Below are 131,763 nucleotides of genomic sequence, written 5' to 3' on the forward strand. Positions count from 1 at the left end.
ACCTGCTGCTCCTTTGTTCCTCACAGTTTGTACCTGTGATCTTCATGGATGGAAGAGAAGAGCAACAAGAGAAGAGATTTTTTTTTTTTCATGTAATTTTCCTGGATTTTAGGCTTCAATGATTTTTCTTCTTTTTTTTTGTTGTTTAATTTCTTTTCAGAGGTTCATCTGTGATCTTTTTATTATGAAATCCCCCCTCACCCCCCACCCCTCACCCCACCACACACACACACACACACACACACACACACACACACACACACACACACACATACACACTCTATCACTCTCATTCACATGCTGACACACTCTCACAAACCTAGACACACAAAATAAACAATTTGCACGGCTTACTGTAATCCAGAAAAACAGATTTGTTACTGTAAATCTCCTGCCGTCGCCTCTTTTTGTTGTTTCATGTACATCAAAGGCCTGCTACTTTTTTAACCGTCCGTGTCCTCTCACATTCTCACTCTTTTAAATCATTTCTCACCTTCCACCAACCTGTCTCAACCTCTTACTAACTTTTCTTCCCCCCTTTCATATCTAAAGGAGACTCAAATTTGAGACTCATGTAAAACCAAAACACACCCCATGACACTGATACACTCACACAAACACACACACACACACACACACACACACACACACACACACACACACACACACACACACACACACACACACACACACACACACACACACACACACACACACACACACACACACACACACACACACACACACACACACACACACAGTATCCTCACACCAACATCTGAAGCCAAGTTCTTGACAACAGACTCCTTGCAGTCTCTGCCTCCTCCACAGCTTCATAATTGACCTTCTGTGTGTGCCTGGCCATCTGTGTGACTCCAGTTGCTGTGTTTGAACATTTTCACTGTGTGTGCTGCTCACTGGGCCGTCTCTTCTTATTATATTTGCCCTCTCTTTCTCCTTCACTGTCTGACAATCCCCTCATACTCTGCAGCCCTAAATGGAGATGGGATTATCGATCAGTTTCTCCATAAAAACTCCCCTTCCCCTCCCCCTTCTCCGCCTCCTCTCTCGCCTGATGGAAATTTGACTGCAGTATGAGACAGATTTCTCCAGTCATGCTCCTGTTCTCACTGCAAGAAGGTATCCATCATGCAAATCTGTTCATTTTGGCTTTGTGTGGAAACCTCAAAAGCTTATTTTCATTCACAAACACAACTTAACAAGCAGTAATGAAGCCAGCAGGGGTCAGTGCTGTAACGCTCTGGTGTGTTTCTTCTACCAAATTCCCAGAAACACAACTAAAGCAGTGCAGAGAGCGTTGTGTTGTAATTATGTTTTCTTTGCTTAGAATCTAATCGGCAGGATGCTGCTCATGGAAATGATGATGATGCTCCTGATGCTGGTGACCCTGACGATCATGATGATGATTGTTTGTTTGTTTGTTTGTTTGTTTGTTTGTTTGTTTAAATCCTTGCACTATTGTTTAGTTCATTTTAATGGAATTAAAATGATTCTATTTTATTGTATATATTGTGCATTTTTTTATATTTAATACTTTTACTCTGTTGTTTTATTGCTCTTCCTGTATCTATAATGCTGCTGTAGCGAAAAAATGTCCCCTTCTGGGATTAATAAAGTGTCCGTCCGTCCGTCCGTCCGTCCGTCCATCCATCCATCCATCCATCCATCCATCCATCCATCCATCCATCTATCTATCTATCTATCTATCTATCTATCTATCTATCTATCTATCTATCTATCTATCTATCTATCTATCTATCTATCTATCTATCTATCTATCTATCTATCTATCTATCTATCTATCTATCTATCTATCTATCTATCTATCTATCTATCTATCTATCTATCTATCTATCTATCTATCTATCTATCTATCTATCTATCTATCTATCTATCTATCTATCTATCTATCTATCTATCTATCTATCTATCTATCTATCTATCTATCTATCTATCTATCTATCTATCTATCTATCTATCTATCTATCTATCTATCTATCATTATGTTGATGAAGACGTACAGTGGCTCCGCAGCACAGTCCTCCAACCTCAGACACAAGCAGATCAACAGCGGCTCACTGTGGCAAAGATGGAAAATTCAAGCGAAGAGAAAATTATACAAAAAGGGAATTTAATCCAGGATTTCTACAGGTGTACACTGCCACATCTACCTTTGCTTGAATAGTTAGTAACAGTACACTACACAGATAGTTTGGGCTCCACCTTTCTCAGGATGTGAGTACATAAATCTTCTGTCTTTTTCATTTTATTTTATTCTTTCAAAATGACTTAAATCTTTTATAAAATAAACAAAATAAAACACTTTGAGTTTCTTTGTGTGTAAACGATACACTCTGATCCTTTCCTTGTTTTGTCTTGTTACATCATTGATGGGGATATTTATGCAACTATTTAAAATTGCAGCCTATTGTCCTCTTATTTTTTTAAACATAGTTGCAGATGCTGTGATTAATTGGCCTCAGTTCGGATTGGCTCCTGAATCAATGAATTAAGTCAATCAGCAGCACTTTCTTCAAGCAGATAAACAGTGCCCCCTTGTGTCATACAATGAAAATATCAATTGAGCCATGTTGATGATCTGATGAGTCAAATTTTCTATTTGAAAATGATTTGCCAGATTATAGTGGGACAATGGAAGAATTAAAAATAAACTGCCAGCAAGCTTTTACATCGGTTAATGCTGTGTGTATAATGTTGTACTATTACCAACACATTCCTGGAGTCCCTTCTGTAGACACCAAATACTAAATGCACGCACATTCAATGTTCAGACATCAATCTAAAGCCTGTGGTCATGTGTGTGTGTTTCCATACAGTTTGACAGATCACTACATGATCACAAATGAGAAGGAGGAGGGCGAATGTCTGCCGGTTGGAATCGAATAAGATAAAGATGGATTGAACTCGTCTTTAAAGGCGAGAAGCAGACAGACAGATCCATCCCTCACAGGCCCTCCTGTGTGTGTGTGTGTGTGTGTGTGTGTGTGTGTGTGTGTGTGTGTGTGTGTGTGTGTGTGTGTGTGTGTGTGTGTGTGTGTGTGTGTGTGTGTGTGTGTGTGTGTGTGTGTGTGTGTGTGTGTGTGTGTGAATACAAACATTAATTAACGCTTGTCTTTCTCTGCTGTATGTTAGTATTAACAATCATTCATTACTGTCTTTCAAGCAGAAAAAGCAACAAGTACATTTCACATTGTCAGCTGACTGCAGTACCTGGTAAAGGCCAAAGAGTGGCAGCACTTCACAACAGTACAGCTGATCTGTACTTCAACAAAGACTATACTTATCAGTTGAAGATGGTTTGAAGTTGTGCTCTCAGTGTCAGCAGCTGCTCAAACTGAAAATACATATGATGACACATACCAGGAGGTTCTGATGTTGTAATTTAGGGTGAAAACGACAATCCAACAATCACACCAGCATTTAACAGTCACCAGCTACGTATGCAGAGACTCAAATTGAAGGAAAGATTTGAAACTCTTTCGCGAGCTGTCTTACTTTATTTGTCACACTGCTGTGATCACAATTTGTGTATAAAACTAAAAGCAATAACCTGCATGTCTCTGTGTGGCTATTTGAAACTGGTATTGCAAGCACGTGTGTTGTGATAGTGTTGCATTTTAATGAAGTCTAAGTTCTTGTGAAAGGCTGATTTAAAGAAGAATCTGTGTGGAAGAATAGGTTTAATTGGATCTTGCAAGTCACAAAATTTAATTGGATCTTGCAAGTCACAAAATTTAATTGGATCTTGCAAGTCACAAAATGCAAATGTACTTTTGTTGGACCCCCTCCCCCCATACAGGTAAATGGCCACACCTTTCAAATTCAACACTTCAAATCAAACAATTATACATTTTAAATTTCTGGGTGGTGACCCACTGGTTTGTGAACTCTCGATTGAAGCCTTTCTGACTTTTTGCTGTCACCATCTTGGTTTCTTGAAGCCAGAAGTGACCATATTTAAGCTCGGTATAAGATATACTGATAGCATTGCAGATTTTGCCTGCCAGTAGGATGTCATTGTATCATGTTGTGCTAACGAGAACTTATACAACAATAATAATAAACTTTATTTGTATTTCGTATAGCACCTTTCATCCAAGCAATGCAGCTCTAAGTGCTTCACAACAAGAGAATGACATGCAGTGTTTCACATAAAAGCAGATATAAAGGAACATTTAAAATTATAGAAAAGAAATGAGATGCATAAGAAAAGATAAAATGCATAAGAACAGATAAAATGCATAAAATTGAACAAATAGAATTAAAATATAAAATAAGCAATATGCATTTTAAAGGCACAGCAGTTAAAGTGCAGGCAAGTGCAATAGACAACAACCAATACATTAACCATTTAATAGTTTTATCTGAAATCACTCCATATTTATGGAAATGTATTTATGACATTGGGCCTTACAATGTACAACTCTGTAGCAAAAAGAAGCAGTATTCAAGGCATGTCCTCTGTACATATTCTATAGGTGCAGAAAGATGTTTGTGTGACTCTAAAGTTGTCAATAATGTGATTGCTGACAATCCATAAGCATCTGAAATATAGATTCACTGCTCACTCGAAGCTATTTAAAAGCATTGTTAGGGAGTGCTGCGTGAGTAAATGAGGGGGTGATTTGACACAGCTAGTGATTGTAGTGCCAATTGCAAATTTTGAGCAGAATTTCTTTTGTCTCAAACAACTATCAACATTTAAAGTGGCAAGATTCTCCAAACATGTTGGCATTGAAGACAAAGTAGGTGAAAAACTTATAGGTGGAATCGGCAGTCATACAGTAATTATTTAGGACATGCAGACATTTACAGTCTTATACTTAAGGTACATTTATATTCAACAAATGTTTCACATTAGCAATGGCAACATTTATTTCCAGATTTACCTTGTCGGATCTCTTCCTGACTGCAAAGCTCTTCCAAAAGCAATTTGGATCACAGAATAATGTGTTTTTGGAGATAGTAATCTCCAAAACAACGGCAGAGAAAAACAGCCACAGCAGGAGCATTAACTTATTAGATTTGATTTAACTACCCATTGTGCTAGGCATCTACTGGAAGTGGAACACTGTTATTCCACTTAGTGAATATTTATATTACTGGAGTTGCCAAACAAGAGAAATAACGTGAAGAGAAGGTGAAAGGAAGGTCAGGAAGGTAAAAAAGAAGAAGGAAATGGGAGGGTGGAGCATCACACAGGAAAAAGGGTGGGAAAATGAACACCAACCACCAACAACATGTTGGTTAAAGGATGAATCCCCCTACATTCGCCTATTTCACTAAGGGAGGTGAACAACAACCACTTTATCTAATCTTTCTGTCCAGGGAGTCTCAACCAAAGTTTCCATCAACCATTCCCAAACTCAGTCTGCTCCATCACCAGAGTCTACACTCCCGGCTGGTCCTGCCCTATCGCTCATTTGGGGCATGGCTCTATGAAACCTAGTCTCATGGTTGTAGTCTCAAAGTCACATTTTTTTTGTACTCCCAAATGTTCCCTCATTATTGTTGCTGTTGATGGTCCAAAACCTTTTTCTCCGGCACCATCAAAATTCCGCCAAAATTTCAATATGTCCAACACTTGGGTTTACGACCTGCTATTAATAAAAATTAGACAGTCAGCCCAAGTTGTACTTAGTTAAATGTTAGCATGATAACACATTAATCTAAGGTAGTGGTAAACAGCTACCCTCCAAATAAAAGCATTATAAGCACTGGCCTTGCGAGCATGGTAGTATTAGCAGTTAGCTCCCAGAACAGATTGGCCCAAGTTGTCACGATGTGTGGTGTGAGCGGACCCAAGTGCAGCACGGACAACAGCAGAACTTCAGGTAAGGATGTTTATTTCCCAAACACAGGTTATCAGGCAGGCTGGACCGTATGGTCCTCTAGACCGGAACAGCACGTCAGGCTGTGGGGCGCCCGTGGCCAGCAACAGGACAGCAACTGGATCAACTGTGTGGCACCCGAGGTCCGACAAAGGACAGCAGGCAGGATCACAAGATCACAAGATCACAGGCACGCTGGTAGGAACTGCTGCAGTCAGAAAACATACAGGGAGTCAGAACCGGAATTGTAAATATGCAACCAACCTACAAAACCGCAGCGTAGTACCAGGTGAAGGTATTGTATGGACTGACAGAGGTGGAGTGCAGGACCAGGGTTCATATACTGCCAGGACAAAAACAGAGACAGACATGAACTCCTGACACAAATAGCCTTACAGCGCTGCTAACAGCATATTAATCTATTTTTCTCCATCTCTCCATTTTCTGTCTCCTCTAATTGTAAAAATCACATTATGTCTTTGTACAAAGAACTTGGTGGTTAGTTGTATTCCAACAGTGAAATCTTCATTTTCCCTCCTAACTAAACCTTTGCCAGATGTTTCCTTCGTAGATAAGAATTTGAGAATATTATTCATTGCTGCCTACTGTACCTGTCTTAAATATGAATGTTATCTGGCTCACTTTTATTCAAAGTGGATGTATAACGTGATTTTCAAACACAAACTAGCAAGTGCTTCAAGGTCGTGCAAATAGGTAAAGTGGTCTTTCGGAGTACTTCTATCACAGAGGGACCACACTAGGAGAAGAGTTTTCAGATTCCCTGCCTCACACTGATGGTAGGACAATTCATTGCGACATCTTTGCCTGCTGCCAGCCTTTCTGACCTGCCACCTGCAATTTCCTGCCTTCCTGCCCTTCCTGCCTCGGCCCCTTTGGATTTCTTTGACTTCTGTCCCTGAACAACCTGTGACTGTACAATAGGGCCAAGTATGGACTCAGCAGACCCAGTGTGTCCATAGAAGATGTGACTCAATTAACCTACTACGTTGAGTGACTCTATATTTAGATTAAGAGAGGATTGAGCAGCTCCAGCAGATAAGAGTAAGGTCCTTATCATTGGTTCAGACAGTATGGCTTCCAGGGTTTCTCAGACTTGGGTATGTTTCTTGAACTGTGCGGTCCGATCTCAGAAATCTAGGTTACATATTTGATCATGCAATGTACTTTGATCAACGTATAAAATCACTGACCCATACATCTTTCTTACATTTAAGAAACATGATCAAACTCAAGTCTTTTGTATCACAACCTGAGCTTTTACATGCTCCTGGCTAAACTACTATAATTCCCTTTTCAACGGCCTCATGAAGTCAGAACTGAACTGTATACAAATGGTTCAGTTTGCCTGTGCAAGGCTGTTAACCACATCCTTCAAAACAACTCACATTAGACCCATCTTATCTTCTTTATACTGGCTTACCAGCTTCTAGTCCTCACATGTAGAGCTCTGTATGATCAAGCATCTGTCTGTGACCTGCTCCATCCTTACATCATGAACAGGTCACTTAGGTCTTCTGACCAGGATTTACTTATTACTTATTCCCGCTTTGTGCTGTCTAGTATTTATACATTTTGTGTATTTTAGAAATTTTTACTTTTGTGACCTTCCGCTCTAAAAGATGCGACAGAATATTCAACCCGGTATCACAGCAAAGCATGTCCCTGTCCATTAAGGGGAAGCATGTCTTTAAAGGTTTCTGTCGGTTCCTCATGGTTCTGTTTTCCTAATGCATGTGACACTAAGGCCGGAGATATACTCGCTTTAAACTACGCGTTTGAATGACGGCCGCTTCGCTTATCCTGTGTCTGTTTGGAGCGTTGGTTGTGCACGTCTTCAGAAATTAACCGAACGACTACGCAAGATGCAATATGCACATGAAGGGTAAGGTAGGGGCAGTATGAAGATGTGACAGAGTCAGAGACCCAGAAAACTAAATGGATGCGAGTCCGAGACCGTTACGTCCGGAAAATGCTGAAAAATCAGAGTGGGGATGGAGCCGACGACATGTTTTATCCCGTCATACCTGAATCCCCATAGTAGTGACCCCCTCGATTGCCACCATGTTTATTGTTTACAACAGGCAGATCAGGATGTTCTAATGGTATCATTGTTTCACTGGTGTGCCCTCTGGTGGAGTCCTCCAGTAACACGTGTAGTACATAGACAAGTATATAAACAAATATGTTCACCACGCAAACAGTTGTCAACGCGAGCGCGTGGTTCAACAGGTTCACTGGGTTCAACAGGTTCACTGGGTTCAACAGGTTCGGTGCCATGAAACTGAACACTCCAAGTCTCTCCCAGGAAAACCGCCCTTTCCGTGAGCTGCTGCAATCTGCACCAGCAACATGTCACCTGCCTCACAGCTCGCTGGCTTCCTGGCTGTGTCCTCACAACCGCTGTGGCCCTTTTCACTCACTGCCAAACCCCGGTGTATCAGATTCCTCAACACACTTTCCCACATGTCACACTGTCACTGCTTGCTGCTCAACTTGACAGATCTTAGGTGAACCAGTCCGACACCCTGAGTACCGGTTCAGTTCATACTAAGTCTAAATATGTTACAATAACAAACCAGCTGATGTCCAACCATCGACAACATCCCTCTGCTGAGACCTCAAGCAAACCCGCTGATTCTGAATTGCTCTATAATTCATAGCATATAGGAAATAAGTCAAATTGCAAAATGACATATCCTTCCTTTATTTTCAACTCTGCTACTTTGACTCATGGCACCTGTCTGATTCTCAGACTGACATGACTTTGGGCCTTATGATATTCATTATGAGCTTAATTAGATGTAAAACAGGCCGATATGGCAGCAAAGAAGAATGTTCATAATTAAATTGTGGGCAAAGGTTGATTGGATAACATGCTGCGGTTCTGAGGTGCAGAGACACAACAGTGAAAGTGACAGAGTGTCAAACACAGCAGAGCGGGCACATTGACAGACAAATACAAAATGTTCTTCAACAGATAATGCACTTCCTCAAGTTTCCACACAGCGTGCTATACTTATCTGAATATCTCTCTGCTCATCCAGAGAAACCCAACAACCCCAACTCTGACCTGCTACTTTTCCCATCAGTATCCTTGAGCAAGGCTTTAAGCCTCGTCTGGGTTTCCCTGGATGAGAGCACCATCTCAGTGAAAGTGGGAAACGTGTTGCAGAGGGCTCTTCTTTTTATCAAAGCAAAAACAACGCAGTGAGAGAAGCAGTCTCAGCTCCCATGAGCTAAAAGCATGCCGAACATGATTGTGCTCACGAGACATTGCTGCCTTTTGAATGGCACCACCAAGTAGCACATTTTTTTCAATCCAGCTCTGCCAAGGTAAAACCAATGACACTGTGTTTTTTAATCACTGAAAAGGAGGAAGGTAATGTTCAAAGCTATCAAACCTGCTTTATCAGGACCATGTGCTTTTTATCCATTTAATTGCCACATTACTATAATATGCACTTTGATAAATCAAGTGTGTGTGTGTGTGTATTGCCTCGTGTCTATCTCAGTGTAATTGCATTGTTACCTTGCAGCTAAGTTCTATTCTTTCTAATTATTTCAGCCCACAATTTTTTGTTGCCACTTTAAAGCTTACCTGCGCAGGTGCAACACAATATGATCACATCGGGTCATACCCTCAAAGACAGCTGATTGGAAAACATTTTTTTTATTTGTGAAGTCAGAGAGGAGTCTCTAAAATCCCACAAACAAAGACAGTGATGTTTACAAAATACAAGCAGCTTGTAAAATACAAGTTGACCTGTTAGTATATAAATGTAACAACATTCAAATATCTTTCTGATGAAAATTACAAATACTTTTAAAAGGATATATTTACATATTTCAATTAATATACATTTGAATCAAGAAATAGTTGTGTGTACTTCAGAAAAAAATTGTGAACCTCATTTTTATATAAAATAAAAACAAGCTTGTGTACATTGAAAAACATTTTTTTGGAGAGTCATTTATATATTAATTCTCCAAATATATTTGTGCATTCACTCATTATGACACTGATCTGACCCCATATGCAAACATCAGTTAAAGCTTTGCGCACAACAAAACCCTCCAACATAATGTTAGAGAGTGAATTACAGTGTGAGGGATTCATGTCAGTGCCTTGCAGGGAAATGTATGTGTCCCAGAGGAAAAGATCATCACAAAAAAGCTCATTCACACCTGAAAAATCACCATTTACACTTCCATGTGTCCAGAGATTTCAGCTGTATTTTTGGATAGTAAGCTAACAGCATTGTAGTGGTTCCAAAATAACTGTTGTTTTGGATACTGATCTAAAACAAGTTGGATTTCTCCCCAAACTGACAATAAAATGTCTCTTCTCAATATTAACAAAAAAAGCAAAAAAAAGATTCAAATTGGCTGTCAACTCCAATCCATCACTGAATTAACATGCATTTTTTGGGGGTCATTTTTCTAATAATGCTGAGTCCTAGAAAAAAACAAAACAACAACAATATATACACCTAAATACTCAAGAGAATATGGGTGTTTACAATTATGGGCAGGTATCAGTCGCCTACGGTGAGATAAGCAACTTTTAAAGATTCATAACTTCCACAGTTCCCGGGAGAGATTGTTAAAAAGGAATATGAGGGGAATAACTTTGCATTAAAGATGAGGAAAAACTGTCCTGCCAGCAAAGGCAATATCTGAATGTCCTGAGGTTAGTGTGAATGAAATGCAGACACATGAACAAAATGCCAATGCATGGTGGGGACCTGACCGAACCGTGGAGGAGACAGCTGTGCTTTTTAAACCCCACAAACAAAAATGAAAACTCAAAATACATCTTCGTTACCACTTATTGATCCAGTTTAACTTCATAACAAGCTGAAACTGATGCTTTGCATCCAAATGTTGTTCATGAGGAAAAGAAAAAGTTAAAAATGATATGCAAATTCAAAACTTTCCAAACATGACACAATTATTCATGTTGGTGAAATTTATATAAATAGATGAACAAATCATTTGGAATAAAATAAACTTTGGTCTTGGGTTTTGAATAAAGAGTTGGAAAACAATGATACTGTCAGACAGTAAAGAACAAGATGTCTTTTACATCCTTGAAGGGAAAGGGATATGTTAAGCAGTTAAGTAAATATGTTCTCCTAATGCACCCAATTACCATTAAATATCTCTGATTGGTTAACAGTGCTGATAAATACCCATTGATATTCATTAATTTTGGAAAATTAAGGCTTTGTTCCCCACTCACCGATTTAAAAGAGCACAGAACGATGACAAGAAGACAAGAAGCAGCCAGACAGAGAAAGTGTAAACTCTGCTGGGTTTCTGCAGAGAGAAAAGTTGAGCGATACGTTATTTTTCTTATCTCGAGTGAGGTATTCTTGCTCAGCGTTGCAAACACACATCGGTGGTGACTACACTAAACACGAAGTGAACCGTACTTAACGCCACCTGCATGAGCTTTCATTTTGAAAAGAAAACGACTCAAACTTTAGGAATAACAATGTAAAACTAATTAAATTGACCTTGCTTTTACATTTTTATTCTTACAACTGTTTTTGAATATTGATTACATTTTTTTTAATGTTATTTTTCCCAACTAATTGATGAATCCATTTTTATCTATCGTGACAGATTTTTTTTTTTAAATAACCCGGAACCAAAGGCCACATCTTCAATTTGCTTGTAAAATATACATTTGTCAATATAAAATCCTCACATTAGAGAACAAACACATTCTCAGCTATTTAGTTGAATGAATTAAAGTTATTATTCGAGCTAAATTATTTGTGAGCATGTAGGGAGTGGTGAGACATTTATTCCATTGATGTATGCATACAGACATCTCTAAATGTCTGTAACATTTGGACATGCGTATACACAATAAATCGTTAAAACACCCTTTCATTCCTGAATGCAAAACGTACACGTTCAGCATCAACAACTTGAATAAGAGTCACTGTCAGATTTAAGGTCTGCATATCTTTCTTGTTTTTTCACGTATGCTGCACTGCTGTCGTGTCTGACACCTGTAAATGTGTCAGGTGATCTGTCCCTTAAGGTTTTCTTTGACCTGAAATGAGACCCCAGATTATAACGCAGCACATTTGAGGCTGTGTGGAGCTGTAATGTTCTTCCAGTTACTATTAGCAAAACCTTCAAACAAGAAAAAAAGAAAGCAAGCAAAAATACAAACATGTTATTTCATTAGTTTATTGCTCAGTAAAATATATTGGCCATTTACAGAAAGGCTTTGAATCAATGTACCAACATCAGCAACAATACTCATTTGATGTTCAATTGTCTGAAATAAGAATACAAAATATTTTTAAATATCTCTCTCCACTCTCTCCCTTGTCTCTCAGGGGTCGGTGTTATAAACAGAGAAGTCAGAGGTCATGGTCACAATCAGTTCCCACGGAAACTGATTGACAGGTCTCTTGATTTTGCCTTGCTGACCTTTGGCCTGCTTGATCATCAGCTGCACGCTCTCGTCGTCAAGAATACGGATTAGGTCACCCTCGGCATCGCGGTAGTTCAGGGCAAAATCCTCCACCTTGAAGACGTCGCTGAGAGAGACGAGAAGAGGAGAGTTAGGCGTCGGAGTCATGTCTTCAGATATTTTAAAAACTCAGAGATTAGGCTAAACCATAAAAATTAAGAATTTCCAAAATATAAAGAACATTCAGAAGAAAAATAATAACATTAACATTTAATTTTAATAAACAATCATCACATTCATTCTGAGATAAAATATTGTAAATACATGATGAACATATGTTTGAAACTTCTATATAAAAATATTACATTACGCTTTGATTAAAATGTTGCTGTATAAATATCAAGACAACAGATATAGTTTAGCTTAAAGAATATGAATCATTTATGTGCTTTTTGTAGCAATGTAACAAAAGCTGTGGTCAAAAGGTGCAAGTTTTAACTGAATAAAATAATGACACCTATTTGCATCAGGCACTAAACAATTTTTTTTTTTTTTTTTTAAATTGCTAAGCCAAAGAGTGCCCCACAAACATGGTTCTGATGTTGACAGATTCTACACAATCTCATCTACACAACTATGAAAAGACATTTCTACTCACAGTATTCTCTGGTGAGATACAAGTCAAAACAAAACAATTTCACAAGACAAAACGGTTTTTTTTTCCTTGATAAAAAGACTAATATGAGAATTATTATCAAATCAAATGATGTAAGATTTGGATATTTTAGACTGTTCTGCTAAAACACAAGATATAGCATGAATGGTTAACCCCTATAATGACCAATATCTTAGCTTAAACGTGAAGGTATTGAAATTACCCTAAAAATGGTATGTTTCATAGTGTTAAAGTAGCTGCAAATCATCATCTTCATTTACTACATTATCTAGTTCTGTTAGTTTAGAAATATTTGTAGATGCTCCACTCCTCCCCAGTTTAATAATCTTTCTCTCCTGAGTTAAGTCATATTAAAACTCAAGACGAGGGTCTCATCCATCCTACTCCAGGGCACAATAGGCCTGAGTACAGAAAAACAATAATGAGCAGATAAGCGGCGGAAATGAACTGATTATGAATGGGGAGGGTTAATCATCTTAGTGCTCAACCAATCTAAATTACCAGATAATGAGAGAAAGAGGGAGAGGCAGAGTGAAAGGCAAAAAGACACAAGAACAGATATGATATTGTAATGAGCATATGGATCCAGTGACAGTGGTGCTGTGGGACGGGGAGGATGGAGGGGAGAGTTGGAGGAGTTGGAGGTCCCACGGGAACTAATTTGAAGACTGGTGACGATTGGCAACTGGAAATGTGCAGGTTTGCAGTGCACGACAACTGAATATGCTGGCCTTCAGGGAAGGCTGGTGAATTAATGATTTTCTACTCAGCCATGTTTATTGTGAAATTGTATTGCAACCTCACATTCAAAATACTGAGCCAGTAAAATGCTGAGAATATGCTGACAAAGGTTGGCAATCAGCTTAGTTCATCAGTACATATCAGGAGGACACATTAGATATGAAAATCTGTTGTGCTGTGCATGAACTGGACAACAAAAGCTTTGATTTGTGATTTAAATTGCCATCTTTTAAAGTCTAATTTATAAAAATGGATTGAATTAAACATGTTAAACCCTTGCGACACATAGCAGATGTCAAAATTAACCAGTGAATTATTTTTTTCATCAGGAAGATTGGAAATTTTGGATTTGAAATATATAAGTAGGGTCATGTGAGTGGTGAATGTACAGGGGTGCAGGAATTTGGGGATTTACATGCAAAGTTCAAAAATGTAAGGTATGCATTAAGTCATTTTCTCAAATGTTGACACTGTCCAGTGTAAAACACTTCGTACTTACGCCTGTGATCCTAAACTGAAAAAACTCCTTTAAATGGGGGAAAATAGAAGAAAACGGAGGAAGAGCAACTATGGAGGAATATGGCAGACATGCATTAGATGTTGTGTGCAGGATAACAAATGAGATTACAAGATGAAAGAATGTAAACTAATGTTAAACAGGATCCGCTGGGATGTTAAGCAACCTGCAGGTGTTGCTAAACAGACAAGAGGAGGCTTTGTTCTTAAGGTTCTTCAGTTGCTTGTTGGAGTTGTTCAATCACATATTTCAGCTCTGGGTTCAAACACATTGCAGATCTAAGAAGTTGAAATTCTGAGTAAAGAACTGGGAAAATATGTGAATGTTTGTTTTCATAGCGTCTGTAATGAAAAGTGGAGATTTCAGAAGATGACCAATCAGAACAGAGCGATCAGGAGGGAGGAGCCTTAAAGAGACAGTAAATGGAATCTTTGCTTTGTTTGAGGAACCGATTTAAAATTAAAAAAACATAATTTGGCCTTAAAGGAAAAGCTTGTTCTATCCCACAGTACAGCTGTGCAGCAATCTGAGCTGAGTGGGCAGGTGGGCTCTTGACAACTACTTTGATAATGAAATCCTGCACTCTGCGTCAATGAATAATGAGGAGGATTCAAACACAGAGTACCCTGGACAGCTCCCACAGTCATGGTCGTCGCATGATCAGCCCTTCGACAGCAGTTGCGACACTTTATAGATCAAAGTTATTAAAAAGCTCCACCAGTTTAAAATGTACTCTGTACAATTAACTCCATAATCTCTACACATGGTCCTAAAGAGGTCTGTTAATGATACATATCGTCACTGCTCTGTCTTCACGTGTGTGCGTTATGTTAATAGGTCAGTAGAAGATAAATAAGGAGTTTGATGACCTGTACATCAGGCAAATATATAACTCTAACTGTGCACGATGAGCCCGCTTTAAATTTTCCTCACTCTAGGCTTTTGTCAAATATGTCATTATCACATTTTTTTGAAGGTGTGGTAATTGGCTCTCAATTGTGAGGTTGCACATTATAATTTACCACTCCACAACTAAACAACGGTCAGCTGTTAACACCTATGTTAATGTTTCCCATATGGGACTCTGCAAAAGGAAAAAACAACAAAAAAAAACAGGGCATAAAACACACATTAAAGTGTCCATCTATTCTTGTGTCTCTTTCTTAAAATCAGTCTGCAGCACTACAAAACAGGGAAAGCAGATTACAGAGAGGTCAGTTTTGATTTATTCTATTTTTTTTACCTCATCCGAGACAGCAGGTCCTTGTACGTCGGCTCGATGGTGAGGTCCTCTTGTACACACACATCTCTGTGTAAGAAGGAACACACAATCCTCTGATTGAAGCACATTTATGTAATTGAGAATCAGGTTGCTAGCCTGACAGACACTTTATGTAATACTCATTGGGATAGCAGTGTAATTACCAGAGAGATGGAACAATAAATTAATTGCTGCAAAGTTTCCTGTTTGATTTCATTACATCTAAAAATATACATGTGGATGAAGGGAATTAAAGTCCTTCCACAAAGTAGAACTGTTGTGTTCAAAGTATTCATAAAACCTAGGTTTAAAAACCTACGAGTCTGTTGGTCCTAGACCCAAAACCTAAACACTAAATACTCAATTTATGATGCTCTATCAGAGGAGTAAAGGCCACATTTCAGTCTAATGTCAGACTTGTCAATCTAAAGCCCTCAAATTTCACAAAAGTCTTCCAACCAATTTGATGTTCGTTCCGACCCTCAAATACGACCCACAGAAGTGTTTCCTGAAATGGAACCACTGACCAGGTTTAGGAACAAAAACACTTGGTGAGGTAAAGATCATGGTTTGGGTTGAAATGATGACAGGCACCGTATTGTGCTTTAAAGTTCCCAACTTCTTTAAACTTATGAAGCCTTTGTCGTCATGGCAACAGTAAATGCGGTTTTAAAAAAAAAACTGTCCCAGCTAGTTGGAAACAGGAAGTGAGCACCATACTCCTGCAGCTAGAGCCATGCACCCTGTTGTCACGACAACAGTAACGCTGTTGTATTAGACCACCCACCCAACCCTTCTCCTCCTGAAAAATAAAACTCACATCATATATGCATCATCTGAACTGCACTTTCTACATGATTACAAAATATTGCTTAACTTGAGGATAGTCTCAGGATTTCTGCATTAACATATTGTTTTCCAAATGTTATGTCCCACCTTTAGACATCTGACAACAGGAAACACCCCGCTGACCCATTTAACCTAAGACAGACCTGGTTTCGATTCCAGAAGGGGTGAGCAGGCAGCAGTGGAGGCAGCTGTACGTGTGACCTCCACCTTCACCTTCGGAGTCACACTCTGGGAGGGGCTTAATGATCTTCACAAAGGATTCTGGGAAAATACCTGTCCGATTGTTCACTGTGCCCTGAAGAAAAGAAGATGAAGAAGAAAAAGAAGAAGGATAAAGATGTGATGAGAGAACAAATGAATAGCGTCTCAGAGGAGGGAGAGATGAGAGACCGATGATGAGATGAGTTGGTGATTTAAAGGGAAGAAACAAGAAAAAAAGCAGCTCAGAGAATCATCTAGAGAGACGTTTTCCTGACTAATTAGCCTGTTCATAATGCTGCTGATGTTAGAAGCACTCAGCACAATCATACAGTCTTTTTACAACACCCGCGGTGTCTGAGTGTGTTCGTGTGCAGAAACACATGCAGAGACTATTTCATCCAGCACTTTCACACATTTACAGCAGAACAAGGCAGCAGTTTGTCAAAAGACTTTCACTTTAGAAAAAATTAATTTTACAGTAGATTACAGTTCAACATCCTATAGAGGTTGTGTCTGTAACCAGACCACCTATATTTAAAAAACTCAACAAAAGATGCATCAATACAAATTGTATAAAAATGTATCCTACCAAATTAATGGATCAAAAAAATCTGACAATTAAAAGCAGACTATTAAATATGAGATCTCTCTGGTCTGAATCTCTGTTAGTAAATGACTTGATAACTGATCATCAGATTGATTTACTCTGTCTCACAGAGACTTGGCTGCAACAAGAAGACTATGTTAGTATTAATGAAGCAACTCCTCCCAGTCATATTAATTATCACATTCCTGGAGATTCAGGCCGAGGAGGAGGAGCAGGAGGAAGAGGAGGAGGAGGAGGAGTGGCAGCAATCTTCCACTCAAGTTTATCAATTAATCCAAAGCCTAAACTTAGCTATAATTCATTTGAGAGTCTGACTCGTTGTCTCTCACATCCAAACTGGAAAGCAGAGAAACCGATTCTATTTGTTGTTGTTGTTTACCTCCCACCTGGTCTTTATTCAGAGTTTCTAACTGAATTCTGACTTTTTATCAGATTTAGTGCTGAGTTCAGATAAAGTGATGATAGTGGGAGACTTTAACATTCATGTTGACGTGGACAACGACAGCCTCAGTTCTACTTTTAGCTCATTATTAGATTCTATAGGCTTTTCTCAGAATATAAATAAGCCCCATCACCGTGGTAACCACACCCTCCATCTGGTTCTGTAATATGGAAACTGAACATTTAATTGTATTTCCTCAAAACCCTGTTTTGTCGGACCACTTCTTATTAACATTTGAAGTTACATTAATGAACTACACAGCATGTGGGAATAAATCCCACTACAGTAGATGTCTGTCAGATGATGCCGTGGCCAAGTTTAAGGAAGCAGTTACATGTTTATCCTCTTCGATGCCGTGTGTTAAAGCAGTGGAAGACATCTACGTTGATCTTAGTCCCACACAAGTGGATCATCTGGTAGAAAACACTGCAGTATCTCTGCTACAACTCTAGATGATGTCGCCCCTCTGAAGAAGAGAGTAATGAACCAGAGGAAGTTGTCTCCGTGGTACAACTCACAGGTGAAATTCTTCTAAATTAGAGCGCTAGGCAGGCAACTAGAAAGCTGGAAAGGAAATGGCGTTCCACTAATTTAGAAGAATTTCACCTGGACTGGAAGGATAGTCTAATATTATATAAGAAAGCTCTTCGTAAGGCCAGGACTTTATATTATTCATCATTAATAGAGGACAAGAACAAGCCCAGGTTTCTTTTCAGCACTGTAGTAGGCTGACGAAGAGTCACAGTTCTGTTGAGCCCTCTATTCCTTCAGCTCTCAGCAGTAATAACTTCATTAACTTATTTACTAATAAAATTCTTACTATTAGGGAGAGAATTGGGCCGACCCTTCCTGACACCATCACTGATGTGATGTTAAGCACAGCAGCCCTGAAAGCAACTGTAGGACCAGATGTATACTTGGAAAATGTCTCTCCTGTTGAGCTCTCTGAGTTAACTAGAATTATTTCTTCATCTGGATCCTCCAGCTGTCTGTTAGATCTCATCCCAACTAAACTTTTTAAGGACGTCTTCCCTTTAATTAATACTTCCATATTAGATCAGATCAACCTATCTATTGTACCCGGCTATGTGCTGCAGGCTTTTAAAGTGGCTGTAATTAAACCTTTACTTAAAAAGCCGACTCTTGATCAGCTGTTTTAGGAAACTACAGACCAATTTCCAACCTGACATTTATTTCTAAAATCCTTGAAAAAGTTGTTGCAAATCAACTTTTTGATCATTTACAAAGGAATGATCTGTTTGAAGATTTTCAGTCAGATTTTAGAGTTCATCATAGCACGGAAACAGCTCTGGTGAAAGTTACTAACGACCTTTTGTTAGCCTCAGATAATGGACTCGTCTCTGTACTTGTTCTTCTTGACCTCAGTGCTGCTTTTAATACGATTGATCATATGATCTTATTACAGAGATTAGAAGATGTTACGAGGATTAAAGGAACTGCATTAGACTGGTTCAAATCCTACTTATCAGATAGATTCCAGACAAACAAGAGTTAGTTATGGAGTTCCACAAGGCTCACTGTTAGGCCCAATACTTTTTACTTTGTACATGCTTCCATTAGGAGATGTCATCAGGAAGCACTGCATAAACTTCCATTATATGCAGATGACACTCAGCTATATCTTTCTATAAAACCAGATGAAACTAATCAGTTAGTAAAACTGTAATAAAATCAGGAAAATCCTTCCTCACCGTGATGCAGAAAAACTCAATTTGTTACTTCCAGGCTAGATTATTGTAATTCCTTGCTGTTAGGATGTCCAAATTACTCATTAAAAACCTCGCATCTGATCCAAAATACTGCAGCAAGAGTACTGACGGGATTTAGCAAGAGAGATCATATTTCTCCTGTTTTAGCTTCTCTTCAATGGCTTCCTGTTAAATCAAGAATATAATTTAAATTTCTCTTGATTACAAAGCCCTACATGACCAGGCTCCATCATGTTTATCAGCCCTCAAAATCTAGGAAGTTGTAAATCTGCAACAGAGACCCTAGAAATACTTGAGAAAGTCTACAACAACAAAGTAGTGAGCTGGACATGGTGTTGTGAGTGACATTTGTGTTTTAGACAAGACCGAAAACATGCATTAGGTCAGGAGCACCATCAGGTGGGTTTTCTCTGGCTTTTGCAGGGTTATGCACGGTATATTGACTGAGTGGCATCTGATTGTCAACACAGAGTTCTACTGTGACGCTCTGAGGCGACCAGAACTGTGGCACAATGTTACTTAGGTTCTCCTACATGACAACCGGCCCACTCAGAGCGGATTACACACACAACCTCCACAATAATTGCCCCCCCACCACCGCTACTCACTGGATTTGGCTCCCTGCATGTACAAGTGCTCACAAAAACACAGGTGCAGATGTTGATCAAGTAATTTGGATTACTTGCCCACGGAAGTTACAGCTCCCCCCGCTCTTTGTGCTTTACTGTGCTGCATTTTGTCCATGTTCAACAGTAACAACCTCTGAACATTTTGATTGCCCCTTGTATGTGGGTGTTTAGTATGTAGTATGGATCATTTTGTCTTATTTCCTCTATACCCGTCATGCACAGACAATGTCCACCTCTTGTGCATGCCTTTAAGATATCCTCTCTATTATGAATTAGTGCATCAAGTTCTCAGATGATCTCATATGAACATTTTTGAGTCATGTTCTTCGACCTGACGAAGCTCCTGCAGAGAAGACATTATTCACTGTGTTCAAATTTGAGTGGTTCTCCGCCAACAAGAGAACCGACTTTGAGCTCCCTTTAAAGGCACAGTGGAAGAAAAGCCTGAGCAGAGAGGCTGATTTCTCTGCACCAACACTTCCCAGCAGCTCACTTCAATCGTTCCCTTTACTGTTGGCCACTGAGCAGCATCACTGCAGTAACTGGTGACAAAGTCTGTTTCTCACTGGCAGCTTTGCAGCCGCTGTATTCCTCCATTTCTGTGGGACTCAAACTGCTACTTTGTTGCTTCACTTTGGTGTGTTTGAAACATTTACCTTGATGCACCAGTATGCCAGTTGGATTGGTCACGTTTTCCACCCACAGCCGCTCTGTCCACTGACTAAATCAGAGGCACTCAGTCAACTTTTCACAAGTTGTAAGTGTTGCATTAACCTCACCCACACCCCCCCCCCAAAAAAAAAAAAAAAAAAAAAAACACAAAAAAAATGCTTGCTACTAGCATGGAAGCCAAAAAAGAACAAAAAGCATAGCATTTTTCAGTGTTGCATAAGCATTAATAGATAATGTTTGCTGTTAGAATTTTTGGATCTCTCTAGAAAGCCAGGGGCAGGTTAAGTGCATCCTCCTCCTCCATGTTGATTCTCACTCTCTACCTCTCCCACCACATCAGCTTCCACCTCCTTTCTCTCTCTCCCTCCCACTCACCCACTCCCAGCTTCTACAGTATCTCACATTTTTACTGAACACGTTTCCTGACCTTACTTTAAGTACACTGTGACAAAGCAGAATTTCAATGACAAATATTTGCTAACACTCCTATTCAGGTGCTGCATTTTTACATTGATCACCTGGTTAAAATGTCAGTTTTCGGACTGCTTACATGTGACACCTGCAGAATGTAACCAGGACACTTTAATCATTAAGTAATTGTTCCTGTCAACGAAACTAGAGCAAAGCACGGCAGTGAAGGTACTCTGTGGTCACTGTAGTAGGCCGTGTGCCAAGATGGGATGACACCATCCGTCTTTTTTTATATATATATATCTTTATTGGATTCTATAATTAACTCGACTGCTCCAACATGTAAATGTACTATTTGTGTATTTCATCTGCCAATTTAAAACAATTTGGAATGCTAAAAATATCCAATACATTATATTAAAATTAATTAAATACATTATAAATAAAGCAAAATGAAAATGTACAAGACACTCAATGCCAAAAAGTATGTGGACAGATCAAGATCAAATCCATAATATTTTTTGATTATGTCGGTTTGAAAACCATGAGCATTTATTTGCGGTCAAGAAGATACACAACTGTTCCTGTTGTGAATGTATGGAGAGGAGCAGAGTAATGTGCATGGAGCAGGATGAAGCAATAACCTTTGTGAGTAAGCATTACATGTTACATCGCTATCAGTAACTGAGTTATTCACGAGTTTTTGAACAGTGATACGTGCACATTTGGAATTTAACCATGGACCTGAAGCTTGAGCAAAGTGCTCACATCAAATTCTCTGTTGCACTCAGGAGATTGGCAACAAAGAACCTATGGCAATGAAGAAATGAGCCAGGCGAGGTTTACATTTCATTAGGGGCAGAACGTCACTGTCCAAGAGTGAAGAGGGTGCAACCCGGTGGGTTTTCTTTCTAATGCTCTTCACTATGGCAGAAAAAGATTTAGTATGTCCCAATATGTAGTATGCAAAATGTAGTATGCCAATAATACCACAATTGTGCACAACGATTGTATTTTGCAGTATGCATGTTAGCATGCTTCTCTGGCTATTCTCCTCTGCGCAGTGGAAGATACGTCACATCGACTAAGGAGCCGAGAGAGTTGGTGGCGCTAATGCTCCGCCCGCAAAAGGAAGAAGAAGAAGAAGAAGAAGAGGAAGATGAAGAGGCATTAAATAGAAGTGTACTCATTCCAAATTGCATCCGTTTTCTTTTTGCTCCTAATGTCGAGCTACGGATCGCGACAGATATGACTGAGAGGGTCAAAGTTCAAGGTACATTTTTATGATGAGGTAGTATGTCCCAATTGCATACATACTCCATGCAACAGTAATATTTTGTAAGAGTAGCTGCAAAAGTGTACGATTTGGAACGCAGCTTACATTATTCGCATGGTTGTGCACCGAGAGATCACCCCCCAGGATGAGACTGTTAACACCGATACTGTGACGTTGCGAGGCGTCTGAGGGAAAAGTGCAAACGAGCTGAACTGTGGCACGATGGCAGTTGGTTTCTCCAACATGACAATGTGCTTACTTTGTGTGTTGAAATTGCACAAATTTTAGTGCTGATGGGAAGTGACTCACAGTTGCCGATCCAGTTCATCCCACAGGTGTCGGAGTGGGTTGAGGTCAGAGCTCAAATTCTTTCACGCCTAACCAAAAATGGACTTTCTTTACCATTTAACATAACTGACCATAACGCCAGATCAAAAGTGCATCTATGCAGACACAGTCTGACATGCATGTGGTTCTGGTTACAGTTGAGTGTGTGTGTGTGTGTGTGTGTGTGTGTGTGTGTGTGTGTGTGTGTGTGTGTGTGTGTGTGTGTGTGTGTGTGTGTGTGTGTGTGTGTGTGTGCGCACTGATGTCTTTATACCTTTATTGGCACATGCATTCTTTGCAAAACCTCCGTGGTTATACATTTTAGGTTGCATGAGGACATTTAATGGACATGGGCAAATGACAAAATTTACATCATGTTGACGCTCAATGGAGAACCTGATCTAAACATAAAATATCTATGTCCATGTACTTTTGTCCATATTTCCGAAGAGATGTTGGAAAGCGGATGTGAATGCACTCATTCAGGTTTCATCAAAACCTCCCTCTATTCTTATTTTGTTTAATTTCTCTTTACAGCCTTTCATATCTTCCTCTTCTTCCTTTCCATTTTCCTCCTTCATCCCTGCGTCTCTCCTCTTTCTCTCCCCTTTCCGTGAGAGGATTTTTACATCTCTCACATCATCTTTCCCTCCCTGACTGTTGTGTCTCTCCTTCACCATCATTTTCTCCATCTTTTGCTATCATCTTGTCTCTTACTCCATCACTCTTCTGTTTTTTTTCTTCTCTTCACTCCTCCAACGTCCTGATCAAAATACATCCTTCTCTCTATCTCTTTCTATTTTTTCTCTTCTTGTTTTACATCTCTTCTCCCCCTCCACCTCTTCTATATTTTTTTCCCATCCCTCCCTCTCACTCTGCATCCATATTTCTCTTCCTTCCACTCTCCCACTCTTTCCCTGCCTCTCTGCTGCTCTATCTTTCCCCCCCTCCCTCTCCTGCTCTCCTTCTCTCTCTCCGTTCTTACCTCCAGCCAGTCGGCGTTGACTCGTCGCAGCAGGAAGATCAACTCTCCCGTCTTCAGGTTCAACTCCATCTTGTTGTTGCCGCGAAAGTCAAACATCGCCTGAGACACACATACGCAAGACACACACAGTCACACAGAAGAAAGACGCACACACACACACACACACACACACACACACAGGACAAAGTCAGTGAGAAGAGAGGAACAAGAGAAGAAAGTGACGGACGGCGTCAACAAAAAGAGTGAGCGATGACGGGTAAGACTTCACACACTTTTTTTTTTAATGGAGAATAATGTGCATAAAAGCCAGAGAGGCTGGCAGAGAGAATGAAGTGATGCTCAAAAGATTCTTTTAGGCGGGATGTAGCAAATATATTTTAACAACGTGCTAGTTGATGCAAAAAGAAGTGACATTTGAAGCTTTGGAAGACCTGCATGTGTGTGAGAGAGAGGGACAGAGAGAAATGAAGTGAGGGAATGAGGAAAGAAGGTATGCAGGGAAATGATTACTTCATGTGTTCAGTTACAGAGATGCATGCTGATATTGGTGGACCCATGTAAGTGTGTTAAAGTCTGTCTGTATGTATGAGCAAGCTGCAAGTAATGACTATTTCCATTATCAATTGTGGATCATTTTATGACGTGTTGAAAACAAGAGAGAAAATGCTAAAGTCCAAGGTTACATCGTTTTAGTTTTTTTTGCTCAAAGATGTTAAATTTACAATGATACAAGACACAGAAAAGCAGCTTATCTTTACGTCAGTAATGTTTACTTACTGTATTGTTGACTTAACTGATTGAACAATTACTGAATCTCAGTTGTTGATGTTGATTAACTGTGCAAAACACTTGTGCATGCGACTTTTCGGGGTGTAAATACAACAGATGGCGGACCGTGTGTGCTGATACTACAGTATTTGTGCATCTAAGTGAAAGTGTGTGAGAGTGAATGGTAGGTAGGAGAACGTTATAAAAGTCAAAAGTCGCACAGCCTGAGGAGGCGCCGCGCTGCAGTGCTAAAGTGCGTGAGTGTGTGTGTGTGTGTGTGTGTGTGTGTGTGTGTGTGTGTGTGTGTGTGTGTGTGTGTGTGTGTGTGTGTGTGTGTGTGTGTGTGTGTGTGTGTGTGTGTGTGTGCGTGCATTTGAAGGGGTGGTTGGATACTTGACCGTACTGGTTAGCATCAGTGCGTCTGGAATAAAAGCCTGCCAGAGCTTTGATTTGCATTTAAAGTAGAACTCAGTAGAGTCATTAGTGATGCTTTAAACCTTTTCCTGTCCTTTTGTTGAAGAGTCTCCTTGAACAGAAGACAAACAGTCTACTACTCCTACACACACACACACACACACACACACACACACACACACACACACACACACACACACACACACACACACACACACACACACACACACACACACACACACACACACATAAATGCATACATACACACACACAATAGATAATGCACAACTATTCAAACACTCAAGCTACAATAATCTTTTCAACATACTAATACCGCATAAATCTAAAGTGCACATCCAAAGGCAAATGCATGTCCACAAACTTCCCAGAAAGAAAGAAAGAAAGAGAAAGACAGACAGGAAGAAAGAAAGAAAGAAAGAAAGAAAGAAAGAAAGAAAGAAAGAAAGAAAGAAAGAAAGAAAGAAAGAAAGAAAGAAAGAAAGAAAGAAAGAAAGAAAGAGAGAAAGAAAGAAAGAAAGAAAGAAAGAAAGAAAGAAAGAAAGAAAGAAAGAAAGAAAGAAAGAAAGAAAGAAAGAATAATTGGAGAGAGAATTACAACCAGAGTAAAAAAGCCTTCACAAGAGTCAGTGAAACTAAAAGAGAGTTGGAGAATCAGAGGTGCAGCGTGACCAAAAAAAGAACGGTTAAAGCAGTGGGAGGGAGGTGAAGAAGAGGAGGAGGAGGAGGTGGAAGAAGAGGAGGAAATAAGAAAAGTTAAAGTTAAGCAGAAGTAGAGGGCTGCAGAGAGTTGAGAGATCACTGTTGTCTTTGTGTTGGTTGCTTAACAGTGAGTGACTGTGTGGTCGTCCTTACAGGATTATGAGACCGTGAAAATATTTCTAAATTCATGACTGTGACAACAGGTGAGATCCATTTAGTGAAAGTTGCTCTCATCAATGTGTTTGACCATGACTCGAGGGAAGGCAAGGACTTTTGACCAACATGTAATATCTCAACAACCGCTGCATGAATCACAGAATGACCTGCGGGAAAGACATTTTGGTGTTCCCCACATTTTTACATCTTGCACCACAATGAGGTTGACATTAACGGCTCCGAGTCTAATTTCTCCACACTTATAAAATGGATTGTCATGGAAATGTGTACACACTTTAACATCCCTCTCTGGATAAACTATAATCTCACTGATGATCCATTAACTTTTCTTGTAGCGCCATCATCAGGTCCAAATTTCCAAATTAGCCTTTGACTAATGCAAGTTTCTGACTCAATACCTTTTAAAACGAATGAGCCTCTGCATCACTTTGCAATTGAGCAATTAGCAAGACTTTCTAACCTAAAAGCATGAACACAGTAAATATAATACCAGTTTAGCCAAAGGATATTAGCATTGTTACATGCTGGTATAAAAGAAGTAAGATCATTTCATTTTGCCGTTATGTTTTTACATCCAGGACTTTGCATGTAACGCAGTGACCACAGTTTGGGGGTGATAAGTGCCGTAGATATTTGTCCTTGCTGATACTAGAAATCAAACCAGTGATCCATCAGTCCCAAGTCCTGCTTCTCAAACTGCAGGCCTCTGCACCACCAGCATTTACCAGAAACAGCATTGTACCAAAATACAGTCTCACAACAGCACTTTGGACAACAGTATGTTGTTTTTATATAAACAATGAAATAAAATCGATCAGGTGGTCATTATGGAGCATTAATCCAGATATTTCTCTTAGAATGGACAGTGAATACATCCACCAGCTTTCCCTGGCTTCCTGACTATAATAACACCCAAGTGCAGCATCTGAGCCTTTATAGCTTCAATATAAAATGTGTTTTACCAATGTTTGGTCATAATTTTTTTTATAGCATACAGTGCATTTTTAAATTAACATTTTAATGCTAATAATCCCAAATTATAAAAAAAAAAAGTATATCGTTTTTCATCGAGTAACTGCCCACCACTAGCACAAACTCTCCAAAACCCTCGGAAATACATGTTCATCTGTATCTGATGGATGCGCAACTACTTGCTAGCATGTTAATTTCAACAGCTTCATAATATCTCTGTTGGGAGTTTAACAGTTTTTGCGATGCCTCAATTGGTCAAAAAATATCAGTGAATGAAGATTGAGGATTTCTGTCGAGGTCGATTTGGTTCTGTGGCAAATACATGTGCACTTGAATGATATAGATTTCAGTGATCCATTTGAAATAACATATATCAACCACTGGGGGCAGCAAACACACCAACAGCTGTTAACAATGGATAAGTACATACAGCGACAGCTACAAACTGGGAATATATTGGATGACTGTTGCTGAATAGATGCTATAGACCGATGGGATCAGAAACTGGATTTGACATGATGAACATCTTCAAGATTATATGTTCAAGTGTGTGTGTGTGTGTGTGTGTGTGTGTGTGTGTGTGTGTGTGTGTGTGTGTGTGTGTGTGTGTGTGTGTGTGTGTGTGTGTGTGTGTGTGTGTGTGTGTGTGTGTGTGTGTGTGTGTGTGCCTCCACATAAAATGAGACACAGACTGGTGGCAGATTAATGAAGCTGGGGAGAGAGGGAGCTGGCTGGATTAACAATCCACTGAGATTACCCTGACCCCGAGGATGGAAACACACTCTCACACACACACGCAACCCCCCCCCCATCCCCCCCACACACACACACACACACACACACACTTTGAATCCAGGGCTGCTATTTTTAACACATTATTCCAAACTCTTTTATTATAGTGTTGACCCGCCGCTGGCTGTAATTTATAGATGATGTGAAAATGTGTTGGAGGTGATAAGATAGTATCTCCAACACAAACACCAAATATGATGTGACAAAGCAATTCTCCCCCTCTCACCATCTTTGTTCCACCTCTTTATCTTTATATATACACTTGTCGTTTTCCCTTTGTCTTTCTTTCAGTCTGTTTCCTCCAAATACTTCTTTTTTTTTTTTTTACGTCTCACTCTGTGTCTCCGCTAATGATTTAGCCAACTAATCAGGTGACACTTGACCATTCAACCATTCAAACAGTAAAGAAGTTGACATTTTTGGACATTTTTGCCAAAAACAACAGGCAGCGGACAAATTGACCCAAACAGACCAGCTCAAACAAATAAACCATCAAACACTTGAGGTGTTTTTATTCATCTCACTTCTCTCTTTGAACACCAGCTGTTCATCCGTTTTTCAGCAATAAAGTTCTGAGCTGCTCAAAATACTTTAAGTGGGTTCAAACTTGAAGACCACACCTGCATCTTAAGGTGCTGTTAAACAAAATAAATGTCCCCTTAGGACTGCAATATTCAGTGGTCCATGCCATTGTAAAAAAAAATGTTTTAATAAAATCATGTGTATATGTGATGATCATGTGTATGTGTGTTCTTGTGTTTTAGCTGGCAAAAAAAAAAAAAAAAAGTTTTCCTTGAGGATTATCCTGAAAGGTGTACAAGAGGAAATTAAAACGGTTCATCTCAACCCTCCAAGCACCCATTAGCAGGGCTGAACTGATCTCAGTAGGATCATGTAATACCAACCAACTCAACAAGACTGTTTCCTCGACACAATCATTACAAAAGGAGCAGCTGACTCTTTGTGTAGCCAGTCTAATATATTTTGGAAATTATGTTACATTACTGATAAGGGAGTCAGCTATGATTCGATCTCGACCAAATTCATTCTGGATCATCTTCTGTAAACTAAACATATTGATCTCAAATTTGATGACAATCAGGGGAGATGTTGAGATCTGTAGCTCTTTAGCAAACAAACTACTGCATCCTCAGGCCACTATACTCTCAAAAAATGAAATTGATCAATAAAAAAGAACAAAATAAGTTCCAATTTCTCCCCCAACAGCAGCATCAATAAGCCAGGACTGAATGCAGCCAGAGCTTCCGTCCTTATAAATCTGTCTTCCTTACTGTGTCAGGTATCATAGCCTCTTCCTCCAGTAACATTTCTGGGAATTTGACCAGCCATGCAAAGAAAACAAAAAGATAATTCTGTATCCTCTCACTACACGCTGTATTTATCCAGGTCAGGTGTTTGGTGTTGATGTACTCTGGGTGCACAGCTAAAGGCCGGTCTCTAAATGGAGCCACACAACCCTTGGGTTCAGACAGCCACAGGAGCAATCATCCAGTACAATTAGTCTCGCACTGACCCCGCCTTAATGAGCTTGTTAAACCCTCAGCTCGTTAGTCTGGCAATAGGGAGGCGGAGATGAGAATTGAAGGGGTTTTCTTTCTTTTTTTTTTTTTTCCTTCCTGACATTTAATGAAAGTGTATTTTTTTTTAAAGTAGATGGCCCATTTCCTAGAAGGCCTGGAGTGAAGGATCATCGGAGAAAATGTGTATCTTTATGTGTATAAGTATGGGCACAGGTTGAGGAGTTTGTGTGTGCAGGTCATTCCTGCATTTCAGCTGATCACAAAGAGCAAAATCAGAGTTTATTTAGGTATTAGAAAATCTCATCCTGTGCATGAATTAAACATATTCAATGTCTGCGTTTGACTTAAAGACCTGCCTTCAAATTGTATACATGTTTATTTATTGCCAGCTTATTAACTGAAAACATCAGTAGGTGCAAAACAAAAACAGACGAAGACAAGTGTAAATTCCAGAAGCGATAAAAACACCAATATTACTACCATGTTTTCCATTTGTTTGCCTAAATAAAAGCAGCATTGATTGATTGGACACTATTAAGTCAATACGGCTGTCGTGCTAGCAAACGATTGCCATTTCCGTTAACAGATCAAGTCGGCCGTTACCATTTTTTGGGGGATTTATCAGCAAGTTTTGTTCCTTCACTATTTTCACCAGCTACTTGCTGTATGTCTGACATTTGGTGCTGGGTAGGTAGTGCAGAGTGCGTTTATAGTTCAAAGGCCTGTTACTCTTGAAAAGTGGTGTGATGGGAGTGATGAGGCCGAACTACAAAATAAATGTGCTGTGGTGTCTAAAAAGTTACGTGGAGTAGTTGAGTCTATGTAAACCCAGTTAGGAAGAAACACAAAGACAAAGCTCAGTTAACTAATTGACACATGAATCTATCATCTTTTATTTATACACCAAACTGCATGTACTTACTGTATATTACTCCACTGGTCTTTAACCCTCTTCTAACCTCTGTTATCAATCTACGGTTATTTTCAATCCGTTCTCATCCCAACACGTCAAATTCGGCCGTTTGATCAAAGCTTACTGGTGTTAAAGATATACACATAAGGTGCCTCACATTTAGGTACCAAAACCACATGGGAAGGTTTAAAAGAAGGTCCTGGTTTGGGTTTAAATAAGTATTACTTACGTTAGTAATGTTACATATGTAAATTGGGTTATGTTACTTACATTACAAAAGTTAAATACATTATATATGTTAAAATAAACGTTGACTTATTGGTTTTTCCAACACCTGTTTACAGAGTGAAAATACCTTGTTTGGACCATCCAACCACCTCTGCCCTACACAGACTTTGTTGCCCTTCATACTCCATCATCAGACATCTTGGTTTGAATCGGGTTGTCATGGCACCGACACCGACACCAAGAGACGCCTTGGCGCTTTTCTGTGACGTTTTGACAAAGCAGCAGATTTGACGCTGTGGTGATGAGAATGGGCTGTTCTTTCATCACAATACCTCACATCTATACGCACCAATAGGTTTTATACAGCACCATTTCATTTCATAACACAGGTAAAAATGAATGTTCATATTTCTTTGTGTTCAGGATAATTGTTTTACTCAGACAGATCTTCATTTAAAGATCCAATTTCTGCGTGAATGGCTCTCACTGCAAAGAAGCACTGAGCCTTGGTCCTTTAGAGTAAGCTTGATTTTCAATTTTTAAATTCTATGGATTTCTTTCTCCTCTTCGCCTCTCACATACGCTCTGCCTCTTTCCTGTCCTCCATCTATTCCTGCTTCTTTGTCCTCCAAAATGTTCACATCAGACAAAGCGTCCCTGCAGCTTGTGCATCCTTAAAATCATGCTAACTGAGAGCAGCCTGTCCCATTGACCTTGTTTGAAGCTCATAATGCATCAGCTAACAACAATTACTCATCACACTGTTTGGGGCTAAGCCTGAGCTAATACTAGGTGGAGTAGAAAAAAAGCGTTGCAGCGTAAATGCTTAACACTTTGTAGCAGCTCTTCTGTGACAAATGGCTGTGCTTTCCTCTTATCCATCAATGGCCGGTCTCATTGATCAGTGTTTGGACGAAGTTTAACTGTAACCTTCCTGCGCTTAAAAACACACACAGCAGGACATTCATAAACAAACATTAACACACATAGGAAGACTAATTTTTCAAGAGAGAAAAAGAGAGCGGGCTAAAATAGATGTTGAGTAGGCTGGCAGCTTCATGAGTAGAGCACACCAGTGTTTTACTTCTGTGTGGGAGGGAGGGGAGGAAGAGCGAGAGAGGAGGGAATAACGTGGAGTAGTTTCTCTTAGTTTGATAATAAAAGACCACCGGAGTGTGCAGAGAGAAGGACGATGTGTGTGTGACTTTGTGTGTTTGTATGTAACAGATATAACCTATTTTTTTGTGTGAAGCAGGGTTAGGAAAAGTCAAATGCTTTTGCACGGGGATGGAGCACGTAGTTCAGGAAGTGAAAAAAAAAAATACTTCACCTGCAGACATGCACTCATGTCACAGGCTGTGTACTCTGCAGGCAGACACTTACACTACTGAGCTAAGGTACATCACACATACACACAAACACTCACAATGAAAAAAAACATCTCCAGGCCATCAAGTTATTACAGACTTCAAATTATTTCTAAATCTATTTTTTTCTTCAGTCCAAAGAGTACAATATGATGTCATTAAATGCCTTGAGTTGTCCAACCAACAGTCCAAAACCAAACTATATTCATCTTACTATAATTAAATAACAGAGAAAAGGAGTTAAGTGTCTCATTTGAGACAATTATTTGCCTTCCAAATAGCAACAACCAAGCATTTATTATATCAATGTTCTGCCAGTCGACTGAACCATTCATCACTGCAGCTCTAGTATGAATATTTCAAACGTTTTTCAACATATTTTCAGAAATGAATGAAAGCATAAGGAACAATTCTGCATTACAATTGGGAACAATCATATTAGATTTTCAAAAATATGTTGATGGATTTTGAAAAGGGGGTTCAAATACTCATTTTTTAAAGTTGTTTTGAAGCTACCAAACAGTAAAAGCACATCTGAATATTTGATCAGAAGCACAAAGAATATAGTAAAAGCAACTTATCCGTTCATTCTAACATAATTTACAGGGTTAAACTGATGATCCACACGGGTTGAATCAGGTATATTGACCTCCTCACTCATCACGAATACGTGCATGTAACCATGTAATATCACTAAACCAATCTTTCTGGAATCACCACTTCAGTGTGTGGCCATTCTCTGTAAATGTATTAACATGTTTGTGAAAGAAATTTAATCAATATTATTATAAAAGGACAAAATTACAGACACACGTTACCTGATAATCAGATTTTTGTCATCCAGGTATGCACACAATTACTACTGGGACTGGAGATATTTTTACTCACTATAATGCAAACAAACAGAAAATGACAATAGACACGCTGTCAACCATCAGCAACATTAATACTCCCACACAAATATTATTACACACAGTTCCTACTAGACACTATTAATTAATTTAAAAAAATAGACATTTAGGGTTATTGTGGAGCTTTTGCACGTTTGTTCTCTATCTTTGTGAGGATCTTTTTGTAGTTTTAGACCTTAAAAGTGAAGATTATTTGGGAAAGAGGGGACCTCTCATCACTGTTCAAAGGTTGAGACGTTGTTTGAGTTGAAGAGTAGGGAAAGCTGAGATTTCAGGGTCAGGGTTAGGAAAAGGCTTTTTGAGGTAATTGTTAAAGTTAGGGTTAGAGAAGGGGTTAATAAAGGGCTCTTACAAGTTCAAGTATAAATGTGCGTATGTGTGCTCAAAGGGCAGTCTAGGATTGTGCTGACCGTACAAAGAATAAAAGAAATGGTTTGCCTCCACGGAGAGTTTAATTGGCAGGTCGTTACCATTTGATCCTCTGACCTGACTGTACCCACCTGCACACCTGCACCACAGCAGCTACACAACCTCAACAATACACAGCTTCACGGTAAAACGGCTGCAGAGTATAAACACTGTGTCTCTTTCTCTTCTTCTCTTACAGCATCAGGGAGGAGGGCGTGAATAGAATAAAAATGAGAGGATGTGAAAGAGAAGAGGAGGCGGCAGAGAGGGATGAGAGATAGTTGCAACCTTGGAAAGAGACAGAGGGAGGGGAGGGGGAGAGGACAAAACTTAAAAGATGTGTAAGGGGAGGGGTAAGGAAGGAAGGAGAGCGGAGGGGAGGGGGGGGAGGCTAATAAGAAAAGAGAGATGGATACAGAAATTAAAAAAGGAAGTGAAGCGAGGCAGAAACTATTGATGGGGTCAAAAGAGGCAAAGGACAGAGGGAGGAGAAAATGACGAGTGAAACCAACAATAATGATTTGTCACATCCATCAACATGCTTGTGTACGTTTTCTGTTGTTAGTGTGTATGAATGTATGCACGTAGTTTGTGAGTCTCGCAAAGTAATGCAGTTTAGCAGGCAGGACTCTATAAAGTTGTGTGTGTGTGTGTGTGTGTGTGCGTGTGCGTGTGCGTGTGCGTGTGCGTGTGTGTGTGTGTGTGTGTGTGTGCGTGTGTGTGCGTGCGTCATGAGATGCAGTCAAGGCAAGGCTCCTAACAGGATCATATGGTATATCTCGGGGTGATGAAGTGCACTCTGCGTGGTTGTTTGACTAAAAGGTTGTTACTCTGTGGGTGGCCGTGGCGATTGTTACCAAAGCAACACAACCAAAATGAAAGTACACATACAGTACCTCAGCCCTGGGGGAGGAGAAGAGGTCCATCTTTGGTGGTTTGACTGTCTTCCTAGAACACATACAGAGGCAGAAACATGTCATAAAAGTGAACATTGTTTGACGGTGTGATCAATAACAAGATGTATCATCCCTGTCAGAACTAATCGGTGTATTTTTGGTCATGCTGGCAGCGCAGCTCTAAAAGCAGCAATGTTGGTCTGTCATTGGATCCACTTTGGTCAAGACTGAAATATCTCATCAGCTTCTAGATTAATTGTTGTGACATTTTTTAGACATTTCTGGTTCCCAGAGGATAGACCTCTGACTTTGTCCAGAGCTATCATGCGTTTAGAGTGAACATGGGTCTGGTCATCTTCCATAGAGAATCGTTTGCAGTCGTTCCTACTGGGCGTAGACCTCGGCTTAATTTGAACCAATCAGCATTCATCGAAACCGGCCACCAAAGTGTTTTTGCATATTTTTAATCTTGTTTTAATGAACATCAGCAGCTTGACAAGGTGCTGAGCATTTATTCAGATTGTTTGGCGATTTTTTTTTTTTTCTGGTAACATTTATTTTCGGAAAAATATTAACGCTGCGCTCATCACTGTCTCCAGCTGTCCAATCACAGTGAAGGAGGTTCTGGACAAACGGCCAACCACCATCGCTGATTGGTCCGTCCTTCAGAGTGACTGTGCAAACAGCACTACGAGTCAAGATACCAGACTCTATTTACAGCAAAGAAAACTGAAGCTGTGAGCCAGGCTAGGATTAACACACATGTTGGCACAGACATTAAGGATTACAATTGTAAGCTTTCTGGATTTCCCCTCTGTCCAAGAGGAAATCAGTCATATCACTGAATCTATACATAAAAACACTGCAGGTTTTTTCCTGCTGAGCCGACATGAAAACTGCTTTCATCCAGTAAACTCCGACTGACAGTCAGCCGGGTGAAAACAGTTTGTCCAGCTGCTTTGCTTTCAGCTCCACTGTGCTGCTGACTGACAGCTAGCCCTGATGATGGTTACGCTCAATGAATGCTTCAGCAGTGACGCACACCTTTCTCTTTAATGCGGAGTCCCAATTAGTTTTGTTTAAAAGCCCCAAAGAAAAACCAAAATGCACCACCTTCACACCTTATGAAAATAAGTGCAGATTGTTCTGAGAAAACGCATTCAACAAATGTTATGTTTCTTTTGCAACAACAAAGAACGTATGACAAACACTTACTTCAGGTAAAGATTTTACTAAAGCTTAACCATATGCAAGTAAATAACTATGGAAAATTAAAATGAAACTCTTAATAGCAAGAAAGTCGAGCTAACAGTTTAATAGTGCAAGAAAATGCTTACCGAGATACAACAAAGCTCCTTCTAATCTTATTTACTGTAGTTTAGAGAAACTTTGCGACAACTGGTCTCAGCGACGACAGGATCAAATATGAGGCAATATTCAAGAGAGTAAATGTTTACTCACATATTTCCAACACCGAAACTGATCGTAGTCCATGCAAATAAAGACAGGTTCGATGCAAGAGCAGAAGAAGTAATGAGAATTTCACCTTTGCATAATTTCCTGTTGAGACAATCAGTTCTTTACCACATCTGCTGCTGGTGTAAGGAGACTATGGGGGAAATGGGCCAATCAGAAGCTAGAATAGTCGTTATGAATGAGGAAGTAAAAAAGGGTAAAAAAAAAAAAAAAATCCCTTTGGTCTTTTCTCAATGCCAAATTTATGTAAACTCGCCTCCGTCACATCCTGCCTACTTAACTCCATTAAATGTATGATGTGAGGCATTCAGGCAGCACCTATGTGCCAACCGCGATGCCATAACTCAGGAAAGCCTCGTCATGATTCAACATCAAATATTGAAGATTAGTTGCACAGCAGTATCACCCGTCACTGGGCTAAAAGGTGACTGTTCTGTATTTTAGGTCCTTGATTTACGATTGACAATGACAACTGTACAAGTTTATGTCGTTATACATCGTGTAAAAGTTGTTCTGATAAAAGGCCCATGGTGCTTTGGGGTATTTCAGGGACACCACTGAAGTTGTGTTAACTCTCGCTGACTGTATTAAGGTGCATCATTCAAGCACAGTGACTCGTTCCTCAGCTGTTCGGCTACCAGCTGACGAGCAGACGTCCCATTATATTCATGCAATTTTACACGGCGTCCGTTACAACCCGCCACCTCAAACTGATCATGTCTTCATACCGACAGTTTTCTGCAGCACCATTAAGATATAATATTCATGTATGTTCTTTTGGGGAGGAATTTGTTCTTAGAGCAGACTCCATGTTACTGATGGGATTCTTTGAAAGCTCCCTCACAGAGCTGAGCCTTTTCTGCTATAACTAGCTGTAAAACCAGTTGCTACAAATGGTCAATTGACTGACTTGTGTTTCTGAGTAATAGCACATGAGATATATGAATGCACTGGATCAATGCGACAGTCGCCTCTGTCTGGCAGGTTCGACGCTCCTTGTCTCAGAGTCAGAGGAGCATTTTATCACTTTCAGAAACCCTCATAAATATGATGAATTTTGAACAGTGTCTGATAAGAAATGTTTGCCGTCCATGAAGATGATGCAGGGCATCCTCACAAAAGCTACATAGGACTAAAGCTTGGTCATGTGAGGAAACAGCAAGTTGATTGTGCCTGTGATTTAAGATTACTCCCAATAACTACTTGATCAGGTGTTCGCTTTAACAGCTAATGTGCCCCTCAATACCCAAGTTTCCTGTCACTCATCCACTCTTCAGCTTTGTGATTTTAGACTTGTGTGTGGGCTAAATGTCTAATAATTTAGTGTTCTGAAGGAAATAAATGCTTGCGTAAGTAAAAACAGACGCTGTGTACATGTGTTCAGCTGACAGTGAACTCCTACACGCACACAACCTTTTCTTCTCGCTGTGAACAATTAGTGTGTCCGAACCATGTTTCAGTCAAAGATAACTGCCACTTCAATTAAGCACTAGCTCAGTTCTAACAGTAATTTTTGTTTGTGTTAAATGTGTTACACATTATTCAAACATGCACTACCTGACCCATACTGTACCATAACTTCACTGGCAACATTTAAAATGATAAGTACCAAATAGTCCTTCTTGTTCAATTCAAATGATTTCCTGTGTAACTAATTTAAAGTCTGAATAACCTTCAGTATTCAATATACAGAGCTGATAACAGTCACCCAGTTAAAAAGCTTTATCTTCCACAAGGACTTAAATGAGCCAAGGCTGAGTGTCATTAGACGTTTAGAGATGACAGCAGAGAAATATAATGTAGAATACAATAGATAAGCTGTATCATAAAATTAATACAGGTTGTACTTGCTTCTATGGCTCTTAACTGGGAGACGCTGACGTGCTTTTACCTTTATGTTGGAGCAACCACTTTATATATTCGTGATAATCTGCACCCCTGGGTTCATGCATTTTGAGGAAAATTCATTATTTCCCATCATTTCCTTCTTCTGAGGGATAAACTATGTTGTTGGAGCCACGTCTTCCTCCTACCAACCCTCCTCATTCACACAAAACCAGCCTCCTATCTGCTACAAATACTTTAATTCTAAAACCATGATATCAGATAAGGAAACCTGCTCCTAAAAGACCCAACGGTACTGTTAATTTTAAAAGATAAATGAGGCAGTTTTCCTTCTTCTTCTGATATTTCAAAGAGTAAAATCAAAGTTTAAGCATGCAGGTTTTTTTATTTTGATTAAAAAAACAAAACATATTTAAATTTATTTGTGGCACAAAGAAGCACTCAAGCCCAACAATTAACCTGCATTATCCTTAATTACAGGTGCTTCAGCTTTAAACCTGATTCACTAATGCTGCCACCTCTGTACCCTCCGGTTACTTCTTAATAGTGACATCTGACCTGGTGCTGAAGGAGTTGAACTGCCTTTCGAGCTTACAATTATTCAGACTCCGTTTTTGGGCTTGTTACCAGGGCGTGCTGTGGGGCTTACACTTTGCGGGTGGGCGGGCGGAGACGCCTGAGGGCTCGGGGTTGGTGCTGACTGTCCTGGTCCATCTGGTAGAAAAACATCCTGGGAGCCTCGTCAAGCAGCAGCCATGTTGGCAGACCCAGCAACTTCTGAAATGAGAGAGAGAGAGAGAGAGAGTGTGAGGGTGAATGAGGTAAGGATGGAGAGAAACAGAATGGGATGAAAGAGAAAGATGCTGCGTTGGAAGTGGAAGACGGGGAAGAAAGGTGGAGACGAAGGAGTGAGGCGGAGAGAAGGGAAGACAGGGTGGATGACTTTGACAAGAGGGGTGTAAAGAGAGTGGGAGTTTGATGGAAGAGGAGAGGGAGAAGTAGAGTGGTGGGAGAGTCGAGCTAAAGGGGTGGAAGGAGTGGATAAAAAGAGAGGAGATAAAGCGAGAAACACTACAAGTGTAAGGCGAGCGAAGGCGAGAGAGTGTGGCAAAGCGAGCCATGTAGGTTGCGGAAAAAAAAGGAGCAAAGCAGAAAAGAGAAGTGAGTGAGTGGGTGAAAGAGAACCTGATCATGTTTTTAGCGATGGAGCAACAGTGAAACATGTCAAAAGTCCCACAACTACAGTCAGTCAGACGTGATGTGGGCACAGGGCAGAGCAAAGAGAAGAGAGCAGCAACGCCTACATGTTGAGCTCCATCTGCAAACTACTGCTGAAATATCCGAGTCAGTGCTTATCCACCTACAGCATCGCTCAGCCCACTAAGTTGTAGGCTACTGCACTGCACGCTGCAGAAGATGGCAAGCATGCCAATAACTATTTTCCTCTTTACAAAAGAAAAGGAGTGCGTTGTGCGTGAAATGAAACATGATTACCTTCATGTACGTGTTGAGTTCAGGGATTCTGCTCTCTGCAATCTCTTTCTTGTTTCCAATGTAGACTTTCCCTGAATAGAAGCACATTTAAACAATGAAAAAGGTGTAGAAAGTGGTCACTGAGCAAGCAAAGAGGTGCCAGATGCATAAACAATGGATATACATGAAAAACAAGCATACTGTATGTGATTTAACACAGTATACACTGGTATTTAAAAGGGAGTATAAGCAGGTGTTGTATATAGCAAGTTTGATGATAATATGTGATGGTTCCTCCTGTGTTATTTGAATTTCACTCATGTTTTGAGGTCCACACACCAAGGAATTGGAAATGATCATGGTCAAATGTGCATCATGACTGTTATTTTGAAGACTCCGATTCATTTTTTTTTAACCACTTCTGTTTTCCCTGTTTCATATTTTGCTGATTTGATGCCCTTTTCATTTTAGCATTAACTGTGAGAAACACGCATTGATGCAGCGGCTTGCTCACAGGCTCCCAGTGAAAATGATAGATGAGTAGCCAGTACAATGTTTACCATGCTCTCCATATTGGTTTAACATGTGAGCATGCTAACACTGTAAACTATGGCAAAAAGAAATCCAGCATTTTAAGTTCATTTCTTTCTATTTGCAGCCAGCAGACATTTCTGTGGTCATCTGTCTTAGTGACACAGCAATCCCTGGAGCACGACTATAAACAGAACTATGTGTACGCACAGATTCATAAATGTGAACAAGATGTAGTATAATTCTGCATTAATCTTTGAGGAAACCTTTAGTCTTGGATCTGTACAGATATCTATGGAACTGCCACATCTGGTGTCACGTTTTAATTCTACAATAACACAAATGCAGTATTGTAACAGCATTTATGTATATATATATTGGTACACATTTATCTTGTTCCAAACAAGGCAAAAACTCGTAGAAAACACTTTCTTCTAAAGACTATAGACATATTACCCTTCATCCCTAATATCACACAAGTCCAGTCAAAAATGAGGAGGCACAGCGCAGACTCCTAACTCCTTAAATCAGACTCCACAATTCATCCAAAGCCATCTAACACTGCTGTTAAAATTTAGCACTGTCCTAATGACCCTCAGCCTCAATACTGAGCCCTCGATCCTCTCCGTCTCTACCATCTCAGTCACTCTGGAGGACGACAACAACTCACTCAATCACTCGCAGACACAAATTCACTCATTTACTCACTTCCTGCTCAATTACTCACTCCACTCACTCGCTCACCTCTCTTCATCTCCTGCAGACTTATTGAGTTGAGAATTGAGAATGATATTTTGACCTTGGATATATTGCAATATCCATTATGCGTGAATCAAAAATGATCATGTAAGAGACAATAAGAAAAATAGCACATATTCTATGAGTGAGTTGACGACAAAGAAAAATAAACAAGCACTGACATTATGATATTTTCCTTTGTTTACTTGTCATTAACTACAATAGTTTAATTTGATCGGCTAGACTAATATTCTTTTCAATATATATATATATTTTCTGCTCATACACATCATCCTTACCCATCCTCCCCTGTCTCCCTCCACTCTCCCCCCCTGTCTGTCTTTTTCCCTTTCCATCCTGATGAGATCTGGCACTGCAATTAAACCCATCAGATCTAATATTATCCAGCAGACTCCTCAGTGGCAGTTGCTAAATCAGAGTTTGTAGAAAAGTAGAACTTTCCCAATATAGCAAGCCACAATGACAGATACAGCCTGAAGCTCTATACAGAATGTTAGGTTACACATTTCACAAGAAAAGCTTTGATTCTTGGGTTAGAGTCTAAATTGTGTTGCTGTCAAAGAATAAATTATAGTGACCTAAATGAAAAAGTTGAACCTGTAAATTGTGGTTAGTTATGTTTTTAAAGGTTACAGAATACACTATATGACAGACTGCACATGTAACAGTGTTGATTAAAAAGAGAAAGAGGAGAGAAGCACGTGAAAACTGTTGCATTAGTGATCTGTTGGAAGAAGTGGTTCTCTGTGATGTCACAACAAATAAGGTTGTGTTTAGCTGGTTTTGCCATTCAAACCCTTTTGTATGACTGCTGGCATACATCCACTGTGGCAGAACCTACTCTGCCAGGAGGTGGTAGGTTTATAAGCATTTATAGCTTCATCCCGTGTCTGTCACACAACACAGGTACAAAAGAAGGAAATCAGACAGCAGCAGCCTTGTTTAATTTGCTTTGAAAAGCTCTTCAGCCATTTGACAACACCTCTGGAATCCACTGGTTTCGAATGTGTTGTTAATGAAGACTCCTCTTTCCCATGTATAAATATTCCACAAATCAAAAAGATGTAGTCGGGCCATAATGTCAGAGTGTAAACAAGGGATTGCTGGTGTCATGGGAAAAACAAGCCACTGCTTCTTTTTTTAGCCACACTAGCAGTTGCAGGGAGAGCAATGTCTGAAATACAATATCTCAATGACTTTAAAGGATTGCCATGAAATTCTGTACATACATGCACATCCCATGAGTTGTGGTGATCCTTGACCTCTAGAGCTATCAGCAGGTCAAAATGTACACTGATTCAGAGAAGTATTTTTACATTTCTAGGATGGATTGGTGGATAGTTCGGTACAAACATTGATGACATCATACCCAGTTTGTACTTTCAGTTTTGCGCTAATTAGCTAATATTTATATATTTCCACACAACACTAAAACGATGAACATGATTACACCTGCTTACCATGAGCATTTTAGCATTGTCAGTTTGAGCATGTTAGTATGCTACTTAGCTTCAAGCACAGCTAGGCCTACATGCAGCCCATGGAGCTGTAGTCTCAGGATTTAGGTGTGTGCTGAATTTCTACAGATTTGGTTCATAAAGTCTCACTTTCAATGGTAAGAAAACAAAATGTATCATGTTTAAGAGACAATGAGCTTTGCATAAATTACAGTACTTTTATAATGTAAATTGAAAAAGCAATGAACTCATCGCACCTATAATGACTTTAGGTAGCAGTTGTGACGATGCAGTCACCATTCTTGCAATCAGATGACAGTGCTTCTACTGCAGAGATTCTGTAGGCCCTATAACATACACTAAATGTGACACTGAGCACAAAATCAAACGTCACATTTAATCTGTTAAACAATTACAACAAGAGAATAGCTAAACTACAGCCTTTTACTCAGAAAAACTGTATAGGACTTATGTGTGATTACAGTGGAGCACTATTTGATTCTCCATCTATATGTAATCTACACACAGAGAGACACCACACCCTGTCCTCATCTCTCCTAAATCAATGGTCCGAACTACCCATTTAAAGCCTTCAGGTTTTTATTGGTGCAGATGTTGGTTTCCAGCCTCCAATTATCAATACAGACACTGACGGCGCCTCCCAGGCAGACAGATTTATGGGAAAACAATGAGCTGAATGAAACGAGAGCCACCAAGCAGATGAGGACAAGAGGACAAACACAATCACACAGCAGCACAGCCCGTGACTGAGGTCAGAATATGTGTGGTCAAGTGAACATTTTGTTTCTCAAATCTCAACGTTCATTATACTTTATCCAAATTTCAAAGATTAGATTATTTTCTGTAGGCTGAGAAGAGAATAATACATACTAATAAACTAAATGGAAATATGTAGGAGTAGTAGCATGCATATTTTTTTTCATCAGTGCTATGAATAAAGACCTTCATAACAACAACACAACAACTGTATTTGGAAACTAGTTGAGTTTGTGAGTGGAGATGCAGGCCTCGGTCTGCTCGGCCCGACTTGGAGCTTTAACAAGAAGTCTTCAGTATTTGTCTCGTTATTGCACTCACTGACTTTCCCTAATTTAAAGTTTCTGTTTGATTGTGGCTGATTCAGGCATTTCTTCCAAGAGCTTAATATTCTTTAACAGAATCTAATTTGTATTGGCCAGTGACTTCTCTACCCTGGACCTTAGATTGTTAAATGTCGAGACATGCTCTGTTGGTTGTACGACTTCTCTCGTTTTTTGCCTCTTTCTTATTTCTTCTTATAAAACTCAGCTCCTTGTCATCTTATAAATGTATACTACAATGCTGTTCCCAGTGGCTTTTGCAGCCAACAATAAGTGATACAATACCCCCAGTGGGTGTCATGGTATATAAATAGCTTACAGTGCTGGATTTTCTACAAACGATAAATATACTTTAGAAAAAACAAGGAGTCAAAACGTTATACTGTTTAATTGCCTTATCCTTAAAACTTCATTAGCAAAGGAGCATGGCCCTGAGTTGAATCTGATGTCAAAAGTTATGACCGTGAACAGCAGGCGGACAGCAGCAGGCTCTGCAGTATGTTGAACAGCTGCTCTCATGTTGGAAACACTGCAAATTTCCTGTACAATTGTTCACTTTCTATAAAACGGTTACACTAGAGTGGGCTGGAGAGGCTATACGAGGGTCGATCAAAAAGTTCAGAGACTGCTCTAGTTGCGTGTGAAGTACCAGCATGATGTGAGAGGGAACTATAACCTTTAGGTATCTCAAGTTTTGGCACTTGATCATCAACTAAGTCACACACATTTATGTGAGCGCTGGTATGGGTACACATAGTTTTTTTTCCATTAACATGACCAGAGGGTGCACAACATTTTTTTTTTTGGTCAAACTCAGGAAATCTGCAATGGAGACCTTTGAAATGCTTTAGAAATCCTACAATGAAGCAATGAACTTGGAGAGGTGTTTTGGGAGACATTTGTGTTTCAAGACAGGCAGAATGTCACTGTTGAACACCAAACAAGGCACCTTAGGTCAGGAACGCAACCAAATGAGTTTTATTTGACCTTCGTGGGGTTGTGCACTGTTAATTTCTCCCACACGGTCATACTGTTGCCACTGAGTTCCACTGTAAATTTCTGAGATCTCCGAGCGTAAATATTCGGCCAAATGACCTGAACTGTGGCAGAATGACACTTTGGCTCTCCATTATGAAACTGCACTTGCTCAACACCTGTTGAAAGCAAGTGAGGTTCTTGCACCCCCGCTACTTACCGGATTTGGCACCATGCTTCTTCACAAATTTTACACACACTTTGATGTGCGTGCTCCGCTTTACTTAAGGTTGTGCGGCGAAATCATCGTGGAATCAAAACCACGTGGAATCAAAACGTGGAATACTTCCTCACAAAGGTCACGCAGAAGCTATGACCTTTGTGAGGAAGTATTCCACGTTTTGTCACTTGACCAACATCAGCGCCACAGTTACACACAGTTTTGTTAGGGCTAGTGCGTGTTCACGATGATTTCGCCGCACAACCTTAAGTAAAGCGGAGCACGCACATCAAAGTGTGTGTAAAATTTGCTCACAAAGGTCACGCACTAGCCCTAACAAAAATGTGTGTAACTGTGGCGCTGATGTTGGTCAAGTGACGAAACGTGGAATACTTCCTCACAAAGGTCATAGCTTCTCCCTGCTCCGTCCACAGCATGGTGCTCAATAATGTTCACGTGCAATAGGAGCAGTCTTTTAACTTTTTGATCGACCCTTGTAAAATGCAGTCAGCTTTAAAGCAATGACTTTCATAAAAAAAAAAAAAATAAACGATCTAAAATGGTTTCCTACAATGAAAACGTGTATGATGAAGTTGTCCACAACTATTTCAGGGTATATACTGACTGAAAGGTAAAACAAGCTGTCTGAGGTGCAGCAACCAGCAGCTTGCCATGAGAAGTCAGCAGCTGAACCCAGTGTGCTCATTGACAGAAACATGTAGTGCCAAGAAGTTGACCTACCAAGCAGATGGATAGTCACCATGTTGCCATTCACATTTATAAAAAAGCAAATTCAGATTATTATTATCATCTGTGTTCAGGTAATGATGATAATGATGGAGAAAAAAGAAGGATTATGATAGAAGTTTGAAAAGATTTCAACGGGAACAGAAGGATGTTGTTGATCATAGACACCAAACATACAACTCATAAACTGGCATTGCGACCAAGGTGAATTGTTTAAGTAAAGGCTTGGAGAATAGTCAGCCAAGATAAGTTGCATCTGTTCATCAGTGATCCTGAAGAACCTGGTATCAACTTTTCAGCCCAGTAAAGCGTGTTGTACACTTGTTAGTCCATTAGAGGATACCATCAGTGTCACACTTCCACAGTTTGAAAAGCACATACACGATTAACCAGGAATGAAGGAGATCATGTGATGAAGAACAAAAGTGCTGATGTCTGGGAGTATATTAGGGGGTGGTTGGATGGATCAAACCCAGGTCTTCCACCCAGGAGTCCAGGTTTAGTCCGTGAGAAAGTGACGTGGATTTCTTTGAGGAAATCATTTTCTAACTCTAACCAAGTACTGTTGGTGTCAAACCCTAACCACGTGGTGTTTAACACTAAGGCAAGGCAACTGGTGACACTGACACAGTATGGTGTAGTGGACTGATGGGTGTATTGCACGCTTTGATGTGATACTGGGTTGAAATTTTCAGCTACCTCGTGCTGAAACCAGCCAACTACGATGCTAAGGTGGGTAGGTATCTTTCTGCCTCAGTTTAGATGTGTTTTTAGATGTGTAAAAAAAGCGGGCACGATGGAGAGCTTAAATCTCCGATTTGGTCACTGGTTACTCTGGAAAAAGGAGTTTGGGTTCTCATCTCCTTCTGTTGCCATCTGTACCCAGCCAGGATCAGCCCTTGCAAATGAAAAGATAGATGAATCTCCCATCTCTCCCTTAAAGCCTTCCACTTCAATATGGCACTTTTACTTCCACTAAGTCTCTGTATTTTCCCTGTGGCACTCATCTGTCCTTCAATCCATCTGCTCCTTCCTGACTATTCTGAATGTCAGTCACTGTGGATTATACTTACTTATTACAGTCTTTGGATATTAAGCTTTACACTGACCTTGTAGCTTATACCATTCAGTGGCACTATGATGCCTGGTGTAAGTTTGTAAGGCAGAATTTTTTACATTTAGCCAGAAAACATGACACTCGGTAACAGTTGTGTCAAAAGATACAGGTGCTGTTCTTAAAAACATTATGAGAAGAGAAATAAGGGTCATTGGTTTCAGCAGAATACAAGTTTTAGTCAGTTTGAATTCAGCTGAATGAGAGTAGATGCCACTGTTCAGCTGTCAGATATGTCAAAGGAGAACCAGGCTTATAATTTAGCATTTTCATGCTAAAGCTTCATATTATTATGCAGGAACGGATGTTATCAGAACAGCCTTGTGGCTTAAATAGAATTGGATGTGCATAGAAGAGAGTTCACACCCAACTTGGGCTAAATTGTAATCAAATCTGTGAGGGCCACAACAGTAATTAATCTTTGCAATATCCATTCCAGCTAATGTGTTTTTAAAAAATCCAATCATGCCTCAGTCCACTCCGAATACTTTGAGACAAAAGCAAATCCTTGTCCAACACAGGAGATGTTGATGCTTTTGAAACCATCTTCCAATGGGTTTCAGCTCTTGTAGCCAATGGGGAGGAAAACTCAACCAGCTGTCACAATAAACTCAGTCTGCTGCTCTCAATATGCATGAAGCAGAGCAGGACGGGTATGCATTTGAAGGTGAAGGTTACAGAGTGGCGAGAGGGAGGATGCAGTAACGTACAGAGTTCTTACTGTATTCAGTCAGCAGCAGAGCCCCGACACAGCAAACTAGTAATTACAGTAGACCTGGCAATTGTACTCTCTTTTCCCGAAACAAAAAAACATACCAACATTATTAGAATAAATATTCTTAATGATTGCTAATAACATCCTTATTTACCACAACATGTGATGTAGCTTTAACACAAACACTCCTTGTTTTATGATAATATTCTGCACTTTTGGGATGTGTGCTGAACCCAATACACAATATAATTGACCTTAAAAAATTGGATTAACTCACTTCTATGAATCATCCAAACAACCGCAGGGTTATGTGACACTCTTCTGACCAAAACATGCTGCGTTAGAGGGGGCGTGCCGCAGGTATCAATGTGAAGGAAAAGAGGTTAAATAAGAACAGGAAGTCCAGCAGGATCGATACATCCATGAGTTTTATCTACATACCCAAACACCGCGCAGCAGAACAATACTGCACCGTCGACATTTCAAAGTGATCTGGCAGGAATGTGCATTTGCAGGGAATTAACTCAGTTTATTAACAGATGGCACCGCAGGAGCTGAGCCGTATTGAAGAAATACAAACCACCATATTCAAATGCGCTTCTCTTTTAGGTTAGCTTTTTGTGTTTATTGTGATCACACAATATTCGTGTTGCCAGGAAAAGCAACTCAACCAAATTGGAAATCAGAGGCCGTGACTGTTTGCATAGTTTGGGTCAGAGATTTCCTCCCGCCTGTCAGGCGTGAAAAGATTCACATCAGAAATTAAAGATTGGAATGAATTGTGTGTTGAGCTGTAGGCCTCTGGCAAATTCGGATCTTAACAGTCAGAAATCGGACACCGCCGTGAATTTGGTGTCTGCATACCGCTGCAGATGTCAGTGCTGTGAACACACTCACCTGGAAGAGAAGGGAGGACGCAGGTGTTGGGACCTGGTTTCTCTTGGTCTCCAGGAGAGTATTTAGCCTCGAGGGTCTGATGGAGGTTGGAAAATTGTCGGTACCTCCTGTAGATGAGGTACTTACTGTGTCCTTTAGTCTTCACCTCAATCACAAACTTCTGGGAGAGAAAACAGATGCAGATTGAAGGTTAGTGTACGAAAGGCTCAGTTAAAAGTTTGAGGTCGTTTTTATTATACTTACAAAGTAGTCAATGAAGCCTTTGCTTTCCTCGATGTCAGCGATGGTGGCGCTGACAGGAATGTCGTCTGGAAGCTGCTCAAAGTCACTAAGTAACAGAGAGAGATTGCAGGTCTGATATTTTATAAACAGAAACTTCCTGTACTAAAAAAAAGAAAAGGCTACCGTCAAAATTATGTAACAACGTGATAACAGTGAGAAATGTCTGACTTCCACCTGAGGCTGCTACACCTGCACATTTAGGCTTTTTTTTTTTTTTTTTTTTTTTTACTCATTCTTGAGTGTGCAAGATGTCAAATAAAAGGCTGTTAATGCTGCGTGATTTGCGTCGATGAGAGCAAAAACAAACCTAAAATGTCTTAAACTTCATTATGTAACAAAACCTCAGCGCCTATGCAAAAAAAAAAAAAAAGTCCGCGTCTGGTTTCATTACCGTGTTATGACTCCACAGTAAAGCCACAGAAAAGGTGAACCTTGATGTAACTTGATGTAACATTTATATTTATATTTATATTTATATGGTGATATGAAACAGTTTATGTAAAATAAATCTAAAACATCAGTGCAGGGATATTTTATTAGCAGTAATAAACACGCTGCGGATAATACAACTCCAGATTGACGCACGGTTATTGATACAAACTTGGAGAAGAGGGTTTTTACCGATATCCTGTCAAACACTCACCTTTCGTCTCGTATGTGCTGCATGATGTTGCGCACAGAGGACAGCTGCAGACAGGCGGAGAAACTTTGAACTTTTGAGCTGAGAAAAGCACCTCTCGCAGGCTTGTTGGTGAGGACTTGACGTACAAACACACCCACACAGACACACCCACACAGACACACACACACACACACACACACACACACACACACACACACACAACGTGCGTTAAACCGATTGACTGCGTCTGAAAATGCCTGAGAGCGCAACAGTGCAGAAACGGCCAACAGGAAGCGAAAGTTCCCTAAAAGGCTCGCTCATTTGGCTCAGTGAGGCAAGAGCGGGGAGATCTTACTAAACTAGATCTCTAATAATCAGGTGATGACTGAATCTGTGCAATAGCTTTGATGATATGTTTTTGCTCTGCAAATAGCTAGTTCATCCAAACCTATCCCCAGAAAAAATGCTCATCAAAAGCGCAGCATGGGTTTATTTGCTGATGGCCTACAATATGGAGCAACTGGACTTTTGTCTTTGATTCTCAAAACACTGAAAAATGGCATTTGTTTTACTGTAGGGAGCCACTCACTTTTCATAAACTAGTTTTAAAAGCAGATTTAAAAAATAGAAACCTCTAGTTCACATTAAATCTCAACACCTCCGAAGCACTTCACAAGGTTTTGACCTTTCACTGATCATTTTTCAAACATTTCTCTAAGTTCACTGAGTATGTGCACACCAGCGCTGCCACATCCACCCTCCCAAACTTATAACAAATAACTCCCACATTCGACTTGACTGTGAACAGGTTAGATGGCTGTTGATCGAGGCAGCCTCTTCCAGCCTCCTGCATCTCACAATGTAGGACTGTTAAATTACATCACAAACAAAGGGCACAGCCATGCTGCAGTGCTGAAAGCAGTGATTACTCATGAAACATCAAGTAAACACCATACTGCAGCGCTCCTTGTGACCTTTACTAAAAGGACGTATTATGATGCTTCTCTTTTCAAGAAACACAAATCAAACCTTTTCTGGTGAAACCTTTTAAACAGCACAGCTCTCCTTTGTCAGTGCTTCAGATGAATGAGACACCTGAACAGAGACATAGTAAATCACGTTCATTATCACCAGCTGACAAAGTACATCAGCTCTTCTACTTTGTCCACCTTCCACAGGTTCCACAGGCTGTTGCAGCGTACATCTCAGTTGTAACTTTGTAAAAACAAAGCGGCACCACTGGAATACAAACACTGAACTGTGCTGTGGAGTTTCTGCTGTGTTCACTTTTGGTGAGAAGTGCTGTTAACGACAGAAACCTGGAACAATCAAGGTGTTGACTTTTTATCGATTTCTTACCTTTGATGCAGCCACCTTCACCTTACTAAAGACAAAACACAACAGAAGTGATTGATAAATTATCACTGAATTATTGATATGTTCATGAACAAACATGCTAGCTGCCATGTGACCACAGTCTTTATTTCATCTTTATTTAAAGGGTATAGTATGTTTCTGTCACCACTCAGTCATGGACATGTCTCTCTTCAGTGCTACACTGGATGACATGTTCATCTTTGCGACAATGTTCACATTAAAGTGGATTTATAGTTAAGTTGTAGTAAGTTTTTGCCAGAGTCTGTGTGAGGTTGTTGTTGTTGATGCTCTTTGTCCAAAGCAAACTCCCTCAGCGGCAATAAAGGTTCCATTCATTCATCCATCTTAACACTTGAACGTGAGAGCTACTTTAGTAACTCTGATTCACACTTGTCTGGAGGAATGTGGAGTGAGCCATCACTCACCATCAACCATGGATGTCTCTCCTCTGTTCACTGAACAGAAACTGCAGAACCTTAAATATCTTCAATTCTTTGCCGTCCTTCTTCTGTTCTTTAAACTTGAGGATGTTCTTCTCTCTGCGCGGCGAGGTCATGTGAGCGCAGGCTGGAGGAGTCCGCGTATGACACCTGAAGCCCATAGGATAAATGAGAGAGCAGAATGCAGAGCTGATCATTGAGAAGGACACTTATACTCACTCCTTTCCTCTCCATGAAGCTCATAAACATGAGGTACATTACAGGCAACAGCAACAATGGACAAATGGTAATAATGGTGTCAATTAAGCATTAGAAGTTATTGTTATGCACTCAGATGCAGCATAATAAGCTGAAAACAGCACTGATATATAATTGCCCTATAAAGCTGTTTTTAATTCGATGTATTTCCACATGCAACACAGAGTAACATTAATATTCATTTGGATTGTTTCAGGCAACATAACGATTGTTAGTCCAACATTATTCTACTTTTAGCTATGAGGAAACTATCTGGCTTTTTAGCAGCTAAAATGCTCCACCGTGTTCACCATCAATTCACAAGCGTTACCTCTCTGGTGTTTTGTGCTGCAGGTATCAGAAGTTTTTTTGCAGAAAACAGCTGTTGATTCTACACGTGGTTGTAAGACTGAATCAGTGCAGAAGTGCAAAGTGGCCTATCGTTTTCTGTGGTGTCTTCACTAAGAGTGGCACCTGTTCGTATAAAAATAGTGATCAGAGGAGCATTGAATAAAAGTGACCATTTATAAAACTCATAAACACTTGAAATCAGGAAATCATTATTCAGATGATAACATTTTAAAATGATTCCACCTTAAGTGTGCGACTCCAGAGAGTCTGTCTGGCCTTGTTTGTCCAACTGAATTCATCATGGCTACTTTAAGCCTCAGACTTTAGATCATGATTTAAGGTGCCACATTACTGAGCTTTAGGCACGTAAAGTGTATTAATTCATCAAAAATGCATCCCAGAATAAGTTAGTGATAATAATAACAATTGCTGTTCTCAAGGTTTTCAAAGCTCATGGTCACTGTCCTTTAAGCCGCGTCCTGTCTGCTGCCGAGCTTTTTCCTGGAGCGTGTGCTGACATTATTCCTTTTCTCTCACTTCTCATTTTATCTGAAGCATAAATTACGCATTTTCCAAATCACTAACGTTACTGCATGCATACCCTGACACAAACACATCAGTGTTGACCTCGCACACTTCTTCTGCTGTTGACGCAGAACGTATCTGACTGGAAATAACTGTGGATCCAAATCTGGGGACACAGTTTCAATTTTACATCTAGGGTGCTTACAACTTCTAACACTAGATGTCAGTGAAGTTGTTGGTGTGTTGGGGTTGAGCGTGTGAGAAGGAGAAAGAACAACCTTGATTTATGGTATAATATAACATAGGTGCTCGAGACAACATGAAAGTTGCTGATCGTGTTTCTCTATTTCAATATTTTTTCTGTATGTGATGTAAGTTCTGCCTCAGAATTTCAACATGTTGCCAACAAGGAGGGATTTTTATTTATGTTAACATATCACACAATATCAAGGCGCAGCAAATCACACTTCCAGCTTCCACACTGAACAGAGGTTTGTTTTGTAATGACAACAGAAGAATCCCATCAGTGAAAAGCACAGACTGACGAAGCTTAAAGGGAAAAAGAAAACAGGAGTAAGATGCTTCAGTAAATCGGCTGTGTTGAAGGTGTTACATGACTTTCTGTTTTCAATGAGATAAGTGTGTCCACACATGTTTGCACACAGCGACATGTCGGGCGACACTCAAATCATCAGTGTGTGAACAACAAAAACGTTCAGCTTCAAGAAAAGAGAGAGAGAATGTAAAAGTGTGTATGAGGAGGAACTGTGAATATTTGCTTAAGTGAAAGTGATGTGTGTGTGTGTGTGTTTGTTGAGACTCTCTATCAGTCTCACTTCTTCTGTTTCCGTGTGTGTGTGTGTGTGTGTGTGTGTGTGTGTGTGTGTGTGTGTGTGTGTGTGTGTGCGTGCGTGCGTGCGTGTGTGTGTGTGTGTGTGTGTGCGTGTGTGTGAGAAAAAGACAAACAAAGAACAAAGAACTGTGCAAGTGCAGCACATATTGACTTCATATCTATTTTCACACAGGCTGAGATGGATCCTGTGAAACGCTGCTCATGTAACAGACCATCGCCAGCCATGAATTGCAGAAACATTTTTTCAAGGGTGTATTTATCTTCAAGGTCGGGCCAGCTGCTGGATTTTGTGTTGCCTGTGTGAGTGTGTTTGTGCGTGGAAGAGAACGTGTGGATTGTGTGTATACGTGTGAAAGGAGCTGTGTGTGTGTGTGTGTGTGTGTGTGTGTGTGTGTGTGTGTGTGTGTGTGTGTGTGTGTGTGTGTGTGTGTGTGTGTGTGTGTGTGTGTGTGTGTGTGTGTGTGTGTGTGTGTATTATAATTTGGAAACAGAAGTACACTGTCAAAAGTATACTGATGAAATATAATAAGCCATTAATGACACGTACCGACACCGGCAGGTCCCAAACACACGCGCGCGCACACACACACACACACACACACACACACACACACACACACACACACACACACACACACACACACACACACACGCACACACACACACACACACGCACACACACACGCACACAACACACACAGAAGAAGTGAGACTGATAGAGTCTCAACAAACACACGGTTCGTTTACCATGTTGACAGCCTGTTACCATGGCGACATCAAGAAGGAAGTAGAAAGAGGAAGGGCTGAAGCAGAGCAGTAATCTGAGCACTGAGCCTTTGTGTTGTGTAATGCTTTAAGTTGAACCTGATAGGAAAACATCAAATCAACATCTGAAATTCACTGCTTGAAAAACACAACACCCACCACGCGAAGATGACTGCAATGAATCCAGTGTCAAACACAGGATAGAGGCTCAGCATGGTTAGCAAAGCATCCACACTGTTACACACAACACTCATACGGTATATTGTGTAGATAATGAACAACAGATTACAGTTTTGCCCCCAGAATGAAAAAAAAATAGTACATTATGTGACCTGCAGGAGTCACCAGGTCAAAAGACATCAAAAAGGGTTTTAGAAGGTAAACCTACATGGTGCGGTGGAAATATAGCCACTGATATGTTGTTGAAACATTTAACCCAAATGTCTTGCAAACCATTCAAACAAATATAAATTCAAATTCTTCGATCCGGAAAGGAAAGTTCTTCTTACTGGGGACATAAAAGGACAACAAGGTACTCTTGCCTGGTTGATTTGAGCGTTATATACAGTATATATTTATTGTTTGCACAGACAATGACATCCGGTCACATCTGATGAGATTTTAACCATGAATATTCTCTGTTTTCAGTAATACTTGTTTTAATCACATGTAAGTAAGCAATGATTCAATCAATTGACTGATCGAAAGAGCAGAATCACTGAGCAACATGGTCCCCATATACTTTACAATTACAAATAAACTAAGACCAGAACATACGATAGGCGAAATAAAGTCATAAAGGTTAGTGAGACAATCACATTGAAACATCAATCTTCTTCTGAATATAGATATATTTCTAGTTACCCACTGTCCCTAAACATAGCACATATGAAACCATCAGCATGATGAGAATTTGCCAGATAACATGGAGAATGTAGTATCTCATTATTTAACAGGTTCGCTGCGTAACAGGCTAAACGCCCCACAACTTGGTGCATTCCTTTAAAAACTCACCATCTCCCACACACTCCCACACACACCAGCCGTAACGTTAGGACTAAATATAAGACTCGAATCGGTGCACGTGGTGCATATTTGGAAAAATGTGGGGCTTCCTTCTCCCACTCTGCGCAGCATTTTGGCCTGAGCTGAACTGGTGAGGTTGTGAGCGCTGCTGCAGTCGAGTCATTAAATCGAGCAGGTGCGAACAAAGATTTCAAACCCTTACTGTCAAAAATGAGTCAGTTTCCAAGTCAAGCATTAGAGCCCTTCATATTTTAGATTAAGTCTAACAGGTAGTCAAACAGGTAGTTTACGCCACACTTAACCTACATTATTTGATTTGTAGTACACTAGGGGGCAGCAGAAAGCAGCAGCAATAATGAACTATTATCTAGTTGAGAACGTGTTCGCAAACAGTCACTTACTGTCTTTACATATCCCATGCAGAAACAGGGCAGCAGTAACATTAAATGTTAAGTCCATTATTAAACATCCTCGTAACTATAAGCTGATAGACTCCTGAAATGAATGTTTGGTTCTTTAGCTGCTAAATGCCCCGGTATGTTCACCAGTTAGGCGCTTCCTTTGTTTGTCTGCTGACTTTTGCAGTGAAGGTCATGTGTAGTTATCAGTTTAATGAAAACACTAGCCTGCTACTGCTGGAAACATAGTTAATCACAGTGAATCAGAAAAAGGTATTATGAGCCGAGGAGTAATGTAATATTTATCAGGGCTGGGAATTTCAAGAAAAAACATTATTCAATATCCTCTGGGAATATTATTCAAAGACCGCCCTGCCATTTTGTCAAAGCTGTTGAGATCAGAGAGATACGCACAAGGAGTCCTTTGGCATCGTGACCATCCAGGTAAAAGAAGGAGGTCATGTGACAGAGTCGACAGAGTGAGGAAATCCATGCAAGGGAAAGGTTGGATGGAACAAACACACGACCTACAACGTGTTGGAGTCCGTGAGAAAGCAAAAGTCATCGTGGATTCATTTTATGTAAGTTACTTAACGTATGAGAATAAACTCATGTGACATAAGTCGCGTTACTCGTGAAAAAGCACTTATATTAACTGAAACTCTCTTTTCGTAACCCTAACCGAGCGTTTTTTTGGACCTAATCCTTAAAGACACTGCAACCATGTCACATTTAACACAAACCATAATGTTTCCCAACCCAAACCACAGAGATTTGGTACCAAAAGCTATGATACCTTGCATGTATCTCTGTACCAGAACGGCAGTATTTAAAACCCTGGGAATAAGCACGAGGCCATCGGATCCACTGATGATATAGAAATACGCACTATAGCAGTTTTAAGTATTCAAATGACAACACTTCAACGTGCCACTGCTCCTTCAGTAGTTGTGTTGCAAGAAATATTTTCACAGTTCTGTCTACATGTGTGAGTTTTAACTGTTAACAAACCAGATCAGTGAGAAGTTGAGTCGTCACTGTACAATCACACATCTGATGCTCCACAGAGCTTCGTATCAGTACACACACTGGGTTCCCCTGTGTTTATTTTTAGGGCCAATATCTGTTAATCTTTGGGTGAGTGAACAAGGGACATCCCAGTGACATCAATCCACCTCGCGCACACACACACACACACACACACACACACACACACACACACACACACACACACACACACACACACACACACACACACACACACACACACACACACACACACACACACACACACACACACACACACACCTTCACATCCACAGCTGTGGCTTGTAGCTGCTCCTTCCATGACTTAATGCAGCACCTGTTGCTGAATAGCAAGTTGGTCATTAAAAACACATGTAAATCATCTCACTCTCTTCCTGTCTGTCATTGTCTTTCTCACTTCCTCTCTATTTTCAGTTTGATCTGTGAGCACTCTGTACATCTTTCATCTGTTTATGTATCTGTTTTACTCTATGGGATTATCAGTCAGTTTATTTTTACATTGTCTCTTTTATATTTTCACTTCAGTGCTTTAGATCATTTGCTAATTTAAAATTGTTTGTCTTTTATGTTCACTGAGTTTATTCTCCTCTCCCCGGTGCGTGTCAATCACACTCCTTTATTATCGCCATTATTTGTCTTCAGGTCTTCAGTGTTACCAAACTCTTGACACGGCTGTTGTCATTCATTGTAGCACTTTATTTACATGATCTCATCCATATGTATCTCTGCTTTCTTCTCTATCTTACCTACTTGACCGACCCCCTCCCCCTCCCTCCCCCCACTCCCATTTTCATTCTTCAACAATGCAGGAAAGTGCTGATGAGGAGTAATTCAATAAAGAGGAGGAGACTAAGAGAGTCTCAGAACAGGATGGTGAGAGAACAGAGGGTCAGTGCACGGCCTGAAGAGACAGAGACATGCATTTCATTTTGCTTTTTTTTAAGCTCTCTACAGTTGAGCAACACAGGTTGAAATCTACAGATATATACTCTTTAAAATGTAGTTTAATTGTGTCTCTATTTTATCCATCCAGTGTGTGAAGCGGTAGTTAGAGGGACAGTAGGGCATTTCAATATTTCAAATACTTTAAAATAAGCTACATTTTCTTTATATGTGACTGTAAGAAAATGTACTGTTCTCTCTGAAGAGCACAGGTACAGATATAATGATATTACTGTGGTGCCTGCGTGGGTAGTTGGGCAGATTTATGTCGGTATTTTACACCCCATGTTACATTGCGCCTCTCTGACTTACAGTCAACATTAAAAATCGAAACATAGAGGAGTTAGATCAGAAAACTCTGCAGTTAGTATGCCAGTATAAAAAGCTAAAAGTGAGCTGGGATTTTCAGCTCCCTAAACAAAGTTTGGAGACGGTGAATATTTGATGTTGAATAACTAATACCCATTACCCGTTGTCAACCCACTCTCTGTCTGTTTTTCTCTCATACATGCGCCGTAAATAAATTCTTCTATTGACCTTGACTAAGTGGCAACAAGATGCTCTCCCGACAAAAGTTGAGTGAATGAGAGAGAGAGAAAAAAAGCGGGTGAGAGGAGGAGATCAAGAGTTATACAAACTACAAAGAGATTGATGAGCGAATAAGGAGAGGGTACAGGAAGATATGAAGGGGAGGAGACATAAAACAGAGATTAGGAAAGTGTGGAGATGAAAGCAGAGATAGTGGGAGACAGGAAAAGATGAGGAGAGGTTGTTTGGGGTAAAAGAGTGAAAGAACGAACAGCTTCTTCCGCATGACTTTGCCTCGTAGCAGTCACGAATCCTAGCAGCGAGTCAAAATCAGGGATCAAGATGTCCATAGAGCACAGTTCAAAGTATAGCAATCATTCATAACTGAGAGGGAAAGAACAACAAAATAGAAATCAAACAGCCTGTTGGATGTCTGCAATTTAGTGTCATATAGTAAATAGACAAAGCTGCCATATTTATTCATTATTAATAATATCAATCTCAAATATGGATATATATATATACACCATTGAGACAGCACCTGGGCTCACGCAGGACTATATGGATTAAAAAGCTGTAAACACGCTGTGGCAGCCATGAAAGACTTCACATCAATTTTAACAGCTGCAGAATGAACAGTAATCAAGTCAGAAAAACCTCCATGGGGTCTCGCTTCCTTTTCTGAAAAGCTGGAAACACAAAGCAGTAGATTTCAACCTGTTGATCGATTGCAGCTTTGAGGCAGACCTGATAAAAGAGCAGTCCAATAACAGCATGTTTACTCTGTATCATGTTGAGTTGAATTATTTCTAAGCTCATAGAAAGCAGTTCTGATGATCAATAATACCACTCAGGCTGCGCTGGTTACAGCAATCATTACGCGTTACTCCTCAGAACATTTATGATGAAAAAAACATTTTCTTTCTTAATAAAAGCTGAGGTGCAAGCTCAGTGTAAGACAGAAGTGTGTGTGTGTGTGTGTGTGTGTGTGTGTGTGTGTGTGTGTGTGTGTGTGTGTGTGTGTGTGTGTGTGTGTGTGTGTGTGTGTGTGTGTGTGTGTGTGTGTGTGTGTGTGTGTGTGTGTGTGTGTGTGTGTGTGTGTGTGTGTGTGTGTGTGTGGCTTTTGCTGTGTTGGAGTTTTGTATGTTACAAAATGGTCATTCATTATTTTCTATAAATAAAGTTGAGAAATTACTATCCCTTTTTCCATTTCTACATTTCCATAACGCCTTTTAACTCGATATCACGTCAGACCATGTGATACCGTGTCATTGTCACGTTTTGCCTCGCCTGGACGTGAAAAGAAATGTGCTTTAGGTTCAGGCATCGAAAACCAGGTGTTTAGGGTTTGGAAAAGATCATAGTTTGGCTTAAAATAAGGTATTTTATGTAAGTATTTTATGTTAAGTAACATTACGTACATCATGCAAGTTACTTGACGTATAAGTACGTTAAATATATCACACAATGAAAGTAACTTATTTGCTTAAGAAATCCATGTGGACTTTTACTTTCTCTCGACCTCAAACACCCGTCCTGTGTCCTGTGTTTGTTTCGTCCAACCACTCGTCACGTGACCTTCGTCTTCGGCCCTGGTCATACATGCGTGTACTTTTCAAGCCTAGGCCAGGAAAAACGTGACACTGATACGATATCCTCTATTGGACTAATGCATGTATTGCACACTGTGGCGTGATACCAGGCCGTGCCTCTCCATCTTTAACTAATTTGAATTAACGGGGAAAAAAAGTTAAATATAACATAATATTAAATCAAATATTTCTATTTTAGTGTGTTCTAGAGGGACAGGACAACGTCTAATGCACAGGATTTCTACTATTTGTCTGTATTTATACTCGGTATTATTTGTTCACTGGAACATTAGAAAACTGTCAAACTGCAGTTTAAGTGCTCTTCTTTTATCTCAAATCTCCATCTGACATTTTTCAAAATAAAAGCAAGTGTGGCAGTGAGACAACGCAAGTTGCATAACACAAAGAAAAGAGATGAGATCACAGCAGATAAGAGCTTAAAGGACAGATGTGTGCAGAAACAAAAGAAGAAGCGAGATGAGGTCCGACGGCAGTCTGATAAAGTGGGATTATTTATAGGTCTGCGTGTGGTTTGTTAGTACTGCAGAGAAAGAGATCACACAAACAGTGTTTGCGTCATGCCTTTACAACCCCCCCTTTCTCAAAATAGAGGGAATACTGAGAGGTGGGGATGCGGTTGGTGCGTGGGCGTATATGGGGTAAGTGTGTGTGTTTGGAGGCAATTATAAAAGTCTTATTGTGTTCTCCCCTCAATTTGTTCATCTTACCTCCATCTCCAACCCTTCTCTCTTCTTCAGTCTCCCTCCATCACCTTTCCTCTTTCCTCTCAGCTGCATTCATCCACCACTTCATTCAGGTAAGATGAAACAGAACAATTAGTGGCTGTAGCGGAAAAAAGCTGTTTGAAAAAAAAAGTACAAAGAACAATCAGGTCGTGCGATGATTTCTGGGAATATCTGTGACAAGCAGATATGTTGCAACTGAATGAAATACGTTTTTTTAGGAGTATAAATAATGAAGCTAGATTGACACAAAGTAATAAAATATTCTGTAGCTGCAGAGTTGATAGCATTAGTTCTTCTGTGTGGTACTCTGGGTGAATGCTGTGCTACAAACTCAACTGGCTCAGAAAATCTATCACAAGCATCATTGATTTAGATTTGTAAGATTTATATATGTAAAAAAAAAACTAAAAAAAAAACAAAAAAAACAACTTAAAAACCAACAATTATGTACTCAATAAATAAAAATGTACTGAATATAACAAAATAAAATATTCAGACATTGTCAACACATCATAAAAAAATATTATTGCCAGTATTCTTATGTATTCAATGGGTTTCTGTGAATCCATATAATCTTACTTAATTAAGTAAATGGAGGTTGGGACCAGCAATAACAACTTCTAAAGTCACAAATAGTGAAGTCGAATCTCTTTCTGACAACAACTTAAAGCAGTTTCGTACTTCTTTCAAACACAGAACTGTTCTGGGTGCAATTTGGGATTCATTTTCTGACATTAGTTTGTTTCTATGTTGACTCTCCATACTTTGCTGTGTTGTCACCCTGTCATTCTTTTCAGCTCTGTGGTCACTTGTATCAAATAAAAGGTAATGTGAGGAGCAGGTGTTGGTCTAATGGGTATTTTCTTGGCTCATGGATCACCAACAACAGGTGTCTATGCACAACATCGTGGCACGGTAGCAGTGACTTTAAGAACAGTAGTTAATGCATGTTTGAGATGTTCTTCATTGTTGTTGCTATTTTGACTGGGCTGTTTCTGAAAAGGAGGCACTGACTACCGTTAATAAGATATACTTTGTGATTAATACACCTGCTGTGCTTTGAATTACTACGATCGTAATCTTTTCCTTGTGGAGGGTTTTTTTTTTTAGCTTTGAGGGAATATAGGTGACTGGATTTCACAGCCAGTGTTGACCTGCTCTTCAAATTATTAACTGATGCCTTCTTCAGGAAAAAAAAAAAATAGACTACAAGTGTTGAAGCTACTTTTCTCACAACTCATTGTTTAACATCCAACTAGTAGTGTTTATTTATAGCTCACTTGCAGGCAGGAATTGCCTTTCAATCCCCAGTGAAAGTCTGTCATTTGATGGATAGGCATGCTAAAATATATCCTTATTTATCCATCACGGAGGCTGTAGTCTTCACTACAGGATTAATAGCAGAGTCATCCTGTCTGCATTGCTTTTTCTTTTACTTTTTGGGCTACAGTGAGGGGACTGTAGGGGACATGATGCAGGAGAAATGATGAAAATGATGATAAGCGCACTTATCGTCTACAAACCTCAGTCAAAGAAAAAGCCTGTGAACTTCCCATCAGGCTATAGGAAGGTTGTCAATCACTGCCAGGGATGACTGAGATGCATGTCATGCTGTCTGTGAAATTTTTACCTTTGTTTTTTTTTTACCTTTACAGACACTGGAACTGTCACTCTTAGTTTACTGTTGAATAAACTGAAGATGAAATTAGGAATCAAACCCTTTCTGTGTTAAACAAACCAAAAGACCGGAGACATCTGAAGCTGATGACATCAGCCTCATGCACACATATCCTCACCGAGGCACGATGGGTGAGACACGCTCCTACATACTAATGGGAGCTCGGTTGTCTCACAGACACAAAACACATCCAACATCTGTCTTGACAACTCAACACTTGTTCCCTGAGCTCTAAACAGTCAAACCAGGAGACCGGGATCCTTCAGCTCGGTGGTGAGACACTATCTCAGAGATGGAAAAGGAAAAAAATCACACAACTCAAGACATCTCAAAACCCACAAATAGATGCTCACTAATTGTCTTTTGCTGCCGAAAGTCAGATGCATAACAGGTGTCGAGAAAGTTGAGAAGAAGTAGACTGGACAGGAAGAAAGAGGACGACTGTGAATTTCTGTTTTCACTCTGTCCTTTGGTCGGGGAGGTGGAGTATTTAGTTGGGGCCAAGATGGTGCAACCCTGAAGAGGGACCGTTGAAATGATCCCCCTGGGGTTCTGCAAGCCTCATGCACACATATCCTCACCGAGGCACGATGGGTGAGACACGCTCCTACATACTAATGGGAGCTCGGTTGTCTCACAGACACAAAACACATCCAACATCTGTCTTGACAACTCAACACTTGTTCCCTGAGCTCTAAACAGTCAAACCAGGAGACCGGGATCCTTCAGCTCGGTGGTGACACTTACTGACATCTCCAGGCTACTGCCATGTACTGCAACTAACAGAACTAACAGGAGTTTTTTTTTTTTTTTTTTAATAAAAGAAGGAAAGAGTCACCAACATGCAGCTACATCTTTCACATTTGTACTGGACACATGTAGCTGCACAGGACAATCACAATCTTGTTGAGTATTTTTACTGGTAAGATTTATGGGTCAAATACCTCACACCGTGTGTCTTCCATTTATATAAATACTTTAGTTTTATATTTTGGATTAATGGACATTGAACGCCTTTATAAAATCTAAACAAAAGTCCAGCGTCTAAACATTCACAGAGCATCAACTGAGCTGCACTTGTTGTGACTCTGTGCCCAATGAAGTGTGATAACTTGGAATCCAAAACATTTTGGAGAAGAAATGGACCTTTTCCCTCAAATTGTGTTAGATTGTTACGTATTACAATTCTAATCTTTCATTTTCTGGAAGACTGTACATCTGTCATGTCTCAGTAATGTTGTAAGGACATCACTGTCTCTTTTGTCTTCTTGTTATACAGATGGAATCTGTAGTCAAAGACAAATATTGTGGACACACAGTGGACAACGCATGACTGTATATTGTGTGTGAACACAGTCTGGCTGATGCAACCCTCCGGTCAGATGCACCAGTGCTGTAGCGTCTTGTGTTTGTGCAGACACAAAGTTATAAACGTATGAAGAGTCCTGTGATGAATTTAGAACAGTTTGGGTTCTTATCTGAGTTTATGCTAATAATACATCAAATGGTTAGATGTTGTGGTTGTGTGTGTGTCTTAAATTCATAACTATGACCATCTCTTGAATGCCTTAAGGTTTTTCTACCAGGCACAACGGGGTCAAAATTCTCCGTGTGTTCGTTTGTTTGCATCATCTCCAACCAACAAACATATTCATTTGCCTTCTTTTACTGTAGTTATAGTTTATGTCTGAGCTGGAGCTCCAGTTTGTTTTCTAACAACCAACATACTTTTCACTGACAACGTTAGGAGTTTGAAGGTTTTATCTTTTGTATCAATCTTTCACTCCGTTTGTCAACACTCACCTCTTGGAAATATGATCCCATTACTCACGTTCACTTTTTCTGTCCCCCTCTCCAGCTGGCAAAATGTCAATGACAGATCTGTTAAAAGCTGAGGAGATCAAGAAAGCTCTTGATGCCTTTGCAGGTCAGTAACCGTCGTAGAGTCACTACGTTATTATCGGTAGCAGCAGACCTACAAAGTACCAGACGTTAGCCTTGAACACTGACAGTATATTTCACACACATTTTCATCGTTTTAATAGATTTGTGAATCGAGTTGTTAAGTGTTAAAAAAAACAACTTGCTCTGCATCTGTAGAAGAATTTCTGGTTCAACAATTTATGATGCCCTCTGATGTCAAGTATGTACCTTTTGCTTTGTCTTTTGTAGGAGAGACATTTGACCCTAAAAAGTTCTTTGAAATGGTGGGAATGAAGGCCATGTCAGCTGAAAACGTCAAGATGGTCTTCAGGGTTCTGGATGTGGATGGTAGTGGATTCATAGAGGAGGAGGAGCTCAAGTAAGGGACTCACAGAGGCACAAAAACACACAGAAAGCAGGCTTGGTGAGAAGGTCGATGTTCTGCACGCCGGTATGTGTTTCTTAACACTGTGACGCCCTGTACTTTTCTCAGGTTTGTACTAAAGGGCTTTGCCAAGGAGGGCAGAGATCTGACTGACTCTGAGACAAGAGCATTCCTCAAAGCCGCAGACAAAGATGGAGATGGAAAGATCGGCATTGACGGTGAGAGAAAGGAGAAACATTACACAGTGTAACAGAAGGGAGAGAAGGACGCGGGTGGAGTGGAAGGGAGGGTGAAGGTTAAAAGTGGGTTTCAGTAGCTCCATTCATCACACGAGTGACAAATTGGTCCTGGATCCCAAATGCTGTTTGGGATTTTTTTTTTTTATAAACTTCTCGTACCATCTGTCTAATCCCTGCTGCTGCTGGTTGTAAAGAGGATGTTGCATACGGTTTACCTGAAACTGCATCGAATACAAGAAATGTATCCTGAGGTTTGAAGCTACAAAGAAACAATTCAACTTCAGCAGTGGAAGCTGGGATCAATATTACATAAAAAAAAAAAAAAAAAGAAGAAGTCAAAGCTGGCTCATTTGTTTTTAGTTCACAATCACACAAATACAATTTCTGATGTGGTAGCAGTGCTGTTCAGCCGTCCTGGTATTTACAGGATGTTAAGTTTTTAAAGTGCGGGACACATACATGAACTAATTTGACTTAAAATGACGAGAGACATTATTTCATAGTTTTCATATTCAGCAAATTTCTTTAAAAAACTAGAATCAACAATAGATTTGTCCGATTATCAATATCTCTCAACTTAGCCCTGAGCCCATTTTAGTTTATTCAATATGATAAAATCTTTAAAACCGGTCACATGGCGAAATAGATTCCTAAAAAAGGTGGGAACTGTAGAAACGTTACTTAAATGGAAGTAAATACCATTTGTTGGGAGCTTCTTTAAGGCAATATTCACTATGGCACTTTAGGTAATATTTACAGTGTACAGTGGGTATAGGACTGATATAAAAACCCACTGCAATGTGTGGTCATGATTATGTAGGAATATGTCACCCAGGGCAACGGTGTGGCTCTCTGAAGTATTTCTAACAGTTTTTTTTTTTTTCAATAATTGAACTCAATATCAGACTATGGGAACACAGATGATGTCATACAGTTGGATCAGGTAATTTAATTGATGAGGAATAATGTCAGCTTTATCCTTTGTAGGTCTGTAGAGTTTGCCTCATCATTTGTGCACTTTTTCATTCTTGTTCTGTCGTCGTTATTTTTTCCAGAGTTTGAGACCTTGGTGCATGAGTAGGGGACAGATGAACATCCCCTTTCTTCTTCCTCCTCCTCTTCACCCCTGCATTCATATTTTGTAACTGCCACCTTCAAACTCTTCTTACCTCCCTGTGGACCCACATTTGGAGTCAGACCAGGCCTGCTCTCTGCAAAACAGGCCAGCGGGGAGTCACCATGAGGAGGAACATACAGGCATCACAGGCACAAGTTTCATTTTTCTTTTTTTTTCTTTTTTTATATATATTTAACCACACATGCTGTATGGAATTCAGAATCATTCTTAATGAGTTCATGAGGATAGTCTGTGGTCTAAAAACAGGTGGTACTAGTGCTGTAGATGGTGTAGATGTTTTACAGACTCCTTAAATCTTAATTTCCTTCCTCTGTGTATTTCAGGTTGTGCATTTTGTCTTGATTGGTTTTTATTTCTGGATGTTCAGTGCACTCTCTGCCCACTCCTCTTCCTCATCCACCTTCCCTCACCTCCCTCACCTCACCTCCTCTCCTCTACCCCCCCCCCCCCATCAGTCAATGCCTCTGATCAGATGATGTAGTGACTGAAATCATATATAAGGAGAGCTGTGAAGAGAGAAAAGATATCAGTAAGAAATGATAATAAAGAAAAACTTGAGTAACTGTCTCTTTACTTATTGATACTCACAGCGAACACAAAACATTGAACTCACAAAACATACACGCACTGAACATTGCAAAACATGTCTACCAACAGGACGGTAAAGAAAGTTACAAATTTAACTTCAACTTTTTTGAGAAATATGTCTACTAGCTTTGCTTGCTTATATCTTAATGAGAAGATCAATGCAACTCTCATGTACGGACACTAAAAAGGATGCTAGAGCAAGCAGCAAGGTGGCTTAGCATGAGGAATCAAATCAGGGGAAAAGAGCGAGCCTGGCGTGTTTCAACAGGACGGAGCTACTAGTTCTCCCGTTTCCAGTCTTTATGCTAAGCTATTTAGACGACAGAGCAGCACTGATCTTCTAACTTCTTTATTTTCAGCATAAAAGACAAAAACCTACGAAAATAAAAACATAAATACTGTACAGAATTGTTTAAAACAACTATTTTATTTTGTATTAATTTCTTAGATGCACTACGGTATAATGTTTTTGCTTTTGGTAAAGAAATAGCTCCTACTATCTAACACTGTACAAAAACTCCCCCCCTCCCTCCCCCCCAGCCTCTTCTGGCCATCTGCCTCAGATCTTTCACATTTCAGAGATGTCACTACATTCTCCTGAAACAAAAATGCATATCCTGCCTCTACGACCTGATCTGGCGGCGTCAGTTACGAACCCCGCCGGCACGAGTGCTGACAGATCAGGGGATCCGAGGAGCAGATCTGTCGTTGGTCGTCGTGGGGCGAAGCTTTACAGTGGCAAATGGGTTTGTGCCTCTGAAACGAGAGGATGATGGAAAATGTCACACAATACCCCACATGCTCAACCAACCTTCTGCCAAGACAAATAAACCACATACACAACACATGCACACACTCCAGGTCAGGAAACTGACACCAGGTCGCAGCGTGAGGATGGTGCACTTTGACTGTGGCAGTGAGCGTGCTTCACAGCTCATTTTTCGAACATTTCACAGTGATTTACTGTTTTAAAAAGTTGTGGTTGAAATTGGGATTGTAGATGTTTTGTAGATGGTGCATCGTCATCACCAAAACTTATAAAGTGCATTTACAAAATACACGCACCTGCCCTTTAAACATGACCCAGTATTTAAGAGTTATGTTTTTGATCATTTTCATGCCAAGAAAGATAATTCCCAAAATGTATTTAGCTGTATTCTTATTGAACAAAACTGTGACAAGCACACTCCCATTACTCCTCATACTCCTAATACATACATTCAGGTACTGTATATGTGTATTGAAAGGGGATCACTTGAGACAAAGGGTTTCCAAGACTCAAAGACTCGGGTACTGAAAGTAATTATACACTCAATCCAAGCAATACAAACTTTTAGTTTTTCCTGTCAGCCCATACACACCGAGAATTACCTGGGAAACAACGGGTTTTCAGGTGGTGACAATGCCTACCAAAAGAGAGGTTTGTCAGTGTAAACAACCAAAAAACATTCAATTAGCACAATAGCACTTCTTTAAATAGCGCAAGTCGTTTTCTGGGAGGCCATTCTCCACATAATTAAATGTGTAGTACCTGGACGTCAGATGGTGACTCCCCCTTCCTCTCAGGGAGAGGAGAGATTGGTCGAACGTCTACTGAGCCCCTTCTCAGATTCTGACTGGGTGGAGGAGGCGGCGGTGGAGGAGGAGGTGGAGGTTGGTGTTCGGTGAAGCTGTTTGTTTGACTCGGCTTCGTCTCCATCGCCGCTTCTGCCTTCTTCTCAGGCAGCGGAGAGATCGGCCGGAAGTCCACAGAGGCTCTGCGGATGGGCGTGGCCGGGGGCGGGATAGCACCATAACTCTTGCTCTCTGATTGGTCAGTGAAGGTGTCAGTGGAGTCCAGCAGATTGTTCATACTGTGGCTTCTTAGAGAACCCCCACTGTGGGAGTAAAACAGGAAAATAAAGGACATTTTTGTGATTCATAACCGGACAATGATCTGGACTGTTTTGCTGAAAAATAACGTAATATTAAATCTCTTTTCCCACTTTTCTTTTTTTACCGCGCAGCAACCTAAATATAGATTTATACTACAGACGTACTGGGGTGTGATTCCTGTGAGTCAACAGTCTTTTCTTATGGTGTCAGGACAAAGACAGAAATGTTGGCCACTATACTTGTGGAGATCAGTTTCTTTCATCTAAAATTCTGTAAAGAAATTCCTACCTTGTAGATAAAGTGTTGGAGAGCTCCTCAATAGGGGCCACATATGCAGCAGGGAACCAGCCCTGACTGGAGGAAATAAAACAGTCACAGATTACACAACAGAAAGCTTCGACTATCCTCTTGCTCTTCTACGAGGACTACAAACTGTAAAATATTCTATCAAACAATCAACACTTTTATAGAAATTAATGTACAGGTGCACTCATAAGCTCAACACATAATGTTTCTGCCCTACTTTACAAAACTTTCGTTTTACTGCACCTCTTCTGTCAATGCCAAACAAATACCTACGTAAAAATACATTTCAAGCTTCATCTCAGTTTAAAGTGGTGAAAATTAATAACTTTACGGCCTGATTGCAAAAAACGACGTGTGGGTTTGCTGAACTGCTGATCAATACCGTGACTCAGCTGTTACATAGGCTCTGACATTTCGCTTTTCAAAACACTCTGACTATTTTCAACTTTCCAAGGCCATCAACCTACTGCCTCAGCGAGTGAGTAATCAGCATTGAGAGACATCTGGTTCTCGGGATAAATGAACAGTATTGTTTCCATTATGTCGAATATCTTATTAATCCCTGTGAATAACTTCACTGTCATTGTCAATAACAAGGAGGAGAGAGAAGGTTGTACAGCGAAGGTTGTGGCAGTCACAGAAGAAAAACTTGCAGTTCTTTCTTCTGATGTAGGCTCAGATCATTTCAGTTTAAAATGGGGGAGAAACATTATAAAACTGTCTTCTTCACCTCCATGTAAGCACAGAAATCTTGTATTTTAGCCACCCACCGCAGGCTGCTGTCAGTGCGTCCGTACAGCCAGCCGTTACGTGGCTCCTGGACCAGTACGGTGATAGTCTCTCCCCTGTTGAACGGTAGAAGCTTTGGGTTGGATGAGGAGGGGTGAGACACCAGAGCTCTCATGGCTCTCCCTCCTCCCAGACCCAGAGACTCCCCCACTGAGCTGGAGCGAGAGCGGTTGGGGATGGGAGACGGTGCTGGAGTGAGAGGAGACATGAAGGAGGAAAGAGGAGAGGAAAAGGTGAATATACAAGCAAAAACTAATAATCTTCTTTGGATTCAAAGTATTACATACAGTTTTAATACACAGCAATTGCAATTTGTGCGTCTATCTCCCACCTCTAGAGGGCACTCTGCCCAGCGCCTGCTGCTCCCGTCTGGCCCAGGACATGTCTTCATCTCTGGCTACCGTCTGCAGCAGGGAGCTCACTGAACCTCGCAGCTGAGCAGACACAACGTACAGATCATAAATTAACTTTTATTTGAAATGTGGCGGAACAAGATTTTCTTTCAGTGGGAAGATGAAGTTAATAGCAGCTGATGAAACCACAAGCAAGCTGCTGTTGGTGCTGGATTGAGTTGGAAGATCTGTACAGAGCCACACAGTCTGCTGTCGAAAAAACTGCACGCCATCGTCCATGATCCATGATCATAACATGCACTAAACATGCACTTCACAAAAAACAGTTCAAATTAAGGAATTATTTAATTCTTTAAAAATAAAATCGTATAAATTCAACACTTCCTGTTGATGTTTTACTCTGAAAGTACTTTAACTGCCACTGGACCAGAGTATCAAACACATGGACGAATTATTATATTATATTATATTATATTATATTATATTATATTATATTATATTATATTATATTATATTATATTATATTATATTATATTATATTATATTATATTATATTATATTATATTATATTATTTAAATAAATACATTTCAAATAAGGGACTAATCTGTAATCTGATCATTTGTAGCACCTTGAACACAGCAGGGTGTGCAGTATGAGGCTCCATACAGACATCAATGAAGTAACCACAGTCTTTTAAAGTTCCGTAGTGCATTGAATACTAATTCACTAAAGTGTTATGCTCCCATTGGATATAAATAAATGACTAAACCCGATGAAGCGTTAGTACCTGCGCCTCTTGGTCCAAATGGGTGGGAGTTCGAGATACGGATCCTCTGGTCTCGTTCACTTTCTCCTTCCATCCGTCTGCCTTCTGCTGGAGAGACGCACCGGTCTGAAAACAGATGGAAGAGGTGAACACCTCATTAAATCTCAACTCTGGTCCGGCAGCAACAACATTAACACATACGCCTCAGTAGATGAGATAATGGGCACTGAGACGTGAGTTTCATCAGATAATCAAGCAATTAACATGCTGTCACATGGATGGAATAATAATACTGGGCAGCTCAGCGTCTCAGTGTGGCATTAAGAACACTTACCTTCACTACACCCTCACCTGGTGATGGATCACAGACTCAAGTGTAGTAAAAACTGAGCTCAGTATCATCAAATGCATCAACAGTCATATGTCACAGCGAGATCTTGTATTAATCAGTATGTTTATTTACTATGTACTGTACAACATTTCGTTATTGCAAAAGGTCACTTTAACTGAATAGTCCCACCTTTTTCCCACAAAAATTCCCTTCATTTAATGTCATAACAATATAAGAGATCTTATTTTTTTTCTGGTGTACAGAAAGTGCATATTAACCCAAATGTATCATTTCTAAATGATGAAACTAACCTTGCTGAGTAATATTGTGCTCAAATTGCATGAACCTTGATCTGTTACTTTTACATCAGGTTAGGAAAGAGACTGAACTATTTCAAACTGAGGCAGCATCATAACACATAAAGGCAAAAGCTCTTTGGTTCGCTGTCATTGGGTGTTGCTGGCAAGTGTGTGTGTGTGTACCTTGTTTATTAGGAACAGTAGTGACTGAGTGAGGCCGCAGTGTTTCTCTGCCAAGAAGCGATACCTCCTCTCCTCCTCCTTCAGGATCTCCTGCTGACTCTGCCTCAGGTACAACATGTACTCACTGTTCTCCTAAAAACACACAAAGGGATGACATAGGCATAAAAGAAATGACATGACATGCATACATTGGGACAGTATTGCTACTGAGCTGTGTGTGTGTGGATGTACATTATGTCCATTAGACCGTATGTGTTTGAGTGTGTAAGCGTATGTATGAAGCTGTATGTGTTTGAGTGACTACCAGAGAGTCTCTGAAGGTTCCTCGTCTGAGCTGTTTCTCCAGAGCCTCGGCCTGGTTCCTCACCTCCAGCTCATACACTCTGCGGCTACCCTGCAGCACACAAAAAGTTCAATTTAAGACAGACACATTTTCCTGAATTTTCTTGTAAGAGGTGCAGCGAAAAATATTTTTGCTGTTACTGATCAGCTGTTCTCTCTCCCTCTCTCCTCTCACCCGCTTCTGCTGTCGGTGAGGCAGCGTGCCCAAGCTCACCAGCTCACCAGCTCACCTTGCCTTATTCCTAATCTACTCTGAAGTCAACATTCCTGACGAACGAACCAGAAGCTCCAAGGTTCAGGTCGTAGCGCTGACGGTTTTAATCCCACAAAAAGGCCAGTCTGGCTTTGTTTTAAAAGTGATTTATAATGTATTAAAGTGCTGGCTATTGTGCTATCAGTGAATTTACAAATACATCTTAAGAAATCATATGACTGGTGTCTGAGGTGTCCTGCTCAATTATGTTAGGCTGTGGTTTTAATCGGTTACATGTTACAACAAGCATTTAACTTCTAGTTGTTACCTGGAAACCAAACTTTAAAGTTTCCAAATGCCAGAGACACAAACATGAGGTTTTCCCCTCCTGAAAACTCACCTCAATGTACTCCTCATCCAGCTTGATATTCTTCTCCATCGCTTGCAACACTTCTATCTGGAACCATCGGAACTATAGCAGGAAGAAAGACAGTGCAGCCAAACAAGTGTGGAAACTCTCCCATTATTCAAACAGTACTTTTCATTATCAGATTGATTGTCTTGTTTGACTAAAATCTGTATCTATGTGATCCTTCCACGGGCCAACTTTTTAATTTTTTTTTTTTTAATCCACCACAGTTATGCACAAAGGCTTAAGCAGCAGAATGGATTTCAAACAAGAAATGAAATGCAAGGACAATCTCCTGAAAGCTTTGCGTGAGTCTCAGCTCTGGTTCACCAGTTTGTAACAAGTGAAAAGGGATTATATCAGAATCCAACATTAACTGAACTCCCAAATTAAAATGTAATCATTAAAACAACTGAAAAGATTTTTCGACATTGTTAACCTGTTTGATGCAATTAAATTCTAGATTTAATGAGCATTTTGAAGACTGCAGAAATTGTGTTTATTGCGGAAATGTACTGACCACTCCCTCCATCTCTGCCGTGAGTCTCCTCTGTGTCTCTGATATCTGGATCAGGACGTCCCCTGTTTAAAGAAAAAAAAAATAGACTAATGTCCGACACAAGGTCAGATCATCACATTTTTAAAAACAGTGATGCATCAGAAGTTCTGAATAGTTTATAATAGTATGTTGTACTGTTTTTTTTTTTTTTTATAATTATTCAGCACAGTGAAATAGCCATTTGTAGAAAGTGATATGTTATTTTTCTAAATCTCAAAGATCAGTTTGCCCACTGGTGTCATGCTCTCACTCATTTTGTGTGAATTTACATAAATGAATATGTTAGTGGGACGTTAGTAATTTGATATAGTATGACTTTAACACAATTCAACACTGGAGTCATCAAGAGATTCTTTTGATCGAAGTTGCTGGACTGCTAAGATGGTGGACAGTTAGCCAAGCCTTTATATTATGGGTGCCTCGGGCCTTGTCTAATGTCATGCATTGTGGTTGAGCTAATGAGTTGAGTGCAGCTGAAAGACTGTCCTCATCGATAATTCAAGGGACGCCACTCAATAGGGCCTCGGGTCACACCGTGGCTCCCTGACCTTCTCGGTTAGCCAACCTCGCAGGAGCACGTGTGTCGTGCTCTGCGAGCACTGACGTACGAGCCCACACACTCTTAATGGGGGGCGCGTTAGCATAATGCTAAGTGCCGCTAACAATGCTATCACACATCCCCGGGGTCAGAGTGAAAGTGAAGCTGGTGGAAAATGTGTGCTCATGCATGCACTAGTAGGCGACTGTGCACAATGAGAAGGCGCGCGCACACGCACACGCACGCACACACACACACACACACACACACACACACACGCACACGCACACGCACACGCACACGCACACACACACACACACACACACACACAACATGTGAACACACAACAATGGTGGGGGCGCAATATTTTAAGGTTACTGATTGCATGTGGTATTTTATAATGTAGCCTGCATGATTGGGCTTGACATGAACTTGATAGAGCACTTGGCCACCGAGGACATACAAATATACACAAACGCGCTGACACACACTCCTACCGAGGGAGCGAGATGAAAGCGTGTGAAGTGCCTGGTCACCCATTTTAGCAACAGCGCTGAAGTAGGCCTCACTGCAAACAGCTAAAGCTGCAGAACACAAACACACACACACACACACATATACAGATTCTCAGATTACAAGTTGAAGAGACACGACATTATGAATCTATAAGCCAGTAAACAGCCAGTAAAACCACTCCTAATTTGGTGGATTTATTCTTCCCTATGAACACCAGCCTTGCAGTGCCGACATGTGATATGTGATTTTTGTCCAGGAATAGCACCATGCCAGTGGGTATAGTTTTTCCCCCGCTGCCCTGTTGCCCTGTGACTGACGGCCTGTTCTTGTTTTATCGGGCAGAGAGGTTCATTAATGATGCATGATGCTCACCCAATTACCAATGTAACACATATGATAAAGATAAGGGAAACGTAGGCGGGAGAGATTACAGAAATCAGACAAGCAAACGCAATGTGACACAACACAAAAGGTTCTGCTCTAAACTAACTCATAAACACACTCATATATACACGTTCTGATATTTTATCTACAAACTTCATTCAAGCCTGCAACTCAATACAAACTCAGTGAAATGTCAGTGCTACAAATGAAGCGTATTTACAATGTTGTGATCATTTTTTTTTTTAAATGTTTTATAGTTACTTATTAAGGTCTCAATCTTGATCTCAACGATCAATGTAACATCCTGTTCTTTTAACGTTGCTGGTATGAACAAACAAGTAAGACAACAAAATCCTGCAACACCCACTGTGCTATTCCATATTTTATCTCTGTCATATCGAATATTTGGGCCACCATGCTGTTTTTACAACATCAACTCACCTTGGAAAGCCTTAACGTAGCTGTTTCCCAGAGCAACGAGCTTCTGAAGGCCGGGGTTGAAGTGCTCCATCAGGTTCTACAGTAACCAACAAACACAATAGAAACCGAGCAACACACCAAAGAAACCCAGCTATGAATTCAGGTGTGACTAAACACAGCGCACTTACCTCCAGGCCATGTTTAAATATGATGTACATCATTATTCTTCCTCCCATATACTAACAGCTATGTTTCCACACCATGGATATAAACCATTAAGTCGAGCAAAATGACACAAAATAAACTCACCGAGTAGACGGTTAAAGTTGATTTGTGCAGCTGGTCACTACTCACTCCCGACATTGTGACCACTTTCAGAGATAATCTTAAATTCAGCTGGAAAAAAAAAAAAAGCCTTGAAAAAAGATTTTCAGGGAGAGAATAAACTTCTGTAAAAAGTCTGTATTCCCATTCAAACTCAAGTTTCCTCGGGTCCTGTTTATATCAGCGTCTGAGGGCAGTGAAAGTCACCTTCGCTGCAGTCCCACTGCTGCTGTTGGTCCAGAGACTGATAACAACGCTCTGATGGAATGACAGGGCTTTCCTCTCTCTCACTACCTGTAGCAGTCATTCAGTAATGACCTCCTTTACCCCCTTGTCATCAGCAGTTTTCATGGAAAGAGCGAGCAAGCAAAGTGCGGGGAACAGAAAAGGGAGTAGGTGCCATCGATATGACCGGGCCAGGTGAATTATTGATTGGAGCCCTGAAAGGAAAGGAGACGCAGGACAGCCAGCTGCTCAACAAGCTGTGATGTAGACTCACACCTAAAGGGAGGACCTCAACATTGAGGAAACAAGCTGCTGTCTTAAAAACATTACATACTGAGTACTTAAATGCAGTTAGAAAACATTACTTATAAAACCAAGAGGACCACCTGCTCTTCACAGTTCAAACACTACGAGAAGACGACTCTCACACCAGGCAATATGCTGCAAATCTATCACACACCAAGACAATGTAAATAATATATATATATATATATCACTCCCTCTGTTCAACAAATAGATTAATGGTTATTAATCTGTTTAGGAGTCAAACCCCCTTTTTTTTGCAACAGCTCTGCTTGAAAGTATGGATGTTGTGGTCAGCTTGAGTAAAATACAACCTCCACTCCCCTCTGCTATCTGTGTGTGTGTGTGTGTGTGTGTGTGTGTGTGTGCGTGCGTGCGTGTGTGTGTACTTGTTTATTTTTGTTTTGGGGATATTTGTGTGTGAGAGAGAGAGCAGCTCAGAACCACTGTCACAGTTTTTACCAGATTTCCTTCCCTTAGTTTCTGTTCTCTTCTGCTCTCATGTCTTTTCAGTTAAGCCCCGCCCACCTGCCCTTTTTACCTGCCTGCTGCATCACCCGATCTTCTCCGCCCTTCAGCGCACCTGTTCCCACTCTGCTCATTAGCCTCTAAGTAGTCCACCACACACTTTGCCAGGCTGTTGTAATGTCATGCTAGCACAGTCCTGCATTCCTCTGTTTTGTGTTCTGCCTGTTTTTTGGATCACGCCTGAGAACTTGAACTGTTTTCCGCTGCTCCTTTTTTTCTTTCTTCTCCTTGTCTGATTCCAGCAACCTTCAAAGTTTACCCTTGAACAAACTTAGTAAATCAGTTGTCTAATTTTACTGGGTCAATCCGAACCTTTACGAAGGTTTTAGGTGGATTTAGGTGAAGTCCATAGAATGTTCCACGTGATCAATTATTTTAATCTTGTTCATTTAAACACCTCCACAACCGTCCCGGAGACCTTAAAGATTAAGAATCATGTGAATTGACCAACATATTGAACCCAAATGAAAACTACAGTCTCTGACTCTCGAAGTCAATCAAAAACATGAGAAAGATAAATTGAAGACACAGACTGCCTCAAATCGCGTACTTTTGACTGCATTCAAATGATCAAGTATGAAGACATGTAGTGCACTTTGAGTATCTTGAGTAGGGTACTCATACCATCATGGCTACGTAGCGGAAAGAGAGGGACCTCAAGTTCTCAAGAGAAAGCTGCAGCTGCTGCACTATACAAATACAAAGTGTACACGTCCACACAAAGTCTTTTTTCTTCATTAAGTACTAGTATACTGTTGTTGGATCGAAGCGATTAGTATGTTCATTGTGTGTGCGAAACAGAGGGAACGAAAACATGTTCAAAACAAGTTTTTTGGTAAAATAACCAAAAACAAAGCCGGCAGATATGTTGGATTTGAGACAATACAACCCTGTTGAAATTCCCACATCACACAAATAAGTGTCCTACATGTAAGTGTACTACATGTAAGTGTACTACCAGAAGTACGTGATGAGACACAGACAAATTCTTGAAACAATGTGCATTAAAGGTGTGATTCAAAATGATTATGTTGCTTCAGATGTTTTTGTTTTTTTTAACCACACTAAATTATTCCACCAGAGGCTCTTTTCATTATTAACAGATGACTACCATGAATAATTTAAATGACAATTTTATCAAAGTTCAGGATCTGAGACCTAAACATTTTAATTTGCATTGTTGCGTGTTCACAAACCCAAATGACTCCATTAAGAAAGAAAGGAAAATAAAAACATTGTTTTTTCCTTCCTTCTTTTCAGTTTGTGTTTATGAGTCACTTCTATTCTGTTTTGGACATTTGTTGTGATTAATTCATCATGTATTTCACTTGTTTAGTCAGTGTCAACACAACAATTTATTTAGATATTAAAAAAGGCCACAGTTTCTGTAAGCCACATTTGAAACAGAAGGCTACAGGTGAGCACAGTTAAAGTACTTTGGTAATATTGAGGAGAATCATTACAACAAGGCAAAAAGAAAAAACAAATGATAAAACTAAAACTTAAGTATTATTGTTCATCACAAGTCAGACAAACCTGCATCTCAAACATGTAATCAAAAATCCCTTACATTAATATGTACTCAGACACAAAAAAGTTGAACCTGTAACAGACCAGTTTTTTTGTCATTTATAATTTCTTGAACATTACGAAATATAGTCGAATTTTGACATCATTTCCATTTTAAGACTGAATGTTCAATCCTCTGAAAATAGCACCTGCAGGAAAAATACACCCGGTGTTTAGGCAAAGGGCCCCAACAAAGAGCAATGCAGCTGGACGCGAGACACACTGGGTGCACTGAGCAAGGCTTTTTATGGAGAATGGAGATACGGGGTTTTGTCAGACTGCACAGAGCACTTGTCAGGATTGTCAGATGAAAAAGGGATTGAAAACCGACAGCTTTAAATTAGTGAGAAGAGTCAGTTGCAGATTGTTGGAGACTGTTCCTCAACAGCTGAGTCAGTCAGATGGAGCCAATTGGCACAACTCTAATTTAGTTTTTTTGTATACTGACATCAGAAAAACTATTTCCCGTTTCTGATTACACTGCATTACATTCGCTAAAATGTACGGATACAGTAGATCGATAGTTACTTTATTAATCCCACAAGGGGAAATGTTTTCGTATATATGGTATACTGTGTGATATCCATTTACAAAAGAGGGTTTTTAAACTTCAGCACCTCCTCATCTCCTTGTGCCCTGCTTATACATGCTGTTTTACTGTAACTTGGAATACATCAAGATGCAATTTAGGTTTTTGTGGCTTTGTGTTTGGCATTAACTCTGGCTATAACTTTGCAGAAGCTAGTGTAATCATAAATACAGGTATCATATCACAGGGGTGAGGCTTCACTCCACAGAAGGAGTGGCCATTTCTTTCAAATAAAAGCAAGGTCATCATAGATGACCTCTCCACCACCACCATCCCCTCTCTGTTGCTTTAGGCAACGACTTACAGTCTCGAGCACAGTTTTCAAACGTCGATTGAGAGCAGCGAGGTGAGGCTCCGCCAGCAGTGGGGCCACTCTGTGAAGGGGATCACGGGAAAGTGAGGCCCTCATGACATCACTAAGACGATACTCAGGCAGCGACAGGAGACGCAGGTGTTGCCAAGTGGAGCGACGGATCCTGGAGGAAGAGAAAAAGATACGGGGAGAAAGGAAAAAAAAGTTAGGAAGGGAGAAATGATGAAAATAAGACAAGACAACCGGGTGAAGATGGTGAGGTTGGAATTTGGGGGCTTCTCGAGTTCTTGAACACCAACAACAAGGAACATCTTTTTTTAGGCAATATCAGATTTTCTTTATGATTTTTCTGTGATATTCTAATACATTTTTGACAACATAGTGGCAACAAAAATGATCAGTGATAACCTGGCTTTTGCTCAATTACATACCTTTACAAGTTACTAAATTAACCTAAAGATTAGAAAGTAGAGACTTTAACAAACACAGGTGCAATTTCAAGAAGACGTGTTTGCACCTGCAGCACTGTTCCAGTGGAGCCAAGATAGACGGCTCATCTTTGGAGTGACGGCCGAATCTGCAGTGAGGACGGATCCAGTTTAGTCCCAAACAGACAAACCTACTGCTTTAATGCTACTTTAAGACAACTCTGACAAGTATACGTAACACACACAAAAACAGAAGAGAAGTACTCACGCCCTCCCATTGTCGAGGTGCAGGAGAAAAGTATTGTTGCCAAACTTCTCAAACGTTTCGTAGTGGTGCCTGTCCATGTTACCTAGACGACGAGCGAGAAGCATTTGGTTACTCGTCTGCTTTTCCATTAAACAAGTTATTTTACATTCTGTGTAAATATGTTATGAATACCCTGTACAAAAAAAAACCCATCTGGAGGTGGTGCGAAACATTCAGATTCCTCTGAATCTGTTCTGACATCACATCAACAGACCGAGTCACATTTTATTCAGACATGAACTTTCCACTCTTTCAGGCAGGATCAGTTAGATATTAAGACATTATGATAGTGTGTACAATTTGAATAAAAAAACAAATTTCAAAAGTTACAAAAATACAAGAAATAAACAGACGTTATAGTGTAATTGCAAATTTATTCAAAGGTTCACAAACTGATATGAGCATCAATCCTAATGAAATGCTGTATACAAGATTTCTGATGTACTTCTGCATCAGTTCGATTCATCACAGCAGGTGAAAGCAGCAATACAGTCAGAGTGTACTCACTAGCCTCACCCTTCTCAAACTACACAAAACAGGATTTAGTTTGGCATGAAGGGGAACCTTTGTGATAATGTTAACATCAGCCAGTGCCCGGCTTCCACTCCGCTGCTCTTCATCCAGATAGAGCGGGCAGTGGTAGACAGGTAACTGAGGGCCAGTCGATGGGGAGACGCCTGCTACTTGAACATTGCTGGTATCTGTCAGATATGAACTTTTGCAACACGAGGCGTCTAGAGCAGTGTCAGTGCTCCTGACTTTAGCCTTGACACAAAGAAGCGGCAGTGAACACTGCTGAGAGGAGTGTGTGTCCTGTAGGGCTGCTAGCTGTGTATCCCACGATGCTCCTTTCAGCTCCAGACCACATAAATACACAGTTCCCAGAGGAAGTGAGGCCGGGTATGTGTGATCACACAGAACCTGGAGAGACAAGAACACAATAAGTTCACATCCTGAATGAAGCGTACATGTTTGGAGAAATAAACTCGTTCTATCGACTGAGTTCCAAATTTAAAAGTTCATTTTAATGTCATTTAATTGTATGATTTACCTGGAAATGCAGCATTATGTCACTGATATATTTATGATTTATCTGAGCGGCATCTCTCATTACCGCCACCAGGAAGCCGGTGGCATTTTTGAAAGCAGACAGTCGATAGGCACTCGGTGGGTCCGAAGCACTGTGGTGCCAGAGATAAACGCCGAGCAACTCTGCCCTCCTCTCCAAGCGAGACAAGTCAGCGAGCTCGTGGAAGGAAGCGAAGGTCAGCATGTATTGAACAGGCTGTTGGAGCAGCGAGAGGAGCAAGGACACCAAATCAACTAGATCATCCCACTCAGCTTGGAAGAAGTCACGTAGGGGATGGTGAGAAACGCCTCCGGCATTTGAAACTGTGCCGTCTTTCTTGCGTGAGAGGTAACTCTCCAGAGCCCGCAGTTGGTCTCGAGCTTGGCTGTAGGATGGCAGTACGGCAAGCTGGTTCGGTTTGGAGCTGAAGCTCCATAATGTTCCCACAGGGGTTTGGGAGGCCTGCAGGAGTCTGTTCAGGTTGTGGCTCTTGATCTTGATTATCTCAGCTGCCATATCCACACTGAAGCCCAACATAACAGGGTCACTGATGACTGCTGAATCCCAAAGACCTGGATCCAAAACCCGCAACAGCCCTGACAAATCTGAGGACATAAAATACACAAATCAATATTTTACATGTACACAGAGAACAGTCAACAAACACACACACACACACACACACACACACACAAACACTGGCTTTGATGCATTTCCTCCTTACTACTTGCCTGTATCAACGTAAGAATGTAGCCTCATTTTGGTGCAGTACTAATGTACCTTTCTCTGTAGGAAAGGCGAATTTAAGAACTTAAGCTTAAGTTGAAGGGGAATTGCACACGCACCACTGCTCACAAAAAGGTGTGTAACTCAGGTGCTGAAGTTGCGTGCCACAGTGCTTCAGTTTGTTTGTGTGCGACAGTCTCTGAACTTTTTGATTGCCCCTTGTATACGTCTAAAATGTATTCATTGTCTGTTAATATTGTCACGTCATTTAAATTGGATGCTGTGCAGCGTATTAAGAAAAAGTTGGTTTGTTACCATAGTGGCCAGCTTTTCTGATTATATTTGAAATGAGGTGTGGCCCACTGCCCGACAAGGGTGACACTTTGCTGAAGCAAGTCTTGGCAACACTCTCCACCACCTCCAAATCTGCAGAGTCCATCACGTGGCCACCATGCACCAGATTCACTGAGAACAGGAAGTACAACACAGTTAAAGTGTTCAGTAATTGAGTGAGACCATTTGACCTTTAATGTTGCCTCACCTGCTATATATTGCAAAACCTTAACTTGGTCATGGCAGAGACTGGCAGTGCAAATGTGTGCATCCACTAAAGCAAGGAGGTCCTCCTGACTCCTTCAAAAAAGAGAGAAATCACAAAAAATGACAAATATTTTTGCAACACTGCTACCCTCCATGATTAACAGTTTACAGTATGTGAACCCATTTCCTCACCAGTGATAAACTCTTCCCTGGCCTGCACATGTATAGTTCTGTCTCTGAAGCAGGACGGAGTGGAAGATTGCACAGCGTAGGAGCAACTCCATGCCGACGCCTGACCGTGACGGTGACTGAGTGACGGACACCTCCTGTCCCAAAGACCAGCTCAGCTCCTCCTTCAGGTCGTGGGCGGAGTCACAGACCAGAGGCAGGGCGCACATTCGCACTGCAGCTGTTTGATGATAAAGGTTATAATCATCATCAAAATCATCATAATTATTACAAAAAGAGCAAAACCAGGATTATAAATGAGTCAGTAACTCCAATCACTATCAGACAGCCCTGCATTTCAGAAATAGATCACAACAGATTGTGAGGTTGTATTAACAGAAACCTGGATATACTAATGTGCTGAGTATATTATTAATGTGAAAGGTAATGGATCAGACTGACACTCTGCATTGAACAATATTAAGAGCTTGGTACCAGGGGAACAGTAAATACTGATTGGACTGCTGACCTAGAAAGGAAGACTTACGTAGAGCAGTAATTGCAATGTAGTACGTAGTAGATCTACCTGCTATGGAGTGAGATGCATTTTCTTGAGTTATAAACCACAATCGGAAGCACGGGTGAATCCGGAGTTGCTCGTCTGTGGCAGCTATAAAAGCAGGTAAATACACAAATAAAGAGACTGAGATGTAATTTGAGCTGCAAGCATTTGTTAATGACAACAAATGGTACACGTGTATTTTAACTGATTGTTGATGGGCCACACACCTTTGGAAGAGGAAATCACCTGACTGAGGTGAGCCACCACTTTATCATCCCATTGTTCCAACAGATGACAGTTGTTAAAAACCAACCAGTGGCCGTCATTTACGGCTTTGTTCAGCATTGAAAGGATGAGCTTGCTGTCACACTGTGTCCCAAAAGAAATGACTTTAACCTGAACCTAAAACATATTGATTAAAACAAACATCAAGCACTGCATTACAAGTTGAAACAACAACAACAACAACGGTGTGTGTGTGTGTGTGTGGTCACCTCTTTTGTTTCTGCTACACAGCGGGCCAGTTGGTTGATTAAATAAAGAGGCTGGATGCTTGTCCGCTCATCTCCTCTTAGATTGGGCAGCGTAAGAATGATGGGTCCCTCATGTTTGACAAGATATCTTGAGAGGGCCTCTGGGTTCCCAGCATGAGGGATCTCAGTCGCTCCTGTCTCTGACGGGCAGAGGTGGCAGGCGTATATGAGATCAGCTAGTTCTTCCAGGCAGTTTGGCAGCATGGTCTTCCAGAGGAGAGCCCGCTGCAGGAATGAGAGATGGGAGTGTGAGCGGCAGGGAACAGGTCCTGCCACAGTCGAGGAAGGGAAGTGAAGGTACTCCTGCCACTGTACAGGGGAGGTGGAGAGTGAATCAATCAGCCCTCTGAAGCAGGCGATTCTTTCCAAGCAGACAAGCTCAGAGTGGATATGAGGGGATACCCAGCTGGGTGGAGAAACAGTGGGAGGAGAGGCGGGTTTTTTTACTTTGGTTGCAGAGGGTTCAATGTCTTCGAGGCCCCTGAGGAAGGCCGACCTCTCGGCCTCAGAGCAAAGCTGGTTGTGCTGGAGCAGAGCCAAAGACACCAACAGCTTTAGAACAGCAGCGTGGCTCTTGAAGAGACACGGCCTGTATTGTACCAGCAGCCGGACGACCATCGTATTCATGATCTCTGCTATTGTGCTCCCTGGCTCTTTCCCACTTTCACATGTTATTAATGGCCTGCCCTTTACAGTGAAAGCAGCTTGCATAACTGTGATGAAGCCACTTAGGGAGAAGTAGTAGGCAGGCGAGAGACGGGACACGGCCTGCAGTGCCTGGTAGAGGGCAGCAGTCAGCCGTATTAACTGTCGGGGAACAGCCAGCATGGACTTGTGGTGCTCCAGCTCCTCACTCAGCTGTTTGACCTCAGCTTGCACTTCCTCCATTACATCTTGACAAGCAGCTACACGAGGGACAAAATTGGGGTCTTGCAGCAGCAAAGTGTCCGACTGCAGGATGTAGTCCATCAAAGCATCCTATGACGAGATTGTTTAGAGTAAACAAATGTACAGCAAACTATTTATCACTTTATTATACTTTATACGTTATATATTTATAGCACTGAATTCTGCTATAATGTAATTTAAGGGCATAAGTTAAATTCAAAGTGCCAGCCTACAAAATACCTCCTCAATTTGATCCACAATTGGTATATGGAGCCCTTAAACAATAACGTTTACACAGCACACAAACCGAATGTCAACCGGACTCAAAAACTTGTGAAATACATGCTTTTGCAACCACACGGTGCTCGAATTAAGAGAGTGATTCAGGCGCATAACACAAACAGTGTTATCTTATTATGATACTAAAGGCTGGTCTAGTCACCTCTTCTGCGGCCAGTTTCTCCTTCAGCAACTGATTGTAATTCTGGAGCCGCGCTTGTTGAATCAGCAGCTCTCGACACTCAGACTGCAGCAGCTGTGTCAGCATCAGCTCCTGGATCTCTTCTGAGCTCAGGGAGAGATCGACCACATGTACCTGAGCCAAGATGGATGCATGGATCTCTGTGGAACGAGAGATAAGACACCTTCAGAGACTACTTTACGATACGTTAAGAAGGGGTCAGTTCAACGAGAGTGTTGAGTTCACTTCGGTCCTGTTCACACCTGCATTAAAATGCATCTCGCGTCCGATCACAAGCGGACAGCTCTAAGTACAGGTGTGAACGTACACATTGAAGATTCCCTGAGATACGATCGCTCAGACGCCATTCAGAGGTGCTCTGGTTCACTTGGGTCTTTTACAGTAGCAGTATGTTGTGTCCTGAGTCACACCGAAGGACTGACTCATCAGCTGACGTCCTATGAATAAGCAATATAATTATTATCCAATAAAAAAAAAGTATCCCACATGATTCTTCCAAATTCAGCAGCTGAACTGAACAGAAACGAGGAGAGATTTACTTGCAAACTGTAATCTGAACTGTTGGCTCTAAAGCAGCTGTTTACTGAAGAGGAACGTCGGCTGTCTACCTGCTGTTTGTTTTACCAAAACCTCCTCTGGGTATATAGATATGAATATGTTTTTAAGATCATCTATAATTTCTGACACACAGACCCACAACAGTAGAAGAACCCCTGCCCACTTACACATTTTCCCACATGAACATTTTGGAGACTTGAATGATTTCTCTGTTTAATGTTGTAAAGTTCCACTGTAAGGACTTTAATGTGTTAAGTGCCATGAAATAACCTGTGTTGTGATTTGGCGCTATATAAAAATTTCGTTGTTGTACTGGGATCATTAAGGAACTCAGCCTACAAGTCTCGTGAAAGGAAAATGTCAGGTAAGAGAACTGTGCTAATCATTCTTACCTCTCCTAAGCAGTCTGACAGGCAGATGGGTGTTGATATAGAGGCAGAAGTCAGGGTGGTCCGGCCGAAGAGGCTGCTTTAATCCTGGGAAGCAACATCCAGCAGGGCGTGACAATTTGTCCAAAAACTGAGGAGTCGGGACTGTACGTTCCACATGAGTAACCAGGACTCTCAAACCTGGAGAACAAAACATAACAATGAGTATAAGCCTGAAAAAACACATAAGTTTGAAATAGCATGTCTTTTTCTTTGGCGTAGTGCATACTAATTCACCTTTCTCAGCAGCCTGGTCCAGCTTGTTCAGCAGCTCGGGATCATCCACACAAACCACCATCCCAAACTCGGTCTCCTTCTCAGGCTTTGCGTTCTCTCCTGTAGAGCAGACATTTATCAGGGTCTGGTTTGAAATATTTTCAAAACAGTTTTACAATAGATGGATTAGATGTTATCCTTTACAACGACACTAGATCGCAACATAAAAATGAACAAGGCTCTGCATACAAAATAAAGATATAAAGATGCAGTATATAATTCCTACATTAATTATCTTTGTTTCTCCTCATAACACTTGTTCAGTCAGGTAATATGATCACAGTAAAGTGAATAGTCTGAGGATCTGTCACATCTGCTCTGACAAAAAAGAAGTGTTGATGACTTCAGTCATTAATTTCTAATATTTTATAAGGTAAAAGGAAACCACATTTTCTGAATCAAAGGACCAACCTGCGATGAGCCCATTTTGAGAGCTTATCTCCAGATGTTGCTGGGAGTCTGCCAGGAGAGGCCAGTGCTGGACACAGGTGCCTTTGGAGCCCCACAGCAACAACTTAACCATCAGTGTGGCAGATCGAGTGTCTTCAAGCTGCCGTTCATTCATCCCTAATGTCTGACACAGAGGCAGCTGCGGCCTCTCAGTCACGGGGATGGGAAAACCAGGAGAGGCTGAAAGAGGTGCAGAGCCTGAGTGTGTGAACAGGGAGGTTCTGGGGTCCTCAGGGTTTATGTCGACGCTTCCTGTCTGACATAGCTCCCTCCACTTGCTCAGCAGTTCGCTGCGTACATCAGGCCCAAAGGGGCCGAGATATGAGATGGTCGCAGCCAGGATAAGGGCATCACCTGCTACGTTTCGATCACATAACTCTGCCTCCTGAAGGGGAAACAGAGAAAATTGAAGATGATAAAATGTCATAAAAACAAGTACAAAATGTGGCATGCACTGTGCTCAAAGTCTACCTGAGCAGCAGCGCTCCAATCTCTGACATGTCGCTCCACCAGCCTGTCAGCAGCCGCAGCTTCTCTCTCTAAGATCTCAGTTTTGTTCAGTTCTATCAGTTGCTCCTCCAGGTCCTTTTGTACTAACTGCAGCTGAAGCATAGCATCCTGTAGACGACGCCATGCCTGCTTCTTGCGCTCCTCGGCCCGGTCCCATCGACCTCGCACCTGTACAGCCAGCATCTCCCACTGTTGCTTGACCAGCAGTTGGTGCCGCAGACAGCAGCACTCATACACAGCCTGGACCCATCGGCACAGGGACTCGCAGGCCTTACTGATCTCTCGCACAAACTCTGGTACAAACAGGGGACTGTGAACTATCTCTCCAAGCTGCTGCAGCTGCTCATCCGTCAGGCTGTAGCGGTCAAAAAATTCCAGCTCCTGGGAAAAAGAAGATATATTAGCAAGAGAGCAAGCACCAAAACAGCCTCTCAATTTATAAAGAACTCAAAACACAGTGCCAAAGTAATGATGATGATTAAAGATGACTCAACTTCAGAACCCTGTTAGCTTGCATGTAATACTTTATTTATTTAATGCACTGAAAACATATTTGTTCACACACCTGGAAAAAGTTTAATTGCCCAAGTAGGTGTTTAGCACTCTCCCAGCCAGGTGGTTGATCAAACAGCAAACAAATGGCATCCATGATTTTCACCACTCCGTCAGGTGGATCTCTGTAGTGGCGCACCTCCTCCAGGTCAGATGCATTCAAACACTTAAGAAGGTTGCGGCAGGCCATGAACAGAGGTTCCATCTGGGGAAAAAAAGGTTTTTTTTTTGGTCACATTTCTATTAAATGATGTTCTGAAGTGTTTTACAGGATGTGACTAGCCGACACATACCCGAACAAACAACCTCAGATGGGATAATATAAATGCTAATTAGGTCAAATAAATAATGAAATCTGTTCACAAATGTGTGTTGCTTCTTCTAAGTATATGATGTATAGTATTTACAGGATTTTGGATGTGTACATTTAGAGACAAAGAAAAACAGCTTACCTGTTTCTCGGCGATATCAATCTGCTCTTCAATGTAACGAAGTTTCTTCTCTTCGAGTGCACATTCCTCACAGGCGTCCTGAAACAGCTTCTTGAGATCATCTACAACTCTGAGGAGCTCTTTCTCAAGCTGCAGGATACAGAGGAGGGAGACATACCCTTCATGAGTATGTCTAAATAAGTAATTTTCACAAATATGTTACAGCACTGAATATTCAACTGAAGGCTACATATACAGGATTACTTTAAAATGATTGATTCTTTAAAAAAACATATTGTTTAAGAGTTTCTTAGTTTAAAATCAACACTATTCCTTGGATCACAGTCGATTCTTCAGCATCTTTAAGCCTCTGAAAGTTGTTTCGATCCTTTTTGACTGTGAAAAACAACCTCTCGTGGAAGACTTACAGAGCATTCAGCATACATTACCTCCTGCGTCTCAGCAAACTTCTTTTGCAGTTTCATTAAGTACTGTTTAAGCTGCAAAGCTGTGTTTTTCAGGACATGCAGATGAGACAAAACACTGGCAAGTCTGAAAAAGAAAATTGTACAATTGCAGACAGGCATGTGTATTTCTATTTTACACATAATAGGGTGTCAAGAAAATATCATTTAGATCTGTACAGTCTACTGGAATGGTTACTGTGTTCAATTTGTGTTGCAGCTGTGTTGGACAGGATGATAAATTACAGTGTATCCAACATGTTTGTGTTTTCTGTAAGTATATTTTAGGGTCAACATCAGATAACACTAGCTCAGAGACATATCGTCATAAATATGTGTTGGTACGTGCTCATCAGGACGGGAAATCCTGGAGATACAGGCAGGAAAAGAGGACAAAAATCAACCTTACTGGCTTAAAAAGAACTACCTGTTGATTTTGCTCTGCCACTGCTTGTGCAGGTGGCTGCACAGGCAACCAAAGTGTGACATGAACTCCATATAAGTCCTGGGGTTGAACGGGTGAGCTCTCAGACGGACAGAAGCATACTGACATGCAGACTGATGGATTCCTGCCATGGCCACGGTCAGGCTGGCCTCTGAGGCCTGTAGAGTCACTTCATAAAAAGAAAAGCAAAAAGGAAATGTCTTTGTAGAGTCTCGGAAAAAAAAACCCACTGCCGATAAACAGTGGTTAAAACAAAGTGAGTGTTGACTTACTTTTACTAGTAATGGTTTTGAGGCATTGAGCAGCAACTTCCACCAGAGAATGGTTGGACCACGGCTTGTACAGCTCCACGCAGCAGCTCAGCCTCAGGGCCTTGGCCATCTGCGCCTGGATCATAAAAAGAGACAAAATTACATCCTGAATGGTGCAGTGAATATGCACAACTGTGTATTCAAAAGACCATGGTCTAAAATCCAAATGTGGTGCACATTGATTCTGTTATTTGTGTTTTGGCTGTCTCATGCTGACCCCTAAGAGAGGGGATGTGTGCAACTTCTGCATGTAGCGTAGCAGAAGTAACTTCATGATCAGTACCTTCTGATTCGTCATTGCAATCCTACCTGAATGTGATATTAATCTAACAGCTTTTCTGCACAGTTAACAGGTGGGATATTGGATGCATATTCCAAGTTTATCCACTGAAATTATTTGGCACTAACAGGCAATGCTCAGGATGAACCACAACTGTTGCTGCATCTTCATTTTCAGTGAAAGTAAAAAGACATATGTAATTTCCTCTGAAGAATCGCAACATTCTGTCTGGTGTTTAAAGAGACTTTTTAGTTTGGCTGCTGTATTTTATATGTATGGGCAAGACAATCAAAGCTGTGTCAAACATTCTATTCAACATTCAGTAATTCATAATAACTATGAAATAGTCACGATAAAACTTTAAATGTATGATCTGGGGAAACCATCCCTCCCATTACTAATCCCCACAACCGAGAAACTGCTCTCCACCCTTAGAAATTACACCCAAACCCCTGGTCCTGTGCCTCCTTCAAGGGTTGTTGCTATTTTTGTTAGATTTTTGTTTTTGTTTGTTTTCTTTTTGTTTTCTTTTATGAAGGTGAATTGAAAAATTTCAGTTTTGTTGTCGAGTATGGTGTTACGACACCGTTTTAATGGCCTATATAGTAATTCAATGAAAATACTTACAGTCCATCTTTGGGTTTCATTGTTGGCGGGTGTTTCACTGCTGTCTGGTATTGTTAGAGGCATCAGCAGGAACACATGGACATTTTTGTGGACTTGGCTCAAGAACCTTTAAGAAAAGAATCAGACCCAATGTGGTTTACAATGTAAACACGTTACCTACCAAATCATGTGGTTGAGTCGTGACAACACAACTAGCCAACAGAATTCTAGCATTATGAGTGATAGATAATCTTACTTCTCAAGCATCCAGTTGTCCCTGAGGTATTTTCTTGAGTATTTCACAGGTGTCACTTCACAAACGAGGTTCGTCAGCTGGTCCTCTGTGTGGAGCGCCGGGTAAACTCTCTGGGCCATCGCCACCAGTAACTGTTCTCTGGCAGGCTGACTGATGTCCTCATGCACCAGTATGATGACGTTAACTCCACCCACTCTGGTTTGATTCCCAGCTTCTTTCAAGATTTCATGCAACTTGTTCTCATTACCTGAATGTAACTCCATCAACTGACAGCCTGCGAGATGAGCAGCCAAACGCACAGTGGTTTTGCGGCCGGTTCCTCTGTCTGAGCCAATCAGCACTCCGTGACCTCCTGGTAGGAGCAAAGCCCGGAGGATATGTGTCAGCTGACTCAGTCCCTGTCTGTGTACCATGTACCTGGTTGGAATGTTACAGTCATTATCAACTTTCTGTCCTTCATCTTCCTCCTTACTGCCCATGAGTGCTATCATCTCGTGCAGTAGTACATCAAAGTCCTGCTCCAGATAAGAACTACATTTAAAATCGTATTGCTGATTCGTAGACTTCCGGGCTTCAGTGAGGTCAGGACCGTATACAAGCCTCGCCATTATGTCCTCCATGTGCTGAAGAATCAGAGGTTGCAGATGGTGAGTTTTTAGGATTTCCTCCTCTAAGCAAATGTTTCCAGACACAGAGGAAGGTTCAGTCAACGTATGTGCTTTCTTCAGCTCCGACTGGCCAGCTGGTTTTGGCTCTTGAGGCAGATTTAGAGTGTCTGCAGTCTCACCTGTTGATTGGCAGGTACATGTTGTGTCAATGGGTACTGCGTGAACGGCAAGGCTTGTGGCAGTGAGTGACCCGTCTAAGATGTCAGGGTGGGTTTCATCAACCAGTTTACTTCCATAGTGTGTTGCTGCTGTCTTGGCTATTAGTGACACAAGAGTTTGTCTTTCATCGTCTGAGCATAACCGATCACTGAAAGTGCGCATGCATTCATGCATCCAGAGATGTATGATGTTACGAGCTGATGTTAGAGGCCCAGGTGGGACTGGAGGGAAGCCTGACTCTGAATTCTCCTTTTTCTGGATGGTCCCTGTGTTTGAGATGTCAGACTGGCACAGGCTCATCCCCCGAAACACCTTCTGAAGGTCACGATGGGAGAATATAAAGTAGGGCCTCTGCATAGTGGGCTGAAACTTGTCACATACTGCATGATACAGATTTTTAGTCGCAGTGATGATACAATTTGACATTTCCGCAACACTGTGCTTAAGTGGCATTCCTCCGAGCCACATGTTTAACCAAGGAGAATGGATAGACAAGATGATGTCGACAGATAGACCGGGGAGCACAAAGACAGAGAACAGTCGTGAGAGCCGTGACGATATCACATTATTGTGGCGATTTCCCAAACCAGAGACACAACATGTAGCCATGTAGGTGATGGTTCCAGATCTCCAGGATTTGAAGGTGTCAAATGTTAGAACCTCTCCCTTTGAAATACTCTGCCGTAGTGTCTCTAGAGCCATTGACGCCTTCCCAAAGACATCTATCAAGAGGATTGATACACATTCACATTATGAAAAAAAAAATCTGATTTAAATTCATTCACGATAGTGATAGGAGGCTAAATTTCCTTACTCACCACAGGGGGCTTCATGCAGATCATCCACAAACAGATATAGGCTAGGCTGTGTTTTCATAGAACCTACAGCATCCCCGCAGTTCTTCTGGAAGCTGATGCTGTTTAGTATGGTGCGCAGGTCTCTGGAGCTCAGGAGAGGACTGGCTGGTAGGTGAATGTGTGGCTTGTAAAAACATTGCAAAATTTTGCACAGGGTGGTTTTTCCAGAACCGGGATCGCCTGCAAGCAACACTGGCTGGTTTGCCTCCAACATGAGTGTCAGAAGATACCTGTATTTCTCATTCTTTTAAAATACATGTAAGACAAGTGAGATGAAATATTTAAATTTAGTGATTACCACGTATAATGTAATTTCACAATAAAAAGTACAACAATTAGGACAAACCTTGGCAATGATGGAGTTGGTCAACAGTGTGTTCTTGGGGAACACTGTAATGTCGATGCTAAAAAAGTGCTCAAATACGCTCTCTTCATCTGGAACCACAATTTTGTACCTGCAAGTAAACAGCACTCGGTGGACTAACAAGTCAAACTGTGGCCAATGGCTGCAGTAGAAACAGAATATGAAGAACATTGGTTACAGATATTAGTATTAAAAGCAACTATTTACTAATATTGCATATTTGGGCGATTTCTATACCGAGAATGCAGATGCCCACCAAATCCCCAAATATAAGCCACAAGAAAAAGGTTCCTGGTGAGCAGCTCCGGTTTACTTGGGGCCTCTGTGCCTGGTGTGTTTGCTCCGTGTGCAGGTATACCTGGTGGGATAGTAAATCATGCAGTTTTAATAAAAGTGACAGAACTACAAACACTCTCACAAGCTTCTATGTCTATGAGTAATTGTTATACCTCTTTTGTCTATTTGTGGTATTCCCTCAGATTTTTCTCCTTCCTTCCCAAAATGTTGTAGGAGTGCCCGCAGGATCCGAACAAATGACATGATTTCTTGCAGTCCGTACGTGGTGCTTCTGGAAGTTCCTCTTTCAACATGGACTGCAGACGTTAAAGCCTCCTGCCCAAGAAAACTAAGTGTGCTCGAGAAAAGATCGTCAGCCAGGTGATTCCACAATTTTACGATTCCTTGATCCAGTTTGTGTTCAAAAGAGAGAACATCCATTTCGCTCTTCCACACAGCTTTCCACAAATCAGTACCAGTGAAATAAACAAGGCTGCAGCGGGTCACTGCAGACGGACTCGCCTCTCGTAAGTCAGTGATCTCCATCAGTACCTTGAGGTGTGGTCGAGATAGCAGTGTTTCACCTGATGCCAGAGACAGAAATGGATCCTGAGAATTGCACAGTGTGGTTATGTAATCTAACCAGCCAGGCGGCCCCACAGGCTCCCCATCCATTATCAGCCACGTCACTATTGATGTCTCGTCACTTTTCTTCTTATTGTTGCAGACTTCAGCACACTTGCCTTCACGGCGGTCAGCATCTCTCAGCACCTTTGCAACAGCTCCATCTTGCCATCCTCTCTTTCCACAGAAGCAGCCAAACATCTCATCGTGGGTCATGGCATTAGGGAATAAGACCAAAGTGTCAACAAAGCTCCAGTTTGAAGCAGAGATCTGTGGGTCTGCCTGTGGAGTATCTCTTTTAATCATATTGTCATTTTCGCATCCATAGTGCACTGCCTTGGCAGCCAGATTATTGAATGCTCCAGCTAGAGACTTGTAACAGGTGGTCTTTCCACTACCGGAGAGGCCTATGAGCATACATGCCTGAGAGGATTTCATGGTCTGGTAGAGTGTAAGAGCACTGCGAATAATTTCTGTGTCACAATAAAACTGCTTTTGTTGTAATTCTTTTGTAAGTGCATCTCGAAGCTGGTTCTTTTCTGCTTCTGCGGTATATTGTTGGAAAAGTGGAAACTGACACGATATAGGGAACGCGTCCTTGAAAAGGCTGTAGAACTGGGAGTTTCTCTTGTGCTCAGGTGTCACGACAGAAAGAATCGCTTTGACAATGGCTGTCTCTTCCATTAAACTCTGTATAACTGCCAAATGAGAAGTGCGTAGCTTTGAAAGCTTCTCAGTTTCTTTTCCATCCTCCTCAAAAAGGCGGACAGGCAAATTTTTTGAGTTTGTAAGGTCAGTGTTTTCTGCAGCTGGTCCTTTAGCCTCCTTTGTAATTTTCCGTTGCTTTACAGTTTGTTCGAAGTGTATTTGAGAAGAAGAGATGATCTTTTGCAAGAGAATGAGATAGCAGCACTGATCATCTGTGAAAAGATCAGGTAAGCAGAGGGAATCTTTGGCCAGACTGATGAGGGACACCAGACGCTGACTTAATGGCATGGCATCTGCAAAACCGATGGAGGTCAGCATTACTTCTGCAATAATCCTGTAGTCTGGATGTGTTAAGGCGACGGATCTGGTTGCAAATCGCAGACTCTCTGGAATCTTGGATGAATAAGGTTTTGACGAGATGAGAACACATCCATAGCTCAGGCTGGTAGAGATGCTTTTCCCTCCAAGTACCATGTGGAATTCTGGATCAACAACCTTTGTGCAACCTGTGACCCAATCAGCAGTTTTACCCTCTGGTTCCTCATGTATTCTCTGGTTCTGATTACTTCTTAACTCAGAGAAAGACTGGTGTATGTCTGCTAGATGTTGTCCCAGTAATGACAGGACACCTTGTGTTAGGAAGTCCACAGAGGTGAGCAGAAGCCATGCACCCGTCTGGAGAGCACCCAGCAGCATCCGCTGAACAACACCAGGGGTCATGTTTGGGTAACACTGTACAACGACAACCTGTCGTCCCATCGCTTTTCCTAAATGGACCACAGCCGTTTTCTTTCCAGACATGGAAGGCCCACTCACAAACATACATCTGTAGCTTTTCAGAGCAAGGAGAATTCCCAGTCTGGCCTGATCTGTGGAAGGTGTATGCGCCATCATCAAATCTTCTGGACCAGAATACTCAAAGCCATATTCGTATCGATGGCCCAAAACATCCACATAACATGATGGATCATCTCTGCCTTTCAGATTCAGATCTTCTGAGTTTACGTGATACTTCATCAAACTCAGCCACTCAAAAGACGATTCCAGCTCACACGATACATTCGTGAGTCGAGATAGTTGTTGTCCATGTTTCATTGTCATCTGCACTAAAGCACCCAGACACATCATTGTGTACTTGGAAACCAGAGATTCCCTTTTAGACTCTGTGAATCCATCCCTTATACAATTGCCAAGGTTTTTTAGTTTTGCAGAGTTGTATGCTTTCATGTGGCTCAGCTTCACTGGATTCGATTCTTGGAAAGCTTGTGGAACAACACTGCACCACACTGCCTCCTCAGCCACCAGGAGACACTGGAGAGGATATTGAGAAAGTAGCTCCAGTGCAGGTTGTCCATGTTTCATCATGTCAGCATCGTTGCGCCGGATTTTTCTAACTTTCTTGTCACATGCCAAATCCTCACAGGACGGTTCAAGCTGCTTTCGTACAGCAGCACATTGTTTAATGAGCTGTTCCATGGTGGACATCAACTGTTTCTCAAAACCACAAAGCCAAACCAAGGCGTCAAGGTTTGGTTTCAATGGAGACAGAAAGGCAAAGTGTTCCTGGAGGCCGCCAAAAACACCGAGCACCTTCATCTGTATGCGGCGTTCAGACGTAGCCTCACAGCTGTTTCCATCTTCTGTTTTTGATGGCTTTTCAGAGTCCATTTCAAGACCACGAACCCCTTTAAAGCATTTGCATACAAAGGGCTGCAGTGTAAAAGGTGGTGGATTAAAAGAGAGTAACTGCATCACTTCCCTGTCACTCAAGAACCACAGTCTCGGACACCGTTTACGGATGGCATCAAGGAGATCCGCCATCTGGTTGGAAATTACTTCCATTGTAGACAAATCATCAAAGAGAATCTGGTAAAGGTCATTTCCATGAAATCTGTCGTTTGTCGTGGTGGAAACAAAGTTCAAAACATGAGGATGAGTTGATATAGAGTGCCATATTTCCTTGAATGTCTCATCAACTGGTTGAAAACGCTTCAGCTGTGGAAAAATACAAAAGAAAGTTCACATTAATCTAATATTTAAACTTACATCAAAATTAAAGCCTGTTTGTTTGTAATGGTGCAGTAACATACAAGATCCACTCTTTGATCACTGATGGATGTTTCACAAAACACCTTAGACAGGAAAGCCCACATTTGCTGGTATCTTTCAAATAAATCCAGCAGCTTCACTATAAATATTTAAAGGAAAAGAGAAAAATCAGTGCACTGCATTCTTGCAAGTCTGTTCAATTTCTTTCTGTGCTTGAGAAGAAATACAAAATCTTTCTTATTACTACTCTATGTACCGCTTTACCCAGTTCTTTCAGTGATTGAATCCAATCCTCCAACTGCAGGCGAAACTCAACACTGTATGGAGACTCCAACATGGTTGATAGAGTCATCAAATCGTTCTCTAGCTCAGCACAGACGGATTCCAGACCTGAGTGAGAAAACACATGGCAAACCCCAGAAATATGTGAGGAAGATATTGCTTGTATACATTTTCCTCCTAGCAGGGGAGCCAAAGTAAGAATAACAGTGACTGTAGCAGTGACGACATCAACATGATTCATTTGCTAGGTTGTTGTTTGGTCTCACCGGTGACGGTGAACAGAACATCGTCACAGCGCTGACTGAAAGTTGGAACATTTAGCTTCTCTTTCTCTGTTAATTCATTTTTTGGCTCACAGTGCTGCCAAACAGGGAGAGTGAATTCATCCAAGTGAAAGAGTCGGTCTTCCCATCTCTGACAAAGCTTTAGAAAGGTCTGCTCCATGTAACACTCTGTTTGTGCATCTCTGCATATCTGACAGAGGAAAAGATGTGGGAAGTGTCTCAAGTCAGTTGTTTATTGAGTCTGTTTTCACAAGCAAATGTTTCAACGACATGCTCTGGATATAACTTCTCTCCTGTACTCACCTTGTTTATTACTTTCTGGTGAAGGTCGAGTTGTCGAGACATGAGATCACCAACAGTCACTTTCTTCTCTGGGACATACTGTAGGCCCATGTCTGCCAGACAGAATACATTTTGATCATTTTAAATACTCCGTAGCTAACAAAGTACGCATATAATTCAACATGGGGAGAGCCTCTCACCTTGGAAAATAACTCTCCAGTGTTTTTCTTTAAGTGTGGGGCTCTGCAGCTTGGCCATGACTACAAGCTGATGGCTTAAGCTTTCCAGGATCCCTAAAGTCTCCTGCAGCACTGCATCATGGGTAGGTATGGTATTTTTCAAAGATTCAACCTGCTCCCTCCACTTAGCGATGTTCTCCTGAGCTTGTGACATCACAACCTGACAGGAAGACACTTCAAATTATTAGTGGTCCCAATAAAGCTGACAGATCAGCAAACAGATGAAGAGAAAGAAAGTTATCTTTTTTGACATGAAATAAAATGACATGAGTTAATTAAGATCACCCAGGCAATAGCTCAGGGGTTGTTATAACCACAAAACATTCAAAATTTTACAACGATACACATTCTTAACACATCCATCAGAGCATCAAGTTTAATCTATGTATGTAATGTATTATCAGGTGTACTGTGTTTGTCAGTAACCATGCATTCATCTACTTCTTTGTCCCAAAGGAATAAAAAAGGCAAATAATAAAGATGAGAGCCCATTTCATTTAAACTAATTTGTGAATGTATCATCCCCATGAATGCATACAAATCTTTGCCTCAATGCCAAACATATTTAATCAAATTGTCATGAAGCAAAAACGGGGAAGGTTTGACATGTTACCTCACTAAGATGGAGCTGTTTCCATTCTTCCAGCCATGTATTGTGCACAGTTATCAGCTCCCACAACTCTTTACGGGCGACGACCTTCTGAACATCTGTTGTCAAAATGGTCAAATCCATTGTGTTCTCTGTTGGGAGGCAACAGAACAATCTGACTGATTATTTTTCTTTTTGTTCAATCTAGCAGTGATTAAAGCCAAAAATACAAAAAAAAAAGTAAAATAACATATTTTAAGCCTGGAGTGTATAGCAACAATTTACATCACCTCACCTTGCATGTTTTGACTTGCCCTGTGAAGTTGTTCAATCTTTGCATGGAGAGAGTGCACACGTAAGCACATGTATTTCAGTTTGGAGAGCATCTCTGTGGCGTTCTGGCACGGGTCAAGGAAGGGTCCTGATGTAGCATTAGAGATCATACTTTTAAAATCACAGACCAAAAATGAGAACATTGTGTCCAATGCGTCAGCCATAAAAGGAAGGCGGTGGCGCACAAGGCTATCTGCTTGCTTCAAGAGGGGAATAAAGGAAGTCCACAAAGCCAGCATCTAAATATAGAACACAAAAAGAAGCACAAACAGTGCAGTGAAAAAATAGCCAACTGAGATCTGATCAAAACAGCTGTGATGTTCAGAAACTATGCACAACACTGAAGTGTACAACTACAGTATAATGGGGTTATTTATGGCCTCATTTTCACTTGTTTGCCTGCAGACCTTTTCTTCCAAAGTGAGCTCGTCCTCTGTCATCTTCCTATAGTTAATGCAAATGGTGTCACGGAGGGAGAGAATGTACTCCAAACGTTTCTGAGTGTCAGCCAACGTTTTCACAGACTCCCTCACCTACGGAGAGAAGAAACATTTGTTTTTTTGTTCAGTTTTCACACTAGTGATCTAAAATATATCCAATCCAATCCCAAAGGTTTCAGGGGCCAAAAGAATGTACCTTCAAATGTTGATGTTTAGAGATGAAAAAGCTCAGTACTCGGGGAGATTCATGTCCCATAGACTATTTAATACAATCAAACATTTAACAGGACTAAGACACCTTTTAATACCAACAGGCTGATTGAGTACGTTAATTCAAATATACCATAACAACTAATCATCACACTAGAGTACTTACTAATGGGAATGCACTATAGAGCTTTTCACTTGTGCACTTTCAAACAACAGCACTGGAGACCTTAATGCGCTGAGTATCACCTGTTATTCTTGGATAATGGAATCTATATTCAGAACACATTTTCTCTGACAAGGCAGGGAGTGTTTGGGATGAATAATTCAGTTCAAGTGAATGTGTGACCAAAAGAGGAGCCTCAAGAGGATCTGAAAGCTCCTGCTTGTTAAGGTGAAACACAGAAAACCTGTATTGTCTTTTATGAGATCTTTCTCATACCCTTTGAGCTGTATCATTTCTTTTGCATTACCAGCTGTCTACCTTTTCTGTACATTATTTTTTTTTTTCTATTTGACTTTTTTTCATGCAAATGTCATTTTAAAGAGTTTCTGTACCCTGAGAGCGTATATTGAGAAGTCATGTAAGTCTGGCGGTTCCTTCTTGTGTTCATCAGTAGCCCTCTCCAAGTCTGATGTGAGGCTCTCTGAGAGCAGCTTTTTCTGTTCAACTAGCTGCTCGAACAAGTCCTCCTCAATGAGCCTCAGCTGCTGCACTAGAGAAACAAATACAAAGAGAAGAGCATTTATCGGAAAGACCAGAAAGTAAGCAATAGATTTTTCAACCCATTAACAGACCGTAGAGGCTATTTATAACTTTCTAAAACCATTAAGAAGTCTTTCTTTGAGGTTTGAGCATGTGTTGATTTGACCAAAGAAGGGTTCTTGAATAGGAATTCAAGTCTTCAGTTCATACTGGAGATGAGTTTTAACTTCCAAACAATGCAGACATACCTTGAGTTTCCTTGACATGGGTGAAGTGGATGATGAACAGTTGGTTGGAGGTAAAGATTGATGAGTCAGCTGCGTTGATTCTTTCAGCCCAGTGTCGCACCTTCTTAATGTGCTCGTCATACAGTAGAGCCGGCTGACCCTTCATGGATTCCAAAGAGGCTTGACCCCACTGACTAATAAACAAATGGACGTCCTCCAACCATCCATAGGTCTCACACAGCTGCTGGATTTCTAGTTCAGCTTCCTGTCCAGACATCAGTGAAAATGACTTCAGGTCACGGGTGTGCAAATTATTTTACACAATTACTGGTTGCGCATTATCATCAGCTCGAATTGGATTTGGAAGTGACAGTCTTGCCTGCATGATGTTAGCCTGCTCTTTCACAACATGTTTCGTAACATCATTGATGCTTATCTGCCACTCGAGTTGTGCTTTGGAGAGAGGACAGTAGCAGCCGTGCACCATCTGAGAAGTCTCATTAGGCAGAAGCAGCCAGCGAGCTGACGTATCTATGAGCAATCCACCAATCATCCCATCAATGTTTTTCTCTCCTAGGAATGACATTTTTTTTTTTTTTTAATATGTCTTCAAAAGGAATAAATGACAAAACCATAATGAATCAGATCTTGACATAATTTCTGGTATCAGAACATATTCTGTTTATTGGCTGTTTTCATTCAACAGACATATTTAGACCAGACTCAGGCACATTTTCATTCAAACACTGCGGGTTTCCATCAGCAGAAGCTCAAATTAGACAGAATCAGAACAGTAAAATGTTTTAATTTCAAACCTGTGATTATAGAGCGCTCCGTATCGCTGGAGTCAGACTTTAAATCCTGAGTAGAGCTGAACACACTGTTGCTGATCTCCAGGAAGAATCCATGACTGTCACACATCTACCAGGGAAGGAAGGTGTCATGAGTGTGGTGATAAATTCCTTCATTCATTTGTAAATTCACTGCTTCATTAAACAGATATAATATTATATAATCATAAAAAGATTTACATGATGAAATGGAAATAATGATTAATCCATCATGAATCCATAACTGTTGGATTTTCCTACCGATGCTGTATTCAATATCACTTTAATATCAGTTTTTACACCGGTGCAAATTAACCTCTTGGAGATTCTCACTCAAAATGTTTTAATCCAGTCATTTTATTCATACAAACCCCTTTTTAAGGAATGCTTAGATAATGAATTGCAAAAGTGAAATATGGCATTATAATTTTTTTTTCACCATGACCAGATGACAAAAATATGAGGCACATTTCCGGTGACACTAAAACTATCAAGGGCCAACAATTGAAACATACTGTGATGTTCAACAAGTGCAGCTGTGGAAATGTGTAAATTACCTGAACGATAGAGCTGCCAGCGGTCAGGAGGGCTTCACTCACTGCTTCCTGGAACAGAAGTGTTGGTGGATCCACAGTCAGCTGACTGTTGCCACTGAAACACAGCTCGGTGTGGAAGAGACAGCACTGCTGAGATGTCCTCCTCTAACAAACAAAAGTACATTTATAGGAATCATTTCATTAAATATAGATTTAAGTCATTGTCAGTTTGCTTTAAATGATGCTTCCTTTATTATTCTATGTAGCAGCTGTGTTTTAGATGGTAATTTCAGGTTTATTTTTCTATCTCTTCTGGTTAGCTTAAGAGCAGGTTGTTATAGTTCTCTATTGGAAACAAATGTTTTAAAAAATGTTTTAAAACCATTGAAAAATACCAATTAATGTGTTAAAGACAAAAATGTTCAGGCTCTTGTGCCTTAAATCAACAAATCTTTCCTGGCAGAAAGGTCTATGTGACCGTAGTGGGTCACTGCTCCATTAATAGAGTTCATGAATGTTCTCTTGACACCTTTAGAAGATGGAGAAAAGAAATGGCATCTTGTCGGATGATTGTGACGAGACTCTGCACAATCATTTGATGGACGAGTGCTGCGAATCTTCCCAGTTTCTGCAAGTTGCTTTCAGAGCGGGCCAACTCTTTCTTCAGCTTGTGCCGGTGAGCCAGGAGCAGGTGAATAGGTTCATTGCTTCTGTTTGGTCTTCGAGCAAGTTTAAGGTGTCGCTGCAGCTCCTGGTGTATTTTATAGCTCCCTTCTTTCACCTGAGAAAATAAAAGTATCTTTGAAGATGATTCCAGAAAATGGCAGACTTCTTTTTTAGTTTAAATTATAGTCATGAAAAATGCCCAAAGTTGCTCAGTAATTGATCTTCTAAATTACTCTTTAGAAAGGTTAGAGGTTGCAACAGTGACAAAAACAAAAGGAAATACCGTATTCAGGATGACGGTGTGATACTGCGATAACTTCTCCAGAATCTGCAGACACTCTTGATTCTTGGTTATCAGTAGATTCTTGAATTCCAACAATGTATAGGTTTTAGAGTCAAGAGGCATCCAGTGTGTCTCTTTTAGCTCTTCAATTACTCTGTAAAACATACAGTATTATTACTGAATAATCTGAAGCTGAACATCATTCCCAGACTTTATCTCAAAGTCAGATCCAATCACTAAAGAAATCTGAAACCACTGTCGGGCCTGCTTGTTCCTGAAGTATTAAACCATAATGTATAACTTGACATTGGTCAGGTACTATTAGTGCTGTGACTGTGAGGTGAGCATGAACTCACCTGGTGAACACATGAAGAGCATTTCTGAATTGAGGTACAGCCATAAGCAGCACATCCTGAAGATTCTTACACTTGCGCTGAAAACAGATGTTATGTATGTTTTTATGCCACCTGGCACACAAAAAAAAACACAATAGAGGTAAAATAAGAAGTTTAAAAAAAAAAAATAGGACAGTTATATATATTAGTTATAAGTAATTGGTGAACAAGACATAAAGCACAGTGAATATTTATTACCGGGCAAACGTTTTCAGCAGTCTGAAGTCCCTGAAAAAAGGGACTTTCTGCAAGGCTGTCCACAGGACATGCTCTCTGTACCACTGGGCCACACTGACAAGTCCACCATCACCTGCCTCTGTCACATGTAGTACAATACGAGGGGTGAAGATGTAGTGTTCAGAACCAGCTTCACTGGGATGGACCACTCGCAGGTCATAAGGTCTATGAAAAAAGTAGACATGTGACATTTCATATCTTACCTGTTTGCAGGATAATGTTACTACATGACAAAAAAATGTCGTGGTGATGATGATCCTCATTGAACTTTACCTGTAAGCATCCCCATCCACTTCTTTCAGGTAATAAACCTCAGAGTCTCCCAGGTGTCGTTTCTGGGCTAAGATTTGTACAAGCTCTGCGCCACTGAGAGGAAATGTATTTGGGTCGGCTGCTTTCCCATCTTTCAGGATCATTATCTTTTTGTCCTTACACGTTGGGACTTTTATTGATTCATCTTTCTCTGTAAAACTGACAGAACAATAACAGAACATAAACAACAAAGAAATTCCTCCGGGGTTCAAAAAGCTTGAGGAGTAAATGTTGAAAGCTAAATCTGTCAGCTTTGTGTAACCTTGGGAACTAAATAAAAACATCAGACAGGGTGACAGAGTTCCTATAATATACAGGTATAACATTTTGCCTGTGAAATATTTATTTCCAACAGGCATTGTGTCAAAAGTGCCTTCTAAGACTCACCTAGACCATCACATGTCCATCATATTCATTATTTTCTGATGGAGTGTGACAACTGTATTGTATTTATGTCATAAATAACAACAACAGTTCACATAAACTAAATCAGGAATGGCAGTCATGCCCAAATCACATAGCATGTGTGTATTAAGTCAAAATCAAACCTCAGAAATGATTATCATTGTCTACCTCTGTGCTGTCGACGGAGTAGTTCTGACAGGGATGTCAGTCCCTGACGCCGAGGCCATCAGTCGAGGTCCCTCTGTCCATTTTGTGTGACCTACGGCTCTCAGGGGTTGCACATGGGCGACGAGACCAGGTAGATCCAGCACTGTTAAAGGTCTGTCGGGGCGCTCACTCTTGAGGATGGAGGTATCTCTGAACAGAGGCCTGGCCGCACAGGGTGTCGACAGGCGAGACGGCTCCGGGCACAGAGGAGGAAGACTCACCTCTGGAGGATGGGCCTTTTTCTTAACCTTGGATCCGGGCCTTGTCATGTCTTTGCCACAAGTCTGAGAAGACCCAACATGGGATCTTTCCTTTGAAGAGGCAGCGAACATGCTGCTTATGTCTCTACGTATAACATCAGCGGGTTTGGGGATCACAAAATCTGTCTTTGCCAGTCTACATTAGGACTTACACAGGAAAATCTGGAGAGAAAAAAACACCAAAACAAATATGTTAATTCAGCCTGAATACTGTATTTAACATGTATTGTTAACTCGCTATATTACACAAACAAGGCTGGATTTTAAAACTTAATACAGAAACGAAACTACCAGGAGACTCTGAGGAGTTAAACAACATGAGGAGACTCTTTTCTGAGCAGTTTTCAAGGAAGCGACTGAATAGAAACAAGTATTTTCTCTTATCTAAATATGATGCAGCTTACATTTGGATGAGGTGGAAACATCTTCCTACAGATGAAAACAGTCTCTAATTGAGTACCATCCTCGTTCAGTCACTCACTTTCAGAGACTTTAAAACGTGAGTAAAAGAGTCTCCAGATCAAATGTAAAACACACCCTGAACAACCAAACACCAACATGGCTTGTTTTCACCGGAAGACCATTTCTACGTAAACATGAACGTAATAAACTAACTTTGTTGAAGTTAACTCGGGAAACCGGTGAACCGACGCTGAGGTTGAACACGTGTTCTTCCTGCTGAACTTCAGACGCCAGCGTCTTGTCCTGAAGCTCAATCCGTACTTTTAAAACGACTAGCTAGTTAACTGCGTCAAGAAACAAACTTTCGGGGACTTTCTTACCTGACGGAGAAGAAGTTGTCAGCTGTAACCACGGGCGACGGCTCGTTGCCGCGGGCGACGGCTCGTTGCCGCGGTAACGAGCAGTAACAGCTGTCTGCTGCGGAAGGTCGAGTATGACCGGCTTAAACTGCTCTTAACCTTCAACCTTTCAAGCATTTCTGTCTAATACAGCTTGTTAAAGAAGTGTGGTTAATAGTGACGAGTGTCCCAGAATATGTACGTGCTCACGTGTCAGTGCACATTTGATGCACTAACATGTGGACGTTGTACACACACACACACACACACACACACACACACACACACACACACACACACACACACACACACACACACACACACACACACACACACAGGTGAGATAAATCAAATGAATGATGGCTGATCCTGCAGGTGCCTATAAAACACCTGCAGGTGTCACGGCAGAAACAACCTGGCCTACTGCCACCGACACACCAGATGACTTTCAGAGCTGTCTTGTGATCACGAATCTTGAAGTTGTTGTTGTTGTTGTTGTTGTTGTTGTTTACACACTCCTCTAAAATCAGGAGACGTGTCACCAGGAGGAAGGACACTGCACAACGGGTCACAACAGTTTTCACAATCCTGAATTTTGACTCCCCAACAGGTCCCAGTGTTTACCCTGCTTCATATCTTTCGGGCGTCTGCATGCTCCTCATCTTTTCAGTCCCACATGGCGATTGATGGCTGATTTGTAAACACTGAGGGAGTTGATCTGGGGGTTTTGTCTGCGATTTCCAAATAACTGTCGGCAAGTAGAAAATCAGGCCCACAATGCAGGTGTGTGTTTTTTTTTTTTTTTCTGCTGTGGCATGTCAAGATGTCTGCTATGAAAAATGTACCAATCGAAATGGTTTTATTAAGAAGCCCAAACTATTCAACCCCTTTCTGTGACAATAACGATGCCATCAGCTCTCCTCACTGCATACCACTTCAGAGTGTCAAGAAAGTTTACAGTTTGCCACAGACGAACAAGAAATCCCTCTTTTGGAAATCTGACACAATAAACATACTCATCAGGAAGTCCAGTATGACCAGATCTATGAAGTCCACCAGTCGTGTGCCTTGGTCGTACGGCGAGGTCTTCTTCACCGTCGAACAGTAGTCAGGTTCTGTCTTCCACCTGAAACGGACACACGTTCAAGTCCTCTAAGACAAAAGTCAGCAGGACGACCCGCTGATTTATCAGCTTTGAAATTAGTTACCCAGCAAAGAGGATTATACAAAGACCTCTGTGCCTGAATGCACTAACTTTGCCAGCTTGCTGCGGCTGTAGGAGCGCCTCCATGGGGATCTCCAGCTCCTGCGGGCCGCTAGGGTGGGATCTGGCAGCATGACAGCCAAGGAGGCCTCCAGGCCCCGAGGTCGGCCACACACTGCATGCTCTGTTGAGCAGTAGTAGGAACACTGGCCGTAGAAGCACACATTCCCCACTAGGGGGCGCCAGAGGAGCACAGAGAAGGACAACAACAAAAAAAGAGGCATGTGAATGAAGGGAGAGAAAAAAAATTGGCATCAAAGAGGTTTTATGAGAAGAATATTCATAGATTCATAATCAGTTGACATGCAATGGCATTGAAAGCAGGGCAAATGAATAAATTAGGAGTGTGTTGCCGGTACCAGGGGAGTTGAAGAAGGTTCGGGCCAGCCTGCGGTCAGTCGTGACGTGTTTGATCTCCTTGACCACATCCACCAGCCTCCCAACCACAGGGGGGATTCTCCTGTAACCCAAAATCCTGCAGAGAGAGTCAGAGACAGTATGAGACTAAGACAGAGTCATTCAGATATAAAAGAGTAGGACAGAGAGGGAGAAGAAAACCAAATCTAATACAATGTTACATAACACATATTCATTATGTGGCCATTTTTAGCCACAATGCCACTCGTGGTGCTCGCTGTGCTGTGCTGTAGTTTTCTTGGATAAAAAAAAAAATGGACCTGTCCAGGTGAAAAGCTGCGATCTCTGCATTGTGTCTCTCAAAGTCAGAGAAGTAGTAGAGGTTGTAGTCGGTCTCTTCATCTCTCTGCTGCCTGTCAGAGAAGAGCAAAGTTACAAATACATTCTTTCACATCAGATGTACACCATAGAAAGTCTATTTCGTTCAACTAAAGGTGGCACTAATCTACCTCTAATCTACATCTGGGGGTTTACTTTTCCTCGTAGTATTTATGTAAACAACACATTTCTCAGCTGTCTGAAGACTTAAAAATCCCACTCTGTGATCCAATCACTGTGTTTTGTTTTTCCGTGTGCAACCTACTTCATAGGTTTGAACATGGCTTGGCCATAGTTGGGAAACGACATCACCAGCTTCAGTTGCGTCCCCCCCGACTTCTGCACTGAAAAACAGTACCCAGAATGTTACCATAGCAACAAAGCACAAAGCGTGCAGCAGCATGCTGCAGAACAAACACCATTAATGTGGCACTCAAACACACACGCACAATGTAACAGCGTCATCACCAAGAATTTGCACAGTTTGTGCACAGACAGCACTATTTGTATTGCTCTCATGCTGTGTACACACGTGGCTTATGCTATATTTGGAGGGTATTATTTGAGTAAATATCAGCCTTCACTGGATAACATAGCACTATTATTGGCTACAATATGCTAGAGGAATTATTCTTCACATTACGCTGTGCAATGTAGTTTTATTATCATTTTATCTAGCTGTGCATACTGTCTTTTTTTTTTTTTTAAACGTCTTACTAAACATTTATATATCAGGAGTTAAGAAGATTAAGCCACAGCTCCTTAACAATCATCCTTTTTTCTGTGCATATGGTTACTTCTCTTCAGTCTTTTTTTTCTGAAAGGTTCATCTGCTCTTAAGAAATCTGACTAATGTAAACGTAAGTGACACTGAACTGAAGTTACAAAGGCACAAAGAATCTGAGAGTGCTTTCAAATTTGCATTTGGATTTTCCTGTTTATTTCACATATCTACACAGAGATATACTGCTGTTGAACTGTACTTTGTTATGAGAGGTGTTCCCAATATTTTGGCCCCTCCATTTGAGTTCATGTGGTTTACAGAATAAGTAACACCTCTCAGTAAAGCCAGTTACAGTTAAACATGCACACAAATCAAATCTATTTTAGAATAAATTAACACAGCTTTTAATCAGATTGGATAACTACAAACAGGAAAGGAGAATTTATTGTTGGGCTGTTGTGTTACACTCAAAAATGTACCTGTCAGTGGTTTTAATGTTATTATCCAGTAATGGTGACTTTTGGCCAAAGAGGCTGCGCAAAAGCAAAGCAACACAGTTTCATTTTATTATTCACTTGTAAATCAAACCTAACTGGAACCACTAAAGTTTTTTTTACTGCCATCCTCAAAGTCCTCCAAAACCTTACTGAGAGAAAATAGTGAATAACTTCAAATGCAAAGAAACCCGCATGATTGACTGACACCAAGAAGTTTGCTCTACCAGTGGCTCATGTATTCCTGCCCATAGTCTGCTGAGCCTCCGAGGGCCCTCAAAGCTTCACAGTTGCTTTCATTTCAGGAGAACTTCAAAGTGAATCCACATTTGAATGTCCAGCCCTGAACCTCAGGTGTCGCACAATCACAACATTTCTGCTCTTTATCCCCCCAAACCCAAATCAGAAGCTGCGTGTCCCACCTGCACTGACGATGCGGTGCGTGGCAAGCTGCTGAGTCAGAGCCTCCATGTTGGGGTCACGATGGGGGTAGAGCTGCCGGCGGTTGATGCCCAGGTGGAAGCGCAGCCACGGAGGGTGGCTGGTACTGCTGCTGTTCCACTGGATGTCCTCGTAGCCTTCCTGGCTAGCACTCACCCTGGAAACAGACTGCATTTGGTAAATAAACAGCACTTACATACCGCCTTTCTACCTTTAACAAGCAAACCATTTTACAATTAGCCTCCATTCACACACACAGAATCTCATGCAAGGCCCTGGCCTGCTGATTGGGAGCAACATGGGGTCTTGCAACAGCAACCAGGAAGAGCCAGTGATCAAACTACCAACCCTGAGAATATGGGCAACCCGCTCTCCCTACCTCTGAAAAGATTGAAACAGAAAGAGGTGACGGCGGAGATTTTTCCAGTCTATTGTAATGGACTGGGTAACATGTTGGTTTTGAAATGTTGGTTCAATTGAGTGCCATTGAACATGTTATAAGCATAAGAAGTTGTGAAGCCCGTCAGTCATTTTAGTCACCGGAGACACTGACCCACGTGAGATACTGTAGCGCGTAGGCAGAGAGTTCAGGGGGTGTTTTGTTGTTTTTCTTGCTAGAGTATCAAAGAGAGTTTTTGTCTGTAGCGAAAGCCACATGTGAGATGGGAGCTCCAATTGCAAAGGGAACATATTTGTTGTGTTGGCGTTATCTACAGCCCACAGTGGTCTGTGTATTGTTCACCAATAATTTGTTTTTAGCAAATTGGATAACTTTATGCAAAAAAACTGATTATTTTGTTTTGCACTGTTGACCTTTGACTGACAAAATCTAATTTGAAGAAATGTGTGAAATATGGGTTCCCACAACCCACCAAAGAATTTAAAACACAGTCCAATAAAGAATACTGTCAGTGTCATATTTTGCTTCAGCCTTGGCATGAAAAACCATGTGCCGGGTAGGTTTTAAAAAAAGTGGTTTAGTTTATGAAAAGATCTGAAATGAATAACATCTTTGATTAGAAAAAAAAACACCTCCTTGAATCTCAGAGCTTTCTAAGGGAGTATAACTACAATATAACTCCCCAGGATTCATGTGATTATTTACCTGATCTCATTACTGAGAAAACTGCATTCAAAAATTGCATAAAAAATATTGTGCAGAGTGAAAATAATTGGGAACAATTTTGATAACTTTATGAAGCTGCATATGAAGGGAAAAATCACTGATTCCTGTGTGTCAAATATAAGAATTTGCAGTTTTCTATATCAATAAATCAACCAAATGATAATATATTAATGTTAAAAATAGTTGTCAAATTAAACAGGACTTATTAAGTGCAGCCGCAATAAAAATTACATTGGGGAGGGGAATTTTAAATGATCCCCGTGGCCCGCTTGTATAGTTTTGTTGACACTTTTGAAGAAGCTGCACACACCTAAAAAGAAACCACAGAAACCTGAAGCAGCAACACTGTCATGAGTATTAACCATCCACGACAGCAGGAGACCGAGGCTGCTCCTCGGCTGATCCATCTGGTGAAAATCTTCTGATGTTTTTCAGAGGAATATGTAAGTCGAATATCACCAGAATTACACTTCAAGCTGTAAATTCTGTGTTAACTCACAGCTTTTATTTCTTTATATAGAATTGAACATGATCTGACATATGATGAAAGTAGTTAAATAAAGCAAAACTAAGTAGGTTTGGTGGAGACAAGTGGTTTTGAGGAAGTACTTTTTGATGCTGAAGGAGGCTCAAAGGAAAGATCTTACACAAACAGTCGCACGCACAGTCTTTTGTACATTAACTGCATACTGACCACATCATGGAGCTCTTCTCACTGGCCTTGAGCTTTGGTTTCACTTTCAGCAGCCAGTCGTCCTCAGGGACAGCAGGGCTGAGTGTGTTATACAGGGGATGGTCAAACAGCGCCTCCAGCTTTGACAAGTCAGACTTTAAAAGTTCAGCTCGGTTGGAGCCGAAACGACCCGCGATGGTTGCAATGTTGAGTGAGGCATTTTTCACTGACAGGCCTTTGTCAGAAAGTGTTTGCACATGACCTTTGGCGTCCTTTTTGGCATCTTTATTGGAAGAATGTCTTTGTGCGTTATCGGTTGGTGGCTCAGCTAGACCTCTGACCCCCGCGGAGATGGAGTTGGTGCGTGCCAGGTCTCGCAGGATGTGTGTCCTGGGTGTCTGCGGGGGGTCACAGGGCTGGTGGTAAATGGAAAGCGAGACAAGCGCCAGGAGGAGGTGGAGGAAAACAGTGATGAAGGCCAAGGACAGACAGATTGTCCTGGAGCGACGGCACATACGCCACATCATCCAACTGAAAAGACAGGGAGGGGGTCAGAGAAGCAAAAGCATGAAGGGAAGAAAAGGGAATGAAAAATGCGGTATGAAAGATTTGTACAAAATATGTTGGTTTAATGGTGTAAAACAAATGGAAAGTACCAGGATCAAACAAACCTTAGAGGACATATTGAAAAACATGGTCTTGGTAAAGAGGCTTTTTGAATAGAATCTGAGTCCGTACACTCCTACATGTTCCATTCCTCAGCTGACCTTGTTCTCCATTTACTTTAGTCAATGCACAAATCAGGTTAGATTTGGATAGAAAAGCAAAAAACACACACTGTCCTACCTTTTAAATGTTTCCTGACACCTCTCACTTGTTGTTGCTGTTTTTCCCAGTGGAATAAGAAGAGACTCTGTCTGTCCAGTGTCCAGTAAGCCTTCACCCAGTTGTTTGCACTTTCCTCCACATGCTACCCAGTTCAGGTGGGGAATGGTGCCAGGTTAAAGTGATCTGAACACAAATCAATGTGTTTACTTATCTCTTTTAAACTCTGCCCTTTTTCTTCATTCTGCATTTGTCTGGCTTTGTTTGGGTTCACTCTTGACTCTGACACTCCTACAAGAGTAAGGAAACACAATAAATGTGAATATGCATTACGTGTATGGCAAGGAAATCATTTAGTACACACAACTCCAGAAAGGTCACCACCCACCAAACCTGACCACCCAACAATCTGCACTCTACATCGAGTGTGGGAAGAAAAAGACAGCGATCCTCTCAGTACTGATCACAGCTTGAATTTGAAATCAGGATTTTAAAGATGCAGTTCAGAGTAAATCGATACGAAACCAGATTTTGTTTTCATGGAGAAAACTTAGCAATACTGCTGTACAATGACCTCCGTTCTTGATTTCAACACTTACCAGTATCACACCAGAGCATGTAATAAAGGATGCCGTTTAAGTGTCACGTTTTGCCTCGCCTCTGCATGACAAGTAGACGCATGTATAACTTACAAAATTGCAAAAGTCTTTGTAGGGTAATTTTGATGCCTAACCATATCCATGTGATGTTGTTTTTTTCAGGCCAAGGACCGACTGGTGTATTACACGCTTTTGGCGATATGGGTTTTGAGATTAGCTCTTTCCTCTGTAGGACATCACTTGAGTTGCCCCTCTGATAACAATGTAGAGATGAAGAATCAGGTAGACAATTATTGGTTGTCAAGTCTGTACACGTCTGTCCAAACCATACAGACACGCAAAAGTCTAATCAGAGCAGAGATGTCATACGATAGTACAATATTTCATCATGCGAGACTCTTTAATAACAGTATCAAAAGCGGATATTTGTGCCTCGGTTGCTGCATGGTGTGATTCAGAGATGTGGAGCCAGGATACCCAAATGCTTTTACCTTAAAAAAAAAATACTTTTAGACTATGAATAGAGGCACATAGCACTGACGAGCGTGTTGTTTGGAAATGTAAATATGCCATATACGGCTGCACAGTGATTTATCTTCAGTCGTCTAGAGATATCATGGAAGCGGGCTTCTCACCCAGGCGGTGGGCGAGACAGATGTTTCATATTCTGCGTGTGCATTGGCAGCGAGACTTTGATTCAGGCACCTCGGGCCTCATAGAGACCCGCAGGATCCGCTGTTCCTGTGAAGTATGCCATTTTAAAGTCTCTGTTGTATATGTGTGTGTTCACGCATAGCAATCCACGTGCCAAATGTGTCACACCCAACTGTGTAGTATTGATGATAAATGACAGAGTGACTCATCTGCTGTATATCCGATTATTTCACATTAGATTAAATAGATTTAGTTCCAATTTTATTCCTGTATTTTCATAGGTGGTATTATTTATTCATATTCATGTATTATTCATTTGCACTCATTAAACATTGACATTGGGATAACAACATGAGCTAAATGCAAATTAAGAAAAAAAATGCACATTGTAAAAAGCACAATGGGATTGAATGTTGCTGAAGGCTGCAGGGCCAAAATTATATTTTTGCATGTGTGAAGAACACATTTTCTTAAAGAATGAGTCTCTTTTAATGAGAGACACTCAGTCTATGTCTCTGAAAAATAGGCTCGGCACTATTTCGGCTGCCAGATCACAGAATGAGTCAAAGGGAGAAAAAAAATGGCATTAATAAGTGAAGGTGAAAGTTTATTTCTGGTTTTCAAAGAATGTTTTTGCAGTTAGATGGGCAACAACTGGGTTTGAATTTGGGCAATAAATTACAGATGAATGACAGATTGAAGACACAAGGCATGATGGCTGAGATGCTAACACCAGTAGTTACTGTTACCATGCTTACTTTAGCTAATTAGTATAAAAAAACAAATGTAGCTAAAGCTGATGGGGAAGTCTCGTGGGTTTTGCAGGTATTTATTTATTTTTTAACATGATGATAGCACGATGAAAATCAGTGTAATTAACATGCATCCAGAAAAAAATGGAGTCAGGCTTTTGGGTTGTCAGCGTAAATTAAACTCCCGGACTAGTCGCTCACAGCTTCGGTTTTCTTTGCTCTGAATCCAGTCTGGGAACTCGGCTCGTATTAGCGTTTGCACAGCCACTCTGAACGGCGGACCAACCAGCAACAAGTGTCGGTGGTTAAACGCGTTTGTCGCGCCCCTTCTTCGCTGTCACGAGACCCATATTAATGCAGTGGATTTGGGTCTGGTTTGCACCAGGCTTCACCAAACAGCCCCAGTACCAAGTGTACAAGTGCTCCAGCAGCTGTAAGCAACAGATCATGTGTGTTGTCTATGCAAGCCTGTGTGTGTCTGTGTTCAGCTCTGCCTCACTGATCTGAGAACCCACCAGCAGCTCCTTTCTTTCTCCTGTCTTTGTGTATTTATATTATAGATTCATAAATCCCCGGGATATGAAGATACATATTTTTTTACTCAAGTTAAAACTTTCTGAACACACGCAGACACAGTCTAAAATTCAGCTCGTGCTGTATGCAAACGCACAGTTAAGATTCTTCACCAAATTTCAGGGCAATCCAGCCAACAGTTGTTGAGATATTTCAGTCTGGATCCTTCACCATCACCAGAGCTGTGCATGTGCTGGCATGGCTAAAAAGAGTAACTTTATTGTTGTCACAGTCACCAAAGTAAGATGTTGAGCATTCACAATCCACTTCATGGCTCCGTGGCAGACCAGTCGAGTGCCAGAGACTCTTCTGTTAAAAAGATGTCCTTCATTGAGTGTTATGATGATGAGGGTGTTCAGAACCAGGCAGCCATATACTGTAAACATGTTATAAACTGTCCAATACGGTTTGGTTGAAGTGAATTACATTTGCCTGTGAATGCATTTTTAAATAAAGCCAAAAGCTGTAATTAAATTGTCTGTGGCTGTTTTCACTGCAGTATTTTAGTCCTTGTTGTTTGGGGAACAGATTACACGTCACTTGTTTTAGCCTGGAAGAGTGGTAGAGACAGGCTGGCTCACACACTTGTAAGAAAAAGCCTCTCTAAAGGAGCAGAGAAAGAGTTCAGCAATTAAATGACTCTAAAATACACAGAACAAAGTGAAGAAAACACGAAGCGAATGCAGAGCCAAGAAGTCACAGCCTGTGAAAACATCTCAAGTCTGGTATGAACCCTTAAACCTCAACCTATGTTGGCCATTTTATAAAACACGCTCACTGATACTTAACTATTCATAATAAGAGTATATCAGTCAGAGGGACCAAATTAGTTACTTTAGTGCTTTAATTACACTTTGCTGCTGATATTTGTGCTTTGAGTAGGATTTTTCATGCGGTACTTTAAGTTGCAAAGGAGTAATTTTTACATTACCGTATTGGTACTATTCAAGTAAAGAAGATGTTTATATTTCCTCCACCACTGCTTTGTTCTGCGTGTCTCCATATAGTGCATACTAAGTGCCGGTATCAGTACTGCCTGACATTTGCACAGGTAGTGTTTGAAAACACAAAGTGGCAGTTCTGACCTCTTTAATCTGACACTCCTATAACCGTTAACAATTTATTTGACATCGTAGGCCTGACTTGCTCCTCGGTATGTGTTGTAAAATTAATATTCTGTCTTCAGAGTTGACAGTTCAGCATTTTGATGCTTTCTCCCCTCTAATTACACACAATGTTGAACTCTTTCATCACTCCGAAAGTGAGAGGCTCCTGCTGGGACATAATGTTGTAATACAAAATGTGTCCACGTTCGCACACAAACTACAAACTACACCGGTGAGCCAGGAAACTGTAATAAAAGATGATAGTGATGATGAACCAGCTGCTTCTCATTCCCAGGACGTCAAATAGTTTGCTAAGCTGTTTTGTCCAATATGGTGGTGTCAAAGAGACAAGCACACTGGAGTCGGCACTGTGACGACCAGGGTCGAAGACCAAGGTCAAGTGATGAAGTGGATAAAGAGTGATAAAGTCTGCACAAGGAGGAGGTTGGGGATGGTTGGATGGAAGAAACACAGGACATGCTTTTCACCCAAGAGACCACTGTTCAACTTCAGAGAGCAAAAGTCCGCATTAATTTATTCAAGCAACGTACGTAAAATAACATGAGGTATATAAGTCAAATTTAAGCCAAACCATGAGCTTTTCCAAACCAAACCCTAACCAAGTAGTTTTAGGTATATGTGGCTTTGTCACATTGAGTTTTGGGGGATTACCAACACTATGATCTCCTTCTAAGCCTAAGCACATTGTTTTCATGCAAACCTGAGGTACCTTGTGTGTATCTCCGAGACGACGGCGGGCTGAGAAATAACGGCAGTATTTGACACGCTGGAATGAGAACAGAATGCAATAAATTTGAAATGCCGCTCATGAAAGCCATGGATGATTAATATAAAAGCAAAAAAAAAAAAAGCTAAGAGGAGCTGAGAGGAGGGTTGTTTTTTTTCGGATGTTGCTATGACTCGAATTATACAGCTCATGGAACTGTGGCTTGTTTAAATTAAACTTCCTGCGGATCCTTGTCCTCCTGCTTATTGAACTGTGGTACCATCCTTGTTCAGCCTTGCAGCTTGTAAAACTGTTTTATATTTCATATGATTTTCAAGGAGGCCAGCACCATCTAAAATTAAAGTGCACATCGTATTTCTTGACTCAGGAGCCCGAAACCACTATCAAGTTGTGATTTGTAGTTTCTTCACTTACTTACTTTGCTGAAAAAAATTGCAAAACCTTCTCAAGGAAATGGGAGAAAACAATGATAAGAAATGCAAGCAGCGTCACAGCTGTCAGTTTCACGTCTCGCCCTCTGATATTTTGTTTTTCTGACTTCAGCTAAGCCTTCTGGGCCTTTTTACTTTTCGCTGGGTGACTCTTTTTTTTTTCTCTGTCGCTCACTGATGTATTATAAACAAGCCGTTTTAGATTTGATCTGCACATCCACTCACCCGTGTTGTATCCCCTCTATCGCTTCCCTCTTATTTCAATTCTCCGACCTCCTCCATTTTCCCAAAACTCATGGTTCCCCTTTTATTTCTGCTTGGAGATGAGCTGATGAAATGCACAGCCACTGCGAGTGATGGTCAAAGTGGGAGCTGCCTCACGCACACACTTGCAGAAAGACACACACACACACTCATATTAATATTAAATTGTGTTTCTCATTTCTCAATAAGAAAGAAAAGCCCACTGGCAATGTTGAGATGAAAGATTCATCCCCCCCGCTCTCTACTTCTGTCCTCTGTCGCTGTCCGTCTCTTACTTTTAGCCGCCTGGCGTGTTCTTCTCTCACTCCTCCACCCTCTAACTCTCTGTGTCTTTGAACAAATGTTGAAATCTGCAAATTTTCACTCATTAAACTCTCAAATATCCATATTTTCTCGATCACTTATTTTCCCGTGTCAACTATTGAATTCTGTGAGTTGTCAGTCACTTTATTTTCAGCCTCCAAAGGATTCCTTTTGCTTTTTTTACCTCGTCTGACATCACACACACACACACACACACACACACACACACACACACACACACACACACACACACACACACACACACACACACACACACACACACACACAGAGAGAAGCTCTAAACTTCCACTCATCATCACAGGTGGGAAGGAGGTTGCTAAGATACAGCACAGAGCCTTTCCATCACAGCGATGCTTCGAATGAGGACACAGTGATGGCACAAAACGGTTTAAGGTTCAACATCAACAGTTTCAGAATTAATTGTCAGTAGTTCCATGTCAATAAAAGCCAACTTTCCACCTGCTGCTGCAGTAACCAGATATATGAAATCTTTGACAACATACATCACCACTTCTGTACGACATTTATGGTAAAACCTAAAAAAAAACTAACAGTCTAAGACTTTTCTCCACAAACTTTAGTCAGTTATGTTGTGAAATCAATTGATTTATTTGTTATGCATTTTCTCTTTTGTAAGAGCCAGAAAATAATAAATTTGAACGGCATTGGGTCTATAAAAAAATACGCTGAATGCCTTTAGAGATCCATTATGTGTGCTATCTAGAACAACTTTAAATATTAAAATGAAAACTGCACTGCCGGTTCCAAAATTCAAAAGAGAAAATACATGACATCTGTGTCCTCGGGGAAGCTAATGCACCGCCAGCTGCAGCAACTATGACTTGTTTGCAACAAATACAAATAGAAGAAGACAAGAAGAACCTGACGCTGCAATGTTTTCAGCAAATTGGCAACACACATACAAAGATCATCCAGATTCTCCATGAGGTCTGTGTTTGGTGTCTTTCAGATCATTGTTTTAAGACTTTTTTCACACCTGAAAGGGTTCCCTCCGTTGTAAACATTTGATCTGGTTAGTTTTGTTTCACATTGCAATTTAGCAAGTGCACCAAAGAACTTTGCATGACATATCTGCATCCTGTTGTCATCACCTACGAGAGCTGCATCTACCTCTTGTGATTGATTGGTTTGCAGACGGGTGTGCGTCTGATGTCAGTGTGTTGTCAATTTGTCCAGCAGTTTTTCCTGTTTGAATGAAGTCAAATTAATGAACAGATTAATTTCAATGCCACTGTACCATTATTATTATTATGGAATTGCTACCAGCACTTAATTTACTATCAGAAAATAAGATATACATTTCTGGATTTCTATGTGTGTTTTCAAGTTGACATTTGATTTATTTTTCCGATCAAATTATTAAATATTTTGCGTCCTCCACATGCTCTACTTGTTTTGACTTATTTTCCAGAACTTTTTCTTCTTCTGTTGTCTAATGGGTGACGGTAGCCTATCTCAACTTCCTGTAATTGGTCCAAAAGTCCGGACCATGGTTCAGTTAGATCCAGATTGAGACCACCCGTTTCTTGTTGATCAAAATGTAGGATCTTTGGTCCGGACCGCGGTCTAAAGCACCTTTCACACATGCTGATTTGGTTCAGACCAAACTGAAAAATTTGAAGGTCCAGATCATTCTCCCAAATAACTTCATGAGGAGAAAAGGTTGCCAAAAATGTTCAAAGAATGCACATTTCAAACGAAAACAGTCATAGCTAAACAAACAGAAAAGAGTACCATCTACAGAAACTCAGGTGTGCTCGACTTAACTGAACCCGGGAAATCTCTAAAGTTGGCCCTTAGAAACTGCAATAAACAAGCAATTTTGTAAAAGAGACAAGAGACTGTTAACATCAGCAGTAAAAAAAAAACCAGTATGCAGATCATGTGTGCGCTATTATGGAGATGTGTGAATGACATTTAACGTTTTCCCCAGATAAATGTAACTTCAGTAAAAGCTCCAAACCTCTTGCAGGATAATTAGCCTTCTTCCGCTGCTCTGGGGAAAGCTTTTCAGTGTTGAAACTGAGCAAACCGAGTCTTTAGTGTGACTCCACGGCTGTCTTGATGAATATTTAACAACGTCGAGGAGACACAAGGACAGAGAGGAGATATATAAAGAGTGTCTGGGGTCAATAATGAATGAGGTGCATCACAGGGTGGCACCGTGTTTACGGGCACAAGACCCATCGGATTAATCCGAGCAACTGTTTCAATAATTGCAGGCTCTTCCACATGAAATAGGCCAAGCCGGTAAATCCAGGTGAAAGCTATCAGTGTATTATGATGCCATCAATCCAAGCAAATCCAGATGTAGTCCTCTCAAATCCAGCTCGTGCCATTAAGTTTAGATGTTTATCCTTTTGTTGTTGGAGAAATGAAAAAGAAGGATTCTTCAGTCAGTGACAGTCAAACAGGGACTGTTTCTCCACATTCAAATCCTGAGAACGGATTTGTTTTGTCCTTTCCTTCCAAAACTTATTTTAAAATGAATCATGTCCGCTGCGTTAACTCACACCACATGTTTTCGGCGGCGGGTGAGCTAGATGAAGCGATACAAACAGTTGTAGCAACGCTGGAAAATATCAAGGAATTGAAGCAAGAGCATGAACAGTGTCCAATGATTTATAAATATGCAATGAAATATGATTAAACTGAACAAGTTAAAAACTTAAGAGGTGCGACACGACAACTTTTGCAACAATATTTCAAACTTAGCAACTCTTTAGCATAATTTTACTTAACTTTTATTAAGCTTGTATATTGAACGTGGTTTCTTTTAGCCGACAGAAGAAAATGTTAAGATTTCTGGCATTTCAGCAAAATACTTCATCATTAGGTGTATTTTGTAAAGAAAATAGAGGAAAAATAATATAAATATTAGAAGATATGTTCTATTGGATTTTATCCTATAAAATTGGTTCCCAAATCAAATAGATCCTCTAGTTGAGATTTTCTCTTGGAAACCTGACATTTTTTTTGACAAGTGATAGTAAACGGACTTTGAGGTGGGAGGACACTCTGGACAAAGCCTCTCCAGAGACATCAGAGACAGCAAAAGGACACACAGAACATTATAATCATGTGTTCTTTCATTTCTAATCTTGATGTTCCAGTTAGTTACTCAACCAACAGGGGACACACAAGACAGAAGAAATGAATTATTTCCTGCGTACGGTGAGAATATTAGATTTGACTTTGTTAATCCCACAGTGGGGAAATTTACTAATATTGTCACAAGTTAGAAATACAGCAGTGAACGAAAGGTAAGTGGTGCGAGGACGTGTTGGCAGCGGTTGTTGTATTTGTGAGGCCGGAGGGCAGACTGACCTGATGTGGGGTCATGTTGTTTTGGGTACACAAACACAAGCTGCCAGATTCTGCAAATTTGGCAATAACGGCCGCCACCCTGCCTCCACCGACGGGTCACAGTGCTGTCTGCTCTCTGCTCTCTGCATGGGACGCTTTCTTACGAGAGGTCCTTCTCTGAGGCAGACACGTGTCACACGGTTCCTTTTCAGCTTCTAAAAACTCACATTAAAGTCTTAACACACCATCTCTGCACATTTATATATATATATATATATATATATGGATTATATATATATATATGGATTATATGAACTGCAGCATCCCTCACTGAAAGCAAAGAGCAGAACAATCCGAGCGTGGGTTTCAAAAAGGAACTCTTAAAGGACTTTTAAGCAAAAACTGACAGTTTCCGAAAGTCTTTAAATGTATCAAGTGCCTATGGAGGAGAAATAACATTGAAAAAGGGAAGAAGCATCTTTCCAACTCACCCGCAGTGTCTCAGAGACAGGCTGTCATATTCAGTCTTCATCATCCAGTCTGACGAGTCCTGAACACTCCATCATTCACTTTTTTATTTCCTTGTGATCAGAAACCTTTGTCGGGTATTTTTTTTTAAAGCATCTTTGTTTGTCTCCTCCTCTGTGGATTTTCTGTTCCAAAACAGTGTGCAAAAGGCTTCTGACATGTCATTCTGTGTGAAGCATATACTTTTTTTTTTTTTTATATAACCAGTCATTCCAATTAAATTGTTATGGATACATGAGTCATTTAACTCTTAGCAATGCTGCTGCAGTCTCCACTGTCTCTGTAGTGGCATGATTGTTTTCCAGGACAAATCACAACCCTTCAACCCGTTATCACACTAATGCTCGTCATAAACTCATCAGCCCACGATGCTATACCATGTCTGGGTTCTGTTTTTGCCTCACAGAGCCTGAAAATTAAGGTACCATCGGTTTAGGCAGCAAAAAGCCAGCGTTAGATTTAGGAAAAGATCATAGTTTGGGTTAAAATAAGTATTTTTATGCTTTCTCAAACTTGAAAACATACCTCCAGGTGAAAGTCCTGTGTTTGTCTGTCCAACTGACCCTGCTCACCCATACATGGATCAAAAAGTTCACAGACTGCCTCTGTTGCACGGCAACGGTGCACAGCACCATGACGTGCAAGCAGCAGGAAGAAGCTATAACCCCAATGAGTAAGTGTTACATATTTTGTCTCTTGATCGTCAACAGTTCCTGAGTTACACACATTTTTGTCAGGAACTTCTGTGATTTCGATGGTCTTGACCAAAGGGCGTTCGTCGAATGTTGTGTCAGAGACCTTTAAAATCCACCCTTACTTTTCATGTCCACACAGAGTATCCTCTAGAGGACCGTTGGGTGTATTACACATTTTACACAAAATAAGCTCTCCACTCACCACAGATCGCCTCTTCCTGGGCAGCTATGGTTTGTTTCCCCCCACTGGGTTCATAAATATGACCTAAAACAGTCTGACATGTATTCGCTGTAACTCGAACACTTCAGTCACAAACAAACATTATGAAGAACAAAGGCAGAACATTTTTAGTTCCTATTTCACCACATTTCAGTTTATTGTACAATCAGGTCAGTTCACACATAATGGTCCATTGCACTGGATCATTAAAACATGAACCAACAACCAACATGAAACAATCACATTGCTATAATCACCCAGTGGGGTGATATTATTAGGGATTATCACAAACACCTTTAAAAGGAGAAAAGGTGGATTGGACTTTGTGTTTGGCTCAGGAGACCCTGAGCCTGTAGTTGTAAGAAGATGACACTGGTCTTCAAAAAGAAGTTCTTCAAGTCGCATCAAAATATGTACACATAAAAAATATTAAAAATTTTATTGAAAGACTAGTGCGGTCGGAGAGAGAAAGACACGTGTGAAAAGGTACGGATGGCGAGGACGGCTTCGTGTTTCTGAAGGTGACGGTGTGATGATATTTCAAAAAAGCTGTGTGTGTCCAGCACACACAAACATATAAACTCACTCACACACACACACACACACACACACGCACTCCCTGAAGAGGAATGAGGATAAAGGACTTTGGAGACCCGGGCTGGCTGTAGTGTTTTGTTAAAGTTGAACTTGCCTGCACATGCACACTCACAAATGTTCAGGACGTTGTTCATGGAGAGGACCGGAGTGATGGATGGAGGGTTGAAAAACAAAGAAAAAGAATAGTGACAGGCAAGGCAAGAAGCTATTTTAATACCTACCAGCCAAAGTGACACTCATAATTCCCTTTCAACGGTTCTCCCTGCCAACTACGTGTTAAAACTGAACAAGAACTTCATTATCTGCCACCGAGGCTGGTAGTGAGGACAAACCAACCTGCGGCAAACAAAGTGGAACCAGCGTCTGGCTGGTAGCTGGTGTTCATTGCCGGCCCAGTGACCACGTCAGAGGCAAGGAAGGACGGCGAGGAGGTGCTACGAGCACTTCCACACGCACACGGCCAGACTCCCTCCGAAGAACATGTAGAGCAGGTTCTTCACTTCATGCGTGACCTCGAAGCCGAAGCCTTCACCGATCACAACGTGCCACGAGCTGCCAAATTTCTTGTCCATGGACTCTTTGATCATCTTGGCTGCACTCTAGGAAAGTCGGCAAGGACAACAAAAAAAAAAGTTTGATTAACAACAACATGAACTTGGTGTTGGGATTCAGGTCGAAGTCCTGACACACTTCGGAGAGTGTTTTAATCCCCGACCGAAGCCGTTACTGTCGGCACGGAGTGGAAGCAAAAATGTATTTCTGAATATTCTTGCTAATAAATATCAAAGACTGAGAGCACAATATACATACCTCATTGTTGGTGGCAAACTTTTCACAGGCTGTAACACACAGCTCCATGGTCTCAACCCTCATTTCCTCTGGCATGTCTGTGTGCTGAGGACAAAGAAACTGTTAGGGGTCTGCATCTGGCTCGATGACACACACGGTATGTCGGACAGCTACAGACAAACAAGAAATAAACATACAGACTTTAGACATTGACGATAACGTACTATCAATTTCAAAAACCCAGTCGAAGCCTTAAAGTGTGTTTTATGTAAAGTGTAACACATAAACGACAGGGCATCACTTAATGCCTGTTGGTCGTTAAATGCGTCGCACAGACAAGGTAGTGACCAGGAAGTACATCGCAAAATCTGAATTGCTCTCTCTTGCTCTTTAGACATCGACGTAACATACAATCGAGAGTCTGCACATGGTGCTCTATTTGGAAAAATGAGCAGATGCTCTGTGCTTTCTTCTGTCCGACTTCCTGCCCGGCTGTTCTGCTCCGTGTAGTTTGTCGGGATCTCCGTTCTGTTCCTGTAAAAACTGAACACGCATCATCAGCAAAGCGTCTGCAGCGAGTCTGATGGAGCACCAAGCATCGACCAGGAACGCGACGCCATCGTACCCAGTGGAAAACAGCCGTCGGACGGCCGGCTTTGAGATCTGCCCATTCACACGTCAGATAAACCAGCTCCTTCCTGCCACAGATTCATCCTCATGAGAGCTTTACACGAATGGTGTAACACCGTCGGCGGCGGTGCTGAGTCAGCGTGCTCTGACCAAATGTGCAACTGCAGACACATTAGCTGAAACAATGAGAAATGTACTTGCGATGAGGTTCATTTCACACTACAGCAGTCAATGAAAACAGTGCAACGCTGCCTACCAGCTCTGTGCTGCAGTTTACTCATCTTACAGAAGAGATAACTTCATGTTTGTGCCACTTGAAAGAGGTTTTCCTTTACCCCTCTACTGTACGTCTGTGTGTGTGTTGTATGTTACAAAGTGTGTGTAGAGTAGACACACACTCAAATACCACGCTGGGTCATGACTGACGGCCCGTGTCCTCTTGTTTCCTCACAGGAAGACAACACTTTAAGGTAAATTCATTCAACTCCCAAGAAGCCCGACTGGTATTATGTGTCGGTGATCCCTTCAAAGACGTGCGTTTGCTTGGCAATGATCGAAAGTTACAATTTGTAACGGGCAACTACTAGATGTGGGAATATGTAGAATAAATACACACACACACACACACACACACACACACACACACACACACACTGAAGTTACAGAGCGGTCATAAAACCATTATTGTGGAAACCGTGTGTTTAACAGCGACTAATCCTTTCAGCTCGCCTCTAAAATGTGTAACAGGGATGTTTTTTTGTTTTTTTATATATTTCTAAAAAGCCCAACAGTCACTTCAAGTCACTCAATTTTGTTTTTGCTTGAACATTTTACGTCTTTCGTCCCCAAAAATTCAGATTCAGTCACAAAACACCTGCAGTTCAGGTTCAGTTTGCTCAAACTGAGCCCACTGAAGTCAGCAGCTCGTTGATGTTGATGTTGATGATGTTGATGTTGTTGTTGTTGATGATGTTGTTGTTGATGTTGTTGATGTTGTTGTTGATGTTGTTGATGATGATGTTGTTGTTGTTGTTGTTGTTGATGTTGATGATGTTGATGTTGATGATATTGATGATGTTGTTGTTGTTGTTGTTGATGTTGTTGATGATGTTGTTAATGTTGATGTTGTTGTTGATGTTGTTGTTAATGTTGATGTTGTTGATACTGATGATGTTGTTAATGTTGTTGTTGATGATGATGTTGTTGTTGATGTTGTTGTTGATGATGATGTTGATGTTGTTAATGTTGATGTTGTTGTTAATGTTGATGTTGTTGATATTGATGATGATGTTGTTGATGTTGTTGTTGATGATGTTGTTGTTGATGATGTTGTTGTTGATGTTGTTGATGTTGTTGTTGATGATGTTGTTAATGTTGATGTTGTTGTTGTTGATGTTGATGTTGTTGATGATGTTGTTAATGTTGATGTTGTTGATATTGATGATGATGTTGTTGATGTTGTTGATGTTGTTGTTGATGTTGATGTTGTTGTTAATGTTGATGTTGTTGATATTGATGATGATGTTGTTAATGTTGATGTTGTTGTTGATGATGTTGATGATTTTGTTGTTGATGATGATGTTGATGTTGTTAATGTTGTTGTTGTTGATGTTGTTGTTGTTGATGTTGTTGATGTTGTTAATGTTGATGTTGTTGATGTTGATGATGATGTTGTTGATGTTGTTGATGTTGTTAATGTTGATGTTGTTGATATTGATGATGATGTTGTTGATGTTGTTGTTGTTGATGTTGTTAATGTTGATGTTGTGAAGGGGACGAAGCTCTCCTACCCTGATGAGAGGGAAGCTGTGCAGTCTCTTGTAGTCGGCCTCTTCTTTCTTTCCCTCGCCAGTCCCGGCCATCCCGACTCCCTGCAAAACGTGACATGTTGTACACGTGGACGTGCTTGAACCGAAGCCGGTCGGAGACGCTGATGACCGAGGATCGGTTCAGGAGAGCGGCTCTGCTCGCTCCCATCTGCGGCTAACGCTGTAACACCCGACTGGACACCAGGTTGGACGAAATTATTAGCTAGCTGCGACTACTAACTGTCACCGAAACGGACGGTTCCTCCTTTAAACCGTGTCGGCAGATTATCACGCGTACCGGGCCGCGTGTGAGCGCGTCGGGTTTCTGGAGAACCAGGTCCACCGGCGAGCTAATTAGCTTAGCTTGTTTTTTTCAGAGCAAACAGCTGATGCTACCGGTTGGATGTTTTCTACCCCGAAGTGAACTTATTCTGATCAACCGTCGTAATATCGCGAGTTACAGAGTGCCGTCGATACTTAATAAGTGCTGAGTGACACGGAGGTGAGTTACTTACGAAGCGTTTGTCTGGCGAAAACTTCTGTTGTTTGACTCCCTGTTCGGTTGTTAAGGAGACATTTTAAACGAGAGACATCCGCACAGGGGAACCCCGCCCACCACTACCCTGCGTCGTTTCTATTGGTTGAACGTCTGACAATCAAATGACGTCATCGTAAACCGTCCCCTTTTACGAGACGGCCACTACCAGTCTATCTATCTATCTATCTATCTATCTATCTATCTATCTATCTATCTATCTATTGTTGTATCTATCTATCTATCTATCTATCTATCTATCTATCTATCTTTCTATCTATCTTTCTATCTATCTATCTATCTATCTATCTATCTATCTATCTATCTATCTATCTATCTATCTATCTATCTATCTATCTATCTATCTATCTATCTATCTATCTATCTATCTATCTATCTATCTATCTATCTTTCTATCTATCTTTCTATCTATCTTTCTATCTATCTATCTATCTATCTATCTATCTATCTATCTATCTATCTATCTATCTATCTATCTATCTATCTATCTATCTATCTATCTATCTATCTATCTATCTATCTATCTATCTATCTATCTATCTATCTATCTATCTATCTATCTATCTATCTATCTATCTATCTATCTATCTATCTATCTATCTTTTCCTTTCGTTCTTTCTTTCTATATCTTTAAAAATAAGACTCCATTATAAGTGAAACTCCTGCATTCAAAATGTTATTTCACTAAAAGTACAAAAGAGTTGGCAGAAAAATTACTCATGCATACTTTTCCTGTCAGTGGCATAATACAGTTTTATACATTAACATAAGCTAACATAATGCTAATGTTGTCACGTCAAATTAATTGTACTTCTTTATTATCTATTCTATACTATAACAATGCAATATTTATAAGACAATGTGTTGTGTGTAAAATCTTGATTTGTACAGGTGTCAAATTGTGAATTATTGAGTGAAATATACAATACTTGTCACGTGGTGGACTACAAAGTAGCATCAAACTGAAGTTTCAGTAAAAGTTTATATTTATGTACAATACTTGAGTAAGTTAATGTCACCACTGTTTAACTGTCTGTTCTGAAATACCACCACTGTCGTATTAGACTGGCTGTGAGTAAAACCTTTTTATATCCTTCCTAATCAGCCTTCTTACTGTCTCTGACCCATATGCAGCTGGAAACATCTGGGTGGAATCCCCAGGTGGAGAGTTTTGACCCAGAATTGTCAGTCTGCTCTACACACACGCACACACAGAGCAGACATAAACCCAAACCCACGCTCAGAGAAATACACAAAGCTTTAAAAGTGAGATAGCTGCAGAGTCTCTGCGTACAAATTTCATCTGTTACTCTGCGTTGTTCATTTAGCCTCCGAACGGCCGCTGGGATAACCCTGCCTGAATAATACCACCACGAACATCTGCCTGAATTTGGTCTCTGAAACAGTGACTCCCTCGTGGATTAAAGTGGATCAGCAATCAATCCCCTAAAGAGCCAAGAAATCCGATCGCATGATAATCTTTGTCCTTCTCCTCTCCCTCTTCTGTCCTCGTCACCTCCCCCTTTTTATACTGGAGTCAAGAAGAAAAAATATGGTATGCTCTGACGGTTCACCCCTCACCTCATCTCACCTCCTCTTAATCCTCTTCACTGAGTAGTGTGTTGGCTCACAGGAATACTGAGCCATTAAGTAATTGCACAGCAGCGCATTATGTTATGAAATGGTCTGGAAAAGTCTTTGATCAGCCTAATTGACCCAGTTGGGTTACAACATCAGTTTGAGAGCCAGATATGTGCAGTTTGACAGCACAATCCCAACTCAAGGTCCATTTAATAGGTTTTAATGAACCTTTCCATCATATCCCACAGTCTTCATCAGTGAAATGAGTTTGCTCAGTTGTTATTGGCGATGGGTCGACTGAAATGGGAGCATGATTAGGTGCATGATTCAGTCCATATAAAGTGTGTTTGAACTTGTTGACAAAAATACATCATTATAGCTGAAACCATTTATTTAAAGACCAGTGTTTATAACTCAGTTGCATGAGCGGTGGGTTAACTGCAACCAACTGAATATCTCCCCATCATCTCCCTTCCAACTCTAAGATAATTTATGGAGGCCACAAAAGGGCTCATTCTAAGCTCACGAAAAACACGATTTGCAGTTTCAGGTAATTATATATATTCACTTAGTTAGGTAGTTTCAGTGCAAATAAACTCCTTTCTTAAAGAAAACAACATCCTGGGGGAGTTTCAGTCAGCCTTCAGAGCACTGAAACAGCACTGAAACAGCACAATGTTTGTTTTCATAGTTATGCAGATGATACACAACTGTACATCGCCGCTGAACCAAATGATGATGCAGCTATGCACTCCATCACTGAATGTCTTTTAGCAATCAATAAATGGATGAGCAATAATTTCCTAATGTTAAACAAGGATAAAACAGAAATCCTCCTAGTCCCACCCACCCCCAAAAAAGAGAGAAATCGCAGAAAATGATCTTGAGCAACTCCGTGGGTACGATCAGAGGTAACTAGTCTGGGTGCAACCTTAGACTCAGATCTAAGTTTCAAGTCCCACATTAATAAGGTGACGGAAATGTATTTTTCCAACCTTAGAAATATCGCCAATGTTTCTATGTTTCGTTTATAAATCAGACAGATGCCGAAAACTTGATTCATGCCTTCATTTCTAGCTGACTAGACTACTGAAATGCACTTTTTATTGGCTTCACAAAGAAAACAAGACTTCAGCTCATCCAAAACTCTGCAGCTCGAGTATTAACCAGAACCAAGAGGAGAGAACATCAGTCCAGTTCTGGCTGCTCTGCACTGGCTGCCTGTGAGACACTGGATTGACTTTAAGGTCCTCCTCCTCATACAAAGCTCTGAATGGGCGCGGACCGAGTTACATCTCTAACTCTCTGGTTACTTATGAGCCTTCAAGAACACTGAGGTCATCTGCTGCTGGTTTATTGGAGGTTCTCAGCAACAGCCAAAAGAAAATTAGGGATTCAGCTTTTGTCAGCTACGCTCCAAAGCTGTGGAACAAACTACCTGCAGATATCAGGGAAGCTATCTCTGTAAATACTTTTAAAAGAAAGCTCAAAACATATCTCTTTACATTAGCCTTTAACTAGTTACTCCCGGAGCTCTCTTGCACTGACTGCACTTGAACTACCGCACCTTTAAAATGCATATCGCTTATTTTATATTTTAACTCTATTTGTGTTTAATTTTATGCATTTAATCTTTTTCTTATGCATTTAATCTGTTCTTATGCATCTCATTTATTTTCAATATTTTTAAATGTTCCTTTTTTATGTGAAACACTGCATGTCATTTTCTTGCTGTAAAGCCCTTTGAGCTGCATTTCTTGGATGAAAGGTGCTATACAAATAAAGTTTATTATTATTATTAGTAGTAGTAGTATAGTATATCATCATTCTTATACACAAATGAAAACAAAATGTTGAATATGATATTCCATTTCTGCCAATAGATCCCCCTAAATACACACTGAACCTTTAATATTTATGTTCTTTCATGCTGAGGTTTGTTTTACTTGTATTTTTATTGTTGTTGTTTTGTTTTTCTTTGCCTTTTTTAAAATATGATTAAACTGTGTCAAAAACTGTCTGCCGGCAGTGCTGCTCAGGTGTGTAAATGTTTTTCCTTAGTGCTCTTCAGTTTGGGGATCAAACAGTTTGAGTTGAAGACATCTGAGGCACTCAAGAGGGTAATAATTCAGAAAGCCTTTAATAAATCATGGCTATCACTCACAGTAAGAAAATAGGATTTTAACTGTGTTCTGTCTTGTTTAATGGGTATTTGGAGAAATATCTGTAAGACAGCATTTGTAGGCTGTTTGATGATTCAATTTAATTAACTGAAATCATCTGAAATCTGAAAAAGACACAAGAAGAAAAGAGTAAAGTGAAAGACAAATGACAGACAAAAAAGACAATTATAAAACAAAAGGATATTAATGTATGTTACATTTGGAGGGAACACCTTAAATCATTAGTTTTGGTTTGTTGGGTTGTATGCACAAAATGATAGTTACGTAAAATGGTCGATGAAGTATATACGTTTGAATTTTGTATTCAACATGAATACTGAGTGCACTTGTCTTAGATCAAGTGTAAAAAAACAGCTTCTTAAAAAATACTAACAGAGGGGGGCCAGGCATTTCATACCCAGATGAGAAACTCACACAGAACAGTGCCAGAGGGCTGGTGGGTAAAAGCTGAAATAAAAATGTCAAAGCAAAGAGCAGAGGGATGGAGAGAAGGAGATGGAGGTGTTTTTGACAAGGTGCAAAAATGCCAAGAGACGAATAGGCAGATAAAAGAAAGGAGGTGGTGGTATCCATCAAGAGGAGAAAGCGCTTTGTGAATATTCAGCGGTAAATATGAAACAATGCAGAGTTCAACACAAACGAAGAGTCATGCAGGCTTGATAAAGAAAGAGAAAATGGTTTGGACAATGGAAGACTGATCAACAGTGAAATTACAGGAACGCAGTACTTGACTGCAGAGCTTGCAGCAATGAAGCGATGAGTTACAATGACAATAAAAATCCATTTGCAATCTATTTCCGTAGTCATGAGGAAGGCTGACACCCTCATCCTCTCTGTCTGTGCTGCAGGGGATGAGAAAAATGGGTGAAGATCGGGTGTAAAAAATTCATATTTGAGTAGGTGCGGGTGGATGGTGGGACACATGAAAGTTTTCATAATAAAATGCCTCCCTCAGAGAGAGGTAATGAAACCCTATCTATAATTCAGCAGCGGAGGAAGCAGATTGTTGGGGAGGGGGTGAGGAAGACCCCATGTGACTCTGCTAACAAGCTATGACAGAGGTGACATCAACACAAAGATGGAGCCAGGAATCAGAAAAAAACTGTGAAGAAAAATATTCACTGACTGAATGACTCACAGACTGCCTGATTCTCCAGCTGAGTGATTGGCTGGTGCCTCGCTAACTGACTCACTCACTCTTGTGACTTCTTGAATTAGATTGTTGTGCTTCACACAAACATCTGAGTTGTAAATCTTTGTCGAAGAGTCGTCAGAGACTGTTTCACTGCTAACAAGACTGTTCAGACAGAAAGTGAAGCAAATTTATAACCCCACAATTATTATCCTCATACCAGTGTTGCTTGATTCTGCAAAGATCCACAAAGACTCCTAATTTATCATATTTTCAAGGGAAATCCAGACTGAGAGTTTTTTTCATGCTGAATCACAGCCAGTATTTGAAGGTGTGTGCATCTGAAGGTTGCTAAGCTGACTGCAATTAGTTCCAAAGACAGAGTTTGTATGAAGTGACAGCAGCAGTCTCATGTGAGAGGTCAGTTTAACTTCATACATTATTGGCATGGTTAACACATGATGATTGATCCGCCTGGTTCCAAATCAGTCTCGTCACAACTTTCAACATGATCTAGTTTTTAGAACTATCGATAGTGCAAAAGGCCACATTATGGTACAAATAGGATGAATATCTTTGCTTTTAAAATGTGCTTCATATTCCAGCCATCCTTGTGGCGGCTGTGAGGTCCCAGCCCACCATGACGTCACCCACTGGTTTGTGAACTGCTGTTTGGAAGCCTTAAATCTGACATTTTGACTGTTGCCTTTTTTTTTTTTTTTTTTTTTTTTTTTACTGGAAACTTGACTGCACCACAGGCCTGTCAATCAAACTGGACACGTCCCCAAACATACTTCTATTTGTCATTGCTAGCAGGCTCATGTTTAGCAGCTATATGTTTGCTTATATTTAGCATATTTGATAATTAAACCCAACATATAGCTTAAGCTGATGGGAAAGTCATTAGGTTTGCAGTTAGTCATAAGCTACAAAACTGGACTAGTTTCATTTTGAATTGATTGAAAGCCAGAGGTTCGTCAAGGTTTTACAGTTGAAGGGGACATGAACGTGTATAGCCTACCAAATTTCAATTCACTTTAATCAACAGGTTTTGAGAGATTTACATTGAAGCCACAAATGTCAACCTCAAGGTTAACCTGAGGCGCAACATGGTTTGTTGTACAGAACCATCCAAACACTTTAAAAATGAGCAGGCACCTTGAAAACATAATTGGCAGGTGACTGGTATGATAGTTACTGAGCCTGAGTGGGCTCTCTTTTCCATCTCTCCCTTGTCTTTCCTGTTTTTTCTTTTTACTTTCAGTCTGTACTGCAGCTACCCTTACTCCTCAGTCCTCAGACATAAAAAGGTTCCTTGAACTTTGACCCTCTTGGTCATATCCTTTGTGATCCAACATCTGAAGGAAAAAGAAAAAGGAAAAGGAAAAAGAAGGCAATTTAGTTACACTTCTTTTTAATGCCTTCTTCACACTGGGCTGGGCAGTAGCACCACCAACTCTCTCGGCTGCTCAGTTGATGTGACGGATTCCACTTCCACAGAGGGTTGTGGATCAGATTGTGGGTCTGTATAGTGCAAAATACAGATGTAGCAGGTAATCCTGGTATATTTGGCATTCTGCATTTCACATACGTATTGGGACATACTCAATCTTTTCCTGGTACAGTAAATAGTATGATTGTAGGGGTTTTGGAACGCAGAGCATGTTTGTGTGGACTGACGCTTTCGTGTTTCTGCCTGTAGGTCTCGGCTCCGTCTCACCTGCTCTCGATTACCTCACCTGATCCACAGAGGCACACCTGCAGGCAATAACCTAATCAAGACTCATCAGCTTAAATACTTTGGTTCTTCAGCCAATCTCTCCACCGCATCGTTCAGTCAGCCAGTACGTGTTCTTGGATACTTGAGGTGTATCTGAGGAATATTCCTCAAGCTCTTACAAACATTTGTTTCGCTGTGTCCAGGAGCTGCTTATTCATGTCAGCTTTATCTCCTGCAGTCTTCTTTTCATCCTACGCCAATCACTCGTCTGCCTTCACTCCCACTCTGCTCTGCCTGCCTTACACCACCGGAGTTCCCCTCAGCTTTCATCCACCTCCAGTCTCCACTCTGCCTCCACCGATCACACTCTCGCCAGAATACATGAAAGTCCCCTTTATGTTTGATCCTGTGTTTTTTTTGTGCCGCTTAGGCTCCTCTGTCTGTTTGCTAAACACACTCCAGTGACGGCATGAACCATTTGTCTACCATGGGCTAATTTCAACCAAGTAGATCATTGTTGCTTCTGAAGGAACCGATGCTTCCTGTTGTCACCACATCTGAACCATGCCCATCTCTGTCAGTTGGTCCTCAAAGGACTGATGATTCGGAAACTTGTGCTGTGTTCAAATGGGATCGTATTTGCTGTGTACATGAGAAGGATTCATATGAACGCCTCCCTCAAGTGGTATTCACAACATCAGAACTAAAGATTTTCTATGAGCCTCGAGTTAACGAGTTGTGACGTGTTTGCTGACGTTTCCAGAACTGGCAGAGGCCATGGAAGTTCATTGCAATTTTAGTTTGTCCTCATAACTTAGATAATAGCCTACGTCTGAGGGGAATGTTGATCTTTCCAACGGCCTCATGTTTTCCTTCTGTGCCTTTGCATTTCCTGCATTACGTTATCTGCCTTTTAGCATGCTAAATTGTTTTCCTCTGTGGTTTCTAGATGCCGTCCACGTTGCCGAGCAAAAGTGTTTTTACGACTTACACACTTGAACGTCAAGAATACAGTGCACACGACTTCCATGTTATAACCAAGAGCTCACAAGTTCCATTTGAACAAAGACATTTTAGTTGACGAATATTTCCATACAAAAAATTGCGAAATCAACTTTATTGTCAATCCACCATATGTACAAGACATACAGAGAGATCGAAATATTGTTTCTCGCAGTCCCACGGTGTGCAAAATAAAAAGATAAAACAAGAAAAGTATAAATAAGTAACAAAAAAACAATATTGCAGACAACAACCACAGTGACGTTTAACTGCAATATAAATAAGTCCAATGTAGTGCAAATACAGGTGCATAGTGTAAAAGTTCAGACTTCATGGGGCAAAGAGGAGAGAGGGGAGAGAGGCCAGCATCCTCACAGCCTGGTTTTTCATAGTTTTGTTGTCTTTTTGTGTTCCTCAGCAGAGAAAGGGGCGCAAAGAAATTACATCATTAAAACAGCACCGGTCAAACCTCAAACGACAGAAAACGATGTGGAAACAGTGATGGAAATATGACATTTCTGTTTCATCCAGCTTGTTTTTTACAGATATATGAAAACAATTCTCAAGATGATTATGTAGTAATATTGTCAAGCCTCCTATCGACCACCAATCTGTATTTCTTCTATCCTGGAATCCAATTCTTCCACTAATCCTGGAAAACCACTCATACATACTACTTGTTTCTGTAGTTATGGCAACAAACATGCAGTGAAGGTCTTATCGCTGCTAAATACCAACAAAATAACCTTTTAATCCAAAAGACAGATGAAAGAAACTCCTGAGAAAATCAATTGAGTTACGATTTGTTTGTATTTGGTTCCTTCCACCAAAGCAGCAATATGGGCAGCTGTTCCCTGGCCAATCAGGGCTCAGAGAGAAAGGATGCTCATTAGCAGTCAGT

The 131,763-nt window shown here is 40.8% G+C and overlaps 6 protein-coding genes across 6 annotated transcripts; 1 reads left to right on the top strand and 5 right to left on the bottom strand.

The window, feature by feature from the left end:
* Window positions 1-12,095: 12,095 nt before the first annotated feature.
* Window positions 12,096-48,173, bottom strand: ncf4 (neutrophil cytosolic factor 4). The gene is made up of 10 exons (XM_069689566.1): window positions 47,996-48,173; window positions 47,314-47,398; window positions 47,071-47,230; window positions 38,577-38,647; window positions 37,732-37,859; window positions 33,762-33,813; window positions 23,655-23,753; window positions 16,518-16,669; window positions 15,508-15,573; window positions 12,096-12,457 (listed from the first exon to the last, which is right to left on the bottom strand). Exons 1-10 carry the CDS (start codon window positions 48,016-48,018, stop codon window positions 12,250-12,252), a joined length of 1,044 nt encoding a protein of 347 aa, XP_069545667.1. The 5' UTR covers window positions 48,019-48,173; the 3' UTR covers window positions 12,096-12,249.
* pvalb7 (parvalbumin 7) lies at window positions 23,746-64,726 on the top strand. Its single transcript, XM_069689570.1, has 5 exons — window positions 23,746-23,910; window positions 62,338-62,406; window positions 62,652-62,781; window positions 62,896-63,005; window positions 64,082-64,726. The coding sequence occupies exons 1-5, from the start codon at window positions 23,904-23,906 to the stop codon at window positions 64,105-64,107; spliced, it is 342 nt and encodes a 113-aa protein (XP_069545671.1). The 5' UTR covers window positions 23,746-23,903; the 3' UTR covers window positions 64,108-64,726.
* A 566-nt stretch (window positions 64,727-65,292) lies between these two features.
* baiap2l2b (BAR/IMD domain containing adaptor protein 2 like 2b) lies at window positions 65,293-72,250 on the bottom strand. Its single transcript, XM_069689561.1, has 12 exons — window positions 72,194-72,250; window positions 71,120-71,181; window positions 70,591-70,662; window positions 69,960-70,049; window positions 69,656-69,787; window positions 68,864-68,968; window positions 68,054-68,156; window positions 67,704-67,911; window positions 66,916-66,981; window positions 66,284-66,629; window positions 66,124-66,158; window positions 65,293-65,508 (listed from the first exon to the last, which is right to left on the bottom strand). The coding sequence occupies exons 1-12, from the start codon at window positions 72,234-72,236 to the stop codon at window positions 65,433-65,435; spliced, it is 1,338 nt and encodes a 445-aa protein (XP_069545662.1). The 5' UTR covers window positions 72,237-72,250; the 3' UTR covers window positions 65,293-65,432.
* A 3,719-nt stretch (window positions 72,251-75,969) lies between these two features.
* On the bottom strand, window positions 75,970-108,345 carry LOC138615751 (extracellular serine/threonine protein kinase FAM20C-like). The gene is made up of 11 exons (XM_069689553.1): window positions 108,046-108,345; window positions 107,840-107,973; window positions 106,001-106,176; window positions 104,626-104,704; window positions 104,303-104,395; window positions 103,985-104,100; window positions 103,617-103,797; window positions 103,378-103,487; window positions 77,564-77,645; window positions 77,385-77,444; window positions 75,970-77,030 (listed from the first exon to the last, which is right to left on the bottom strand). The coding sequence occupies exons 1-11, from the start codon at window positions 108,343-108,345 to the stop codon at window positions 76,781-76,783; spliced, it is 1,581 nt and encodes a 526-aa protein (XP_069545654.1). The 3' UTR covers window positions 75,970-76,780.
* LOC138615621 (dynein heavy chain domain-containing protein 1) lies at window positions 77,975-101,670 on the bottom strand. The gene is made up of 43 exons (XM_069689372.1): window positions 101,263-101,670; window positions 100,651-100,848; window positions 100,339-100,542; window positions 100,102-100,212; window positions 99,746-99,899; window positions 99,326-99,577; window positions 98,818-98,961; window positions 98,195-98,351; window positions 97,810-97,961; window positions 97,452-97,695; window positions 97,056-97,213; window positions 96,258-96,383; window positions 95,813-96,089; window positions 95,542-95,669; window positions 94,890-95,088; window positions 94,711-94,802; window positions 94,390-94,597; window positions 94,106-94,231; window positions 93,883-93,980; window positions 90,634-93,787; window positions 90,422-90,542; window positions 90,167-90,326; window positions 89,782-90,064; window positions 88,137-89,685; window positions 87,902-88,007; window positions 86,956-87,070; window positions 86,666-86,852; window positions 86,224-86,326; window positions 85,796-85,924; window positions 85,357-85,548; window positions 84,753-85,172; window positions 84,243-84,666; window positions 83,793-83,891; window positions 83,520-83,696; window positions 82,531-82,709; window positions 81,162-82,178; window positions 80,895-81,069; window positions 80,692-80,775; window positions 80,130-80,346; window positions 79,939-80,030; window positions 79,713-79,862; window positions 78,654-79,276; window positions 77,975-78,523 (listed from the first exon to the last, which is right to left on the bottom strand). Exons 1-43 carry the CDS (start codon window positions 101,631-101,633, stop codon window positions 78,095-78,097), a joined length of 13,584 nt encoding a protein of 4,527 aa, XP_069545473.1. The 5' UTR covers window positions 101,634-101,670; the 3' UTR covers window positions 77,975-78,094.
* Window positions 108,346-119,000: 10,655 nt separating the features above from the next.
* On the bottom strand, window positions 119,001-123,294 carry LOC138615764 (dynein axonemal light chain 4). The gene is made up of 4 exons (XM_069689571.1): window positions 123,204-123,294; window positions 122,671-122,751; window positions 120,272-120,355; window positions 119,001-120,060 (listed from the first exon to the last, which is right to left on the bottom strand). The coding sequence occupies exons 2-4, from the start codon at window positions 122,740-122,742 to the stop codon at window positions 119,896-119,898; spliced, it is 321 nt and encodes a 106-aa protein (XP_069545672.1). The 5' UTR covers window positions 122,743-122,751; window positions 123,204-123,294; the 3' UTR covers window positions 119,001-119,895.
* Window positions 123,295-131,763: the final 8,469 nt, after the last annotated feature.

Source organism: Brachyistius frenatus, unplaced genomic scaffold, assembly GCF_029030835.1.
Source record: "Brachyistius frenatus isolate BFR_SWC_R1_liver_20210118 unplaced genomic scaffold, ASM2903083v1 Contig_7, whole genome shotgun sequence".
Classification (NCBI taxonomy): domain Eukaryota; kingdom Metazoa; phylum Chordata; class Actinopteri; family Embiotocidae; genus Brachyistius; species Brachyistius frenatus.

Coding starts and splice junctions, on each gene's coding strand:
- baiap2l2b (XM_069689561.1), bottom strand. CDS start 72,236: ATGGGTGACCAGGCACTTCACACGCTTTCATCTCGCTCCCTCG. Junction 68,969..69,655: donor TACTGTTCCTAATAAACAAG/GTACACACACAC, acceptor ATCTGTTTTCAG/ACCGGTGCGTCTCTCCAGCA. Junction 67,912..68,053: donor GGGCAGAGTGCCCTCTAGAG/GTGGGAGATAGA, acceptor CTCTCACTCCAG/CACCGTCTCCCATCCCCAAC.
- pvalb7 (XM_069689570.1), top strand. Junction 62,407..62,651: donor AGCTCTTGATGCCTTTGCAG/GTCAGTAACCGT, acceptor TGTCTTTTGTAG/GAGAGACATTTGACCCTAAA. Junction 63,006..64,081: donor TGGAAAGATCGGCATTGACG/GTGAGAGAAAGG, acceptor TATTTTTTCCAG/AGTTTGAGACCTTGGTGCAT.
- LOC138615621 (XM_069689372.1), bottom strand. CDS start 101,633: ATGTTCGCTGCCTCTTCAAAGGAAAGATCCCATGTTGGGTCTTCTCAG. Junction 93,788..93,882: donor GTGATCAAAGAGTGGATCTT/GTATGTTACTGC, acceptor ATTTTTCCACAG/CTGAAGCGTTTTCAACCAGT. Junction 82,710..83,519: donor TGTCAGACTGCTTAGGAGAG/GTAAGAATGATT, acceptor CTCGTTCCACAG/AGATCCATGCATCCATCTTG.
- LOC138615764 (XM_069689571.1), bottom strand. CDS start 122,742: ATGGCCGGGACTGGCGAGGGAAAGAAAGAAGAGGCCGACTACAAGAGA. Junction 120,356..122,670: donor ACAGCTTCCCTCTCATCAGG/GTAGGAGAGCTT, acceptor CTTTGTCCTCAG/CACACAGACATGCCAGAGGA. Junction 120,061..120,271: donor AGTTTGCCACCAACAATGAG/GTATGTATATTG, acceptor CGACTTTCCTAG/AGTGCAGCCAAGATGATCAA.
- ncf4 (XM_069689566.1), bottom strand. CDS start 48,018: ATGCAGCACATACGAGACGAAAG. Junction 38,648..47,070: donor CGTCCTCCCTTCTCTTCCAG/GTGAGTGTGTTC, acceptor GCTTCTATTCAG/GGAAAGTCTACATTGGAAAC. Junction 33,814..37,731: donor CGCCCGCCCACCCGCAAAGT/GTAAGCCCCACA, acceptor TATGTGTTCTAG/GAAGACAGTCAAACCACCAA.
- LOC138615751 (XM_069689553.1), bottom strand. CDS start 108,345: ATGATGTGGCGTATGTGCCGTCGCTCCAGGACAATCTGTCTGTCCTTG. Junction 107,974..108,045: donor TTTCTGACAAAGGCCTGTCA/GTGAAAAATGCC, acceptor GAACTTTTAAAG/TCTGACTTGTCAAAGCTGGA. Junction 77,031..77,384: donor CCACTGGAACAGTGCTGCAG/GTGCAAACACGT, acceptor CTCTTCCTCCAG/GATCCGTCGCTCCACTTGGC.